The sequence below is a fragment of the Embiotoca jacksoni genome, unplaced genomic scaffold (assembly GCF_022577435.1).
Source record: "Embiotoca jacksoni isolate LCO1_2020_lvr unplaced genomic scaffold, fEmbJac1.0.p SCAF_43, whole genome shotgun sequence".
NCBI lineage: Eukaryota > Metazoa > Chordata > Actinopteri > Embiotocidae > Embiotoca > Embiotoca jacksoni.
The window spans coordinates 63,245-207,423 of NW_027185396.1; the positions used below are offsets into that span (position 1 = coordinate 63,245).

Sequence of the window (144,179 nt, forward strand, 5' to 3'; positions counted from 1 at the left end):
TTTTATAACTGTGTTCCTATGCTGCTGTGACAACTAAATTTCCCCACAGTGGGATTAATAAAGTCTCATCTCATCTCATTTCATCTCATCTCATCTCATTTTATATGATCTTATCTTGTCATCACCCTCAGCTGCTTTGTCCCACAGCAGCAATTACAGTTCAGGTTATGTTGAAACAAGTAACAAGTGTCTGACCTCTGACCCACATTAAAACAGACATTATATGTTGCAAAGGGACATCCAGGTACCTACTTGTCCCCCCCTGACAGACAGGCAGAGACGTGCACAGTGCAGGTGTGTGAGGATGGTACCAGCTCGTCGTCCTGGTCCGCGTCCTCCGGCTGAGAGAACAGCAAGTGCTGCTGCTCGGCCAGCAGCTCGGCAGTCGTCGTCTGTGGAAGGTCTCTCAGGGTGCTCTGCATGTCCTCCAGCGAAGCCCGCTTCACTTCCAGGCTCATGTCCTCCATCACATCAACCGTGTCGAGAGGACGCTCGTCCATCACCTTCGTCAGCAGCTGGGTGAGGTGGTCGTAGCTGCAACATGACAGGACAGCAACTGACTAACTGCTTGTTGTGTTTGGACTGGTGATGAGGACCACTGTGGTCACAGCTGACTAAAACATGTGTGAAGACATTTAAAAAAAAAATGAGGATGTAAAGATGACAAAGATCGTAGAAACATAATAAAAGAGGAGATAGAGAAGATGATGACAGAAGAGAACACATTTACGGTAGTACCTGCCTTACCAAAAGTCCAAGTGACATACCAACTGCCAATCTCTCGCTTTTAACAACGTGAAGCATTTTGAATTATTGTTTGAAATGTACAAATAAACTTTCTTTATCTAAACATCATGAGTCAAATATCTGCTGCTGTCTGTTGATGGCGAGATTCAGGCTTTAAATTCACTGAACAAACAGTTTGAACCCAGACTGATGAAGAAGACTTGTGATGAAGAGTGATGATGAAGAGATGTGATGAAGACGTGACTCACAGGTTCCGGTTGCTCCTAGTGCTGGGTGTCAGCAGGTAAGCCTTGAAGGCGCCAGCCCGCCGGTTCAGCTGCTCGCTGTCCGCCTCCATCGTTCAACACCGTTTATCTGCTTTAACGGTTAAAGAAGCTGAGGCAAACTGCCGTTACCTTCGCTTCCAGTGTTTTTACAGTATCCCAGGGAAACGCTCTAACGCCACGTTACTATGGTTACTCAGGCTGGGCTCGCGAGAGCACCATGGAGAAAAAAACAAAACGAAAACGGAAGTAGATGATTAGGCTACATCTGTGACCCCGTTTTTACATTCTTAAATATTTAACAGTATAATGTAAACGAAAAACACTGTGAGGTTCAAAGGATGGTGTCTGCTGTGGGAGAAGAAGTTATCCGACCAAAACAGCAAAATGAATATTCTCCATGACAAGTTAAAGTCTAGAAGTATCTGCAGCAACATGTGGTTATAGTCGAAAAGTAAAAGTCTTAAAGAACTGCAGAACATAGATTGTTTTTTTTCTGCAGAACAGATTTTAAAACCATCTTATATTGTGTGAATAGTTTTACATGTAGTTTTGTGTAAAAGTGCTGCAGTGCACACACGCTGCTGTCACGCGCACGGAGCGCGTCGTCATGGAGACACCGCGGCATAACTGCTGCCACTGCAGCTACAACACGTTACCACTCACTGTATTTTATTGTCTTCGGGACCCCACAGCTGTGGCCACCAAACAACATGAGCTTCATATCCTCCACTTCGTCCACAAACACCTCCATTTCTGTGTGGGAAAAAAAAAAAAAAAAAAAACATTTCCGGGTTTTCATCTCGGTTGTTGTCACGATCCACCAAAGAACCACTGAGCCACATAGATTATTTTGTATGCATAAACATTCATGTGATGCTTTGCGTTGACCAGGGCTCCGATGACGGTGGGCTTTCAAAAGTTTCCAGTTTGTCTTTATAAATTTGGCTACGGATACCATTTGGATAATGGCTTTGGAAGTATTAAAACATTAAAACCGACCAGACAATACTCTCAAAGTCAAACAGAAGGGGGCAAGAACATTCACAATTTACGTTTTATTGCTACTACTGGCGGGGGACGTTCACCTAAACCCGGGTCCTGCTGTGGTGGAGCCGGTGTTGGTGACAAATGTGTTGCTGCAGAACGTCCTGTTTATGAATCCGGCTGCCAGCAGAGATGTACAGGGGCGAACGGCTGGGGGACCAATGCCGCTGTTCGGCGTGGCTGCGCGCGCGGGGGCATTCGGCTGAGGAGGTGTCAGTGGCCTACGCAGCAGCAGGGAGGAGGCTGGAAGAGGAGCTCACACTTGCGAGTACTCTGGCTGTTTAAACAAACGCGGCTGCCTGGCAAATGCCCGTGATGACCCCTGCCTGCATCGGAGGAGGAGGAAAGGAAAGCCTTTGGGAGAACTGTGGCTGACCCTAAATGCTCAGGAATAAACCAAAATGACTTAACAACTACTGACTCCTCAAGACAAGAGCATCTCCAGAAGAAGATTAGTGAATAAACAGGAACTTCAACACATTTTTCCAATTGCGAATCATTCAAAAGTCATATCGGACAGATACAAAACCCAAGGGCATGTTTTAATGTTCGCAGTTTACTTCCTAAAATTGATTAAATTAAAACACTACTAATAGATTCAAATTGACCTTTTCTGGGCTTTATTGCAACCTGGCTTCATAATAGGATTAAAACAACTTGATGTTCATGGATGCAAATGCTTTAGGAAAGATAGAAAAACTGGTAAAGGAGGAGGAGTTGTAATTTTACATTAGAAACTCCATTAAATGCACAGAAATGGTTTTAAATGATGATGTACGAATTGAATATCTCTGTGTTAATGTCTGTTTATCACCTCGAATGCACTTTCAGATCATGGTTTTATATAATCCTCCTGCTTGTGACAGTTCATTTTATGATAATTTTGAGAAATTACTGAAAAAAGCCTCCCATAAATCTGAAGTTTTAATTTGTGGAGATTTTAATATTGACTGGTCAGATAAAAGCAAGAGAAGAACACTTAAAATGCTGATGTCAAAATTTGACTTCAATCAAATTATCAAAGGCACCACACGAATCACAAAATCTACTCGGTCACAAATTGATTTATTTTTTTCTAACAGGGAAGAATGGATAATTAAGTGGAGGACATCAACAGCATGACGGACTGCATCACAGAATACATCAAATTCTGTGAACACTCCACCATACCATCCAGGACAGTACACTGCTTCCCCAACAACAAGGCATGGATCACCAGTGACCTGAAAGTGCTTCTTAATAAGAAGAAAGCAGCCTTCAGGTCTGGGGACAGGGAGGAGCTCAGGAGAGTGCAACACGACCTAAAGGAGAAGCCCAGGGAGTGCAAGGACTTCTACAGGAGGAAGCTGGAGGCCAAACTCCAGCAGAACAACGTGATGGAGGTGTGGACTGGGATGAAGGAGATAACTGGCTTCAAGGTTGGAGGGCGATGGCTCCACAACCGCTGAGGGTTCTGGGAGAGGATGTGGACATGGTGGAGGAGTACAAGTACTGACCTGGGTATCTCCATCGACAACAGACTGAACTGAAAGACCAATATCAACGCAGTCTACAAGAAGGGGATGAGTCGATTATTTTTCTTGAGGGAACTTTTTGCTGTGTGCAGCAAAACATTGGAGATGTTCTACCAGTCTGTTGTGGCCAGTGCATTGTACTTCGCTATGGTCTGCTGGGGGAGCAGCATTGGAGCCGGCAACACCAACAGACTTAACAAACTGGTTACGAAGGCCGGCTCCATCATTGGCTGTAAACTTGACAGTCTGGAAAAGGTGGTGGAGAGGACGCTGAAGAAACTGTTATCCATATTGGATAATCCGGACCACCCTCTCCACCGCCTACTGCAGGGCTCATCCAGCTCCGCTGTCAAAAGGACAGATACAGGAGATCATTCCTGCCCACTGCAATAAGATTATACAATATATCACATCTGGCCAAATCAATCACCCGACAATAACACCGTTGGTTGTTTGTTTTCTTGTTTGTTTAAATCCTTGCAATATTATTTAGTTAGTTTAATTTAATTCAATGTTATTCTATTTTATTGTATATATTGTGCATTTTTATATTTAATATTTTTTACTCTGTTATTTTTATTGCTTTACCTGTATCTATAATGCTGCTTTAGCGGAAATATTTGCTATCTATCTATCTATCTATCTATCTATCTATCTATCTATCTATCTATCTATCTATCTATCTATCTATCTATCTATCTATCTATCTATCTATCTATCTATCTATCTATCTATCTATCTATCTATCTATCTATCTATCTATCTATCTATCTATCTATCTATAATTTTGTGACTGGCTTGTTTCATCACAACGGGATTTTAACATCAAGGAAGTTAACTAAAAAGCATTTTTCAACTTTAAGTCAACCCAAAACCTACGCATTAACCATCCTAAAACGTAATTTTCCTCTTCTGGAGAGGGAACTAATTAAATTGCAACAGGACATAATTATGGATAGGGAAGATGTACAATCTTGTTATGATGAATTAATGCATGTAGTTGGAGGTATAATTAGCAAGTTTCTAGAGAAGCACAAGAACTCAAATAGGAAATCCTCTTTACCTTGGGTGAATGAGTCAATTTGAAAACTTATGAAACAGAGCACTATGAAGTGCAATGAGAAGTCGCCCAAATACTGATATGGCTGTATATAAAGGTCTAAAAAAAAAAAATCGCATAACTAAAGACTTAAGAAATGCAAAAGCTGAATATTATATTACAGTGATCACAGAGGCCAGAGGAAACTGCTCAGCTATATGGAAGCAAATAAATAGTATAGTAAAACTGCTGTAAATTACAAATTACAAATTACATTACAAATCGACAACAATCTGTAACCTTAAAATTGGGCATCAGTTAGTCTCTGGCAATGCACAAATTGCCAATGAATTTAATAGTTTCTTCGTTTCCGCAGTTGAGGATCCTGCCAGTAATTTTAAAACTCCCAGTGTGGAGATACTTGCCCCAAAAAATACAGGTACCACCAGTTTTGCATTGCAACAAACAAATCAAACGTAAGTCCTTGCAGTAATAGATAAACTTGCCACTAGTCGCTTAAAATACCTCTTTTCCCTGGACACTGCCTTTTTTTTTTTTTTTTAAACACAAAGACATTTTAGCAAAACCTCAAACTCACCTCATCAACCATTTCATCACCAGTGGAAGTTTTCCCAGTAAATTAAAGCTAACAAGAGTTATACCAATTTTTTTAATCAGGAGCAATGGATCAGGCATGCAACTATAGACCAGTTAGTATTCTACCTGTATTTTCTAAAGTTCTGGAAAAAGTTGTAGCTCATCAATTAACAAAATATGTAGCATCAAATAATTATCTACATCCATTACAGTTTGGTTTCTGACCTTGCTACTCTACAAAGACTGCTAATTGCTTTCTAATAGAACAGCTTAAATCATCATTTGATAAAGGTGAAGTAGTCGGGGCAGTCTTTATGGATGTTAAAAAGGCATTTGACACATTGAATCATGATATTCTAATTTGTAAACTCTCAAAATTTAATTTCTCTGATAAAACTTTACAGTGGTTTAAATCCTATCTTTCCAACTGAGAACAATGTGTTGTCATCAATCATGAAAAGTAATATTTTTTAAAGACGAAAACAGGAGTTCTACAAGACTCCTTTCTTGGTCCACTTCTCTTTAGTTTGTGTATAAATGACTTACCACAGTCATGTCTTGGAGCAGGTTTTCCAATGTATGCTGATATATACTCACCGGACACTTTATTAAGTACACCTTGCTAGTACCGGGTTGGACTCCCTTTTGCCTTCAGAACTGCCTTAATTCTTCATGGCATAGATTCAACAAGGTGCTGGAAACATTTCTCAGAGATTTTGGTCCATATTGACATGATAGCATCACGCAGTTGCTGCAGATTTGTCGGCTGCACACCAACGATGCTCATTTCCCATTCCACCACATCCCAACGGTGCACTATTGGATTAAGATCTGGTGAGTGTGGAGGCCATTGGAGTACAGTGAAGTCATTGTTATGTTCAGGAAACCAGTTTGAGATGATTTGAGCTTTGTGACATGGCACATTATGCTGCTGAAGAAACCATCAGAAGATGGATACACTGTGGTCATAAAGGGATGAACATGGTCAGCAACAATACTCAGGTAGTCTGTGGCATTTAAACGATGTTCAATTGGTACTAAGGGGCCCAAAGTGTGCCAAGATAATATCCCCCACCTCATTACACCACCACCAGAGATCTTTTCACCATACTAAACTAGAAACTAAAATACAGCATAAAATTGCATTTCAGTTCCAAGGCCTAAACTAAGAAATTTTAACCAACTTTCTGAGTTAGAACTATGGTAAATGGGACAAACTACATGGAAAAAGGGTTTTCAAGTCACTTTGTGTGGAGAATTTCCCAGGAAACGATGTTTCAAAAACAGAGTTACCTCAGCGGGAGAATCTGATATACAGCAAAAAACTGCATTATAATGCCATGGCTTAAACTAAGAGTTTAAAAACACGTGTTTTAGTCAGAACTACAGAAAATGGGATAAACTACATGGCAAAAGAGATTTCAAGTCACTTTTTGTGGAGAAATTCACAGAAAACACAGTGTTTCAAAAACACTGTTATCACAAGCGAGAGAAGCTGAAGTAAAGCATAAAAATGCATTACAGTGCAATGGCGAAAACTAGCAGTTTACAAACAACTTTCTTAGTTACAACTATGGCAAATGGGATAAACTACATGGCAAAAGGGTTTTCAAGTGACAACTGTGTGGAGAAATTCAAAGCAAACAGTGTTTCAAAAACAGCATTATCTCAGCGAAAGAATTTGAAATACATCATAAAACTGCATTACCGTGCCATGGCTTAAACTTTACAAACAGGAGCATTATTTCAGCGAGAGAAGTTGAGATACAGCATCAAACTGCGTTACATTGCCACGGCTTAACCTAATAGTTTACAAACAAGTTTCTTAGTAAAAAATTATGGAAAATGGGATAAACTTCTTCTTCTTTTAAGTTTTATGGCCAATGGCATCCAACGAAAGGTGCATTACTGCCACCTACTGTATTGGAGTGTGGACCAGAGTTACCTATCCCTTTACAAGGGATACTTTTAGGGGCCCTAAATCCTTTTACTCAATCCTGTTTCTTTCAGGTATTGTAGTACCTTTCCTGCTCCCAAGGTTAATGCATCTTTTAAATTTACTTCCTCTACTGCCAGCTTCCTCTTCAACCTGTCTCGCTCGATTGTGAATTTCTGGCAATGACAAATTATATGCTCTACAGTTTCTGCTATTTGGCAGTGCTCACATAGTCCTGTCGGGTGTTTATTTATTAGTTGCATTGTTTTGTTCAGCCTTGTATGTCCAATTCTCAGTCTGGTTAATATGTTTTCTTCTGTGGTGCTTCCCCTGGATGTCCTCCCTTTGCCAACTTCTTTCTGAACAGCGTAAAGATGTCTTCCTGTGTCTCCTGCGTCCCAACTGTGCTGCCATTCCTTAATAATGTTTCTTTTGATTATTGACTTAGCTTCTGTTCTGCTGAATAAAATGTCTGTCTTGTGCTGACATTCCAAGGCTTGCTTTACTAATGTATCTGCTGTTTCGTTTCCTTCCTCATTCATTTCCTCTGTGTACTGGCACCCACATGAATGATACCAAAATAGCCAAATGTTTAAGTTGGAACAGTGTTTCGTATATTTTATTGATTAAATCCTGCCTGCTATGAAATGTGAATGATTGTAATGACAATAATGCTGAACTGGAATCTGAACAGATTATGACCTTTCTGATCTGAACCTCCTCCACCCACTGCAGTGCTGTTAAAATGGCCAATGTCTCAACTGTATACACAGACAGATGGTATGATGTTCTCCTTTTGACCTAATAATGCAAGGATGGAATGGTGATAGCAAAACCGAATCTACCTGTATTAGGACCTTTAGATCCATCTGTGTATGCTGGAGTAAATGATTGATATGTTGTCTGTAGTCTATCCTCCACCACTCCTGCAATATTACCAATATCTTGAAGTGCATGGGTTTTGTTAAAAAAAAAAATAAAAAAAAATCAACCGACACTGAGGGAAATAGCAAAGGTGGTGTTGCTGATAGCGGTCCTGTAGAAGTGAATGTTATATCTCTTGCAAGTTTTCCACTGCTCCACGCAAAGCAGTCCTGTTTGGCCCTTTCACTTCCCCAACATGGCAGAAGCATTTGTGGTTGGATGCTTGTCTCCAGAATGTCCTTGCAGATTGGCCCAATAGTTCAACATTAATAGCTTGCGTCTCAAATGCAGCGGTATCTCACCCACCTCCACCTGAAGAGCAGACACAGGACTTGCTCTAAAAGCAGCACAACACAGTCTCAGAGCTTGGGATTGCACCACTTCCAGCTTCTTTAATGAAGTTTTTGCCGCTGATCCAAATACCACACAACCATAATCGAGAACTGATCTCATCAGAGCGATATAAATATTTTTCATTGCAGACCTGCTGGCTCCCCATTCTGATCCTGTTAAACACCTCATCAAATTTAAAATATTTTTACATTTCATAACTATCCTCTGAATCCACTCATTCCATTTGGCTATACTGGTCCAACAAAATGGCGACGCTCCGTATATATGATGTCTTTTGATGAACTTTTATTGAATCGTTCTCTCTCTCTCTCTCTCTCTCTTCCTCGACATCTAGGACACCTCTGACACCGTGAAAACTATAAACAAACATAAACATTTTTGACATATATGGTGATTTCTTTCTGGAGTCTTTCAGGCAAATGTCTGTTGCTAAACAGGCTCACACATTGACAATGTCACAAAACTACAATCTCTCAGAAATGCAATACATGTCGATATAAATGCAAGCCAACAACAATACATAAATGTGTGAACAAATAAACAATTTACCGTGTGCACCTCTTGCGGTCGTTCACTCCTCTCTGCCCCTGCCAGCAAAATGACCCACAATGCCACGGTCATGTGTTCATGGCAACTCTGGGTGTGGTCCGTTACTTTACGGCAATATATAAAGATTTATGGTACCTTGAGCTCAACCAAATTAACTCAACAGATATCAATTGCATATTGATCAATCATGCTCATTTAAAATGCTTGCACACAAGGAACATTTATAAACTTCTTATTAAGCTTCAACATGTCTCTTTGACAGTTACATTCCATGTTAATTTATTATTGAACCACACAGCCAGAAACCTAAAAACTTTCACTTGTTCAATCTTTTGTCCATGAATCTTTATGAGTAACCACTCCTCTCTTTCTAGTAAACCAGATTGTTTTAGTTTTTCCCACAGAAAACTTGAATAACCATGAATAAGACCATCTTTCTACTTCATTCACAGCCTCTTGTACTTTCCCTTTAATATGGTTTATGTTCTTTCCCCTCTTCCACAATGCTCCATCATCAGCAAATAGGGATCGTCCAATATCCCCCTGAAGTTGAAAGAGCACATCATTTATCATGATGGAGAACAGTATTGGACTAATTACACCACCCTCAGGTGTACCATTCTCTACTGGGTATCTTCTCTATAGTGCTGTCCCAATTCTGACTTGAATAAATCTGTCAAGTAAAAAGTCTTTAATCCAATTATAAACTCTCCCACCTATTCCCATCATATTTAATTTAATCAACAACCCCTCCTTCCAAACCATATCATACGCCTTCTCCACATCAAAAAAGACAGCCATCACTGCCTCCTTATTTACCTGGGCATTTTAGATTTCTGTCTCTAAACAAATAATTGGGTCCATAGTTCCTCTACCTTTCCGAAATCCACTTTGATGAGGTGTTATCATTCCCCTGGTCTCCATATAAAATGTTAATCTGTCGGTTATCATTCGATGTCAATCCAGCTCTTTCTATTGCTCTTTTCAACTCTTCCGAAGTAAATGGGGCATCAATTGTCTCTTCTTTCAAGAATACCAGGATGAGCTGACCGTGTCCTTTCCCTTCCTCTCTTACCTTCTACTGTCAAGTTGGCAGAGCTGTGGATTTCTTTTAATGCTTTTGCCATCATCTCTGCCCTCTCCCCATCTGACACTGCTGTTTCCTCCCCTCTCTTCAATACTGGATACTGCCGTACTCTTCTAATTCCTCTCATGCTTCTAATCATCCCCCAAATCTCTCCCACAGGTGTTGATCTCCCAATTCTGCTACAGTAATTCCGCCAGCTTTCCCTTTTTGCTTTCCGAATGATTTTCCGAACTCTTGCTTGTGCTTATTTATACTGTATTAAATTCTAGAAATTATGTGATCTTTTTAATAACTTAATAATTTTTAATAACTTTTTAATGCTTTTGCCATCATCTCTGCCCTCTCCCCATCTGACACTGCTGTTTCCTCCCCTCTCTTCAATACTGGATACTGCCGTACTCTTCTAATTCCTCTCATGCTTCTAATCATCCCCCAAATCTCTCCCACAGGTGTTGATCTCCCAATTCTGCTACAGTAATTCCGCCAGCTTTCTCTTTTTGCTTTCCGAATGATTTTCCGAACTCTTGCTTGTGCTTATTTATACTGTATTAAATTCTAGAAATTATGTGATCTTTTTAATAACTTAAGAGCTTTGTTTCTTTCTTTCACTACTCTCCCACACTCATATGTCTACCAGGGGATAACTTTTCTTTTCATCCTTCCTTTACTTTTAGCAATTGTTTGATTTGCTGCTTCCAGTATTGTAAATGTCATTTTTGTATCAATCTCGTCAATATCTTCATTTAAGTCTATTTGATCAATTTCTTGCTCACATATATATTTAAAAAGTTTCCACTTTGCCCTACTAAATACCCACTTACCTACCATATCTCCCTGTTCCTTACTCCTTTGTAATGATATTTTACAATTTATTGGAAAATTATCACTGCCTACTGATGTTTCATCTTCTACCTCCCACTCGCATATCCCTGCTAAATTCCTAGATACAATAGTTAAGTCTAGTGCAGACGTGTTCCCCGTGTGCACATCTAATCTAGTCCCTCTACCATCATTTAAGCAAACCAAATTATTTTCTTCTAGTAACTCTTCTATTACCTCCCCATTTACATATGTTCTTACTCCACCCCATAATGTGCTATGTGCATTAAAATCTCCACATACCACCACCTTGTTGCCACCTGTCCCTTCAAGTTGTGCCAATCTATTCACCTCTAATTTTTTACAGGGATTATAAAAATTAATAACTATGATCTCTCCTTCACTTGTCCATATCTCCACAGTTACATATTCTAGCTCAGTCCCTATCTTTACTTCTCTAAATGTAATGTCTTCACTCATAAATGTGGCACATCCTCCTCCTTGACCACCCTCCCTATCACACCTAACACACGTGTATCCAGCTAGTCTGAAGTCCAAATTTGGTTTTAACCATGTTTCCTGTATGTATATGATATCTGGTTTACTAGAAACATTTTCAACATATTTTTTTAATTCTTGTCCATTTGCTCTTGACTTGCTTGCATACTGAGATTATTTCTAACTTCCTCCCATGTTAGCCCGCTGATATCTAGGAGGTGGATTGCTGCTTTAACAATTATCTGGATTCTCTGTTTTTGATTTTACCCCCATTGTAGCATTTACTACCCCTGCTATGAAAGTGACTAGCTTTTTTAAGTCTATCAATGTTTTACCCTCCTTTGACTGATCTGGGACTGCTGTGGGTTGTTTTACTGTCTTAATTGTTCCATCAGTTCCTCCACTCTGGCTGACCCTCTTCACTGCCTCTGCATAAGTGATTTTATTCTGCACCCTCACCTGCTGTATTTCCCTCTCCCTTTTCAATACCTCACACCCATAGTAAGCCACACTGTGTTCCCCCCGCAGTTACAACACTTTGGTTGCTCATGCCTGCACTGCCCATACTCGTGGCCTTCTCCACACCTCGCACACCTCCTTCTGCCTTTACATGCTTTAGCTGTGTGTCCGAATCTTTGGCAGTTGTAACACCTCATAGGCTTTGGAATGAACTCCCTAACAGTGTAACTCAGGTAACCTAAAGAGACTTTCTTTGGTAGTTCTTCCTCTTCAAAATCCAGCACAACATAATCATCGTCTCTCCTCATCCCCTCTCGAGTTACCTGCAGCCTTCAGGCTCCTTTCAAAGTTCCTCCTTTAAGGATTGCTTTAATTTCCTCCATTGTGACTCCAACCGGCATCCCCCAAATCACTCCCTTACTCCACTTACTTTCTCTTTGGATACTGTTTGTCCTCACTACTTTAAACTGCCCTATTTCTTTAATCCTGTCTGCTCATTCTCTTTGCTCTTCATTTCTACATACATCAACAAATTTCCGTCCTTCAAAACTTTCGCCATTAGAATATCTCCAATCAGATTTTTTAATACTGCAGCCCCGCTGCCGCAGGCCTCTTCGACGTTGGCGGGGGTGCACCTAAACAAGATGACAGCAGCAGATGATGTGCAGTCTTTCCTCGGCATGTTCGAGGCAGTGGCGGATGCGTGTGGCTGGCCAGCGGCGGAGCGGGCGGTCCAGCTCTTGCCACTCCTGACAGGGGAGGCACAAACGGCAGAGGACCGGCCCTTCACCCATGCCCATGCTAAGTGATGCCGCGGCCAGGTGGTTGCAGCTGGGGAGCTCGGCGGGAGAGCAGGCCTTGCCGGAGAAGGTGCTGATGGAACAGTTTGTGGGGGGACTGCTGGTCAAAACATCAGCGTGGGTACGCTGCCACTGTCACGCATTACTGGCGACTGCCATCATTTTGGTGGAGGACCACCTCACTGTCCACCCCAGTGGTCAGCAAGACAGCACGTGCCCGTTGGCTCCAGTCCGGCCAACTCCCGCCCCTCGGAGAAGATCACAACAGCAGCTCCCGGCTCGGCTGCTACCATCTCCGCGGTCTCACCCTCTCCCTCCGGTCGTGTCTCCACAGGTCCCAGCAGCTACAGGCACCCTTCCCAACCTACAGGGGGCTCCTGTCAGACGTCAGGGCAGGAGTGTTGGAGGTGTGGGCGGCCCGGGCACTGCCGGTCCAGGGGTGACATATCGCATTCCGGTAAGGATCCAGGGGGGTGTACATCAGGCAATGGTGGATTCTGGCTGTACACAATCTATGATTCACCAGAGCCTGGTTCGGCCCGGGGCATTGGTGGAGGCATTGTGGGTGAAGATTAGGTGTGTGCATGGGGATGTTCACGAGTATCCCATTGTATCAGTGGAAATTAGATACATGGGGAAAAAGAATAGTGTGAAGGTAGTTCAGATTAGGGGGTGCACCATACGCACCCCCTAATCCCCAGTGTCCGGGGGTGCGTTCACGGCAGACAGGGTCATGTGATATGTGTGCTGTGCTCAGTGGTGAAGCGAGGTTGTCCGACACTGCAGACGGGGAGGGGGAACCAGCGGAGCCTCCCTTGGAGACTCCACCGGTTCCCGAATTTCACTCCATGGAGGATTTTCCACTTGAGCAGTCTCGTGATGATACTCTACGCTTTGCCACTGACCAAGTGATAAGAATTGATGGTCAGTTGGTGCGCCCTGATGCACTGCAGTCATATCCGCATTTTTCAGTGATTAGGGACAGGCTGTATAGAGTGAGTCATGACACTCAGACAGGACAGGAAAAGACCCAGTTGTTGGTGCCAAAAAGCCGTCAGGAAATCATTTTTCAGGCGGCTCACTATAACCCAATGGCTGGCCACATGAGATACACTAAAACACTAAACCGGATAATGACCCAATTTTATTGGCCAGGTATCCGGGGGGATGTGCGCCGTTGGTGTGCGTCCTGCCCGGAGTGTCAACTGGTAAACCAGCTGGCCATTCCGAGGGCGCCTTTACGTCCTCTACCATTAATGGAGGTCCCATTTGAGCGGATTGGCATGGACCTCATCGGGCCATTTCACCAGAGTGCATGGGGATATCGCTTTGTGTTAGTTCTGGCGGATTACGCAACACGATATCCCGAGGCAGTGCCACTACGCAGCATTTCTGCAAAGAGTGTCATGCAGGCTCTGTTTTAGGTCATCTCCCGAGTCGGAATCCCGAAAGAGATTCTGACTGACCAGGGCACCTTGTTCATGTTACAAACACTGAGGGAACTTTACGGATTACTGGGGGTTAAATCTATTCGGACCAGTGTGTACCACCCACAGACTGACGGTCTTGTGGAGCGTCTGAATAAGACTTTAAAATCCGTGATCTGTAAGTTTATTCACAAAGATGAACGCAATTGGGATAAATGGTTTAATCCTCTGTTGTTTGCAGTGCGGGAAGTCCCGCAGGCCTCCACAGGATTTTCTCCCTTTGAACTGCTGTTTGGCAGGAAACCACGGGGGGTGCTCGCCCTGCTTAAAGAAAACTGGGAGGAAGGCCCGAGTCCCGGTAAAAGTGAAATTCAATACACTCTGGATCTGCGAGCAAAACTCCACACACTGGGACGGCTGTCACGAGAGAATTTGCTCCAGGCCTAGGAATATAAACAACGGCTGTACAACAGAGGGGCCAAGCTGAGGCAATTCACACCGGGAGAAAAGGTACTTGTATTTCTTCCTTCTGCCAGCTCGAAACTCCTCGCCAAGTGGCAAGGACCCTTTGTTGTCACACGGCGAGTAGGGGATGTTGACTATGAGGTGGTGCATTCTAACAGGGGATCTACACACTTCAACCTCTTAAAATCATGGAGAGAGGCGGAGTCTGTTTCTCTGGTGTCCGCAGTATCTGAGAGAGAGGAGCTGGGGCCAGAGGTTCCAAAGTCCACCAATCCTGCCTCGCTCCCTTATGAAGCCCATCTCTCCGAGACCCAGAGAACAGACGCTGCCCAGTTGCAAAAGCAGTTTGCTGACGTGTTCTCTCTCCTGCCAGGACGCACGCACCTCATGGTGTACCACATTGAGACTTCTCTGGGTGTGACGGTTTAGTCGCGACCCTACAGGTTACCTGAACACAAAAGAAAAGTGGTTCAGAGGGAATTGGCTGCTATGCTGGAGATGGAAGCAAAAGAAGAATCCAACAGTTGTTCTTGTTGTCAAGAAGGCTGGATCTATACGATTCTGTGTGGACTATCGCAGGGTGAATGATGTGTCACGATTTGATGCCTCCCCAATGCCCCGGGTCAATAAACTCCTGGACCGTCTGGGCACTACTGGTAACCAGTGAAGGAAGCGGAGGAGCGGAGGAGTGGAGTAGTGTGAGTGAATTTCGGGAGGATGTCCTGCCATGGAGCTGCATGTCTCTGCCCTGCGCTTGTCGTCTCCACCAACAGTTCTTCTCTTGTATCTCTATGCTGTCCTTTTCTCTCCATGCTCTCCTCTCACCCCAACCGGTCGAGGCAGATGGCCGCCCACCTCTGAGCCTGGTTCTGTCGGAGGTTTCTTCCTGTTGAGAGGGAGTTTTTCTTCCCTCTGTTGGAGGTTTTTCTCCCTTAAAGAGGATTTTTTTTTCCCCTCCTAGCTTATGTGGGAATTGTTGAATTGTTGGGTTTCTCTGTATAATATTGTAAAGTCTTGCTGTAAGGACTTTAATGTGTTAAGTGCCATGAAATAACCTCTGTTGTGATTTGGCGCTATATAAATAAAGTTGAATTGAATTGAATTAATCTTTTTCTCTATAATCATTTGAAACAAGGACAAATTTAATAATATTAGCCATATCTGGACCACACACAAGAAGCCAAAAAAGCCAAAACCAGCTTTTTGTGTGTGGCCCTGATGTGGCCCATATGATCTTTGGAATTGCCAGAAGTGAGCCATGTGTGCCATAAATGGCCCAGATAAGGCCCAGAAGTGTATGCTATCTGTGCTGCCCCCACTGCTGCACAGTGCTGCTTGCCTGTTTATTAAAGCTAATTAATATAAAACGTGTCCAAATCGCAACAAATGCACATCCATCGGTATAGATAGTAAGCTAAGATAGAAAATACATTTGTATGTATGTGGCATATTTACCCTTTAAATATCACCATTTGGAAAGTAAATAATGGAATTAAGGTATGCACAAATATCTCACTTTCTATGACAAATTTTTTGCTTCATGTATGCAATGACCATGTTAAATGTGTAAAACCAATATTTGAAACTCAAATATGTTCATACATAAGAGGATATGTCCTGTTGTTCAAAATGTGTATGTCTGCGTATGCATGCAGATTTTTTTTTTTTTCATTTTTTTTTTTCAGCACTGAATTCTGCTTTGATGCCTCACAGGCTACATGCGCAGGAGGCTGCAGGTTAAGTGTGTTTCCACTTTTCCGACATGGAACACAAAGTTTGACAATGACGGTGTGAGAACAAATTCAAATGTGGGTATTGAGATTGACCATGTCGACTGTCCTCGTCTAAAAGGTGTAGTGACAGTATGACAGTTTGGAATGCTAAATAGTCGACCAGACAACATACAACATCCTTGGGTCGGAGTATGTATTTGAGGTAGGGAGCGCGGACTCCTGAAAATTAATATAAAACACCAAACAGGTCAGAATATTTGACGAAATGCCCTTATATGGCGTATAACGTGGGGGGCGTGGCGAAACGAGCGTCAAGACTGCCGTCTCTGTGTCTGTGGGCTGACGTCGACTCTAGATTATTATCGTTTGAGTTTGAAAAATGGCCACAGAAGAGCTCTCGTCCAAACTTAGCCGTCGGCTGCAGATAGAAGAAGGATCCGAGGATCCCGTCGCCGTCGACGTACCCGAACCGCAGGATCGGTCGGACGAGAAGCCGAGTACGGCCAACGCGGACTCGGAACTGGGCGCGAAGCTGATGCGGCGAGGAGAGCTGAACGAGGGGCAGGGTGAGCACGTCCAGCCCAGCATGAAGGTCTGCAACCCTTACACCGAGTTCAAAGAGTTCTCCCGAAAGCAGATCAAAGACATGGAAGGAATGTTCAAAATGTGAGTGTTGTCTGGATAAAAACCCTGAGCAAATTTCCAATGCTTTTTATGATCTTCCTCAAATAAGGTGTTCCTCTTTTCTTTTTTTGAAGTCATGAGTCAGTGGGTGGTAAAGATTGATCAAGGAAGTTGGGTTGTCAGGTTGTTGGTAAATGTCACATTTTAAATACACAAAACTGCAATTGTTGAATAATTTTCACTATTTGGCATACACAAGTAAGAGGCAACATGTAGAATAACACAAGTTTAAATCTAAATTGGTTCATTGAGTCATTGAGAAATAGTGTTGCATTTGTCACAGCAGTTGGGGCTTTGATCACTGATAATGGGTGTTACACTTAAATGTGATGATAGGCTCATAGATTAATAAAGAAAATAATCAGCACTGCAGCTGTAGGATACTATATGTTAAATATAATGTACCCAGGGGTTCCTGAACCTTGAGTGATTGCACGGTCAATTAAATAACAGGCTCTTATTGAGTAAAAAAAAAAAAAAAAAAATGCGTAGTGTTCCCAGTCCAGGAAGTGTTTTGCAACCCAGTTAGCAAACAATCATTGAAACTGTGTTAAATAAACGTTATGCCGTAACCATTAATTAAATTGAATCAATGTTGAGCTCTGATGTTTATTCTCCATCATTTTTCCACCCTCTGTTAACATTGAAACAACATTTGAAATGATAACTAACTTCATACTCCTTCAAATGCTGCATGTCAATGTGTTCCTGTAATACTGATGCATCTGCTTGTTTAGGCACCGCACATGTCTGCATTTCATTTTTTGAGACAAAATGCGGAATCCGCTTTTTCGAACTAGTTCCTGTTTTTTAGTTCCAAAAAGGGTGTCAAACAATTCTTTGGAACCTTCTTGTCAATAATTATCAAGAAAAAGTTTAGGTTTTGTTAATTATACACGAGAGATATGATCCTCAAAATTTATAGGTAGTGACATTTTCAGAATACATTTTTTTACCTACTTAAAATTAACTTCAAATTGCAAGAGATTAGACACAGTTGTCAAGAACTAGCTTGTGATTTGATAGAAAACGTTTGGCGTGTACCTTCCTGGGGGGTGCCTGCAAACGTTTCTTTTTAATTGGTAGTTATAGGTTTGCTCAAATTTCCCCATATTTGCTGTGTTCCTGCAACTTGTGTTCCAAAACCAGAATCTAAAATTTGATGCAAATCGGCCAAACACTGAGGCTCTGATTGCCTGTTGTGTTAAAAAAGTTATAAAAACTACATTTCCCAGAATGCAGTCCAAGGAATTACTTTCTGGATTTGAACAAAGACACAAATAGTGACTATACTGGGGCCCAAACTGTAGGCTGTGCAAAGGTAAAATTTCATTGGAAAGTAGTGGGCCCCAAACATTATTTTCTGAAAAGATTTGACACGTCAACTGTAGGGGTTGCTATAATAATGGTCGACGCCCTTTATTAAATAACTCCTTAACTGCAAGTCACACATTCAAATGATTTATATCCACGTGTTCCTTAAATGGTGCTGCATCTGGCATAAAGGCATGCCCATTTCTACCTATACTTTTTTTACTTTTTTTATTTCATAAAATCACCCGCTTTTTCAAACTAGTTTCTTTTTTCACTCAGAGTAGCTAATAAGATGTTGGAAGATTCTCTGGAACCTCCTTGTCAATAATTATGAAACACATTTTAGATATCGTTATTTTATGTTAATATGATCTCCGAAATTGATGGCTGGGTGAAATGTTCAAATAAAAATCTTTAGCTTCTCATGATGAACTCCAAATTGCATGGAATTGAACACAAGGATGAGTTTGCAATTCAATATTCATAACTTGGTGTAAATACAACCCTAGGAACACCCTTACATGTGTTTTTTCTTTTGAGTAGCTACTTGTAGCTATGCTCGAATTCTTTCCATTTTCGATATGGTTTCACATACGTTCCAGAACCAGAAATTAAAATTTGATACAAAAAGGGCCAAACATTAAGGCTGTGGTAGCCCATTTTCTTCAAGAGTTAGAAAACTACATTACCCCCAAATGCAAAATTTAATGAGCTTCAACACAGTTTTCAAATTGAGTTTGTGATTCAGCATAAAAACTTGGGTGTAAATACACCCCAAGGGTGCGCCCTCAAACGGATTTTAAATAGATACACATAGCCTTAATCAAATTTCACCATTTTTGCTATGCTTGTACCATGTATAACCCAAAACCAGAATTTTAAATTTGATGCAAAATGGCCAAATTGCGAGTGTTTCTTGTTGTTTTTATGTTTTGCATCCCAGTGCCACCATATTAAAGAGATGTTATGGATGAATAATACAGTATTTTATATTGTTTTTCATTAGAAAACTAAACCCAAAACTAAACTATTATTGTATTCATGTTGAAATATTGGTAGATAGTAGATTATTGAACGAACAAATTCTGTGTTGACCACAGACTACATATTCCTTCTTTTATTCGTCCCATAAGGCTTGACGTGTCATTTCTTTTCAGAGGAGAATTTTCAGTGCTCACTATCTTTGTTTAAAATTTCACCTTTGCACCACCTACGGTTTCTTTGTTAAAGCTGCAGGCTCTGGTAGCCTGTTTTCTTCAAACGTTTGAAAACTACATTACCCAAAATGCACTCCTAGGAATGACGTGCTTCCTGCAGCTTTGTGAACTCTGGCTTTCTGTTTTAGGCTCTGAGTGAGTTTACATAAAAGAGGAGGTGTTTGCAGCATCTGACCAATCACAAACATGGACAAGTTTACTGATAGCAGAGTGATATATTTTTACAAAGGACAAGCAAACTATAATTTAAACCAAAATTATAATGAAGTTAAAGACACGATCCAGATTAAAAGCAGCACAGCTGCAGCTGCTAAATGATGGGAGGATGTGCAAAAACATTGCAGACTGTGTGAATGTGTAACCCACGTTGAAAGCCTCATATCAGCTCACCATAAACTGACTAAATACATGTGTGCATATATCATTAAATGTATTTATTATTAGATGTATTCTCATGACGTGTATGCATTTTTTAGTCTTAGAGGTTTTTGTTGTTGTTGTTGTTTTTTGTTCATTTTGCACTTTGGGACTGCTCTATTTAGTTGCTGTTTTCCTCTTTTATTTCTGATTTGCACCTCAGGAACACAGCTTTTTGCGGTAGTTTTTGCATTTTCTTTGTGTGTTTGTGCTTTGTTTTTGTTGTGGTGTTTTCTTTTTGTATCTCAGTGCCACTATACTTATCTCAAACTGTCTATTTATTTTAAAGATCCACAGATCATATGTTCTTTCATACAGACGACCAGCCCCAACACTTTGACATATTTGTTTTTGATTTTTTTTTTTACATTGATAACATCACCACCAGACACACAAATCTGATATCCTAAAACACATTGAGGTTAGATGGTAGCCTAGCCTAGCCTAGCTGTAACAAACCGGTTTTCTTCTTGATTATGTCAAGGTACGATGCGGGAAAAGACAACTACATTGACCTGATGGAGCTGAAGCTGATGATGGAGAAGCTCGGAGCGCCACAGACACACCTCGGCCTGAAAAACATGATTAAGGAGGTGGATGAGGACTTGGACAACAAGCTCAGTTTCAGAGAAGTGAGAAGAAAAAGAAAACCTTCTTCAAATTCCTTAATAGGATGTGACGTTCCTTTTCAATACATCCATGTCTATCTTTTCTTCCTGTTCTCCAAAGTTCCTGCTGATCTTTAGGAAGGCAGCAGCAGGAGAGCTGGCGGAAGACAGTGGCCTCAGTGTTCTTGCTCGCCTCTCTGAAATTGATGTCTCCACGGAGGGGGTCAAAGGAGCCAAGACGTTTTTTGAAGCTAAAGTAAGTCAGTCTAAACTTCTACAGCAAAACACAGTCAATATTTCATTACAGTAGAGACACTAGCTTTAAGTCCGTGTAAGATTAAAAAAAAAAAAAAAAAAAAAAGAGTTTTAGTTTCTTCACACCACTGAAAAATGTGTCATTGACCACCCGGGCCGAATTTGAATGATTTAAAAACATAGACAATTACATGAAAGTAGGTTTGAAATTGTGACAAAATAAACGGTGCTCTCGAATGCTGCGGGCGAAGCCGCTGAAAATGAGCCTGGTCGTGGGGACCACACCGCCTCTGAAGTATCTATGACGTGGAAAACGGATGCTTCATCCAGCTGTTTTAAAGGACTTCTTCGGCCACCGTAGACGGAATTTACTTCTGAACAGGAGGACGCTGACCGACAAGAAGATCAACAGTGTGATGGTAATATTTTTCTCACATTCATTCAAGTTAGCCACATGACTGACTAGCACAGCCGAGCTTAATCGACTCAGGCTGTCAATAAACATAACCTATTTTCGTATTATCCATATAGTTTTGATGGTATGGTGACAGATCCAATTAGCAGTCACGCCCCACACTTAAACACAAGTTTATATTATGAATTATTTAGCCATTGATATATATTTTTTTCTATGCGTACCATTTTGTTGTAGATTTTTAAATAAATGAACCTTGTAACCAGATTTTAATTTTGTTGCATATTTTAACATTTATAGGAAAAAGAACACCTGCTATTATCATTATTATTGAGACCATAATAAGATTTAGCACAAGGTGTGTTGTCAGTTTGAACTACAGCTAAAAATAAATCCTTTCTACAGTATATCTGTTGAGCTTTAACCCCGCCCAAAACTCTCTCTATATGCATTGATATAACACCATTACATCTCATTACCTTTATGCCTTTTCTCTCCCATAGTTTTGTTTATTGTGTGTTGTCTTACTATGGAGTTCGCATGGCTCTCTTAATTTTTTACCTTTTTTTTGCAGGTACCCTGGAACTTCATGTCTCCTGTCTGCAATTACCGGCCCCACAAACAGTTTATTTTCTTCAAATTCAGTGCTTTTAATTTTTCCTCTCCTCTCACCCCAGTGAGTTCTGCTGGAGGTTTTTCCCTGTTAAAATGAAGTTTTTCCTTTCAACTGTCTGATGTGTTTCTTCCTGTTAAACAGGAGGGTTTGTTTTTTTTCCTCCCAGCTGTCACTTGTGGGAATTGTTGAATTGTTAGTTTTCTTTATATAATGTTGTATGGATCTTTTTTAAGAGCTTTACTACATTTATTGCCTTGAATTGTAATTGTGGTGGTATGATAATAAAATTGAATCGAATCTTGTAATGACCTGGATTATGGTCACAATTATTTATCTATTCAATACCTTTCCAGAAAAACGACATTATACAACCAGTAATTCTGACCCAGCGATCAGATTGGTCAACTGTACATTTGAAAAGTGCTCAAATCAGCATAACAGCACACCCTCCTCATCACTAGAAATATCACTCCGCCTTCTCAATGGGAATATATGATTGGAATTGAATTTCATATAATATGCAATATAATGTTTTTACTTTTTATAGGTCAATTAAATGTGACCCATTTGGCAAAATCGGTTCTCTTTTGGTCCTTTTTTGTCGCTTATACCATAACACCACAGATAGTCTCAAACTTAAGATCCTGGCAACGGCTAGCTTGACCAGTTATGTTTTACCACACGACATTGTGCTAAAATCTTAAAAATACATGACTCCATTGACATCTTTTTTCATCAGATATCTTCATGCCCCACAATATGAATACATTTTGATTATATATTTTATTTAGATGGTAACTTCTTGTACAATTGCAATATTACACCACTGTCGTGCCAATAATATTGCTTAATTCCAATCTTGGAAAGCTGATGACCAGATTTTAAGTAATGACATGTTTATGTATGCCACAACTTACTTTTTTGGAATTGTGTATTGTTGGGCTGTGATACAGAAGATGGCCTGAGGCAGGAGGTCAGCCACAAGAGCAATAAGGCAGGCAAGTATGCTGGAGCAAGACACTGACCACTGCACATGGGGAAAACTATTGTTTTTTCCTGTTTGAAGTTGCGATGTGTGCAGTTGTAATGAAAAATAAAACAAGACCATAAGAAGGAATAGAGTTTTGGCCATTGTTGAGAGACCTATTACAAACCGGTCTTTTTCCTAAACATTATGATTCATCGGTGTAGTGTCTGTTTTTCTAAAAATATTAATGCACTGCTTACTTTGTGAAATACGCAGGTAATACCATTGGAATAATGTGTATATACTTAATGTCCAACATTTTGAGTGAGAATCACAATTGCACGGTGGAGATGGTGACTCAATTGCTGGCAGAAAGCAGCTCATTAGGAATGGGATTGTGGGGTTAGACATGTGACATTGCTTCAGAAGGTCACTCATACTGTGAGCACAGGAATGCAGGAACAGCCTTTGCTTCCAGCTCAGCCACAAAAGATGCAAGGTTAATGGATGACCTCACAAAAGAGAAGGTCCATAAGCTCATGGATGTGTTCTAAACATAGGAGTATATGGCATATAGTTTGAGTAATTCATATAGTCTCATCGGTTGACAAATTGTTACTAAAATAACTGCAATTAGAAATTTTGTCCACTTTCAACACTCTGGTGTTGCAAAACTGAAAACCTGAATCTGGCAAGTGAGAATTTTTTAAATCGTAGTATTTAATCCTCACAATTGACACAACACTACCCCTCTCTTGGGGTCGGGAAATTTGATTTAAAACTGCAGTTCTTCTACAGTCCTGGCTTGTAAGTTCACACAGAGTTTTCATTGAAATGCAAAGCTGCCAGGTAAGACCTAAAATGAGGAGGACTGCTATGGGAATGAGTCTCTCACACTCCATGCTTTTCACGCCTGGAGTTAGGTGGGAAAGTGAGGATATTCCTATTGAAAACAAGACTAATGGGATAGTTAGTTTTGTTAGTGTGAGATGATAGACTTAAAAAAAAAATTAACAGTAAAACTGTCTATAGACACGTTTTAAAATGAAAGGTAACATTTTTAAAAACAAAATCAATTGTCAACTGAACAGTGACATAAGTGTCAATCCCAAAACGGGCTTTTTTTTTTACATGCCTCTGGTTGCAATTTCATTGAGGTTCCAGGTTTTACTCAAAACCTTTATCTAGATATCTCGGTGAACTTTCCACTTGGAAAAGACCCTGATCCTAAATTCACAGCACATAGGTACAGTGAAAACGATTCCACTAGACATCAACCTGTATCATGAGCAAGTTATAAAGATAGCCTGCCTACTTTAAGATTGGTTCAGCCGTTTCTCAAGCCCCAATGGTCAGAACAAAAAAACATTTCACGTCTGCGGAAGCTGGAAACTTCTACACGGTTGACTTGAGGCATCTCCCCCTGAGGCATTGTGTCGTTGCCTGGCAATGGGAACCGGCCGAATGGGTCACTCAGCTGATTGGTATGCTGAAATCTTCCCAGTTGTACTGGAGTGGACAAATTGCACGCTTTTCTTTGAACAAACTGTTTAAACTGTCACTTTGAAGGAACTGGCGCTGGTCATATGGCAAAAGACCTTCACAAAGCCTTCATGCATGTAGTGCAGTGTAAACTTGGCGAGATGGCAGTGCTTGTAGTTGCAGCATCTCAGTGCTCATCTCATCGATGCTCTTTGATTGTTTTGTCTTGCTTAGTGTCTTTATTATTGAATGCTACGTGCTCATCGGCCAACATATCGTACAGCTATAGTCAGGAATTTTAGGTCACCAGCCTACAAAATGGAGGAGCTGGAATCTACAATATCAACACAGACAAACATTCGGAACTGCTGCACTATTATTATCACGGAAACGTTGCTAATCCCTCCGATTCCAGAGGAGGCCATGTCGCTACCACGCCGCGCTGCACACTGATACGACAGAAACCAAAATGCTAAAACGGCATTGAACCATCTGCTGGCCACCATTACATTTTTATGGAATATAGTGAGCTCTGAAAATTCTCTTATAAGAAATGAGACATGTCAACCATTAGGCGGCGGTATAACTTGGCGACGGTCAACACTTTTTATTGAATAACTCCGTAACTATAAGTCTAATTCAAATGGTTTATATCAATGTGTTTCTTGCATGATGCTGCATCTGCTGGTATAGGCCATGACCATTTCCTTTTATACTTTTTTATTTTTCTGCAAAATCACCAAAAAATTTGAAACCCACTCTTTCAAACTAGTCTTTTTTTTTTCACTCAGAGTCACTAATAGAATGTCAAAAGATTCTCGGAACATCCTTGTCAATAATTATTTACAAAAATGTTTAAATATTGTTAATTATATGTGAGGGATATAATCTTAAAAATGTATATCTGGGTTAAATTTTTTGAGAAAATGTTTTTTGCTTCTCAAGATAAACTCCAAATTGCATTAAATTGAACGCACTTGTCAAGGATAAGTTTGTGATTCAATATTCATAATTTGGTGTAAATACACTCCTAGCCCATGTGTTTTAAATTTGTAATAGCTACTTATAGCTTTGTTCAATTTTTTTTTCCATTTTGACTATGGTCATACAGCATTTGTTTCAAAACCAGAATTTTATATTTAATGCAAAATGGCCAAACGATAAGGCTCTGGTAGCCCATTTCCTTCAAAAATTAGAAAAAACACATTACCCAGAATGCACTCCTAGGTATTACTTCCTGCAGGTTAAACAAAGAAACCGTAGGGGGCACTAGAAAAGGTCAGCACATTGTAGGGAATAACTCATAAACCATAAGTTACACAGTAACAATTCACCCTAACTAATAAAAAGGGGAAACCTACTACGCTTATTTTAAAGGAACGAGTGGACCTGATTTGCCGTTTGAACACCGCCAGCTGATCTCCTTTTTAACTCAAAAACACAAGAACTGAACCTAATAACCTACCCATTACCTTCCTATAATGTCAAACAAAAATATATATTAACGACAGTGACATAAGTTGGTTATCACTGCGCAATATATTAACGAAAAGTTTTAAATTAGGACACGTCCCACCTGGACGACAATTAACAAACAAAGGGCCGGTGGCTGTAACATACAAAGGCCAACCCCAACACACAATTAATACACACCGAATATCCCCCCCAAAAAACAAAGTCCCACTGTCCCCGCGTGCGCAAACTGAAATGGTCTTCACTGTCTTTAAGAACAGTCTCCAAACACAAAAGGTCTGATACCAGGTGAAGCGTGGCGAGCTGCCGCGGCTTAATACCGCCAAACAAAGCCGCAGATCTCCCCATCGCTGTTCGTCCAGAAGTTTGAACTCCCTCTCACAGTAAATGTCCATGTGTTGGGATAATCCAAAGGATATTAGTCCAGAACGATGTGGTTCCCTTAGAAAGATCCCTGGACTCGCTGCCAGGTATTGTTCTCTGGACGCAGACTTCCCCACCTGCCCGAGCGCTCTCCCACAGGGAAGTCATTTCCTTTATTTATAGAGTCCGGTAATAAATAAAAAAAGAAACATAAAGGCCCATGTTCATTTGCTGTGCAGATGCAACTGGCCACTGACAATAAATAATTTAGTCTGACATGATAGCAAAAAAATTAACCAATTACATGTCCCTCCATCACAATGTATAAATGGCAAACTTAGGTGACCATTACAACACATTAAAATGCTTTATATCAATATACATTTTATGCAAATCAGCCACATAATGACGCCTCAGCAAATCTTTAAATATCCATGTTTTTTTATTGCACCAAAATGCATGTCTTTTTATTGTATGTATGAATAAATTTTGCTTTGTAAATATCGGAGGCCCTCAAAGTTTACTTCGGAGAAAATTTGCATGAACCAGGAGAGGGTGCTAAAGTAAATACAATTGCCTTTTGTCAAATAACTCATTAACCGTACACATCACAAATTGAGCTGCATCCGCTTATAAAGGCTACGCCCACTTTGACTTGATTTTTTCTGGAAAATTACAATACATGCAAAACCTCCTTTTTTTAGAGTAGTCTGTGTTTGTTTGTTTTTTAACTCGTCGTCAAAAGATTATCTGAAAAATGATGTGAAAATTTGAAAGAGAGGGACATTTTGGGATAAAAGACTTTAGGTTCCCCAGACAATCCCCCCAATTTGCTTGAGATTTGAAACCTCTGTCAAGTATGAGGTTAAGAGTTGGTCAACAATTTTTGGTGTGTGTATCCAGGGAGTTCCCTGAAGATCTTCGCCTTCAGGTTTAGCTCACTGCGGCAAGCATTGGGTTGCACACAGATGACAGGAGTTCAAATCTTAGATTTTCCAAGGACAGAAAAGGAAAATGTCAAAGGGTGGTGAGAAAGAAGTGACATTAAAGAAGTTGAAAAGATGTTTACTTTCTTTCTAGACGCAGCCAATCATGACAATCATTTATCAATCGACTGGTTAAAATCCTACTAGCATGCTTTTAATCTTTTTCACTGTGTTCAGTGAAGTTGGAGTTTCAAAAGACACCAGGGTGCTTCTCTTGCGTGGGTGTAGCTTCAGGTCTGATTTTCTTTTTTCCGGGGGGAGGGAAGGGGGGGCTTGGACACCTTTATAATCGCTTGCAATTTTAGTTTCTTTTTGTTTCTGTTCTGCCTCTTTGAAACGTTCAGGGTGTGTTCTTTTTTAAATGCTTGAAGAGGTACTTTTTTCGTCATAGGTAGTGCATCTTTTTTATATTTTTGTCAACAGCTGAAAAGTAGCACCACACCGCACTGCGTTTCCTTTCTGCCATTCTCCAGTCTCTCCACGCCTCATGTCAAGTTAACTAAATATGCGGAAAGGAAGTGTTAGGCTGTGCAGTGAGTGCTCGTCCGCTTTGTCCTCGTGTCTCATTGGTTCCCACCGGTCATGTGACACGGACCAGCGAAATATGTTCGGGCTGTTTTTTGCACAAATGTGGCAAACCTACAAAGACTAAAATAAATATTTTGAAGTGACACAGCCACCCACGTTTTGTACTTATCACTATATTTTGAAAAGGATGTGATACCAGATGAGTAGCTTGTGAGTATTGGAAGTATTGATTCCGCAGGATTGCTGCGCCCACCCCTACTCAACTTTTCAGACCCGTGTCCTGACCCGTGGCTCACTGTGACAACTGAAACATCACTAAAACTTCTCTGGGTTGCTCTGACTCACAGGTTGATGATTGCAGAACTCACCAAATTCTTAAATTTGTCAGAAAATAGTCTAGCTTTTGCTTACCTCGGGAACTCGCTCCATTTTAGGCTACAATCTCACAATTTATTCTACCATCTCTTGCTCAGTTAATGCTGTCTTTTTCATTCCATGGTGTTCACGTAGCACATTATAATCTTTAATTATACCATTTCATTTTTCTATGCATATATCATTTAATAAATAATCTAATTTTAAACTCTGCTGTTGTTGCAGGGAAGATCCCTGGAACAGTTAAGGCTTCCAATATTTGAGTGTTGCTGCGACCCTCCTCCACCCCATTAATCTCCAGTCTTCTTAGGCCGAGCCCTTCAGAACCTACTCCTCATCTCATCATGATCTTTTAGCATCCTTTTTTTTCCCATCACCACCACCAGTGTCTAGACCACACGGGGATTTCCTTTTTAATGTTCACCCTCACCCTTCTTTTGAATAAGAGGACGACAGACACAATGGGGGTCCTATTGCCGAAGACTTTTATATTCTAACGTTCTCCTTTGGGTGCGCACTTGGCAATAAAATTCCTTATCTGTCCATATATATTTAATACTGATTGAGTGACTTTTAACTCGTGTTAGGCCTCTTTGAACTAGCTTCAAAATGTCCAAAATGCAGCTGCTCGTGTTTTAACTGGTCACAACAAGAGATTGCATGTCACTCCAATTCTATCCCCACTCTTCTTTTAGAGCTCTCCACGGTCAAACATTTTGGATCTCCTTCTTCCTTTCACACCGGATCGCACGCTTAGGTCCACTAATGAATTACTGGCCATCCCTTGAACCCATTTTAAAACCCGTGGTGACCGGGCTTTTCAAGCTGTTGCACCGAAGTTGTGGAACGCTCGCAGCCCCTGTCACTGCAATCTCTCAACTCCTGCGACATTTTTAAAAGACAGTTCAAAACTTTTTTTTAAAATTTAGTTAGCCTGTTTATATAGCTTCTTTATATATTACCGTTTTACTGTCTTTTCTCTCCACTATTGTCCTTGTTTATTTCTTGCAATTGTGATTTTAACAGTTATTTTAACTGTGGTTGTAATTTTAACAGTTCAAAATCTTACTGTTTAATTTATGTGAAGCAGTTTGGGATTTTATCCCGAAAGATGCTAAACATATAAACTTTACTGACTTACTTATCATGTTCTTCCTCTTCCTTTACCTGGTAGTTTACACTGACAACAGCCAGCAGGGTGTGATAACAGATTCCTCCCATATGCATCATTCAAAGTTATTTTTGCAACTTGCGCCATGGTAGCCCTTCTGTCAGATCAGACTAGATAGGATAGCCTTCATTGCCCTTGCACATCAATGACCTCAGTGCCCAACACCCTGTTGCGTGTTTGTGATTGTCCCTCCTCAGACTGCTTTCTGTCTGTAAGTACTTAAACTTACCCCCACTGATCAGGAGTATCCTAGTCTTGTCATTGTTTCTCTGGTGTTTACAAGTGAATCACTGCCACATCCAACAAATTCATGAATAGAACTGACTTTTCACTGCCTGTTTATATACAGTATATCCCAGACCTTAACGATGTGCCATCGCTACGAGATAATAAACCCAACAGGGGATCTTAAACCAAACGGCAGTGGAGGAGTAAGATAGGTGGAAGTGTTACCACTGTATTAGTTTTTTTTTTTTATCAACAAATAAAAGCAATTTTTTTTTATGTTGCTGGTGAATACAATGGTATTTACTAAGTAGATTTAACTCCTTCACCTATTGCACTAATATGTGACATCTTACACTGAAGTTATATTCTGTGTCTGCTGGTAATTTAGAGCTAATGTCAAAGGTTCATGGGTAATTTATTTAGAGTCACGTTTTTTTTCTATGTATTAAATCCCTGTAGGCATAGAGGCAAAAAAAAAAAACCGATGAGAAATGCTTAATTGTTAGTTGTGATATTTGGAGTCTTGACGTTGCTATATAAAGTGCTCCTACATTCAATAAAATGTAATTAATTATACTATTATTGTCAGATTTTCTAACTTTTTAGCAAATATCTTCACACAATTATTTCAAAAAGCAATGTTGTGAAATCCTTATGAAACCTTCTACAAGCCCTTACAAGTTATAGGATTGGAGGAAATTCCTTTTATATTTTTGGCTGAGGAGCTCTGCTGTGACACGACCTAACAGTTATGCGTTTTCCTGTTGGACAGGTCCATGCCATCAACGAGTCCAGTCGGTTCGAAGCAGAGATCCGCCAGGAGCAGGAGGCAAAGAAGAAGCAAGCTGAAGAGCAGAAACAGAGACAAGCTGCTTTCAAAGAACTAAAGTCTGCCTTTAAGTAATTGTTTCTCTTTTCTCTCAGGACCTTTCTCTCTCTGTGCTTTATTGGTACTGTCAGTTTGTCAATCCCTGTATTTCAAATACTCCATGTATGTCAGATCTGGGTGCCATCAGTGGAGGTCACTAGTCTATATAACGGACTAGATGCGTTATAGAAATCAGGTCTGTTTACACTGATAACAGAGAAAGAATTATTCATCTGTCTATATTCAGATATTCATTTAGCTGTGTTGCTTAGTAACACTCTCAAACATAAAAAAAAAAAAGTTCAGTACATTTCCTGCAATTACAGCAGATTTGTCAGGAGAGCCGACTATACTGAGCTAGATAAAGTAAACGATTCTTAAGCTGTCATCCGCCACTGTGTACCCAATGTGAAAGAGACAATTTTACCCTCAACTCTGCGGCCTAGTGTTGACACTGCTAAAAGCAGAGGGCTCAAGCAAAAACGGTTCACATGATTGTAACCAAGATAAATTTCAAGAGTATTGAGTTTCGTCTTCAGACATATAATAAACAGTTTAACAGTGGTCTTGCGTCACATAAACCTTCAAAGTCATGGATCTGTTTACTTAATTGTATGATAGTCTCACCTGTAGCTGAAACAAAATACTCACCAACATGGCCACTTTTGTGATTTTCTGAAGTTCTTAAATTGGTAAACTGTAGCAAATTGCCCCATTTTCCAGTTGCTAGTATTTGCATATGAGATTGGATAAAAAAAAAATTCAGAGACTGCTGTTATTACCGTGACGGGCCCAGACCATGGAGAAGCTATAACTTTTTCAATAAGGTGAAGTTTCGTTGCTTGATAAAACTTCAGCACCTGAGCTGCAAATGTTTTTTTTTTGTGAGCGGTGGTCCAGTTGCGTCTTCGATTTCTCTGTGTACATGAGCAAGGCACATGACAAATTTTGGGTGAAATTAGGAAAATCCACAACAGAAATCCCTAAAATAATGCAGAAAAGCTTCCAGCAATGAGGTAATGGAGCTCAGAGAGGTGAACGTCCCTGTCCAGAACCGAAAAAAGGCACTGTAGGCTATGGTCATGAAAGAGTCCACGCTTCGTACAGATGTCCATATTCAAGTTTTATTGCTGAGGGTAACATTGAACACCAGGAAAACTAGGAAATAAATGAGAGCAGCGTTAAAACACAAAGCCTCAAACAGCATAGAAACAAACACAATTTCCTGTTAATCTTAGTATAACAGTACTTAATGAGGTAACTTAATTACCGTGTTCGCCTGGTAGACCAGCAGTAGAATATCGGATGGGATAATAAAAGTCGTGCTGTTTTGCCTGCCGTCTCGCACTTTCTGGCGCTTTGTAGAAAACTTCCGGATCGTATCGTTACGTGAATTACGATACAATTTTTTCAACTTTCTGAATTTAACAAGGCAACATAACAATGAGTTTACTTTGCTAACCTGAAATGACACCAAGCAAAATGTATTTTAACCACGTCAAAGAGAAAAATACTCAACAATACAAAATAAAAGCGAGGAAACTCGTGTAGGTTAACTTCCGGTGTTGTCATAGAAACGTGTACATGCCCGGCTCTCAGCAGCGTCAGCTACGGGCACATTAGATCAGGAGCGCAACTGGGTGGATTTTCTTTGACATTGACAGGGCCAGATTGTCATGGTCAAATTCAAACTGTTGTTTTCTGAGGCGTCTGAGGAAAATTTATTTTGTGTCAACGATCTGAAATGTAGTAACCCTGCCACTTTTTTTCTGTTCTCCAAAACTTTGACACAAACTTTGACGTGCGCTCTAGTTTCTGGTGCATTGTAAAATCGCAAATGCGCTGGACCAGAACCCTGATGAAAAACAAGTGTAAAACAAAACTCACATTACTTAATCACAAAGGTTACAGTTTCGTTTTGCCCTGTGCACATCACTTTTTTGACCGATTCTTATAGACCAGTGATGAATGCATTTATTCCAATGTCATAGCTACTGTGTCAACTGAGGTCTACATTTTCACCGCACTCAGCATCATATTGTCATACCCACAGTGAATTTTCAGTTGATTGGGGTGGTTTTGGTGGTTGTCATTTTCAACACTTTTTCATGGGCCCTCTGAAGTAGGGAATGTGTCCTTTCTAACCATGGTCATTACTTGAATCGTGTTTTATTCACTGGCTTCATTGCTGAGCTCTGAGGATGTAGTCATTTCACTGTAGACTGCTTTCATTTGACCACATTAACCATCACAGTTGGAAACTGTCAAAGTCAGTTATTTTTTAAATTTAGAGTCCAGCATTCAAACCATTTGGAAACCACTACCTGGCTCAAATGTGATGTTTTACTTGAACAATAAAAGGATTCAGCTTGTATTAATTTAAAAAAAAAAAATTTTGATGAGTCTAAACCACAAAAGTTTTTTTTTAGATTTAGTGATTTGGAGTTTTGCTCAACAATAAAGTCAAAGCAAATTTGACTTATACAGCCCAAATTACAAATATGCCTTCGGGGCATTACAGTAGATGGCAAGTGTACGAATGTACAAGTGTAAAAGTATGGACAATCAATATTATAGTATTGTAGAGTGAAATGCTGTCACACCTAAAAGGAACGTGAACCAAATCTATGCAAATATGACCTTTTTTTTATATATATATTTTAAGAAATGTTTCAACTATATGCACCTGGATGAATGTGGAGGTTTGACACAGAATATCTAATGTGCCATTATTAGCCGTTAGACTGGTACCACTTATAGGGTTTACAAGCTCAAACTGCTTTACATGTTTTCGCTGTTGTCTCATTGTCATATCATGAGTAATGTGAGCTTTGACCTTTTTTTTGCAGAATAGACTGTAGTTTGCCACGAGATGGTAAAACAAGATTGTGAGCATGTGTGAGTTGAGTGTGAGTTCTGCAGAGATCGTGGCGATTTGACGCGATTGTCTTAATTTAGGGACGGTAGAGTAGATACAAATTTGTTAAATTCAAATGATTTAAATCATGCTGGGGGCGGTGTAAACCACATTTATTACATGTACCATTATCACTCAACGAGGCAGAACAACAAACCATCTGTTTGAATGAAAGTGCTTGTTACGCACTTTAACATGCAAATTAACATTTAGCTCCTTATTATATTAATCACCATGAAGCCTAGAAATTATTGAAATAATTTTTGGTCCATATTGCTGAGCCCTAATTTCAATTGTCTTCCTGTCTTTGAAATTTACAGTGTTAATCCTGAAGATTGTTTGGTGGATTGCACCAAATCTGTTTAATTACTATTTACACCATAGATTATACTAATAATGGACTGCCATTTGTTTTAAACATAATCCAACAGGATCATGTGAACTTTTTTTTTTTTACCAAAAACTCCTATTTCATAAAATGAGACCATTAAGTTGTTGGCTGTTAGTTTGCGTGGCTGTCACTTTTCAAAAATAAGTACATATAATGTACACATAAGTAAAATCAGCTACCAATGACAAACATAATTTGTTTTGGAAATGATTATAATGCAGGGTAATCATAAAGTACACTGTAGAGAAAGTTTATTTTCTTACTATATAACAGCCTAACTACACTTTGTTGACTGTAATGTTACTGCAAAATAATGGCATTTTTTTTTTTTTAAAGGGACCAACCACCTCACCTTGTTTCCACCTTCTGATGAAGGCAACAACAAATAGCCTTTTTTTTTTACTGACAGGACAAGAGGGCATTAAAAAGATCAGGGAGAAATTATATTTTACGAATGCTTTGCAGTAACCTTACTTAATTTTTGAATATTAATATTAATATTAGTTTGAATTAATGGACCAGCAGTAAAAAAAAAAAAAAAAAAAAAAAAAATGCATACATGTCCTGAACATCGACAAATATTATTGATTGTTTATTGACTTGGAATGGTGCTCAATTGTAATGAAATTATTACATTGCTGTATCTTGCAAAATACTGTTATCCAAATGATTAAAAGCAAGTGAAATAAAAGTCAAATGTGACAACATATTGTGATTGAATATAATCTTGTGTACTAATACATCACTCTATGAATAATATGAGTGTATTCAACCGCACGACTATGACCTACATGTATTTAGAAGCATTTATGAAATGTGTATATAGTGGGTGTTTCTTTTAAACACAGCAGTCAGATGTAATCTTCTGGGTTAGCACTTTTAAATAATCTAATCTTAAACACAGTCACTTTTTGTAACAAATTCTTTTAATTCTTGTTATACTTCATTTTTTTTTCACAAAGCCACTTTGTAAATGTATTATGGAAAAACTTTTGTCTCGTAATGTGTAACTTGACATGCCTGCTCCAAGAGTGTTGTTATTGACTAAGGTTGCCGCCGCCTACCAGTTTCATAATTATGCATGGTAAATTGTCTTACCATGTTACCGGTATTTTAAAAAGAAATGCAACGAAGGAAGGTTCTCGCCTGTTGTCCTCCTTGGCTGCCTTTCAGACAGACAAGCGAAACTGAATGTGCACCCCAGATAAAGTAATTCAAATAAGCATGCGATAATTTGAATATTCCAAAAATTAACGTGATGTTGTCCACAAGCACAGATATCCAGTTTGCAAAATATTGGGTGCCAAAGTAGGAAACACATCAAAGATGTTTGCCCATCTTTGAGAAGGCCATCATTTAGTGCAGATCGACCTGTCTCATTCATAACTTTTTTCCACAATGTAAAATGGTCATTGATGTATAAGGATGTTCAACAGGCCAATTATATATGTACACAGGAATTCATATGAATTTTTGAAATTAAATGATATTAGTGGTTTTTTTTTTAATCTGGATGAATTGGCAGTGGCCTAAAAGATTATCGTTTGATGCGACCATGATTTATCTTAAAATAAATACATTTCCTTAACAGCGGATTTCTGCAAGTTCTTAGAAATGTAAAGTTTTCAGAAACAAAGTAATTTGCATTTCTTTGGACTTTTGTGAATAATGATCTCATATTTCTGTTCAATAATGTCACAGTAACTTAATTTTTTCATGTAATTCACATAAAACTGAGATGATCATGTACAAATATAATTCATTTAAGCACACTGCATGTATCAGTGATAAATTGTATACTTAATATACTGCATGACAGATACAGAAAAAGATAAGGCTATACTTGCTCGTCCCTAATAACCAAGACAATGATGGCTGTCAGATAGGACTGGACTTCATCAGACAGGACTGGGGTATGTCTAACAAAAACAAAAATGCTTGTGCATTAATGTAAAGTTGTAAAAAGTTCAGGATCTTGCTTTGAATTGCCTCTCACTTTTTGCACACTGTCTGGAACTGTTGCCCCGCAAAGCCCTCAGAACACTGCCCACATAAACCAGAGTGGTCCCGGTTACTGGGATCATGCAGAGTAACTCGTTAAAATGTGATCTGCAGCCGCCATTTTGGAAAAGGTCGGAAGTTGACGATTCAGAATATATGTAAACAAAACAAGTGTAATGTAAAGTATTCCTGAGTAATAACTCTTTGGATTTTAGTGTCTGAAAATATAAACGTTTTCCGTGTAAGTAGCAGCTGGGGAAAAAAAAGAAGCCCTTAAGTGGTTAAGTGATAGCAACATTACAAAAAAATAAACTGATTGGTACAGTAAAAATTGCGAATTGCGAATACAAGTAAGCAGTCTCAGGTTTGTTAAATATATATATACACATTGTTAGTCTTTCCATGGATAGCTTTATTACACAGTCATTTAAAGACTAACTGGTTTTGAAACTTGATGAACAGGTTTCACTCCACAATGCACACAAACACACACCTGCAGCGTGTCGCCTGCTTCGCTGCACTTTGACACTGAAAGAGGAAATCGCTGCCTGAGACTGAAGTCTGCCAACCGCACATTGCGACAGCATTACTTCCTCATTGCATGTGCACTTGCTGCGTCAATACCGTCAAGACACACTGCTGCATATGTTGCGGAGGGAACCATTTTAAACTGGTGTTTATTTGGTAAATTCAAACTTATGCCAAAGCCATAACATTATTCCAAGATCCAGTGGATCAATACATTGCTCTCATCAGCCCTGCCAAGGCCAATGGATAAGACGTCACAGCAGGCAGAAGTGGTGAGTATGTTCCTTTCAAAAGCTTTTTGTGTTCAAGGCTGCACTACTTTTTTGGATATCTGTGCTTTAACCTGCTATATTTAATGCTCATCTTACAAATGAATAACAGCAGAGTTTGAGGCGGAATATTCCAGTCAAATCTGGTTCTGGTTGTGAAATCAGACCACAAAATCAGAGATTTAAGGACATTATCAGGAAAGCATTGGATACCTTAACATGTCCTTGACAGCAGGAATACAGAACTTTGATTTTGACAACTTCACTTTCTCGTTCCCTTTCCGTAGTAAGAATTACATTCATTACAATTGCAGACCATTTTCATGCTTAATCTAGAGGAAGGGAGTTCTTTTTTTTTTTTTACTTGAGGGTAATCATGTGTACAGATATAATATACACATCTCTATACATGATTACCTGCAGAATACTGGTAACCTCAATTGCAATCTTTTGTAACTTCCTGCACGCCCAACCACCATGGTAAAAGTTTTTCTATAACTTTATTTTATTATTTCTTTTTTTGTGAATACCTACTAAAATATAATTTGAATGCAATGTGAAGTCATTTTACCAGGCCCTACTTTAATCTAGTGTGTTCATCATACCGTCACTGTTCAAACGGGACAAACAGAGAACTTTATTGAACAAGATATACTGTACATTTACAAACAATGTAGACAAGTACTCGTTATTTCATACAGAAAGATTGCAATGTGGAAATAATAGGACAGTAGAATAACAAATAACAAAAGCTAAAACTTTTTTTTTTAAATCAAATCAAAAATAAATAAATATAGATGGATTTGAAAACATACATTTCCTTGATGCAAAAATATCATAGGAGAAAAAGTTACATAAATAAAAATAGCATATTATTCCTCTTCAAGAATTTCATCATACAGTTGGACAGTTTTGTTACTTCTCTTAGTATTAATCAGTTTGAGACTCTTTAACATAATCTTTAAATTCACCCAAAACTCCAGTTAAATTGGGGGAGATTTTTGACATTCTAAATTCTAAAATTTGCCTTAGAGAATTAATGTTTAAATTGAACTCAAAAGTATGATTTTCATGTTCAAAATATGTGAAAACATGTTTTACATTCAATTTTCATTTTAACATTTATTTTACACAGAGAAAGACAGACAACCATTCCCACTCGCATTGACACCGATGGCCAATTTAAAATCACCAATAGCACGAGTGTCTTTGGATTGTGGGAGGAAGCTGAAGAACCAGGAGAAAATCCAAACAGGCAAAGGAGAGGACATGCAATTAACATACAGAAAAGGCCACAGTGTAGTGGCGGGTTTGAACCTGGAACCTTTTTTTGATATTACTTTACTTTATTGCAGCTGAGATAACATGGCAATTCATAAATTAATGGATGGATTTAGTGCACAAACCACGTAATTTTTTGTGTACCCACAGGCGTGGTCGATCTTGCAACCGGAAGCCATCTGTTTTTTTTTCAAGTGAAATGATAAGCCAGAGGAAGTGCTATGTATTTAGACCAAAGAGCGACTCAAAAACCACCTGACAGAGGTAAAAAATAACATTAAAATTTTTGGTTTCGATGAACGCCAAAATAAAAATTTCAGTTCATCGAAAACTTCTATGTGAGGAATTATAATGGGACCAGAGTACTGTATTCTAATTGCATAAAGGAGGGATTAACAGAGCATGTTAAATTTGCCAAAGTGTGTTTTATACATGTACTAGAGCACTGGGAGGCCCAAAGGAGTGTAGCTAGTGGCTTTAAAGGAATTGTAGAACATTTTGGGAAATATACTTACATTCAATTATTCTAACCCATGGATTCCTCTGTGGAACTGGATGTGGAAGGCTGTTCTGTTCCATCGACTCCTACCCCCAGCCCCCACCAATGTTTCAGAAGCAAACCGTTTTGTCTACCAAGATTTTGTTGACTTGCTGTTTTGGTCATTTTTCTTTGAAGGAGGCTACATTGATAAATGTATTCTCTTTTTGGCAATTTTTTGTTTATTGTTATTGTTTTTTACTTTGTTGTGCTCTAGCCGACAGACGAAGTTGGCTCTGTTTTTGGTCCTTTATAATCATTTTGTATAATTTACACAGTCTCAGAGGAGGATACATTTCTGGTCCTACCTGAAAGACCAGGAGGTTAGATGTTGAGAGATAATCAAGGAGTGGCTGTGGCATTTAACAGGGACAGAATCAAAACCGAAAGGTGCATCAGATCATGAGGGCTACCAGGTGGGTTTTCTTTCAAGTTCGCAGGATTGTCTACATTTAATTTATTACTCAGGGTCAGATTGTCAACACTGAGTTCAATTGTAATGTTCTGAGGCGACTGATGGAAAATATTCAGTGCGAATGACCTAAATTATGGTGCAATGGCACTTGGGTTGTTCAAAATGTGAATACACCCTCTCACTGTGTATTGAAAAATTCATCGCCCTCAGCAATACTGCACCCCACCCACCACCCTACTCACCAGATTTGGCTGCCTGTTACTAGTTTCTGTTGTCCTAAAATTTGATAAAGAATTTGATGTGTGTGCTCCTTGCTCAATTTTCAGGTTCTTGGTGAAATTGCAAAAGTTACATGCCAACGGTGGCAAAAGCTTGTGTAACCTTGGAGACTCTGAGTTACTGTTGTGTCAAAAAAGTCTTTAGTTGGGCCAGTAGTCTATCAGACGTATCTAGTCTTTAGCAATTGGTAGAGATTTTTAACAAATCAAATAAAGTGAGACAAAAATACAATGTGGCTGCGCAGAGTTCAGAGCAATGTATGATTTATACATATCAAAAATCAATGCAGAAATCTGTTGGTTTCCATGGAAAGTACTTCTGACACAATCTCTGTGGGACCTAACTTTTATGCTTAAATTAACCACCGCCTATATTTTTAATTGGTTAATTTCTAAGGATTTCCACCATTGTTTACAGAATCTGCAGTCACGCTGACCCTTGTATCAGAGTCTATTTAATTACCTCTTGAAGATTCCCCACCATTGTTCTGACTACAAACCTCATTTTTGGTACCGCAGAACACTCATTAACGCATTCCTTGGACACTATAAGAGGCACTTTTTAATTACGTTGTACTTGTATAGACGCTTCATTATTTTATAACTGTGGATCTGAGTGAGCCTTTTAATTTAGAATTATGTCAGGATCTCAGAGAAGTCACATTAAAAATAAAATAGTTTATGGTCCCTTATAAGTGTATTTCAATTTTAATTACCCCTTGATCAAACTTTTATTATGATTACTGTTATAGGATTATATACCACATTATACATACTATTATGATCACTGGCATCAAGCAGTGTAACCTGGAATACTTACTCAAAAACGTCATAGCTTCTCTCTGCTCTGAGCACATCACAGTGCTGCACTCCATTTGTGCCCAACAGGAGCAGTCTCGCTCCTTTTTTACCACCGCTCGTATTTGCCTATGTCAAGGTTAGAGTGCTTATCATGTGTTTGATACAATAATGTTTAATGCTCATGGCAGACAGTTCAAATGATGTCTGCTTTTATACATACAATTGTATTGGGCCAAAAATGCCTGGCATGCCCGATGGCCAGTCCAGGCCTGTGTGTTGATCAGTAAGCTGTGGAGCTCTTTCTATGTCTATCTTTGGACTTGAGAGAGAGACAGTTAAACTGCCAAACATCACCACTTCACCCACCATTATTTAATGTACTAAAACAAAAGAATAGAGCTGGTTTAGTAGTAATAGCTGAGCGCTTTAAGCAAGAATATAGTGCACTACTGAATACATATTTCGATGTGCACTTTGTCTGCATAAACCACCCAGCTTCCCAATGTCAGTTTATTTAATAAAATAATAAAACCAGGGTAATGATCTACCCCCCCCTCTCAACACACACACACACACACACACACACACACACACACACACACACACACACACACACACACACACACACACACACAATACACACACAGAGAAAGAGACATTATTTGCTGTACAAAATACATAGTAAAGTACATTATTACTTTTATTAAATTGTTTTATATGACTAGCCTGACATTTTTGTCACTATAGCTCAACAATGGCGATAAATATAGCAACTTTTATTGAAAAAAATACTTGTTTTGTAAGTAGTTCTCTTCCTATTGTGATCAAAAATATTGCTCTGAAGCTCAATTCTGGGGCTGTTCTGTAAACTTAGCAATTTCTGATCAACCTATTCCAATCTCAGGCTTTAATGAACAACTTCCGGTTGCTTCCCACCCACTTCCGGGTTTAGCCCCGCCCGAGTACGGATACTGATACAGATAATTTAGTTCATTTAACAGATACAGATACAGAGTGTACTCACTTTTCCCTATTTCATACCTTTAATACCTCAGGACACTTAGGGCCTGATTTACTAAGGTCTCATAAAGGATACTAAATTGAGTGTTTATTTAAAAAATTTGCACATTCATTTTGCACCCGTTTTGCAGGTGATTTACTAAGAGTAATTGCGTCTTTGATATCAGGTGTAAATCGTTCTATTTAAATTAGGTATTTGCATGTGTTAAAGTGATTCCAAGGAAATTTGATCCTATTGAAATGAATAAATAGCCCTTAAATATAACAAGAACAAAATGCTCTGTGGGAGATTATCACTGAGGAAGTCAATGCTGTGGGAATAACAAAAAGATCAATAGATGACATTATAAGAAAATAGCAAGATATTATAATACAAAAAATGGCATATAATAAAACGTCGGCAACTAAAAGAGGAGGGATGATGGATGAGATGCCTCAAACAAACACTGAGCAGCAGGTCCAGCTCTTTCTTTGATGAGCAGGTGAATTAGTTTCATTCAGTGCCTTGCAAGTGTTTGGGAGCCTTATGAAGCTACTTGTGAATTCTGTGGGACATTGCATTTAGTACCTGGGACAGCACACCGGAATAACGGCACTGCAGCGATGTGCTGGAATGACCCACAGGCAAGAAAATGCTGAGTCGTAAGAAGTTTACGAATTGCTGGTAGCCTATTTCGTGGCTCCTCCTTGATGTTGGCTGTCAATCATCATTCAGTTCATTCAATAACTCTTCATCTTTGGAAATGCGGCATGTCTGAATAATTTCTGCCTCTGGCATCTCAGAAATGTTACACAGGTGTAAAACCACGTTCTCTACGTATTCTTTAGTTTCCATCCATAAGAGTAGCCGTCTTTCCTAATGTACGCATCTGATTAATACATGCTTTTCAGTCATATTAAAATACACACGCAATCAGTTCTCTTATTTCTACTTTCAGTAAGCATCATTGCGAGTGATACATTTTTATATTTGCATTTCCCCTCAGTATTTTGCACATTCAAGTAGAAACGCCCAATATTAGGCAATAGGCAAACCCGCAAAATGGACAACGTGTGGTAAATTGCACATTTGAAAGACGCAATCCTCACTGCACGTCGTTAGTAAATCAGCTTTGACATTTTTTTGCAGGTGATGTGAAGTTTGCACGTGATTTTATACATGCATAAACCAGGCCCTTAATGTCCCAATTTCCATTCAACTCATGCTCTGTAAAAATTCAAAACAGACCAGAAACATAAAATTCAGCACTTCTTGCGCCCTAGGATTTTTCCCCGGAATGAACAATAACTAACCAAATAGCAAACATTAGAGCTTTCAAAAGGGAAAAATGGAAAATCTACTAATGTCGGCCACCAAAAAAAAAACAATATTTCACTATAACAAACATTAATACTTTACTCAATGTTATGCTCCTCTCACCCTGCCTTCATGCATTTCACTTGTCCTCTGGTGGTTTATCTTGCTGGAGAGTTTTCCCATATGGCATCATCATGTCCTGTCATTTTGGTTTCCTATAAATAGTTGGTCATGTCTTCCTGTGCAAAACCAATGATACTCATATGTCATACTGTATGAGCCTCCAGTTGAGTACTTAAATAAGGTTCAGTAGGCCAACTCACCATAAAGGCTGCTGCCAACACAACAAAGCAAAAACAGTAACTTACAGGTGGCAAAGTAATAGTTTCACACAGCTATAAGACTATAGAGTCGAGGCAGTGTGAGACTGCATACCAAGGTCTATCCAACGGTTCCTCTGATAGATCCTGTTCACATAAAAAAATATGATGCAGTTTTTTGAGCCTTGCCACTGACAGGTGGACAAAACATGTTGGCGGTACAGGATCACCCCAGTCCATATGGTTAATGCATAGCATGATTATCCACATCACCGCCAATCAAGTGGCTTTGTTGAGGCAGGACGAAATTTGAAAATAAATTTAATGGCTTAGGTTTTTCATGAATGACCAGACTAAAGCATACCCCTTGTGATCGACCTATTGGGCACACCTGCTGTAGAAAGACCATAAGGCTTAAAGCCTGTCTATGTACTCAATCGCTGCTGATTCATGAAAAAGATATGTTATAATATTAAAGTCATATCAGGGTTATTTTCAGTGGTGGAAAAAATATTCAAATATTTTACTTAAGCTCAATGTAGCTACTACCACACACACAAAAAAAATACCCTGTCACAAGGAAAGGTCCTGCTTTTAAAACCTCACTTCAGTAAAAGTATGAAAGTATTATCAGCAAAATATACTTAAAGTATGACAAGTAAAAGTACACTGTGCAGTAAAATGCTCCCTGTCTATGTTTACTATTATGTTGATCAAGGCTTCTAACAGACACCCACTGTGTGCACACACACCGAGGCAGCTACACACAGAGTCAGTGTTCAGTGTCCCCAGGAATTAACAACAACTCACAACTCTCCTGGGTTATTTTTGGCATCAGCTCGTTTCAATTAGGTTCGTACAAAATATCTTCTGTCGGGTTACTCAGAGAACTTTGCTCTGACCAGACGACTGCCTCTGCCTGTTTGTTTTCCTTGTTTTCCATCGGCCCGCTCCTACCTCCTTAAGATATCTTCACTCAGCTGAGCACTTTCAGAGAGAATATAGTGCAAGGCTGAATGCATATTTCAATGTGGACTGTGTCTGTATAAATCACCCAGCTTCCCACTATCAGTTCATCTAATAAAATAATAAAACCAGGATAACGATCCACTCCTCCCTCCCCCGCACACCCACACTCACACACACAGACAGACAGACACACACAGACATAGACATTATTTGCTGAACAACGTACAAAGTATAGAATATTATTATTTTTATCAGATTTTTTTATATGACCAGCCTGACACTTTTTTCTGACTATAGTTCAACAATAACAATGAATACAGCAACTTTTATATAAATATATATATATAAAAAACTTGTTCTATAAGTAGTTCTCTTACTCTTGTGATCAAAAACATTGCCCTGAAGCTAAATTCTGGGGCTGTTCTGTAAATAGTTTTCTAATAAATAATAAATTAGCAATTTCTGATCAACCCATATCGATTTCAGGCTTGAATGAACAACTTTAGGTTATTCCCTGCAAACATCCGGTCTAACACCACCCACTTCCGGGTTACATCATGCCCCACTGAGGATGGATACAGATCATTTTGTTGGTTTAACAGATACAGATAATGGTGTACTCACTCGTCCCTAGTTTACACTACATTGGGTTAGCAAGTGGCCCCACTTCAAGCCGGGCTTTTGCAGCACTAAAACCCAACAGCCACTGTAGAGCCTTTTTTCTGGGCTACCCACTTCCTCTTTTTTCTCTCTCTTTTACAAACCAACAAGCCTACACAGCTACATTTGCCACTCAAACGGTGTTAGTCCACTTTGTATGGAAGTCCATTAATGCCACAATTTGGCCATATTTCTATTAATATATTGCTAAATTAGTCCTCAGATTTATTCCTTCACTGTTTGCTTGAAGGTGAACACACCTTGATGAGACAGAATTTAGAGTTTGATTATTGGTCCCTGATACCAGGGTGGTGCCCTGTAATTTTAATAATTTCATGATTAATAATTATCTATGATAATTATTAATATTATGCTAAAATAATATACAAATCTGCTCCACCTTGAGCACAAAGATTATTAACTAATTTTAACCCAAACCATGTGCGTTTTCAAAACGTAATTAAGTTGTGTTTATGCCTAAGACTAACCAAAGTGTACCAAACTATAATCATGTTTCAGCAGTGATTTGTAAAGGTTTTGGTAGGAACAAATAACCAATGTAATTTTTGCTGATTTTGATTTGCTGGTCTTAAAGCTAATTACAAATTTAGTAGTTTAATTTGGAGAATAATGAAATGTTGGGCATAAAAAAAAAAAAATCGTAAAAACATTACGATTCATCCACTGTGTTGAATAGCCACAGCAAATTGAAAATAATCTCATGTATGAAGTTGGAGTTGTCAAAATGAAACGGGTTCATCTGCTGGGGACCAGAAATGAACGTAAAAAAAAAAAAAAAAAATGTAACTAGCTTTTAAGCAAGGTAGAAGCACGAGTGGAAAATTAACACCATAACAGAAAGATCAAAAGGGTCACTAAATTATTAGGAATCATCCTCTGACTGTGCACTGTTCACCAACTTTTATAGACTGACTGAAATGTTTATCTACATTTCAAGAAACAAAATTATACTATTCTACATTATATACTTATATATACAGTATATAATACTTGATGTTTGGTAATTTACTTCAGAGTTCTAGATTTCATTTAACTATGTTTGTATTTTCTATTTACCCAGAGTATGGAGCCAAAAGTGTCTCCAAACACAAGGAGGAGTTTCTGCTTCTCGTCTCTCCGTGTTAAAAGTAAGATAGTAACTCATACAATACAAATTCACAGTGATGTAAAGATTTCCGATTCAATTTAGTGATAACTCATTCTGTCCATGTAAAAATTCTCCAGAAAGGCAGGAAGAGGATGGATTTAAATGGCGGAGAGGGGTGCGGTCTTTCTCATCACTCCGAGAAGCATCGAGAAATGGTAAATATTATACTTTCGTAATTCCTAGTTACTCAACTTGTCATGCTATTTTGAAAATGGCTGTATCTTAAAGCTGATATAATAATCACTGAATATTCCCATAAACCATTGAGGAAAATCTATAATGGGTGAAATGTGATCTCTTTTTGCCTAATTCTATCAGTATTCTTGCTGCAGTATTTTGGATCAACTTTAGGCTTTTAAGGTATTGGGACACCCTGATAATAAGAAATTACGATAGTCCAGCCTGGAAGCAACAAATGCATGGTCAGGTTTTTTAGTGTCCCTCACATGACACATTAGTTTTGGCAATATTGCATAGGTGACAGGAGGCAGTTCCACAGACTTACTTTATGTGTGAGTTAAATAACATATTCTGCTCAAAGATAACACCAGGGTTCCTCAGTTGTGCTGGAAGCCAAGACAATCCCATCCAGAGTAACTCTATGAGTAGATAGTGAGTTTCTAAGCCAGGGGTCTCCAACTTTTTTTCCCTGTGTGTGAAAGTGTCCTCCATAAGATACCTTTACTTAGCTAAACACTTTCAGTGAGAATATAGTGTAAGGCTGAATGCATATTTTTATGTGGACTGTCTGCATGAATCACCCAGCTTCCCCCCATCAGTTTATTTCACAAGATAGTAAAACCAGGCTATCCCCCCCTGTTGTATGGTGGAGTGTATCTGGACCCAAACGCAGACACACAGACTCGGGTATAAGTTCAAAAACAGGTAGGGGAAAGACAGCACACATGAGGAGAGGTGATTGGGGACAAAACAGAGGAGCAAACAGTAGGAGCAGACAGGAATCCTAACAGAAAACCATAACTAACTTTTGTTTGCACAGAAGAGTCATCATTAACATGAACAAATTGGAATCAAGCTAATAAATATAATTTAAACCAGCCTCGTGGTGCCAATTGCATGTTCCAGTCTCTGTAATTAAATGTTGTGACCAATGGTGTCAAACGCAGCACTAAGATCTTGCAGGGTAAGTGTATAGAGAAGTTAATTATCTGAAAAGACGAGAAGATAGTAACTTTCAACGGTGCTATTTCTCTGCTATAATGATCTCTAAATCTTCAAACAAAGCATTGCTATCCAGATAGTGAAATGTGTGACCATCTGCACAATAAGCCAGCTTTTCACTGTTTATCCCACAAAATGTCCCTGCTAAGGGATTAGTACTTTACAACAGTACAAGGACTCATGGGGTGGAACTTGTAGTGTTAAACACTGCGGCTTGTTTGAATACTCTAGCATTCGCTACAACAAAACCGCAGCTGCAAACAAATGTATTGCAATTTTTTTGCTCGTGCTTTAAGACAACAGCATAGAGCTACAGAGGAAATCAGCTGATAGATGGGCTGATGACGAAGCCCTTGGATCGTTTATGGAAAAATGTATGTAGTGTGGGCATTTGAAATAAGAACATATTATGAGAAAGTATTTTAAAATGTTATAGTTTTGTAGTGTGGGGCTTTAGACCGTGGGGGGAATGCAGATGACAAAGAGCAAAAGGAACATTTATGTTTTGTTAAATGTTTATGGACATTAGGTGGATTTTGGGAGGAAAGCACCTTATATGACATTACGTGTACATTTCCAAAGAGCATCAAGTGGTCGCAGTTTATTATGCAAAGAAGAACCCACAACTCAAGTTGTTTTTCATTTTTAATTCTAGAGTCAGTTCCAGGTGAGGATGGCACCTTACAGGTGCACAGTGTTCAGGACCAGGTGAAGAATACAGGTATGTGTGAAGATAACACAAGCATGATGAAAAAATTGGCCACTTTTTACATGGATGTCCGTTAGTTCGATAAATGTAAATGGTAAATGGTCTGCACTTATAAAGGACTTTATGACCTTAGCGGTCTCCCACTCACACACATTCGGACTCTAATGAGACTGAGCTGCAATGCAAGTTGCTCGCCATCAAGAATACACTCACACACACAAATGGGAGCAATTCGGGGTTCAGTGTCTTGTCCAAGGGCACTTATGTACACATGTAAACAGGAGGAGCTGAGGATCAAGACGCCAACCTTTAGATTAGTGGGCAACCAGCAGGTCTGAGGTAGCACATAACCACTGAACGAGTATTTCTTTCACCCAAGGCTATGTTTTGGCCAACATTGTCTTCATCAATTTATTGTCCGTACCCTGAAAGTCTCCAGTGAACCTCTGTTCAAGGTATGGTATGAACCAAGTGTTGAAACCATGACCTAACCAATGAGTTTGTGAACTGCCGATTTGAAGGTTTGATTCTGGCATTTTCTGGCAGTCATCATATTGTTGTTTTTTTTGAGCCAGAGAGGTGAGTATATTGGGACAAGACGGTGGAGCTAGGAAGGAGCGAGGGGTGAATCTGACTGACATGCCAAAGACGCTATGCACCTATACCAGAAACCTGCCCCCAAACACATCTCTCTTTGAAGCATAATATCAAATAAATTATTGAATTATTTTCAGAAGGATCACCACAACACTAATCAGAAGTTGATGTATTTTGAATGGGAATCTATTGGGGCCAGAGCCTTTTTGGACCCATTCCAAAATAAGTGGTATTGTACTTAAGCATGTGGTGGAGAAATTTATCACCAGGGCCAGAATGGTTTGGGTCCAGCTATTTGTCAGTCTCCTTAAACAAACACAGAATATCCTGAGTCTGGTGTAATGTAGGTTTATTGAACATCAGTTAGCATGAACTGAGCTGTCTCTGGAACAACTGAAGTAGAACTGTCAAGCATTCCTATTAAAGCATTTTATCCCATTTGATCTCATCCCTTCACATGGATTTTCTCCCAGTGAAGCACATGTCTCTGTGTGTGTGTCCGATTCACTTTTTTTTGAAAATGCTTGCATTCCTCAAGTTATCCTCATGGCAGACACATTGTACTCTGATGTTAAGTAAATTAACACTCATAGCATACCAAGCATACTAAAATTAGGACTCAGTCAATACTACGCAGCCCAGGAATAGCCACAGGGTGAACTTTCTTTTTTACGGTGTGCACGGATTATTAAATCGAGGCCATGAGATACTAAATTGCGCGCACAAGATACGTTTATATAGAGAGAGACAGCACAGCACAACAGGCTTTCTCCTTTCAGCATGAAGTGCACTGCACCTGCCTCAAGTGTCAGTTGACAAACTATCATAGTTAAAAGCATCCTCAAAGTTAGCGTACTGCCAACAATATAATCCACAAGCTCTCAATGTCATCATTATTGCCTTTTACTAACAATAACCCTTTGCATCCCTTGCATTAAACCTGTCCTTAGTTAGCAGAGTTATAGTTAGCCAAGCCAGTGGTGTATACTTTGTCAAAAATCCCTGCACTACACAAGTACGAGTCCTAACATGGAAGAGCACTAGTTGTTAGGGTACTACGGGAAGTATGTCACTACTGAATGTTTATGCCACATTTGAAGAGATTTACTCAATCACAGTGGGCCTTGTTGCAATTTTTGTAGACCAGAGCGAACCAAGATGGGCAAAACGAGATGGTGCAGCGCAATTTTAGTGGCAAGTGAACTTGCACCTAGCCTCTGCCAGCTCATACTAGGTCTAACTCCTGGAACTGAGTACAGACACAGGCAGGTTTGGTGACTGTCCTACCTTTTAAATCCCACTTACATAATTAATTAAAACAATTTTTTTTTTTTGTGTAACTTTCTGATTCAGTTAATCATATAAAAAAAATTAACTGACTCCTGTACTGAAGTGGATGTGAGTCAGGCAGTTGCCGCGCGTTATGACGCAGTAATCGATTTTATCCATAAAATATAAAAGGCAACTCAGGTTAACTACATTTTGAAACTCTGAATTCAAAATCTACTCATATGGTTTAGTAGTATAGCCACCTGTGCTAGACCATCAGGGATATAAAGTTAAGTGTATTTGCACAATATAATTGTTTAATCCAAATAGGGCACATTTATACTGGGCAATACAGCTTTAACGGGCTGCGTGTGCTCCCGCGGCCAGACGGCCACACGTCCACATAATCCGCCCGACACCAACTTTTCAAATCATATGCTAGGCTGTTATAATGTGAAAGAAATGCACGTTCACGTTCACGTTAAAAGTTTCACGTTATAACAGCCGTGGGTTGAAGCCCTGAGCTATTCTTCCGGGCTCCTATAGTTCACCTTGATCAGACAGCATGTAAACAACCAGGGCTGGAGTGCTGAGTTTGGGAATGCCGGGTCTGTTGAAAGTGGGCTGGTATCTCCTATTTCAAAACAATGTCGTGGTGTAGGCTACGTTAGTTTTTCCCGTTTGCTTGTTTTTAAGTTCATGTGTGGCTCAATAGCTCCCGGCAGGTGAAGAGAACCAGATTCCCCCCCCCCGTGACGAAACTGACTATAAAGAGTTATCAACCGCAGGGAAATACATTGCTTCTCATTTTTTTCGCACATTACTTAAATACAGCACACAGCCGAAGCTTCGCCCGGGCGCGCGCCCAGCAGAACGGCTGTAGCCTGCTATGTACGCGGACGGCAGGCGAACGCGAAACCCGGATCAAATCGATGTACTTGCGGGAATGGAGGCGTTAAATTGCCGCTGCGGTGTCATTACATTCGCATATAATAATCGCTAAGAGGACTACGCTGCGTTTGCGGAGTTTACCAGCAATGAGTGAGACGGTAACGAGGAGAAGAAAAGGACGCGGACTGACGAACTTTAAGAGCAGATGGAGTGAGTATAGACTACTGGACGCTCTTCACTATCATTTATTTAGACTGTCGGGAGTCTACATAAAGTCGACCATTTATGCTACGCAATACTAATAGTCAGCTTTTAAAACCCCGCGAAGGAGCATGATATGCGGCTATGTCAACCTCGGTTTGCTTGTTAAACGGTGTTGATTGTATCGGACGGATGCTACCTGACTCAACGTACACCGTTGATTTGTTTCAAGCAGGTTTATCCAAATATCAGTAGCACATAATGGTACAAGTTTACATTGCTCGTTAATTTGAGGCCTTCATTGTTGCTATAGTTTTTTTGTAGTAGAAAATGTACACAAATAAAGTGCACCTTGGGTAAATATGAGAAGCCCAAGTGGACCATTGGACTCGGACCTCTGTACTGTCAGGAGTTATGCCATACTGGGACGGTAGCACTACATTTATTTATGACGTAATGAAATTTGGTGTTGCTTCATTGCGGGTTCCTTGTATCAATCCCAAACTGCACCTTTGCCTGTGACAAGTGCACATAAGCTTCTACAATGAGGCATTTTGTCTAATTTAAAATCCTTATAATGTATTGAGTTGCTTAATCATGTCCAGGCTTGGCCTACTTAACATATTAAATTGAATTGCCTCATAGCCTTTTATTATTAGTGTGAAACACTGTTTTTAGCCACCTTTGGTAAACAAAGAACACCCTTCCACAGCTAGCCCAGGGTCAGGGTTCTTCTGTGACTGGCTACAGCCAGCCTGTTGACACAGAAAAGGTGATCATGAATTTTGAATTTAAAGGCTGAAAATTGATATATTTTGGATATAACTGGGCAAATGGATAAGATGATGAGTGGACAGATTTACATTTGAAAGCCACATATTGCAAGAATGAGGAAGAACGTTGAGGAGACTATATACAGGATTCAGTCAGCTTTACTTAGGCCTTAGTTGACTCCTTGCTTTACTCAGAGAATGGACGGCACAATGTTGAAACATGTTCGGTAGCCCTTGGGGCCTGAGGGTGTTACCCAGAACTATTATTTACACCCACATCATAGCTGAAAAGCAGTAGCACAAGTCAGCAAAGGCATGCAGGCTCGAGGAAAACTTGTTCTGTTGTAAAAGGCACATAAAGTACAACCTAGAGCCTTGCTCTATATTCGTTATGTTTTTCTGTGGCTAGATGAGTGCAAAAGTTGTGCAACTGAAAGGCGTTGGGTGGGGAAGCATTGCCATTACTATTGACACAGACAACACAGAGCAATTACCTTGTCCTGCCAGAAGTTGTATGTTGTAGAGTCGGTAAAGGTCACATTCTTATGCCGTATGTGCTTGCTCTGCATTTTTATTGTAACACGTATATCTTAAATGAGTGATACATGTGCGATCATGTTAGACAGCAAACCAAACATTGCAGGGACAACTGCAAACCAGCGAGAATGCAATATGTGGGAAGGAGTTTTGGGTTAAATTGATTGACTTGGGATTAAAGCTCCAGTCTCGGTGTGGCAAACTTTGCTTAACCAGTTCAGTTCATACCGATTGATTAAACTGGATCTGACTGATGTTCAGTTTTGTGTTTTCCCTTACTCGACTGATCTGCGTGGTTCCTTTTATATTAAACTGGCGACGGCACGGTGTCAAGACAATTCTAAATTGCCTCTTTTCACGTTTTATGGACTAGTTCCCACAAATAATTATAGTTTCTGTTACAGAGATGGACGAATTTGTTGGTACCCTTAAACGGCTACATTTGCTCCTGAAAAGTGATAGAATGAAAAGTAATTTTTCTCATCTATACCTGCTTGACATTTGGTGGGTCAGAGTAACAGCAAAGTGAGCAAAAAAATGTCCTGGAGAGATTTATTGGTACCTGCAGAAAAATAGTAAATAATTAGATTATAGCGATATTTAAAACCAAGTGTTTTTCTATTAGTTAGTATCACGTGTGCTGAACCTTGCGATCACTCATTCAGCCTGTTTACTCTGCAGTTTGCTATCACAGTGTTTCCCATAGGTTGAGATTATTTTTGTGTATGTACGTGTGTGTGTGTGTGTGTGGAGGGGGGGGGGGGTAATTTAAATTGCTTCTTCAGTTTCCTCTATATACAGTAAGTGAGGAACAGAGATGGATATTGTTAAGATTTGAATGAGACTGCTACTCTGACTTGTATTTCTTACTGATCCAATACGGCTGCAGGCTGATTATATACTGGAACACATGAACTTCGAGCTTGTCTGAAACTTTGCTTCTCCACCTGTATGTGGCGGACTTTCTGGGTGTTTCAACAGATTGTGTGTGTGTGTGTGTGTGTGTGTGTGAGTGTGTGTGTGTGTGTGTGTGTGTGTGTCCAGCTGCAGTGTGCTGCAACAGGAGGTCAGACAGCTTTCCATTCCGCTTGGTCAGAGTTTTCCGACAAACAGATCTCGGCGGTCTGCCCAAGTAAAGTATATGTTTGAGAAACACTTAATCATCACTTAAGCAGTTTGCTCAGGAAGAGTGGGCCAAACTATCTGTTGACCGATGCAGAAATCCAATTGACAGCTCCAAAGATTGCTTGTTTGCAGTGATAGCCTCTAAAGGTTGTGCAACAACCCATCCCATCATTCCTGTCTGTGCCATTTTAATTTTCTTAAAATATTCTGTTAAATCAAAAGAGAAGTCTGATTTGTAGGCTGTGTTTGAATTGTACATTCATTCTCTACTCCCTGTATAGGAGAGTTCTATGTAGGGCACTCTATAGTGAGCTCTACGGCCAACTGAAAAAAAACCTGTTTCAGACATTACGTCAGTCAATTTCTCTGTGCTGTTAATTACGTCATTGCCGTTGCTGATCTACCTCAGCTGGTAACCATAATGAGATAATAAATCAAAACGGGCATGCTTTTTTTTTGATAAGTACATATTTATGACCTATTACTGAGCAGATTTTCCCAGATGAATTAATACAAAGTACTGTGTGCTGTATTGTGATGCGCAGTTCTGCTCAAATTAAACATTCAATTTTTGCGCCACCATTTGTAGATTTGTCTCGTGCCTGCGATCATAAGTAAACTATACTCCACCGAAAACAGCTGATTTTACAGTAAAACAGGAAATGTCACCCGATATCAATCTGTAGTTTGTTCTCAGGCATTCAAATACTTCTTATCAGGAGAAGCAGAGTTGTCTCTCCTCAGGTGAATCCATTTTGCCACATTGTCGTCCGTCCCTGAGGAGATTAACATTAACCGACACTCAATGTTTGTCTAGTGTTTATGTGACACTTTATTGTAACTTTCCGAATCAAAACTGAAGTAGAACTGTAGCCCATCTAGTTTTATAGCGGCAGCGTTGCTGCGGGTGGTGACTGCAAAACAGGGCTAGCAAACATTAGCGACTGAAGCGCTAGCTGTTTGTGCCGTAATACACACTCGTTCATACATGCATACAAATTACATGGCTAATAAAGCGTTAAAACAAACAGATCGACATTTTTCTGTCTACCTTCCGTTTTTTTGGGTTAGTGACCCATCAACTGAACGCTACTTTTCATGGTGCATTGTGGGATTCTTTCAATGCACCATATAGTGAACACAATTTAGGCCCACTTCCAATCCGGCCCCCTACACTCTCCTACTCTGGCATGGAGTGTGACTCTGTGTGGAGTCACGGGGGAACGGTCTAAATACACAGACAAGTTTCCTTTCTTCAACTGAAACAAGAGGATGCAGGGTGAGATACGCCAGAAGAGTCCCAAGATATTGATCAGTATTAGTAAGATACCGTAATTTAATAAATACCGTATATTTTACTCACCAAACATCATTAAATAAAGATGTAGCTGAGGCTACTTTGTCCACGTTTCTCTCTTTTTTTTAATTTGTTCTTTTGCTGTTATTAATCTCATCAGATCCTTGTGTTTTCCACACAAGTTCTTGAAATTTTACAGCACAGACAATCAAGTCAAATAACTAAAACAGTTTTCTGAGGTACGATGGAATGTATATTTTTAAAATACAAACCTCTAATTCTGTCATGTCAGTTATCCTTTAGACATAACCGCACGGAACTAACATTTGTAGGTGTTTGGCGTTTCATCGCGGTCTCTACATCGATGCTGCACTTCACAGGGAGAGAGTTTTGAAAGCCTTCATTGATGCACACTCGATGTTTGAGGTCTTTTAACCCACTTCGGGGCAGTTGGTTTGGAACAACACTTAATGTGTGAGAGTGGAGGAGCCGGTTTGGAAGAAGTGGGCCTTTCTGTTGAGATTTTGAACAGCACCACAAAATGGCTGACGCACATAGTAGACCAACAAGAGAGCATGTGTACAGTTCAAACACAGCCCAAGTGAATATTTGTGCCAATGCTGAAGGTCTCACAAGATGTTGTGAATGTGAGGGCACAGTGACCGTGACCTCCGATCTTTGACCGCCAAAATGTAATCACTTTATTGTTGAGGCGCATTTGTGTCAAATTTGAAGACCTACCCTCTCGATGTTCCCCAGATAACACGCTCATGAACATAGTCAGTGTGAGGTGACTGTGACTTTGACCTCTGACCTCCAAAAAACAGTTCACCTTTGAGTCTGTATGAGTGTTTGTGCCTAATTTCAAGAAAACCCCTCAATGCGTTCCTGAGATAATGCGTTTACAATAATTGAACGGGCAGATAGGATGGCCATGAGATAATATTGACCTTCACCTCTGACCTTTGATCAACAAATTCTATTTGCCTCAAAAAATTGAGGTCACAGTGACCACGACCTTTTGACCCACAACATTCCAATCAGTTTATCATTGTCAACAAGTTGATCTCTTTACCAAGTTTGAAGAAATTCACTCAAGGTGTTCTTGAGATATCTTGCTCACAAGAATTGGGCAGATGGACAGACGGACGGACAACTTAAAAACATAACACCTCCGGCTATGGCCACTGCTAGTACGGAGGCATTACAATTTATTTTTTTTAAATGCTGCAGCAGTGTTCCTATTTCAGTACACTACAGGAAACAATGAAGTGTCTTGCATTCTTACCATTTACTAAAATTCTAAATGTAAAGTATAACTGCAACTAGTTATTACAAGCTGGCGCAAATAGGAACGTGAAAAGAATGATGCAGGTGGGAGTATTTGACAAACTTGGATTGTATGGGAAAAGAGGAAGACACAGAGCTGCTTATTCACCCCACTGTTTTCTGTGTTGTCCAGGCGAGCAGCCTAAGGGGAACCTCATCTCTGATGTTGCTGGGAAACACAGTAAGTAAAGAGGATTTTTTTTTTTTTAACCATATAACTTTGCATAATCCAATAATGCTGTTTTATGTATAATTGGCCTTAAAGGAATATCAGACCAAAATGTTACCACAGTTACCACATAACTAATTTTTGCAGCGTTATCCACTCCATGTTTGATCTGTATGCCGGATACGGATGTCGGTGACTTAACTCCGGGCCTGCCAATGTCACTCGACTCCAACCCGAGCAGAATTTTAATCAGCCAAAGAATTACAAAGAATTGTGGTGGATGTGCATGGGCTTTAAAATAGCTGTGGAAATGTGTGGAAGCTAAAAAGTGCCGTGTGCTTTTTCGGGAATCAACAGCCGCTGGTGTTTGTTACTCCCGCAGGTACCGTCCAATCGGGGGAGGACGATGGCCGACAAGGGGCGTTCAAGAGGTTTAGTGCCATGTGGTCCTCCTTCCGCAAAGGCAAAAGAGACAGTGAGTACTATCTTATGAAAACAATTTTTTTAAGAAAGTGTTTCTGTTGTGATCACGGGTCACACAACCATTGTTCTGTGCTACTAGAGTATTGAGGATGGCGAATTGTTCTGAACGTGCCTCACAAGCAGTGTCGAGCTTCAGACGGCTGCTGACGGCAATGGCTGACATGACTACATAAAATATAAAACCCCGTTTCCATAAAATGTCAATGAAAACAGATTTGCAAATCATGTAAACCAATATTTCATTGAAAATATACCAAAGACAACATATTAAATGGGGTAGATTAGAAGTTTTATTGTATCATACATCTTCATCTGCAGAGCTGTTGTCATCAAAGCCATTCAATATCAAAGAAAAGGCTCCTCCCATCTAAACTTATAATCAGCCGCAGCTGTTACTATTACAAACAGACACACTTTCTGTAAACAGACTCAATTCTGTATCAAAGTGTCAAGCTTCTGGCATCGGAACAGTGAGACAACTCTGCCACTGCAAAGTCAAAAATGACCCAAGATATGCATTTTCAGGTTAATACCATAAAAAGGTCTGACTGCCATTTCAGCTCTGTATCTGCATCAAACAATATTTAACTGAAGCTGAGAGCCTTTCACTGCTCCCCCCTATGTAGTGTGACTGGGCACTTCTGTATAGTACACTGGGGTTCAACCTGCAAAGAAAGAGCTCATTCACTCAATGAGTAGTAGCTGTTGCTGTCCCAGATTTCTAAATCTGTTTATTGTTGGCTCATAAAACCAAAACAAAAAAAATATGCCTGTGAAATGCTGAGCAGATACAAACTGGTTTCCAAAAAAAGTTGGGACGCTGTGTAAAATGTAAATGAGAAAACAGAATGCAATGATTTTTAAATCACGTAAACCCATATTTAAGTGCAAATAGACCAAAGATGACATCAAATGTTAAAAACTGAGACATCTCTCTTTACAACATATCTTGTTTTATGAAGAAAAAAAAAAAGAAAAAAATAATTTTGAACAGCACCCTGTCAAACGTTTGGGAACTTATAAGACCAATTGCTGGAATTCTAAAAAGGAAACATTGTCCCATACTACCATGATGTGGGATTTCAGCTGCTCAATCATTCAATTCAATTCAATTAAGGGAGAATAACCTCCAACAGAGGGAAGGGAAAATTCCCCCTTAACAGGAAGAAACCTCCAACAGAACCAGGCAGAACAGTTCAGGGTCCCCTTTGCCATAATTTTTGTTTCATGATGCGGCAATTTTTTTTAAAGGGGTGACAGGCCTGGACTGCACGCCCAGACAGCCACTCGGGATAGCCGTGTGATGATTATCACAGGAACTTGGCTTAATTCAGGAGTACCCGAAGCAGCTATTGCGCTAGCAGGCTGCTCAAGCTACCAAAGCGACAGGACCAAGGACTCCGGTAACAGCCGATGGCGTGGCCTGTATGTCTAAATCAATGGAGACGGGGGCATAAACAATGACATCATCGATAAGCACGGCTCACCTGACCTGGAGTTTGTAGCAGTAAAGTGCAGACTCTTCTAACCTACCACGGGAGTTCTCTTGTTGCTGTTTTTGCTGTTGTTGTTGTTGTTGTAGTAACAGCCATATACCAGATGCTAACTTGGCTACATGCTAACAGCCATAAACAAACAACAGAATGCATACCCCAAGGCTGTCTTTATTGTTGCTGGAGATTTCAATCCTGCCAATCTAAAGACTCTCTCCCAGCAAGTTAAATGTTTAACTAGGGGGGAGAGCACACTGGACCGTGTCTTCTCTCACATTCCTAAAGGAAAGAATTGTGTCTGTTTTTAATGCAGTGTCGCCTGAGGGCCCGATGATCACAGCCATTTAATATTGGTTTTCGGCCTAGTCCCATGCATATAGAGATTTCTCCAGATTCTCTGAATCTTTTTATGATTATTATGTACCATAGATGATGAAATCCCAAAAGTCCTTTGTAATTTTACATTGAGGAACAATATTTTTGAACTGTTGCACTTTTTTACCACACGTTCTTTCACAGAGTGGGGGACCTCTCCCTGTCTTCACTGCAGAGAGAGATTGCCTCTCTGGGATGTTCTATTTGTACCCAATCATGTTACTGACCTATTGTCACTTGATGTTCAACCAGGTGTATTTTTTTGCGTTACACGACGTTTCCAGTCTTTTGTTGCCCCTGTTCCAACTTTTTTGGAATGCGTTGACAGCATCATATTCAAAATGAGCATATATCTTTAATAAAAAAAACTACAATTTGTCAGCTTTAACATTTAATATGTTGTGTTTGGTCTATTTTCAATTAAATATGTGTTTATGTGATTTGCAAATTATTCAATTCATTTCAGTTTTATTTATATAGCGCCAAATCACAACACAGGTTATTTCATGGCACTTAACACATTAAAGTTCTTACAGCAAGACTTTACAACATTAAACAGAGAAACCCAACAATTCAATAATTCCCACATAAGCTAGGAGGGAAAAACTCCTCTTTAAGGGAGAAAAACCTCAACAGAGGGAAGGAAAAACTCCCTCTGAACAGGAAGAAGCCTCCGACAGAACCAGGCTCAGAGGTGGGCGGCCATCTGCCTCGACCGGTTGGGGTGAGAGGAGAGCAGAGAGAGAAAAGGACAGTATAGAGATACAAGAGAAGAACTGTTGGTGGAGACGACAAGCGCAGGGCAGAGACATGCAGCTCCATGACGGGACATCTGCAAAAGAAAGAAGAGAAACTATGTGAGCGAGGGAACTGAATGGAGAGACAACAGACAATAAGAAAAAGCTATGGGAGAGAAAAAGATGGTGAGGTATGAGTCAGTTAAAGAGTAGGAGGAAAGAAAAGAAGCTCAGCGTGTAACGAGGTCCCCCAGCAGTCTCGGCTTATAACAGCATAACTAAGGGTTGGTTCAGGTCTACCTAAGCCAGCCCTAACTTTATGCTTTATCAAAAAGGAACGTTTTGAGTCTAATATTAAAGCTAGAGAGGGTTTCTGCCCCTCGAACACAAACTGGGAGCTGGTTCCACAGGAGAGGAGCCTGAAAACTGAAGGCTCTGCCTCCCATTCTACTTCTATGAACTCTAGGAACCACAAGTAGACCAGCGTACTGAGAGCGAAGTGCTCTGCTAGGATTATATGGTTCTATAAGATCTCTACGATATGATGGAGCCTGGTCATGTCGGGCTTTGTAAGTCACCAAGATAATTTTTTTAAATTCTATTCTTGATTTCACAGGAAGCCAGTGAAGAGAAGCTAAAACTGGAGAAATATGATCTCTCTTGCTAAATCCCATCAGTACTTTTGCTGCAGCATTTTGGATCAGCTGAAGGGTTTTTAATGAGTAATTTGGACATCCTAACAGCAAGGAATTACAATAATCTAACCTAGAAGTAACAAACGCATGAATACGTTTTTCTGCATCATGCTGAGGAAGGATTTTCCTGATTTTATTAATATTACGTAAATAAAAGAAGGCAGTCGTGGAGACCTGCTTTATATGGTGGCTGAAGGACAAATCCTCATCAAAGATGACTCCAAGGTTCCTCACAGTTTTGCTGGAGGCCAAGACAATGTCATCTAGAGTAACTAAGTGATTAGAGAAAGAGTTTCTGAGGTATTTAAGACCAAGTAAAATAACTTCCGTTTTGTCTGAATTTAGAAGCAGGAAGTTTTTGTTCATCCAGGCCTTTATGTCTTTCAGACAGGCTTCAAGTTTTACTAACTGATTAGTTTCATCTGGTTTTATAGAAAGATATAGCTGAGTGTCATCTGCATAACAATAGAAGTTTATGCAGTGCTTCCTGATGACATCTCTTAATGGAAGCATGTACAAAGTAAAAAGTATTGGGCCTAACACTGAGCCTTGTGGAATTCCATAACTAACTCTTGTTTGTCTGGAAGACTCATTGTTGACATGGACAAACTGGAATCTATCTGATAAGTAGGATTTGAACCAGTCTAATGCAGTTCCTTTAATCCCCGTAACGTCTTCTAATCTCTGTAATAAGATCGTATGATCAATCGTATCAAAAGCAGCACTGAGGTCCAGAACAAGTACAGAGACGAGTCCATTATCTGAGGCTAATAAAAGATCGTTAGTAACTTTCACCAGAGCTGTTTCTGTGCTATGATGAACTCCAAAGCCTGACTGAAAATCTTCAAACAGATCATTCCTTTGTAAATGATCAAAACGTTGATTTGCAACAACTTTTTCCAGGAATTTTGAAATAAATGTCAGGTTGGAAATTGGTCTGTAGCTTCCTAAAACAGCTGGATCAAGAGTCGGCTTTTTAAGTAAATGTTTAATTACAGCCACTTTAAAAGCCTGCGGTACATAGCTGGTTACAATAGATAGGTTGATCTGATCTAATATGGAAGTATTAATTAAAGGGAAGACTTCCTTAAAAAGTTTAGTTGGGATGGGATCTAACAGACAGCTAGAATATCCAGATGAAGAAATAATTCTAGTTAACTCAGAGAGCTCAACAGGAGAGACATTTTCCAAGTATACATCTGGTCCTACAATTGCTTTCAGGGCTGCTGTGCTTAACATAAATTAAATGTAATGTAATGTAACATCACATCAGTGACGGTGGCAGGAAGGGTCTGCCCGATTCTCTCCCAAATAGTGAGAATTTTATTGGTAAAGAAGTTAATGAAGTCATTATTGCTGAGAGCTGAAGGAATAGAGGGCTCGGCAGAGCTGTGATGCTTTGTCAGCCTGCTACAGTGCTGAAAAGAAACCTGGGGTTGTTCTTGTTGTCCTCTATTAATGATGAATAATATAAAGTCCTGGCCTTACGAAGAGCTTTCTTACATAATATTAGACTATCCTTCCAGGCCAGGTGAAATTCTTCTAAATTAGTGGAATGCCATTTCCTTTCCAGCTTTCTAGTCGCCTGCCTAGCAGAGCGTAAGTCTGAGTTGTACCACGGAGACAACTTCCTCTGGTTCATTACTCTCTTCTTCAGAGGGGCGACATCATCTAGAGTTGTAGCAGAGATACTGCAGTGTTTTCTACCAGATGATCCACTTGTGTGGGACTAAGATCAACGTAGATGCTTTAACACACGGCATAAGAAGAGAATAAGCATGTAACTGCTTACTTAAACTTGGCCATGGCATCATCTGACAGACATCTACTGTAGTGGGATTTATTCCCACATGCTGTGTAGTCCATTATTGTAACTTCAAATGTTAATACGAAGTGGTCCGACAAAACAGGGTTTTGAGGAAATACAATTACATTTTCAGTTTCAATGCCATATGACAGAACCAGATGGAGGGTGTGGTTACCACGGTGACATGGTTAATTTACATTCTGAGAAAAAACAATGGAATCTAATAATGAGCTAACAGTAGAACTGAGGCTATCGTTGGCCATGTCAACATGAATGTTAAAGTTCCCACTATCGTCACTTTATCTGAACTCAGCACTAAATCTGATAAAAAGTCAGAGAATTCAGTTAGAAACTCTGAATAAGGACCAGGTGGGCGATAAACAACAACAAATAGAATTGGTTTCTCTGCTTTCCAGTTTGGGTGTGAGAGACAAAGAGTCAGACTCTCAAATGACTTATAACTAAGTTTCGGTCTCGGATTAATTGATAAGCTTGAGTGAAAGATTGCTGCCACTCCTCCTCCTCAGCCTGAATCTCTAGGAATATGATATTTAATATGACTGGGAGGAGTTGCTTCATTAATACTAACATATTCTTCCTGTTGGAGCCAGGTCTCTGTGAGACAGAGTAAATCAATCTGATGATCAGTTATCGAGTCATTTTCTAACAGAGATTTAGACGAGAGAGATCTGATATTTAATAGTCTGCTCTTAATTGTCAATTTTTTTTTATCCATTAATTTGGTAGGATCAATTTTTATAATATAACAATTTTGAGGGTTTTTTTTAAATATAGGTGGTCTGGGTGCAGACACAACCTCTATAGGATCATTGCATTCTCTGTTTTATTTACATTTTACACAGCGTCCCAACTTTTTGGGAAACGGGATTGTAGCTAGACTATCTGACGTTAAACTTTTTCTAAAATTTCCAACTGTTGGTTCTTCTTTTCTGTTTGTGTACAGATTAAACAAGATACAGCTTGTTTTATCAGTGACCATTAGAAGTGTTGGAAGATATAGTTTTGATGTTTAAAGAGTCTAGTCCATTCAAAGCTGTGCTAGCTCATTTAGATCTCATGTTTGTTTGTTTTTTCCTTTCCCCCTACTGAGATTTATTGGCTGTTAGACTTTCTTCTGTAAACAGGTCTGCTGGGAGCCAATATGAAATGCGTGGTTCTTCAGTGATGTGAGCCAACACAAGTCTCAAACCAAGTGCTGATCTTGAGGCATATCAACCTTTCCATCTGGATCACAGTAGTAACTGCACACTGAAGCATGATGTATTTTGTGTTTTTTTTTTTTGTTGTTTTTTTGTGTAGGAGTCAATGACCTTGAACCTACAGAGCCGCTGGTCAATGCAGCGACAAACGACACAACCAAGCAACATCGCTACGCCAGTGGTCAGTACTTCTTTGAGTATCTGGTTGTGGTCAGCCTCAAGAAAACCAAGGACAGCAACAACTATCAACCCCAGATCACTTACCAGTTTCCCAAGGTCAGTCTGATGGTGAAAGCCAAAGGTATAAACCTTTGTTGTTGTTGTGTAAGACATGTTACAGTTAAGGACTGGTCGTTCAGAAAACTACAGCTGTGTTTGGTCGATTTTACATTACTCTCAGCTGCACTGGGTAAAGGAATTTGGTGTTTGAAAATTGTGGTTGAAACTTCAACAATTAACAATGATGTTTTATTTTTTTATTTCCACTCAATAGCTTGTAGGTTTATGGTGACAAACTGGTGATAATGCTCATGTTATTGCAGTTAGTGGTAGTCCATGCAGTGTTACAGAGTCTGTTGATTATAATGTGTTTTTTTGTATTTCTTTATTTTCTGCCTGCACTTGATAGAGATATGAAAATTTGCAATAATTTCTATTATACTGTGATGAACCCAATGATGTGAGGGTATGTTGGTAGAGGAACCATCCACACAAACCAAAACATACACAGGAAAATAAAGTTTCACAGGAGGAGTTACATTGTTAACCTGAATTAATCATAGTCAGCTACAGCTGACATCATCGAGTATCACTGCTAACATCACCTGCATAGTTTCAACATTGGTGTTTTCTCATAGAAATAACCAGGAGACATAAAATGATGAACTGTTTGTATGTGGCGTGTATCTAAGAAAACATAGATGTTTTTAATAAGAGCGGTACGTGTGTGTGTGTGTGTGTGTGTGTGTGTGTGTGTGTGTGTGTGTGTGTGTGTGTGTGTGTGTGTGTGCGCGTGCGTGTGTTACCCCTCAGAGAGATGGAATGGCAAGATTTCAGAAGGAGGAGGAGGAGAAGACGCTAAAGGCGATCACTCTCTTTTGTTTCCCCGAGGGGATCAACTGGGCTCCTTTGACAGAATACCACAGGTACAGGATGTCAATCAGCTGTTCACTAACCTGAAGCCTGTACTACAAAGCCAGATTAGTGGGTTAGGTGGCTCTTTATTAACTTGGCTAGATCACTGGTAACTAACAGATTAGAATACATTAAATGTACCACCTGCTGACCAATTAATTCTCTGTGAATAATGACATCACCAACCATATAATATCCCGTGGAGCTCAACGAGCGGTGGTACTCAGTCCTCTGCAGAAGGCAGAGTGTTTAGGGAATTTCCCCAGCATTCTTTTTTATATGAGCTATAGATTCCATTTCATTACTGATATCCTCCCACAACAGAGACAACTGCGATTTGTTTTGCCAGCACATTTCCTGCATTTTGCAACTGTACTTCTTTTAGCTTGGATATCCTGGGTGTGTTGAACCTGCTTTGTAGCACAGGCCTCACCAAGTATTAATGATTCTCTCTTGTATATCAGCCCACATCCCCTGTTTTTTGTTTTCTTGGTCTTTTTCTAGTGAGACCTTCTCCTTTGTTCTGACTGAGATTGACGGCAGCAGAAGAAATGGATACTGCAGAAGGTTACTGGTCAGTGCGTACATTTGAAACTGTGCGATAACTTAGAAATGATTGTTTTGACGCTCATTAAATATCTTTTTCTTTTCCCCTATCTAATCTTTCAGCCAGGAGGCAAAGGAGCTCGACCACCTGAGGCTTACTGTATCATCAGCACGCTGGCTTGTTTTGGCCTCTTCTCCAAGGTCAGTTCAACTGAATGCTTCGAACATAGCATCGGCTGCTTTTACTTCCCTAAAGGCTGACGAAATAGCACCATGTAAAAAAAAACAACAACAGCATCACATTTCATGAGAATAGACTTGTTTCATCTCAAACCTAGAGAAAGGTGCTGTCCATTTACTTTATGACCTGGCTCAATCCTTCACAAGACACAACATTCCTTCCACGAGTGTTATCTGTGTAGCACTCCACCTCTCTACACTGCGTTGAAGCTGCTAAAACTGACTGATGGGGTGATTGGTTTCGTTCGTTTTATGGTTGCTACCACGAAGTTTTACCTGTATTATGGACTTGAACGATATGCAAATAAATGCACTCGATTTAAATTTGATTTAAATTTATTCAAATTTCAATGACTGAACCCAGACAAGTCTGCTTCAAAAAATTAACAACAGTTTACTAAAAAAATATTTTTAAATTAACAAAAACTTTTGAGATTGGAATTTTAACTCAAACAGAATGACTAAACACACAGAATAAACACCTCCAAAATAAATTGGAGAATAAAGTGTCTCCATACAAATAAACTACACATTGCAAGGTTAAATATGCAGCTCTCAATGAACTTCCAGCTTAAAACTTATCAAAATGTTTTTGACACGATGTCTATTTCACAAAATTTCCACCACAGATGCAGTGCTGTCACCACAACTCTTTTTACTATGTGGACCCAACACACACACACACACACACACACACACACACACACACACACACACACACACACACACACACACTGAATCGCAGACCAAACAGAAAGGAGAGGAAAAAAAAAAAACATTGTAGGCCTGCAAATTGCTCGGGTGCAGTGCAGCTGAAAAAAAAAATCCTCTCCTCATACAAGCAGAGGCACGAGAAGTTCTAGTCACAGTTCAGCATCAGTCCTGAATAATTTCTTGATTGAAGTCAGAAAAACACACCAGGCTCACCTCGATGTTCAGAATCCAACCTGAAGACATCCTTATCAGGTGTTGGGGGAAAAAAAACACAGCAATTCCCAGTTTGGTCGTCCATCTTAAAAATAAATCAATAAGGTCCTCACGGACGTAGGAGATGGTCACCAGACTGTAGCCGGGATGGAAGTCAGGCAGACGTACATGCACGAAGATTCACCTTTTAATCAACTGAGATAACGTAAAATGTTTATTGCAGTCAAACTACAGTTCCCTCTCGTTAGCTAATAAGCTACACACGTCTCCTTTCTCCCGCTCTCACTTCCACTTCTCAGCCAATTACGAACTCTGACCACCTTACTGACCAATCAACGCACAGAACAATCAGTAAAGGAGCATTCCGTTTAGTCTGGCGACATTCAACTAGTTTAAATAAACTACTTTACTAAGTTAACCCTTTTTTTTTTTTCATCTTTTTTTATGCACAAAAATTAACTTAAATGTTTTCTCCTATCTTCAATTGGAACTAAAGTAATTTAATTCCTCTATTTTCCTATCGGGGCCACATGGGTATAAGTAAGTGAGTAAAGTTTATTTATCACAAACTGCTTTACAAAATTAAAAAGAGTTAAAAAAAAAAAGTTGGCCTATAGTGAGCCATATATAAAACATTAAAACACAATGCAAGATAAAAGCATAATACACACTTAGTAGTCCAATTGCAAAGATGCGAGCCTGGTGTAAACAGGAATGTCTTTAGCTGTTCATGTAATGTAAGAATACGAATTTTGAAATTAATTCTGTGTGTACCGGGCGCTTTAAGCACTCAGGAAGATTTTTTTGCCTGTCATAATAAATGAATGAAATGCCAACCGTTCATTGCTAAACAAGATACCAGCAGAAAATCATCTAAGGGATGAAGCATTTAAGGTAGCTCGCAGTTATTTAGGAGATTCCAGCGAAGCGCCTCTGACAAAGTGACAAATGTTTTTTAGGCTGATGCGATGACTGATGGTGAGCTGATCTGAAAAACGGCAAATCCCAAACAGGCCATGGCGAAGGGTGTGAAGGTGTCTAAATGGGTACTTTAGCTATCCTTGCCCATCTTACCTGCTTTTAATGAACTTAAAGTCATATTGACAGAAACATTATACAGAGAGAATGACGCCAAGGAATGAGACGATCGATACTTTGCTCAATCAATCAATAATTAGGCGTTTTTGCCGGAATATCATCAAATGGACCCATCATGAATCCTTTTTTGACGTCTTTGCCAGTAGTGCATCAACAATCTCAGGTTCTCAAAAACCCTTGAACCAGTCGCGTAATCAAATAATTGATCAAACAACGGTTGGGATCCTTTTTCACGGCCTTCCCCAGCTCAGGGATGATGATCGAGAATTCTGGTTACATTTTTTTCTGACTTTTCATACAGGGCTGGTTCGTCCGCACACTGATTTTTGGGCGCCTTTCTCGACAATAGCCACAAGCCTGGATGTATTTATGATTAATGAACTTGCACCCGTTTTCATTAAAGTTGTGGCACATGGGAGTCATGAACGGTGACACCTTAGTCTCTCCAGGTTGGGAAAGGTTTGGGGAGACGATGTACTTTTCCAAAGCACTAATTCCATCTGTGTAGCAACAGAGACTCTGTTCCCACTTTTTCCTGTTTGTTGAAATTGCTCCGATTGGTTAGTATGACACGAGTCTGTTGCTTTATTGATGGAGACAATTGAAAAAAGAAAGCTTGAAGTGCAGAATTTTTTTTTATAGTAATGGGAATTGTAATGCATATGTTTCATCAGTGTGTTCCCCTTGTATGTGCAGATATTTGACGAGGTGGAGAAGCGGCGGCAGATTTCCATGGCCATGATATACCCATTCATGCAGAAGCTTAGAGAGTCTCCATTCCCAGCTCCGGGAAACACAGTGGAGATTAAGAGCTTCATTCCTGAGTCGGGCACTGAGGTCAGAGCAAAACCCTGTACTTGCTCATAACACACGGCACTTGGAAGTTTGATGATACAGAGTTTTCTACTGCTTCCTGCTTTTTCAGTTTGTTCTTCTCCTGCCGCTGCCGCATCTTCTTCTGCTTCTTCTTCGGCTGCTTCCCAATTCCAATCTGGCCCCTCCATCATCCCACTAAGTGATCAAGTGTCACTCAGTTTGGAGTCACTCTTGCTGCTGTGGAGGGTCTCCTTATTATGGGGGAGGGTCTAAATACATTGGCAAACTTTGGGAGCCCTCCTCCCCCTCTCCTTTCTTACACAGAAACAGGTTAATGCATGCTAGGAGGGGGAAAAAAAACAAAAAACTCCCCTTTAACGGGAGAAAAACCTCAGGCAGAGGGAAGGAAATCTCCCTTTTAAACAGGAAGAAATCAACAGAACCAGGCTCAGAGGTGGTTGCCCATCTGCCTTGACCGGTTGGAGTGAGAGGAGAACAGAGAGAGAAAAGGACAACATAGAGATACAAGACATGAACTGTTGGTGGGGCCGACAATCACAGGGCAGAGACATGCAACTCCATGGATATCTGCAAAAGAAAGAACAGAAACTACGCGAGAGGGAACTGTATGAAGATGCAACAAATAATAAGCAAAAACTCTGGGAGAGAAAAAGATGGTCAGGTATGACTCAGTTAAAGAGTAGGAAGAAAGAAAAGAAGCTCAGCGTGTAACGAGGTCCCCCAGCAGCATTGGCCTATAACAGCATAACTAAGGGTTGGTTCAGGTCTACCTGAGCCAGCCCGAACTATAGGCTTTATCAAAAAGGAAAGTTTTAAGTCTAATCTTAAAGCTAGAGAGGGTTTCTGCCCCTTGAACACAAACTGGGAGCTGGTTTCACAGGAGAGGAGCCTGAAAACTGAAGGCTCTGCCTCCCATTCTACTTCTATGAACTCTAGGAACCATAAGTAGACCAGCATACTGAGAGCGAAGTGCTCTGCTAGGATCATATGGTTCTATAAGATCTCTAAGATATGATGGAGCCTGGTCATGTAGAGCTTTGTAAATCATCAAGAGAATTTTAAATTCTATTCTTGATTTCACAGGAAGCCAGTGAAGAGACGCTAAAACAGGAGAAATATGATCTCTCTTGCTAAATCCCGTCAGTACTTTTGCTGCAGCATTTTGGATCAGCTGCAGGGTTTTTAATGAGTAATTTGGACATCATAACAACAAGGAATTACAATAATCTAGCCTGGAAGTTTCAAACGCATGAATATGTTTTCTGCGTTACGCTGAGGAAGGATTTTCTTGATTTTATTAATATTACGTAAATAAAAGAAGGCAGTCCTGGAGACTTGCTTTATATGGTGGCTAAAGGACAAATCCTCATCAAAGATGACTCCAAGGTTCCTCACAGTTTTGCTGGAGGCCAAGACAATGTCATCTAGAGTAACTAAGTGATTAGAGAAAGATTTTCTGAGGTGTTTAGTACCAAGTAAAATAACTTCCGTTTTGTCTGAATTTAGAAGCAGGAAGTTTTTGTTCATCCAGGCCTTTGTCTTTTAGACAGGCTTCAAGTTTTACTAACTGATTAGTTTCATCTGGTTTTATAGAAAGATATAGCTGAGTGTCATCTGCATAACAATATAAGTTTATGCAGTCCTTCCTGATGATATGTCTTAATGGAAGCATGTACAAAGTAAAAAGTATTGGGCCTAACACTGAGCCTTGTGGAATTCCATAACTAACTCTTGTTTGTCTGAAAGACTCATTGTTGACATGGATAAACTGGAATCTATCTGATAAGTAGGATTTGAACCAGTCTAATGCAGTTCCTTTAATCCCCGTAACGTCTTCTAATCTCTGTAATAAGATCGTATGGTCAATCGTATCAAAAGCAGCACTGAGGTCCAGAAGAACAAGTACAGAGACGAGTCCATTATCTGAGGCTATTAAAAGGTCGTTAGTAACTTTCACCAGAGCTGTTTCTGTGCTATGATGAACTCCAAAGCCTGACTGAAAATCTTCAAACAGATCATTCCTTTGTAAATGATCAAAAAGTTGATTTGCAACAACTTTTTCCAGGAATTTTGAAATAAATGTCAGGTTGGAAATTGGTCTGTAGCTTCCTAAAACAGCTGGATCAAGAGTCGGCTTTTTAAGTAAATGTTTAATTACAGCCACTTTAAAAGCCTGCGGTACATAGCTGGTTACAATAGATAGGTTGATCTGATCTAATATGGAAGTATTAATTAAAGGGAAGACTTCCTTAAAAAGTTTAGTTGGGATGGGATCTAACAGACAGCTAGAGGATCCAGATGAAGAAATAATTCTACTTAAACCTGTTAGGTTAGTTAGTTAGTTAGAAACCTGGACTTGTTCTTGTTTTCCTCTATTAATGATGAATAAAATAAAGTCCTGGCCTTACGAAGAGCTTTCTTATAAAATATTAGACTATCCTTCCAGGTGAAATTCTTCCAAATTAGTGGAATGCCATTTCCTTTCCAGCTTTCTAGTCGCCTGCCTAGCAGAGCGTAAGTCTGAGTTGTACCACGGAGACAACTTCCTCTGGTTCATTACTCTCTTCTTCAGAGGGGCGACATCATCAAGAGTTGTAGCAGAGATACTACAGTGTTTTCTACCAGATGATCCATTTGTGTAGGACTAAGATCAACATAGATGCCTTCCACTGCTTTAACACACGGCATCGAAGAGGATAAGCATGTAACTGCTTACTTAAACTTGGCCATGGCATTATGTGACAGACATCTACTGTAGTGGGATTTATTCCCACATGCTGTGTAGTCCATTATTGTAACTTCAAATGTTAATAAGAAGTGGTCTGACAAAACAGGGTTTTGAGAAAATACAATTACATTTTCTGTTTCAATGCCATATGACAGAACCAGATGGAGGGTGTGGTTACCACGGTGACGGTGTTTATTTACATTCTGAGAAAAACCAATGGAATCTAATAATGAACTGAAAGTAGAACTGAGGCTATCGTTGTCCATGTCAACATGAATGTTAAAGTCTCCCACTATCATCACTTTATCTGAACTCAGCACTAAATCAGATAAAAAGTCAGAGAATTCAGTTCGAAACTCTGAATAAGGACCAGGTGGGCGATAAATAACAACAAATAGAATCGGTTTCTCTGCTTTCCAGTTTGGGTGTGAGAGACTCTCAAATGATTTATAACTACATTTCGGTCTTGGATTAATTGATAAACTTGAGTGGAAGATTGCTGCCACTCCTCCTTCTCAGCCTGAATCTCTCGGAATATGATAATTAATATGACTGGAAGGAGTTGCTTCATTAATACTAACATATTCTTCCTGTTGCAGCCAGGTCTCTGTGAGACAGAGTAAATCAATCTGATGATCAGTTATCAAGTCATTTACTAACAGAGATTTAGACGAGAGAGATCTGATATGTAATAGTCCGCTTTTAATTGTCAGATTTTTTTTGAGCCATTAATTTGGTAGGATACATTTTTATTACATTTTTATTGATACATCTTTTCTTGAGTTTTTTAAATATAGGTGGTCTGGGTACAGACACAACCTCTATAGGATGTTGAATGTTTTGGGTGAGTGACAGCTCTAAAGAAGCTGCAGAGGAGCGTGTAAGACTGCAGCTCTGCGTCCTGGCCTCAACCCTGGATGTCAGGTTTTAGGGCTGTTAAGAGACATGGCCATATTTCTAGAAAGAAGAGCTGCACCATCCAAAGTAAGATGGATGCCGTCTCTCCGGATCCGACCAGGTTTTCTCCAGAAAGTATTCCAATTGTCAATGAAGCCCACATTGTTAGTGGGACACCACCTTGACAACCAGCGGTGAAGTGAAGACGTACGGCTAAACATATCATCAATGGTCCGGTTAGGAAGGGGTCCAGAGAAAACTACGGAGTCCCACATTGTTTTTGCAAAGTTGCACACCGATTCCACATCAACTTTAGTGACCTCCAATTGGTGTAACCGGGTGTCATTACTGCCGACGCTAATAACAATCTGACTGTATTTACAATTGACCTTAGCCAGCAGTTTCAGGTTTGATTCAATGTCACCCGCTCTGGCCCCGGGAAGACATCTGACTCTGGCCCCGGGAAGGCATCTGACTCTGGCGTCTGGTTTCGCTAACTTCACGTTGTGCAAAATAGAGTCTCCAATAACCAGGGTTGGTTTCTCAGCGGGTGTTTCGCCGAGTGGGGAAAATCGGTTGGAGACGTGAAGGGTTCGGTGGTGAACCGTGAGCTTCTGCTTGGGACTGCCCCTCCTTCGTACTGCCACCCAGCCGCCCGGCTGTTCGGGTGCTGCAGGGGACCGGCTGACTAAGCCTGCAGCCCCGGGCAGCTGCGCTCCCCCTCCCTGAGAAGCTCCTATGGCTAGCTGGTTATTTAGCATGGTGCACAGCCGCGATTCTAATTCGGTGACCCTGGCCTCCAGAGCCCTAACTACATTACATTTATTACAGGTAGCATTATCATCAAGGGAGGCAGGGTCGTAACTAAACATGTCACACACCGAGCAGGAAAAACAAGAAGAGGTGGAGGAAGAGAGGGAAGCCATTGCTAACTGCTAAGCCAGCAGTACCAAAACGGCAAGTTAAGTGAACGTTTGGTCAAAGATTTAACAGTAGAATTGCTCAAGAAGAGCAAGCGTGAGTTTTAACTTGAGATTAGAAGAAGTGTAGAGAGAGTTAAGATATGTATAATTCAGGAAAAGAAGCTGAAATAGCAGAGAGAAGTAACACTAGTCACAATGTTTGTAGACAGGAAGTGACGCAATACGCTCACCGTAATGTCAGACGAGATTCCTCCCTTGTAAACCAAAGACAGGTCAAGAGAGCTCTTGCTAAATCCCATCAGTACTCTTGCTGTAGCATTTTGGATCAACTGCAGGGTTTTTAATGAGTAATCTGGACATCCTAACAACAAGGAATTACAATAATCCTAGAAGCCTAGAAATAACAAACGCATGAATGAGTTTTTCTGCATCACGCTGAGGAAGGATTTTCCTGATTTTATTAATATTACGTAGATGAAAGAAGGCAGTCTTGGAGATTTGCTTTATATGGTGGCTAAAGGACAAATCCTCATCAAAGATGAATCCAAGGTTCCTCACAGTGGTGCTGGAGGCCAAGACAATGTCATCTATAGTAACTACAGTAAGTAATTAGAGACAGAGTTTCTGAGGTGTTTAGGACCGAATACAATAACTTTAATTTTATGTGAATTTAGAAGTAAGAAATTGTTGGTCATCCAGGCCTTTATGTCTCTGATTTATTTTGTATGGTTTCATAGAAAGATCTAGCCGGGTGTCATCTGCATAACAATTTAGACTGATTCTGGTGATAGTGTAGTTTATTTTCCTGTTGATAATAAATTACTCATTTATTACAAATTACTGACTTCAAATATTGATCTTTTTAATAAGAAACGTTCGGAATTGGAAGTATCGACATTTCAGTATCAAGTCACACACCACTTCTGCCAACGTAGAAGGGCTCCGCTTTCCTTGTACTGCTTTTCTGTGTACATGTGATTATACTTAAAAAAAACTCAAACAAAAACATGACTCATGAGAGAAATTTGTAAAATGTATTTAGGTTTAGTGTACAAAACCAATGTAATCATTTCGCCATGCAGTTCCCTTCTTTTCCATCACTTCATATTCAGGCTTTTCCTGTGAAGACGGTATTGAATTGCATTCTCTGGTTCTTAAATAGTTTTGATTATAACTACAGAAATCACAGCACAATCCAGATTGTAATAAACCATAATCTTTCACTAAAGATTGGCTTTAACAAACTGAGAACATTCAGTGATACAAGAGGACAACATTAACCACCCAGACTGGAAGTTGGGTCTGTAGTCACGACAGCCTTATAATTACATTCAAAAGTGACAAACACGAATGCGACAGCAGTGCCGTCGCTTCGCACTCCCTCCAGTAGAAGAACAAAAATGACATTTACACAGCGAGACATGTAGCATGACTGTAGTGTAACTGAGTGACTTTATTTGAGATCCTCCGGACAGATTGTGGGGTGTCCTGTCTGAACCTGTCCTCACGTTACCCAACATTTACATCAGAAGCAGAAACCTGATACTTCTCCCAATCAGGCCGCATGTTTCAACAGCTCACAGTCACTGATGCTGACTAATGTTTGTGCCAGTCACTCTGACAAGCTCTGAGGGCTAATGGAGGACAGAGATATGATTCTCTAGCTTTGTAGAGACTTTTGTTCATGAATGTGATATGGGTGCTTTTCTAAAAATGTTGAATAATGTAAAGTTCAAAGAAATGTATCATGAAAAGCACTTCAATTAACCTGCAAATGACGTAGTGGTATTACTGTTGACATATTTGTGACAGTTGTGACTCTTTTTGCCAGATCATCAGTCTGACCCGGCCGTTGGATTCCTGGCTGGAGCACGTTAACTTTGCCACGCTTTTTGACTGCCTGACGGACACGGAGATTTTAGTGGTGTTCGCAGCTGCTGTCCTGGAGAGGCGGATCGTTTTCATCGCGGATGAACTCGGGTATATTTCACCCATTTTACACCCGAAGTTTATTTACGCTAACCTCAAATTTGAAAAGTTGTTGCAGAAGGTGAAATATCGTCTTTTATGTGTCCATTGGTAGCTTTTTAGAGGTGGAGTGCCTAATAACAGGTCAAATTTAGTATAAAAAGCCAACAGGAAGGACCTTTGGCTGACGGATGCAGATTATGCTCGATTTATAGAGGCTTCTGGAGTCACCTAGGTTTAATATGTGGCCGACTAGATATAAGTGGCAGAGATCACTTAAACCAAGACATTTGAAGAGTCACTACAGGTTCTGGTGAAACTGATGGACATTTAACACCATTACTAAAATCAATTAAATCTATTGTTGAAAAGTGATCAACACATGCAAAACAGTCATGTCTGGCTCAGAGGTGAGTTGACTTACCAAAAAAAGATCTACTTTTGTCTCATCTGTCCAAAGGCAGTTGTCCCAGAAGCATTGTGGTTTGTCTATATGCATTTTAGCAAGTTGAAGGTGTTGTTGTTTTTTTACAGTGGAATCCTCCTGGGTTGTCTTCCAGAGGGCCCACCGTGTTAAAAAAAAAAAAAAAAAAAAAAAAAAAAAAAAAAAAAAGGGGGGCGCATGCTCTTATCAGACACTGCCATACCCAGACCTTGAAATTCAGCTTATTTCGACTTGAAAGTTTTCCTTAGTTCTTTGTCTACCGTTACCGCCATCCCTCTGTTCAGGCTAGGATCGGTTTTCCTCTTGCGGCTGCATCCAGGCAGCACGACCACAGTCCCATGGACCTAAAACTTGTTAATATTTTAAACTCTCATTACAGGAACAACAAACTGCTTGGAGATGGTTTTATAGCCTTTATCTTTAACATACTCGTCTATTAAAAAAAAAAAAAATTGGATCTTAGACAACTCTCTGGTTGGCTTTCTCTGGTCCATGTTCAGTTTGGTGTGCACGAGATACCAAACAGCAGAGTGACCACTATTCTCCATTTGAATAGGCTGAATGACTGATTACAGATGGTTTGAAATGTCAATATAATCTAATTATTTCTAATCTTTTCTTGGTGTACCCACCATTGACTGTATATAAAAGTGGACCTAGCTTCCGGAGGCCAATGCGGAACTGCCTTTAACTGCAATACCACTGACGGGGACTAGGGGTTGGCTCCAAGAAGGCTCTGGCTTTATAGACTCCCATTCAACTTCTCCAATGAAATACAAAGTCAATACATTTTTCTCAAATCATAATGGTGTCATTGTCTAAAATCACTCCTTATTACTTTTCTGATCGTCGATCTGAATGTAATCCTATCATTAATTTCATATCAGGCCTTTAAAAGCGGTAAGTTTTGGGCCATATCTGTTTGATTGACAGGCCTGTGGTGCAGTCAGTTTTCTGCTATATGTGGCGGGCGTATTGTTTTCTGGTTCCCAAAGGATTGAGTCAAAATCACCCCCTCCCACCAGCCCAGCTCATCCAGATGTGGCTCCAAAGTAGGAACATGGCGATGGCTAATATCTGAACTTGAGGCTTTAGAACGGCAGTTCACAAACCAATCGGTGAAACGATTGGTTGCCACTTGGTACCAACAAATCTGTTGCGGCTTTTTTGGAATAGTCTTTGTCGAAGCATCAATAATTAATCTTAATTTGCAGGTATAGAAAAGAAAATTACTTTTAATTTCCTTACTTTTCAGAAAGGAGTCAAGCCTGTTTAATAATAAGCTGTAACGGTTACCATCAGATTCATCAACAACTATTAAACAGACAAGTAAATTAATACATGAATACTTAAAAAAAAAAAAAGCAACAGGCAATTAAGAAAATGAGAACAGAGGTTGTCGGGCGGTGGACTGAGACTACTTGTGCTGTTCGGGACAGAGTTGGTTCAGCAGTATAAATGCTAAATATAGCTGTATGTGTATATTATGGTCCACATCTTGTGACAAAAATAAATTGCTGCCTACCTTTAAACGTCAGCAGAAGTCCCGAATTTTGCATTGATACAGTTTACTGATTGTAATGACACAAAATAGCTTAAATTTATTCAAAAGAACAATATTTAGGTGTCTCCCAGCTTTTCAAACCACTGAATTTTTAAACTAAATCTTCAAACATTTACGTAATGAAACCAGTAGATCGCAATCTACCCGGTAGATGGCGGAGATCTCAAAGAAAAAAGACCTCTGAAGTAATGTGTTAAGGAATTACAATTGTGTATGTGACCTCACAAATAAACCAACACTTAGAGTGTAAAATACATTAAAAAAAAAAAAAAAAAAAAAAAGGTTTGTGGCTTGACAACCCCCCCTGGTTCCCCATGCCCCATGCCAATGTCATTGTCCATCACAATGGTTCACTGTAGACATTGTCATATGCCACTTTGAAAGACTTTTAATGAATGAACAAGATTGGGTCAGCAAACCTGCACAATTTTCTTTATTTCTTTTGAAAAAAAAAAAAAAAACTTCTGATGTTGGCTCTGTCCTTCAACAGCACGCTATCTCAAGTCATCCACGCAGTAGCGGCCCTCCTTTACCCTTTCACCTGGCAGCACACCTTCATTTCCATTGTTCCGGAAATCCTGATTGATGTTGTGATGGCACCCACCCCCTATCTGCTGGGAGTCCAGAAGCACCTGCTGGACTTAGTCACCGACCAGAGTGATGTGAGTTATCAGTGACAACAACAAAAGCAACTGCAAATTCTTGTGTTTGACTTGGACAAAGGCAGGGTTTGTGTATTTGATTAATAGTTAGTTCATATTTGAGTGATGTCCATACTCTGCCCCCCTTTTTTTTGTATAACACAGCTGCTGGTGGTTGATCTGTCAGAGGATAAAAAGGAGACCTTCATTGCTTCAGTAAGGGCTATAACAACGAGTCTTTATGTAATCGGCTATACTTTTAAGAAAAAGAAAAGCTGAAACATTTGTGAAAACTTGTAAAACCTGTCTTTACAGGTTGGTGATGAAGGCTCTCTTTTGCCACCGAAGCTCCAAAGTGAAATACTTGAGGCGCTAAGTGACTGGCAAAAAGCCTCAAGTGAGTAAACCAACACTGTTGTATCTGTTGATACACAAATAGAAATATTTCCAATCGCCTCGTATATTCTTTCTTTCAGCGGGGGAGGAGCTAAACCGGGTGGTGTCGGAAGCATTCCTGCATTTCTTTGTGAAAACAGTTGGCCACTATGCCTCGTACGTGAAATACAGTCAAAGCGGGGAGTCGGGGTTGTTTGAAAAGAGACGTTTCTACAAGGCCATCGAGTCCAAGACCACTCGACACTTTGTCAAAAAGTTCATCCAGACACAGATGTTTGACCTTTTTATCCAGGATGTGGAGCGGCAGCAGCCCGGACCACATCAAGGTGACTACTGGGACGCATGCACACATTCCGGTTTCTGTAGCTTATCCTCATTAAAAGGGCAGGTCGCACAGAAAAGAGATAAAGCAGAGGTGCTCTTTGGAATGGCGCGTGACATCATGGCTGCAGCAAAGGTTGTCCCGCTGGGAGACGAGAGGTATTCCCCAGTAAGATACCAGCCTACTTGGTCACGTCAGTATTTCACACTTAAGTGTGAAATGCAAAGCCTGATGGGTTTTTTTAGGCACTTTCTGTAGCTTTGTCCTTCATGTAGGCCTCTGCTTTGTCTGTACTCATGTGTTGGTTCCCCAGCACTTGTTACCAACATGATGCATATTCAAATGCAAAATATGACAGATTGTTGATTCACATGTGGAATTAAAATGATCGCAATATGGAACCTTTCAGGCTTTTTTTTTTTTTATTGTCCACTAAAAAAAAGTATTGCCAAAATCGGTCAGGAACAACACCCAACAAGTGCGAGGCAGAAAGAACAACCTTAGGGCTGTATGGGTAAGATACAATAAGCAACTGTATCTCCATCACCAGGTTAGAATCAGATCTGAAAAGCATCCACTTCATCAAAAAGTAAATAACAATGAGTCAGTGACACTGATATTATTAAAGCTGTTCTCAAAATTCGCAACTGTCATAAAGAGCTTTGTAAGTCTGCAAAATAATTTTAAATTCTATCCTTGATTTAACAGGAAGCCAATGAAGAGAAGCTAAAACAGGAGAAATATGATCTCTTGCTAAATCCCGTCAGTACTTTTGCTGCAGCATTTTGTACCAGCTGCAGGGTTTTTAATGAGTAATTTGGACATCCTAACAACAAGGAATTACAATAATCTAGCCTAGAAGTAACAAATGCATGAATTAGCTTTTCTGCGTCACGCTGAGGAAGGATTTTCATGATTTTATTAATATTATGTAGATGAAAGAAGGCAGTTCTGGAGATTTGCTTTATATGGTGGCTAAAGGACAAATCCGCATCAAAAATGTCTCCAAGCTTCCTCACAGTGGTGCTGGAGGCCAAGACAACGTCATCCAGAGGAACTAAAAGTGTACATGTCATGGTTAGCTTTGCACATTTGGAAAGATTAATGCTGATTGATATATACTGGTTTTGAAACAACATATGCTGCAATGCAGACGTCATTTTTAGGGAAGGCCTTCTTTATTTTAGCAGAACATTCTAGCATTCTACAAGTATTACAACAGCATGGCTCCATAGAAAAAGAGTCCGGGTGCTAAAACGTTCGGCCAGCAGCCCAGACCTGTCACCTCATTTAAAACATATGGCGCATAGTGAAACAATTCGACAAAGAAAACCCTGAACCGTTGAGCAGCTTAAATTTTGTATCAGATAAGAATTGGACAACATTCCACCTTCAAAACTCCAGAAACCGTTCTCCTCCTTTCACAAACGTTTACAGAGTGTTGATATAAGAAGAGGTGATGCAACACGTGATGCTAGCATCAAAAAAAGATGAAAAATAATTTTATAAAATAATAAAAATGTTCTGTTTCAACATTCGATATGTTGTCTTTGGTCCATTTTAAATGAAATATGGGTTTACATGATTTGCAAATCATCACATTCTGGTTTTGTACACAGCCTCCCAACTTCTTTAGAAACGGGATTGTATTATAGTGATAAACATGTACTGAATGGAGGTTATAAGGTGAAGAGTTGCATCTAAGCCATTTCCAGGTAATGGGGGATTTTTTTTCTTGGAAGAAATTCTGAATGTGTGATTTTGATAACTAGGGATGCATTTTTTGAGGGGTTTAATTAATGTTAGGAGAGAGATTCTAAATTAGCTATGTCGCTGCCTTTTTTTTAAATTTTTTTATTTGATTTGATTTTAAAATGTTTTTACAGTGCACTGATTCACACCGGTGTTCTTTTTCCCTTTGTCCTGCAGGAGTATTTCACAAGAAGATACTTGAATACCAGGACAAGAAGAAAAGGGAAAAGACAAAGAAACACTAGCTGCCATTGTGGTTCACTGGCATATATAAAGGAGTTCATAGGAAAAGATATGAATGCTGTACTTTGTATTTCATGTCCTGTGTCAGTTTGGTTTAACATAATTATGTACTAATGTGTGAATTACTGTATGGCTGTGCTGCTACTACTTACTGTGTGAAACACTGGCAAAATGAGCTTTCTTCCCCGTGTTGGTTTTTAGCCTGTGGCCACAGTCTGCCGCTATTGAGCAGGAAAATCATTTAAAATAAAGAATAGTTTTTTTTAAGTCCATGTACAGTCTCTGTTTTTTAGGCAGTGAGGCCCCCCAGTGGATGGAGAACTTTGTGTGTTGTTCATTGTTTTCTTTCATTCTTTCTGTTTTCATTTATTGTTTTTCTTATTTGTGATTGGCTTAACTGACAAATAATTAAAACCTCCTTTCCTTTCATGACCAAAAGAGGCTGACGATGTAGCGGTGCAGTTCACTCCAGTTCTCTTCCAAATTATATTTACTAACTCTTTTTGGTACTGCAACCTTGTTTGGGGCCCCAGTGTGAAAATAAGCAGTTGGGCCCCTATTTATCCCAGTCTTCTCACACGTTAAGCGATGCATACAGTGACCTCTGCTGGATAATATGGTTTACTGCGTGGCATTGTGAAGAACCACAAATTAAATAGTGCGCAGGAAAAGAGGAGACTGGAAGCAAGTAAACATCAATGTTAAAAGTCTTAAACCTAAATAGTTATAGCTGGGGATACACAATGTGTTTTGGTAAATATTCACAAAATTAAAACACAACTTTTTTCAAATTTCTGAACTCCAAGGAGAACCTTTATTATTATGCAATCTAACTTGTGCAAAAGCCTTCTCAAGTATGCCAGGAATTGTCCATAAATACTGGACAGAGCTAAATGCCACTGATTAGTGTAAATGTAAACTCTCCATATTGCAAGACATGCTAAATATGTTGTCATGTATGTGTATATATATATATATATATATATATATATATATATATATAATCTTGAGAAGGCTTTTGCACAAGTTAGATTGCATAATAATAAAGGTTCTCCTTATATATACATATATATGTATATACATGTGTGTATATATATATGTGTGTATATATATATGTATATATATGTGTATATACATGTGTGTATATATATATACATGTGTATATATACATATACAGTATATATATGTATACACATATATGTATATATATATATATGTGTGTGTGTATATATATATATATATATATATATATGTAATACAATATAGCCCCCATACTTTGTTTGAAATTTAAATTAATGCAATTTAAATATCGGTAACAATCATATTTGTGCTTCTTACATTTCTCAAACACTGTGATTGTGGTGTTGTAATCCAATTATTAACCACAGACAATGTTATTATTAAAGTGGACCACCTTTGTGCTGAGAAATAGTTGCTTGCTTTCATTGAGAGTGTATTATTGATTAGTCACAGCAGCAGTCCTTGTTCCACGCAAAAGCAAATGAACCTCTGTCCCCTCCCCACTGCATTGAGCAGAAATCCCAAAGAGGACAGCTCAAAAAACTCAAAACAGGACGTTTTGAGTCATTTGGGAAGAAGCGGCCCGTTTTAAAGCACACGAGGGCGCAATGCAGGTTTTAGCCACTAGGTGTCCGCTGAGTTCAAACTGTTGGTGACGCAACTCGCTTGGTAAAGAAGAGCAAGAGGCAAGCAGCTACGGCACCTTCGATCAAGGTAAGCGAACAAAGACTAACAAGGAAAAGACGGAATAGAAGGATCTCAAGTCGGCACGTTGAGCGCCTTTTTTATTTAGTCACTTGTCCCACGAAATGAATTGTGAACGTCCTCTGTCGTCTGGTGTACAATTTCAAAACAAACGACATCGAGCTGTTTCACCGGATAAGTAGCTAGCGTTTACTAGCTAACTTTCACTTAGCTATTTGCTTTGGAGAACTTCGAGCTGTCAAGGCAACGAAAATACAAACAAAGCATTTCCGACTTGGGCTTTCAAAATAAAATGTAGAAATACGAACGTCGACCAAATCATCCTTCCCTTTCAAGTGACGGTTTTATTTTGTAGTAATTATCGACTGCTAGTCACGCTTTCCTTCGCTAACTTGACGCAGCCAGGAACTTTTAATACAAAACTAGCTTGCTAACTGACGTTAGCAGGTTAAGGCGTTTGATTAAGACGTTATAGAATTACGGAAACTGCTCGAAGCTAAAAATGTTAACAATAGCTGAACTATTGGAGCGCTAAGTGTTGGCTTAAATTATGTTCTATTCATGATTCTTCACTCCTAAGAAACTTTTACTATGTGGTACGTTGCAACCGAAACTACCTACGTGTTGTTGACGCTGGCTCGTTCAGCTTTTGCTAAAAGATTATTTAAAACATTAAAACTACCTAAAACATCATTCATATTTTGTAAGTAGCCACCAACGCGCTATATTTTGTTCATTTTTTTTATTTTATGGAGCAGGACATCATGATATTTCGTTTAACTTGTGTACAAATGGAAATGAAACATTAAAGATAAGTTTCACATTGTCTTAAATCCGAGAAAGCTGGTGATGATCATTTTCTTTCAATCATATGAAACATAAGTTAAACAAATAATCGACTAATGTAGAAAATTGCCTAAATCGTTTTTTTTTCTTCCAATTATGCTGTTGAATAGCTTGCATTTTTAAACATTTACAGCAGAAATACCTGATTGGTTTAGTAATTCCAACAGTTTTAATGTAGCAAAGTAGTTTTTTCAGCAGATACTATTTCTATTCCTATACAATAGCTGTTACTGATTTACTACAATAGTTGCGCATTCCCGCCAACAAAATCTCATGTTAACTCTTTGCCAGTTCACTAGTGCAAAATGTATATAAAGTATAAAAAAGCGATATACAATATATTTTTTTTCCTGAAAGATTTTGTGTATTTTCTGAATCACATCTAGAAATACGAGCTAAACTTGCAACTTAACCTCATCTATCTCAGAAGAGTTACCTGCATCAGTGCTGGCACAAATCAGATCTTGTCATTATTTCTTCGTAATGGCATTGGTACAATGATGGCAACATTGCTCTGCTCGACCCGAAGAGCTATAACTGCTTTCCTTCCTCTTTCTGGACCAGCAGTCATGTCATTTGATAGTTGCAATTTCTTTTATTTTTTTATAGCTCAACTCAGTGTTGCAACATCTGACTTAAGCATAACAGCAAGGCACGTTTTAAGCAGTATATTTTTTGCCTTCTGCTTGTGCTTGCATCCCTCAGCCCTCTTTTATTCCAAACCAGTTCTTCCTCCTACTATCTTGTTTTGTTTTTTTCCTCAGCTATGCAGGTCTGAATGGACATATTTCCTATGAACTCTCTGCTCACTTGATGGATTTATCGTCTTTTTCAGGAAAAGCATGGCAATGACTGGCCAGAGCTCGTGCTCCTCCATGAGTAACCACACCAAGGAACGGGTCACCATGGCCAAAGTGACCCTGGAGAACTTCTACAGTAACCTCATCGCCCAGCATGAGGAGCGAGAGATGAGGTAACATCCACAAGTTTCAGCTTCACACACACACACACACACACACACACACACACACACACACACACACACACACACACACACATTTTTACTGGCTCCACACTGGTGTTTGATGATCATGAGGTTGTACTTCCAAGATTAAAGTTTCTGCCAATACCTTTGATTGACTGTAAAAGTGCAAAGAGATTGTTGCTTCTTTTTATAACTTGATGCACATTGAAATACATGTATTTTATTTTCTAATGTGTGTCATTGGGATGTGATGTGTGTCAGAAATAAATTAAGGTCAGCGGTGACAGAAGACTTGTATGCACTGATTTGGAACTTTTAGTTACTTGCTGACTATACCTGATGAACATGTGTCTCTGGTAACGTCTGTAATGGTCGGGAGCCCTTTTTTCTCAATAGTGTTTTTGCCCTCTTGCCAATATAACGGTCCTAACACTGCTTCATGGATATACAACAGTGGTAATTGTCATATTGTCTTTTCAGGCAGCAGAAACTGGAGAAAGTGATGGATCAAGAGGGCTTGGCTGACGAAGAGGTGAGCATCACCATGCTGTCTAAAGATGTCTCTTACATATGAAAAAGAGACATTTAGCTCTTTTTCTATTCTACACTTCCCAAGCATGGTGTCGGTTGGTCGATCTGATTGTCATCATCTATCACGTTGTTCCACCCATCTCATCCACTGTTTCTTTGAGAGAGTAGGGCACATAATGGGGCACAACTCTTTCTACCAGCATGTAGCCTGAGAACGTGGATTCTGAGCAGTAATATTTTTGCGCAGAAATTTCATTTGAACTGGGCGTGTAATTCATAACGTTTTTTTTTAAATTATTATTATTATTATTATTATTATTATTATTATTTCAAATTTCCAGAGTTACCGTCTGTAGTGAATCATAGTTATTGCCTTAAAAAATAGGCACTCGGAAAAATGCGAAGTAGCCAGTGTGCATCGCGCAAAATGGTGTATTTAAAAATGTTGTCTTGTTTTCTGCAGAAACGCATTCGTCGGTCTGAGCATGCGAGGAAAGAGACAGAGTTTCTGCGGTTAAAACGCACTCGACTCGGCTTGGAGGACTTTGAGTCCCTGAAGGTGATTGGCCGAGGAGCTTTCGGAGAGGTAAAAACTTTGGATTTACTAATTATTGGGACCATAAAAATCATAAAAATCGCAACGATTGCTGCAAGGGGGTGCATCCATATCAGCAGGGGAGCTGCTACTCTTGGTTAATAAGGAGGCTAGCTAGCTTCATGCTATTTCTTGTTATTGTTTTTTTCAGAACACTCCAAGCTGTCCAAAACTTACATCATTTGATTTAATGATACTTTTTAAAAAAAAAAAATTATATTTTTTTTATATTAGTCTTTATATCATGGGAGAAAAAAAAAATCTTATGAAATTGTCATGTTTTTACATGCGTCACATGATATAATCATGGCAGTGAGATGTCTTTTCATAATTGTGTTGAAGAGATTGTCTAGAATCTGCCAATATCTGAGCTATGTTTGTGGGAAACTGCATGACTTTTCCATTTGAAAAAAAATTGTTCTTAGTGCCTTAAGGAAACAAATATCGTTGTTTTATTCAGGTAAATCTTGCACATCTTCTGACCACAACTTTTGTGTCATTGCTACAAAAAACATTGCGATAGGCTATTTGCTAATAGTTCAGCTGTCAAGTAGGTCTGAAAAGAGGTTATTTAAAAAAAAATTTCATACAGAGTGGGATCGAATGTTCGCTCTTATGTTGGAGACAAAGCAGAAGTCTAGTGTGATTTCGTAACCGGATCAGTTGAAAACACTGTCGTACAGACAAACGTGTATCTGAAAGGGTAAATTCTGCTGTTCATTTTAATATGCGATACATCGTGGAGTGAGTGAGACTTCGGGTCTTATTCAACCACACTAGTTGCAAAATCAGTGAAGGATATTTTTCCGTTGTGTTTTGTCTTTATAACTTGATTATTCCAGTGTGAAAATGTGATAGTCACCATTACAAAGTTCTGCTCCTGATCCGTCTCATGATATGTGTTTTGTATTTATGCAGTAATTCAATTTAGCAATATTACACAAAAGTGTATTATCAGTTAAAAATCGATAAAATTGGTAATTTCCTGGAGGGCCCAAACATTTGCATCCTGTAATTAATGTGATACAAGGGTAGATCAGATCAAACACTTCCAGACTATGTAACAGTTTCTTTCCACGGGCGATAAGACTGTTAAACATATAACAAGCTTTGTGTCTTCTATTTATTGCTTTTTTACCCTGGTCATGAGATACGTCGTCCCGTTCCGCTGTATTTGTAGAGATATGTGTATGTCGGATTGACAGTTACATTAATCTTGAATCTTAAATCTTGAACTTGCTGTTAACCATCTGATCCTGTGGGATGAATTTGTGGTGTATGATCCTGCAAAAGATAAATAATTAAAAAAAAAAAAAAACACCATTATTACTTAGCAGCAAATTAGCTGTAACTCAAATAATTATTTGTCAAATATTTATAAATATTGGTAGTGATGTTCAGAATGTGTTTGGGAACAGGCCTGCCAAAGCATTTTGTGATTGACCTTTAGGGGGCGCCACAAATGTAAAAAGTTGATCTTGTTATTGGCTGCACCGATTTGTGCAAAATGCAATTCGCATGATCCAGTGTCGTGACTCAGTAAGTACATAACATTTGGGAGTGATAGATTAAAGTGTGAATGGAATATCCAGGAAATCTACATTTCACATTCCAAACTTTAAAAAAAAGTCGAAAATCAAATCACCCGTACAGCCTACTGAGTGACCATTTTTCAGCACATCTCCTTACTTCAGTCTGCAGCAATATGCTTGCTGTAATATGTAAAGTATACGCAACATTTTTTTACTTTGCCAAATGTTTGCTCAGCCCTCACCAAAATATAAAACAATACACCTAACTTCATCACAATGATGTGTGATTTTTTTAAAAAGAATTTTATCACCATCATTTTGACTTGTAAGACTTTTACATTTAAACAAGACTGATTTGTGCATGTGGACTTTGCCGATTCACCTGTACGCTCCATCTTACGACTTTGAGCTGGAATGACCTAGATTCACTAAACATGGTAAATGTCTAGACATGACCTGGCTAATGCACCCCAAGAAATACAATTACAATTGGCCAGATGGTGGCGCTATAATTAACAGTCAAACAGTCCAAAAACGTTAGAACTCTGTAATTGTCTTCAACCAGCTCTTTGCTGCTTATGGCTTCAGTTTTAGCCAAATGAGCTGCTTCTTTCTGTTGAGTGTAAAGAGGACTTGAACCCACAAATTGTCACTGTCTGGCGTAAAAAAGAAAAAAAAAAATTGTCCAACACCGATAAAACAAATCTTATGTTGTTGCTGGGGGCTCAGCTGTGAACATTTGGCTGCTTAACCCACGGTTTGGAAACTGATTACTCTCAAAGATTATAGCTTCGCACATTTCACGCCCAGCATGAGCACTCGGGGAACTTTTTGATCCACCCTCATACCTGAGTACATGGGCACTATTAACACCCTGAACTAATCAGTAAATATGGATTCATACATTTCTCACAATATATATATAGCTTGTGGTTCCTGTAAAAGTTTTTCTGTCATTTATAAGTTACAGGTTGGGTGTTCTGTGGGCTGAAACCCATAGTCGTGTTAGTTAAAACACCCCTATTTCTTTTTTCTTTTCTTTTCTGGGGGGGGGAGGGGGTTTAGAACAGATATTATTATATTTTAGTGCTTTTTCTTACCGATCAAGTCTTCGGTTCTTGTGTCTCCAGGTCCGCTTGGTGCAGAAGAAAGACACCGGTCACGTCTATGCCATGAAAATTCTCCGCAAAGCTGACATGCTGGAGAAAGAACAGGTAGAAATGAATGTGTGCACACACTGGAATGCTGCTTTTGTTTGTGTTGGACATCCTTGAACCCGTTTGTGTCCCTGTTTTTTTTTTTTTGGTCCGTAGGTCGGTCACATCCGTGCCGAGCGGGACATTCTGGTGGAGGCGGACAGCCTGTGGGTCGTTAAAATGTTCTACAGCTTCCAGGATAAGATGAACCTTTACCTCATCATGGAGTTTCTGCCTGGAGGTATGACTTCGCAATTCTAACAGCACGGTACCGTTAGGTTATTAATGTTAACGGTATTTTCCTCGCCCCTTATTTACTTAAAAAGGTCCAAGAATTATATAAGCAGAGGATCTAATTTGAGGAACTAAACTACCTTAAAGTAACAATTCCCATTCCGGTTAATATTTCCACCACATCTGATGAACTGAAAAGATTACGTATGATGGGATTAGCACATACTGAAATAACAACACTGAATTATGCCGTCATGTTTTGTATTACTTGTTGTTGCACTCTGATGTTGGAGTTTAATTTTTTACTCAATTAATGAATTAACTTGAAAGAAGGCATGACTAAATAGAAACATATCACTGTCTCCACAGCAGTGATCTGTTGAGTGCTTGATGATGTTTGAAAATAAGCACGTCGAGGGAATCATTTAACAAGTTTTACAACCCCGTTAGGACGGTGTGTAAGATGTAAAGAAAAAACAAATGTGATGATTTGGAAATCATGTAAACCTATATTTAATTGAAAGTGGACCAAATTGTTTTTGTTTTATTGTTTTATGAAAAATATGTACTCATTTTTAATATGATGCCAGCAACATGTTTCTAAAAAGTTTGGGACAGGGGCATGTTTACTACTGTGGTGCATCACATCATCAGCGAAATGTTGTCCCAATCTGGCCCAATCAACGATTTCAGCTGCTCAACAATTCTGGGCTTTTGTTTGTCATATTTTTCATGTCACGATGCGCCCAATGTTTTCAATCAGCTACAGGTCTGGACTGCAGGCGGGCCAGTTTAGCACCGGAACTCTTTTTTTCTTCTTCTATGGAGCCATGCTGTTCATGCAGAATGCAGTTTGGCATTATTTTGCTGAAATAAGCAAAGCCTTCCTTGAAAAAGAAGTTGTGTGAATATCAATATATGTTGCTCCAAAATCTGTACATATCACTCGGCATTAATCGTTCCTTCGCAGATGTGCAAGCTGCTCGTGACATGTGCACTGATGCATCCCTATACCGTCACAGATACTGGCTTTTGAACTGTGCCAAAACAAGCTGGGTGCACCCGTCATCTTTTGCACAGAGGACACAGAAACATTATTCTTAGATTGTTTCATGCAGTCTTTCACAGAATGTTGAACCTCGTCTCCATCTTCACTGCTGAGAGACTCGGCCTCTATGGTATACTAACATGTTTTATTCCCAATCATGTTACTATCTGTTACCAGTTAACTTAATTAGTTGAGGTGTTTTTTTATTTTAGCATTACACAAATTTTCCAGTACTTTGTTGACCCGGTCCCGACTCTTTTTTAAACTTTTGTCTGGCATCAAATAAAGTTTTTTTTAAAAAGCACCTATTTTTTTTTTTTTTTTTTTCATAAAACTACAATTTCTCTGTTTCAGCAGTAGATATGCTGTCTTTGGTCTATTTCCAGTTGAATATGGGTTTACATGAATTGCAAATCATCGCATTTTTATTTGAATTCGCATTTTACACAGTGTACCAACTTTTAAAGGAAGACGGGGTTGTATTTTTTTCTTTCACACTTTATCATTCACTTTCTTGCGTGCTCATGTTTCTAGCTTGGCAGCAGCAAAAGTGTAACTTTGTTTCAATACTTAATTAACTCTGAGAAATATCTGTCCTTGTGATGCCTAATCAATAACAATACTACAGGACTTTCTTTTTATATGAATGAAATGGTACAGATGTTGAAACAGCTGCAGGTCTGTGTCTTTATCAGTGATGGTCAGAATAGAAATCTTCATCCCCACGTTGGAGATATTTTTTCATCCATCTCAGCCCAGCTAGTGAACAGTGGTCTCTTGCTTTGTGCTGCAGGGGACATGATGACTCTTCTGATGAAGAAGGACACTCTGACAGAAGAGGCCACTCAGTTCTACATTGCAGAAACGGTGCTGGCCATCGACTCAATCCACCAACTGGGCTTCATCCACCGAGACATCAAACCAGACAACCTGCTGCTGGACTCCAGGGTGAGTCCTAGCAAATCTCTTTTTCTATCAAGTGTCCATATTTTTTGTTATTTTAATTTTTTTTTTTTTTTTTAAAGTCATGATAGATTGGCTTTTCAGCTTTGGGTTTCGTCTTGAAGCAGTGTAGTTCGATTTTTTTTTTTTATATATTTTTTTTTTTAAATGATTGCAGCATGTCACCATCATTGCATTGGAGTTGCCTACGTGCTCTATTTTATGAATGAAGTATTTAAACCATTCTAAAAAAAAATGTAGTGCCGGTTCCACCAGACTTCAGCTGGCATTTTTTGGTCTTTTTTCATGTGCTCCTACTTTATAGTGAGGACGGGTACCCGAAGGATCTAATGGTCAGTTACATGAATACCAGTAGTAGGTGGGAAAATTGTCACCTTCCAAGTCCTACGCTACACTGCTCCTGCATAATAACATACATTGAACTTCTATGTGTTTTAATTTGCACTGTGTCTATTTGATGTACCAAGCTGGTCTTAACCTGAATATGGGCTCATGTTGTATAAAAATCACTTGTTTCAGTTTCAGTAGTTGTGACAAGTGTTGTTTTTTTAAAAAATTTTTGGTTTCCAGGGTCACGTAAAGCTGTCTGACTTTGGTCTATGCACGGGGCTGAAGAGGGCTCATCGTACCGAGTTCTACAAAAACCTGAACCACAGCCTGCCCAGTGACCTTAGTAAGCAAAGTCAGGCAACCCTTTTTATTTATCTCAACCATATTTTGCATGCAATCTCATTCCACACACATTTGCTCATGTTTGACGATTTTAACGTCAATGTTGTGACAGATATGTATGTAAGGGTGTGGGTTTGGTTTGGTCAAATAGACCACCTGAAGTGAAATCCAGTATTTCCCCCTTTTGATTGGCCCTTAAACACGTCTAAGTCAAAACCTATTATATGTCTGGACCCTCTGTGAAACTAGTAGGGAGGGGTCCCGAATTTAGAATATTTGAATAGTCGTTTTAATCTCCAAAAATTGATAAATACATGCGACTTTTGTTCTTCCTTATATCAGAAGGTGGCGGTAATGCACCTAAAAGGGTGCGAATATTCAAATAAATAAGCGAGTTTCTGTCCTAGCTGAGTTCAACCCCTGCCATGCTCTCACACTGAGGGAGATCGTCCTCTCATTAGTCGATCGTGTCAAGAGCAATGTTTTCCTGTACAGATTTATAAATAATTAGATAAATAAACAAACAATGCTGAAATGGGTCGCCCAAGTATATTTAGCGACCCATTTATCTCATCAGAATACCCAGGGGGGCCGGCCTAAATAAAGTCTACGTATGGACAACACTACTACTTGACTAAGCAGCAGTTTTTAGGTATTCTATGTCTGATAATAGCCTACGTGTTTATTTTTTTTGTCGAGGCACAGCTTGTAATACCGAGTTGTCTTTTGTCTGCACAGCTTTTCAAAACATGAACTCCAAGAGGAAAGCAGAGACCTGGAAGAGGAACAGGCGGCAGCTGGTAGGTTCCGATCCGATGCACCTTGACAGCATTTGGGTTGCATGGCGCGAGATCTTGACCTTTTTAATCTTCAATTGTGAAAGTAAAGTTTTTAATTATTTTTGAATCAACTTTACCCTAAATTGAGATTAAATTGTCAAACAAGCAGAAGCACTTTGCACATTTGGCTCTCATTTGTTTAGTAGGCAGCTTAATGTTCAGAACCTGTTCTCACTATGGCTATGTTCAGGCTGCAGGCAAATCAGTTTTTTTTTTTCTTTAGTACAGACTGTCCACACTGGTATTTGCAAGTGAACAGATCAGAAAAGATTAGTGTGTCCAGACGTCACCAACCTATCTGCATGGGTTGGCGCGGTAACGCCGTAAGTGCAGCTACGGAAGCTGTTGGCACAGAAGTGTCAGACGGTTCATTTCGGCTTCTTTGGACTGTTGTTATCGTCGTCCTCAACACCAAAAATCAACACTGGTCGCGCTCTGCTGGCGGAAGTACTGACTCTTTCTCTCTGAATATGACATTTTCACTGTGTCGCGTTGCAAGAAATCCTATCTGAGCCAGCAGAGCTCCCAGACTTAAAACGCATTTGTAGAAATCCGATTGGAATCGCATTTTAAACCAACCCCTAAATTTGGTTTGGATCCGGATTGCAAAAATCACTTATCATGTTTTTTTTTTTTTTTGCTGTTCAGACTTTCAAAAAAAATCTATCTGGATATGACAAAAATCTGATTTGGGCTGGCGGTCTGAACACGGCCTCATGAAAGTCATGCACTACCTGCCTGGTCCAAATTCTGGCAATCTTGAATCAAAGGTTTTTGCTTATTAAAAACAATAGATTAATACAAATTAAGTTAAAGTTAAGTTGATTTGGAGGCCTTTAAAGATTTTGAGCTATTGCTTAACACTCTTCTGTACTCTTGACTTCTGTAACTGTTTTTTGTTGCTACAATGTAGCTGATAAAAATGTACCTCATTCACATTATACTTTAAAAAAAAAAATGTATTGCAACAAATATATATATATATTATATATATATTATTATATACATATATATATATACCCCTAAGACTGTCTACCTAGGGGAAACACTGCATCTAATACGTTTTTTTGTCTTCCCGTTGACTTCTTCCCTCCCCAATAGGCTTTCTCCACAGTGGGAACCCCAGACTACATCGCTCCAGAGGTCTTCATGCAGAACGGATACAACAAGCTCTGCGATTGGTGGAGTCTGGGCGTCATCATGTACGAGATGCTGATAGGTAATGACCGAAAGAGACAAGATGGAACAATATCCATCGAATTTACCTTCAGGGATCTGAGACCCAGTCGGTGGTGTAAATGATAATGCTTGTGTTTTTTGTTGTTGTTGTTGCTGTTGGCAGGTTACCCACCGTTCTGCTCCGAGACGCCTCAAGAGACGTACAGAAAAGTGATGAACTGGCGAGAGACTCTTACCTTTCCTCCAGAAGTGCCTATATCCGAGAAGGCCAAAGACCTCATCCTCAGGCAGGAACACGCATCCCCATTCACCTTCATCACTCTCACTTATATAATGATACATATATTTGTAAATGCATGATATTAAGGGAACGTATTGTGTGCAGGTTCTGCTGTGAGGAAGAGCATCGGATCGGCGCTGTCGGTGTGGAGGACATCAAATCGAACCCTTTCTTCGAGGGCGTAGACTACGACCATATCAGGTGCGGACGCTTATTTACATGTTCTTGTCAAAGACGGAGTATTACAGCGATCTTTTTGATCTTAGATGATTCATATTTTTGCCCTTTTTTCCACAGACTGTAACAGTGTCTGTGTCAAGTCTTTCTGAAGTGAAAAAAAAATACTCTCTTCCTTCTGAAGAATAATGAAATTAAATCCAGTTTTCTCACATATACTTGTATGCCTCAGGTATATCAGAAAGTTTATGTTAAATATGGAATCAATCACGATGGAGTCAGATGACTTTTGTCCGTTTCCAATTATTTCTGAGAAAATTATTGTTTTTTTATTTATTTAGTGGAAGGGGTACCAACAAATGTATCCGTGATTGTAACTGACTGTGCTCAGCTCAGACAAACTTTCCCTGATGTGTTCTTCAGAGAGAGACCCGCTGCCATTCCCATAAATATCAAAAGCATCGACGACACCTCAAACTTTGATGAATTCCCTGATTCGGATATCCTCACGCCAACAGGTACGCCGCCCCCTTTCTGTCCGACACCTTTTCATATCGTGCGCCTCCGTTGTGATATCTGAAATGATTAAAATAACCTTTCTTCCCTTTGTTTTTGTTTTTTTGTTTTTTCGTTTCTAGCCACCCAAGTGTCCAATCAGACTGAAGCCGATCTGAAGAACAAGGACTGGGTCTTCATCAACTACACCTACAAACGCTTTGAAGGCCTGACCGCTCGGGGAGCTATACCATCCTACATGAAGTCAGGAAAGAGATGAACACCTTTTGACTGGCTTTTAACCAACACCCCACCCTCCACCCCCCTTGAAACGTAAAGGGGTCGTCCAACCTCTCCCCCCTGCTTTGTGAGGAGCTTCAGCCCTTAAAGGAGAGCGCTGACTCTGCTCTGTTACCTGAATAATGAGAAGTTCTTGTCACACAGGACTCTGCAAGTAATAAAAGGAAGCTCATTTTCATGCATTGCTTTCCATTTGAACTTTTCCATTTCACCACAGAAACTGCTGCCTTCATTTCTGCAAGTCTTCCCTTTTTTTGGGGGGGGGGGGTGCTCTTCCTTAGGATACCTCTACTCGAGGACTGAATTGGGATTAAAAGTGATTCTCCAATTGTTTTTTTTTTTTTTTTTTTTTTTGCACCAATTGGATGTCTTCACTCCTGATACCAGCATCATTTCACATTCCCTCTCTGTAAACCAGCACTAGTTTGTTGGACTTGCCAAGGGCTCTTCTCCTGCCAAACTAGGACATTCATTTCTTTTTCTTTCTTTTTTTTTTTTCTTAATTTATCAACTCAAACATTGCATCGAATCGTCACTTGAAGTGAACGATGGGCTCTTCAGGAAATCTGTCCAAATGTTTCTCGTAGTTTTTCCGATAAAAAGCTCCCTCGAGGTTTTTACTAAAGCGCTGCTGGCTTCGTAGGGTGACCCAACCAAAGACTGTGAGCTGAATGATGTCTGTCCTTGATCTCCTTTTCAGGTCACTTTTTTATAACTTAGAGTTGTTCTTATAAAGATATGAGATTTGCTTGTGCAAAAGCGTGAGTATATGAGAGGAATGCGTTTTGTGGAACAAACACCAGGGTCGAGTTCCTTTTTCTTTCTTTTTTTTCAATGGGCCCTTTAAATTGAAATACCTTGTGATGTGGATGAAACCTTAGCAGAGTCTGGCCTCCAGCTTATGAGACTGGGCTCGGGGGGTTTGGTTTTCACAAGGGATTATCGAGGCATCATTTTAAAACTTCAGTCACTATTCCCCCACTGTTGTCTACATTTGACTATTTTATTGTAGGGTCTTTTTATTTTTTATTTTTTATGATCAATCAGTTATTTGGTAAACCAAGATGACATCCTCAAATGTCTTTGCTTGTCCAAACAAGAGTCTAAAAGTAAAAAATATTAGAGGAGTTTTTCAAGAAAAATCTTTTAACCAACAAATGTCTTTCATTTTCTTAAAAAAATGACGTGATAACATAATTGGATTATTAAAATAGTTGACTATTCTGTTGATTGATTGTCGACTCAGCTGTACAAATGTCGACATTTGACAGTCTTTAATGTTTGGCTGCAACTAAAGGTTATTTTTATTATTGATTGATATTTAAAAGATTTTGAGGAATGAAAATATCCTAATTTTTTTTGTTTTTTGGTGGTTGTCACTATTTTTGTGGCAAAAAAAATTCAGAGTGGCTGTTAAAAGCTGGCTGACCAACTGCACCTATTTACTCATTTTACAGAATGGATCATTACTGCAGTAAAGCAGAAACTCAATGCAGCTCGTGAGTCCAAGAATTCTACTCATTGGCTTTCCTTGACACACTGTTTGGTTTTGGCGTTGTGCGGATTAGCTTGTTCAGGTGTCGTGGAACAAGAATAGAAAACTGTCCAGTGTGTTTATTGAACCATCCATACAAACAGAAGAAATGGAAACCATAAATACTATGCATAATGGTTTCATATACAGTTCATAAACATTTGGCTTTAAATTGTGTGGAAATGAAGCACAGTTAACACTCTGCCACCCAGGTCTGTTTCCTTTTTATAATCACCACTTCCAGTAGTGCATTCACAACACACTGGTTTTTGTTTAGTTGAACGTATGAGAAGTTACATTATTTGTTTGAAATATATTTTGACGTGTAATAGTATGGGTGGTTGGTTCCTGAGACCAGACTGTTTAAAACTGCTGGAGAGAATCTTTTAGCATTGCTTTGTCAGGTTGTCACTCTTGAATGTGTGTAATTTTTTTTTGAAAGAGACACTCGGCATCTTAAATATGAACTCCACAGTGGAAACAATATCCGGTGTGGATATACTTTGTACATTTAGAAGCACAGGGGCTGAGCATTTTTGAGTGAACACAATATCCAAAATGCTGTAATTTAAAATGAATGTAAATGGCGTTTCATGGAGTTATGGAAAAGAAATGTGTGCTTGCCATAGTAGTTTTAAAATGCTGTTTGTGTGAATGAAAGCTAGATCATATCTTGTTGGGGTTTTTTTTGGGCCTGACACATGAGATATGCTGTAACTATGAAAGCCTATTTCTGTCAGAAACAACAAAAAGAGAAAGGAGAGAGGGAGAACTCCTCAGTTAAAAATCACGAACCAAGTAAAGTATTACTTGATGTTCATGATTTGTCGATGGGACTTGCCTTTATGATTTTCGAGTCATAACTTTGCTTTTGTAGGTCACGGTTCAAAGAAATGTTTTGTACAATTATTAGAATTGTGACTTTTTTAATCGCAAAATAAGTTAAAAAGTTCAGATTTTCATGAGAACGTTGACTCTGATTTTGGATTTATGTGGCCATTTTTACTTAGAAAATGTCGTTATCTGCATGTGACTTAGAATTTTGAGTATTTGTTTTTCTTCAATTATGATACAGATTTGAAAAAAAAAATGTGACAAAGATGCATATTTTTTTATATAGAAAAAAACTAACAAACAAAAGAATTCAAATCTTTAAAAGCGTCAACGATGTCTGATGATGGCACGGTGTTAGGGAAAAGAGTTGGGACCTCATAATTGGAACTTTTGTTTTGTCATCGCTAACATTTAATCTCCTTTTTCTCTTTCTAGCAGGGATGGTTTTCCATATCTAATGGTTAAGTCTGAATTTTTCTTTTTTTTGGTCTGTAATATAGTTTATGCAGGTAGTGTGTAGATGAACCTTAACACATTGTACCACATTTTAGAAATGTGTGCAGTCAAGCTTTTTTTTTTTCTTCTGGCAAGGGTCTATATTTTTTTAAACAAATTGTTTGGTGTCTAACATCTACATTGCTTTAACGAAGCAGCAGACAAGTCATCTGAAAGCAATGGAGCACATGTGAGTGACTTGTTTTATCGATGATGCCACGTGTGTGTGTGTGTGTGCGTGTGTGTGTGTGCGTGTGTGTGCGCGCGCGCTCGGGCAGGTGTGTACGCAGTGTTTGTGTCATATACTGCATGTGGTCTAAAGACAGAAGTGAGGGGTTTCGGGAAAGGTGGGTGTACATTATTTAAACCACTGTTCTCTTTGTAGCGTGTGGCTCTTGTATTGGTTTTTTTTTGTTTTTTTTGCTATTTGACAATGAATTACTCTGCACTTACTATATCATGTCGTAACTCGCAGTATTTGAATGTGTTCATCAGGTTGAGACGCAAGGGTGATCGGCCTGAATCACATAACAATGTTTTTTTCCCCAAACATCATCTATCACCAGTTGAGCCCAAAACCAATGTTGGACTCAAATTTGTAACTTAAAAAAAAAAAAAAAAAAATGTATTGCTCTCCTCTACCTATCGGATCAATGTGCATCGCTCTAGTAACGGCGCCAAGGCGTCGGACAAGGTGAAGACCTCAAGGACTCATTCATGAACCAGTGACCAAAAACTATAAGCAGTACCTAGTCGAGTCAATAGCTGTAATATCACTTAGCATGAAGTTTAACTCTATTCAGTCCCTCCAGGATTTTGTGGTGTTTTTTTGTGATTGTTGCGATCAAAAATGCTTGATTTTTGCAGGGAATTTTCTCAAAAATTGCGATGTAATTTCTGGAATTATTTTTTGCCGTAAAATTGCAGGAATTGGAAAAAGTTGCAAGTTCAGAAAAAAATATGCCGATTTTTTTTTTTTAAACACTACCTGAAAAAGGAATAACTATGTAATCACTTCCTGTGATAATAATCATGCTCCACATCACAAATATCTTAGTTCTAATCTTTTTTTAATTTATATATTGAACATAGAGAGCCGTGGGGCTAAAAGTTACAAAAATATATCATAAAAGTGACGTTTATTTCCAGAACACAAGGTCTGTAACTAATGTAGGAACAAAGACTACATAAGCTGTCAAAATAAGAGCTTTAGATGCTGTTTAATTAATGTTAATTCAACACAGGCCTCCCTGTATACACAAAAACAAAGTGTAGTCTCTTACAACCTGAAGTGTGTTTAAATGTTCTGCACCATACAGTAATATGTAATCACTTCCATTAAAAGAAACATTTCAGTAGAAAATTATTGTGAAGGCCACATTTTCCGCAAATCCCATCTCTTTCGGTTTTTCCGCTTGTTCCGGTTTCCTCCGGTGCACGGAGATTGTTTTGGTAAGGAGATGAAAGGAGGAGAGCTGTACTTATTGTAAATGCGGAGTTATTTGTGTTAATAAAGCGAGTTTTGTCTGAAGAGACTTACTTTATTCCGTTAATACTTCCAGCACAGCTTCTGCTGACGAAAGTTTTTGTGGAAAAATTGCGGGAATTAAAAAAAGGCGTTTGCTTAAATTTGTGTTGCGATCGCAAGATTGCGATTTCCCGGAGGGGCTGAATATTGTCTTGGTTTGAGGTTATGGGAACATTTTTCCTGTACAGCAGTTAGTTGGGATCCTCATACTTTTGGGATTTGGTTTTTGGTTGTAGAGCTTCTAAACGAAAAAATTCCACCACACTGAAGAACTTTTGATGGAAGTTGTTACAACAATTAGTGTTGAGTGCTGCTGTGAGTTTTTTTTACTGCCCAGTTTATATTCATATTTTAGGACTTCTCAGATTTATTGTCTAGTTTAAAACATTTATTTAAAAAATAATTGAAGGCAATATGTAAGTTATTTACACTGATGAAGTAATGGAAATAGTTACATTACTTGAATATATACATTTTTTAACAGGTTAACTAGTAATCTAACCTATTACTGTGTCGCAACACAATAATACTTATACTTTAGTTTTTTGCAGTTTATCTGTGTTGTCCTGAAAGAGGTCTCAGTAAACCTTTGTCTAAGTGAAGAATGAACTTTAATGTATAGTAACTAAGCAGCAACTCACCCTGATGTTACCAGTTAGTTAGTGAACTGCTGTTGTGAAGCCTCGAGGTCTGCGTTTCATTTTGGAGCTGGAAATGACCATATTTGGATGAGTTTAGGAGGCGCATGCAGTGGATCTGACTCAATTTGACTGGGAATCGGCACAGGATGCCCCATCCACCTGTAATAGACACCTGACCGCAACCAGACCTGCTAATCAAACTGAACACGTATATGAACATATATACCATCATATATACCATATATACAATATATACATATATACCATCTTTGAGACCAAATATCTAATTAATAATGGAATTATTTTCAGATTGAACGATGGAACACTAATAAGAGGGAAGTGATTTAGCATTGACTTGTGAAGAAATTGAATGACTTGGTATTTCATGAGAGATGTTCAGTTGGGAGTCTATGGAGCCAGATGCTTTTAGGAAACAACTCCTATTGGCTTCATTTTTAAGACTCTGAAAATCGGAGTCACTTGTTGCTTTTGGCAGCTCAGTTTGTGGATGGTCCCTTCCGGCGTCGGTTAATGCAGTAGCAGTCTCAGCCTCACTCTGCTGCATTTTTTTTTTTTTTTTTTGCCTTATACATTGTCTAAAATACTGTTTGGTGAATATATCTGAATCGGCCTCAACACTGTACAACCCCATGTCCCCAAAAATGTGGGACACTAAAATGTAAATACAAACTAAATATGATGATTTACAAATATCACATTTCAAAACTGAGAAAAAAATATGCTCATTTTGAATTTGATGGCAGCAACACGTTTCAAAAAAGTTGGGATGGGTGTGGGAGCCACAGGAATGTTTGTCATAATGGACAGTGGACACCCCTCCCCCCTTATATTTTCTCATCTGTTATATTTGCACTATTTTTATTGTGTTGGTTTATTATTTTCTCAATTCAGTAGCAACTAATATTCTGGTAGGTTAATTTATGATTACAATGAGTGAGGCTCACAGGCACTTGGGGCAGCTTAGAGATGCTTTTGGGCAAGGCAGGGGGCCGTGTCAGTTTATAAAGCGAGGTTGAGCTGATGTGCTTTGTGTTTCTGTATTTCCAGTGAAGGAATGTTCAAAACTTATGCACGCCTGAAGTCCCTTGTGTCCAAGTCTGCCACAGGGGCAACAAAAGACTGGAAAAGTTGCAATGTTAATAAAAAAAAAACATCTGGTGGACATCTCGCAACAAATTAAATGAATCGGTAACTGGTCAGTGACATGATTGGGTTTAAAGAGAGCATCACAGAGAGGCAGGCACTCTGCAATTAGCATATTGCCACGCCCCCGGTTTTCCATATAAGGACACACCGGTTTGTCTGGAGCTTCATGACGGAAGCGGTGAAGTGAAGAGAGTGAAGAGAAGTTGACAGAGACGCCACCAAAAAATAAAAATTCCACAACAGCGGAAAATTTAAACAATAGATGTCTGAGGTAGAAGAAAAAGGAACACTTTTCAAGAGTGTTTCATCATGAGTAATTTATGGTTAAGAAATGACGCGTGGGCTGCTATTACTGAGGCTGCTGTGTCCCTTGAAGTGTACACTGGGGCTAAGGTTAAAAAAAAAAAATGGTTCAACATTTAAGTTGATGCAAAGAAACGCATGTCACAAACCGGCTCAACGCTAAATGAATGTAACGCATGGATGGGTGAGAAATGTGTACGCAAGTGTTGGAAGGTGAAAGCTAAAAGTCAACTGAACCAAACCCAGGAGATGCGGCGCCTCGGAGAGAGAGACACAATGGAACGAGGATGGTATTTGTAGCACCGGTAGAGGCCTACACAGGTGCCACCGCATCACCTTAACGACCCTCCCTGACTGCAAGCTCAAGCAGGAAGAGCCTGCAAACAGAAAGGAGGGATCATAACACAGACCAAAAAAAAAAAAAAAGATGAAGGAAACGGGTGGAGGACGAGGATCACCTGATTTGACGGACCAGGACGAGACAGCGGCAGCAGTCATTGGACAAACTTCCATAAACAGAATATGTCCTAGAAATGAGGGTGAAAGTGATGACATCCAGCAAGAACTGTCACCCAAAGGTAATTTATTTCAGAATCAATATGCTATTTGCAATTATCTGTGAATGTGTGAATCATTTTAATTAAGACAATAACTGATGAGGATTAAAGGGCGTAAATTTCACAGACGATTGAATACATTTGGTCAACGCATTAGTACATTTACGGTTTTAAAAATTGTCGTTTATTAAATCTTTTTTTTTTTTTTTTAAGGAATGCAGTTTTAATATGCCGAGGGGTGTTAACATGTTCTAAGACAGTCAGGCAGCCAATGTCCCTACAGACGTTCCTGTAGTCCGTGGTGGATTTCCCTGCGACTCCGATAGCACATTCCAGTCTGTACATTCAAAGCGGCCCCTCGGAGACTCGCTGCCCTCTGCTGTCCACTTCCTGAATGGGCGGGGCGGTAGCACACTGACCTCAGTAACACGAGGTTTGTAGCACGGCTGAAGAATGACAAAAAATGTTGATCTGATCTTAAAAATGATGTCGTCATATCATCGTTTAACTTTTACGTCTTACCGTCTCCTGTGAATACAACAACAGTTGCAGCATTTGAACCACAAACTAAAGTATATTCTACATGAATTCATTATGACCAGTCCACTGTTTGTGTCGTCGCTGCTCCGTTTTGCAAACCTGCACCGATGGCCAGACGACCCTTCAGCTGCTGAACTCATTTTTAGGTTTGTCCTGTTGACAACTTAAATTAAATGGCAATTAAAAATTTGATGAGCATAGTTAAGCACTTTCAAGATGATGATCTGTAGGTTAAAAAAAGAAAAAAAGAAATCCCACATCAGATGTTCTTTTCCATCACCTGCCCCTAGTGGACAGACGATCACCTATAGTGCAGGTCAAAAGGACAGCAAAACCTGCTGTCGAATGACAATTTTGTAAATGTTGATATTCAAACTATTAAAGGATACTCCAACACAAAACAGACAAATCATTAAGGTATTTTCAACCATTTTTATTAGCATCTGTTAAAGTTTTATTTGTATTAAGAATATTGCCTGTATATTTAATATTTACATGATTCAACAGGTACAATTAAAAAAATGTAATTTTCAATCAAAAACATGAACATTAACATTCAATTCATCAAAAAATAATTAAAGAACAACAAAAAGTATGTTTGCGCAAAGTTCAGTGTGACTGCTGGAACACATCATTTATGTCTTCTCATCATTGAGGTGTGTGTGTGTGGGGGTGTGTGTGTGTGGGGTGTGTGTGTGTGTGTGTGGGGGGGGGGGGGGGGGGGGGGGGCTCAGTAGTTCTAGCTAGAGTTCCTCAGGAACACCAGTCTGTGGGGCTGGAACTTCTCCCGACACAGAGGGCACTCTGCCTGTTACGATGACACACAAACATGTTGCAATATAAAATCAGGTGCACTCTGGATTACTTGTTGTTTTCCATGACGTTGATTTGAACAACATATGTTGTTTTGTTTTTCAACAGGATTATTATTTTTTTTTTTGGCACCAAACATTTAGAAAATGCTCATTTTTAGCAGTCTGGGGTTGAGGTTCGTCCATTGATAACTGAACATGAGGCTTTTATTGCACTTTATTTCTGTTGTGATCAACCCAAGTAACGGTGTATTCCCCCTCTTTCTACGAGGCATCAAAGATTCAGCCTACAAAAGATGTTGCATGTCTAACCTAGAATCTAGAATCGACGGTAGGCTATATCAACAACAATTATTCTGTTGTCACTGCAATTCAAGCAGGTGGCGTTTCCAGATTATGTTTATATCTGGTTTCTGAGGGCCCAAGGATCACCACCCATCTGATATTGGTTTTCAGCCTTGTCCCATGCATAGAGATTTCTCCAGATTTCTATGACTCTTTTTATATTATATACCCTAGATGATGAAACCTCCAAATTCTTTGCAATTTAACATTGATTATTCGTAAACCTTTGACACACAGTCTTTCACAGAGTGGCGAACCTCTCTCCATCTTCACTGGAGACTCTGCCTCCATGAAATTATCTTTTTATACACAATCATGTTACTGATCTTTTACCAATTAACCTAATTAGTTGTTAGATTTTCCACCAGGTGTTATTTTTTGTACCGTTACACAACTTTTCCAGTCTTTTGGTGCCTTTGTCCCAACTTTTTTTGAGACATGTTGCTGGCATCAAATTTAAAATGAGCACATATTTTTCATAAAACAATACAACTTCTCAGTTTCAACCTTTGATAAGTTATCTTTCGTCTATATCTGGTATATATGGTGACGGCGGATTAACACATTTGAAGCGTCACTCATCCATAGTTTAAGGCCATAGACTATAAAAGGCATATATCAAAAGATTTGTCTTGAGATTTTATGAACTGATATCACATTATTCAAGTAAAGATCGATTTGAATCGGATGTTGTTGTTTTTTTAAACCCACCCCTGATACATGGCAGTTTTAGAGATGCTGAAACTGACAGTTGAGTGAAAACATCCCAGTGTAACTTGGTGCTCATCACGACATAAGCCTGACCTTGGTGTTGCACCACTCTGTGATGCACTCCCAGCAGAAGAGGTGTCCACAGGGGGTGGAGGTGGAGTGTCTCCTCTCCTCCAGGCAGAGGATGCAGCGAGCAGCTCTGGGGCTGGAGCTCTGTGTGTGCTGAGGACTGGAGACACAGACACGGAGATCAGAGAGGAAACCTCGATCAACTACTATCAAGCAGAATCCAAGAGTTTCTTTCGGGTTAACCTGCTCAGTGCTGGCAAAGCCAAATAAAAGATCAGAATTTCAGTTCAAGAACTGTTCAAGTGCGAGGAGAGAATTAAATTTCGAATGGCTTTTTGGATACACTATTTTAAATAATGATAAAAACCCTGCCGTGAGACGAAGACCGCACGGAGAACGGCCTCTGATTGGACAAGCCTACATATCTCCAGAGCAGCGTTCGCCGGTATCGCCGTTGTACGGGACGTACCTGATGCTCCTGTTGACCTTCCACTCCTGCTGGGCGCTCTGTCTCTGTCTGACGGCGTTGAGCTGCAGACACACGGTGATGAGCAGCTGCAGGAGGGACACCAACCCCAGCATCTTGTAGCTGCTCCTGATGACACCGTCATGGCTGCTCAGCCCGACCACACGCAGCTGCAGACACACACGCACGCACACATTCACACACACAGGGCATTAGTATGTGCCCATGCAATATATCCTACAGGGATTCAGGGGTTCACACTACAGTACACTACTTCTATATTAGATTAAGAGTCCGACACAACTGTTATCTCTCAGGATGACAAGCGATCGAACTGCTACATAGGAAGATAATTTTGTTCTTTTAACTGCATTTTGATGTGTGTACATGAGGGGATTTGGAAACACAAATTCTGGGAGATCATTTGAAAATGTAGAGAATGTTTAAAAATATGAACGGTGTTCGAGGCTTTTTTCGACGTGCTGGTGTTACCACATAAACAGCCGGGGCATTCGTACACTCAGCTGTAAGTTGGTTATGTCCCGTTCACTGAGACTTGGTCGGTCTAATCCAACAGTTGTGCAGTAAATGTTCCATTTAAAATGTGTGTTAAAGCTGTTTTAGAGCTGTAGATTCAAACTATATGCTCATTTTGGAGCCACACCTCGCATTTTAATGAAGTGTGGCTAATATTTAGTGTTTAGGATACTGTGCTGGTCACTGGGTGTCAATTCTCTTCAGGACAGAGTAACTCATTACTGTGTATTTCACACATGGACCATGCCTGTGAAGCAATTGATAAACTAATTAACTACCTTCTAACTAGGACATAATTCACAAAATGATGTGCATATCCTGCATACATGCTCCAAGTGTTTGATTTTGTGATTGAAGGGTGAGACTGAACATTACAAAAACCATTATCACTAAAAGTAACTTAGATTTGATACAAAAGCTGCTGCTTCATAAAAAAATAAAAGAAATCCCCCAGTGGCTGATGTAATTCTGCACTAAAGTGTCACAAATAATTCCAAACAATCAAACAGACATATTTTACAATCATACCATTTCACATGTTGTAGGAGTTATTTCTGTTATTGTTGGCATGTTGTATTATTTTGTTAGTGTGGGGTTTTTGTGTATGTGTGTGTATATATATATATATATATATATTCACACAGTCAGTGCATCTGCTTTAAGATCAATTTCTTAAAAAAAATAAATAAATTAAGGTTTCAAGGCACAACACACCCGATAAAAGTAATCCCCTGGTCAAATTACATATTTTGCAAACGCACCCCTTGGATCTAACAAATTGAAACAAAATGTACCTCTCTTCAAATTCTTCTCATGAACTTCAACAGAGAAAATTAAACAGTAATTGTGGCACGTGCAAACACATTGCCGAGTCAATAACTTCCCCTTTGGCAAATATAACAGCTTTTGCTCAGTTTTTGTATTCAATTAAGAGTTTGTCCTTGATTGATGAATTTTCCATTTCATACTTATTGATGATCACTTCCTCCGGTTCTGAGATATTTTAGGGGCATTCTTTAGCATGTTTAGGAGCTCCCTGCTTCATTGGTGTTCAGGTCCAGGTGGCCGCAGGACTTTTGTTTCAAAAGGTAAGACAGCAGATGCTGCAGAAGTTCAAAACACCACAGTCCTCTACAATGAAGTTTTAAAAAAAACACCTGAATCATAGAGTTTAACGACACACATGTCCATTTAAGTTCATTCCACACCGCGGTGACTCGTTATCTCACGTCATGTCTGTTGGTTTAACGACACGCACAGTTGCTGGGTTTTTTTGTGCTGTCAGAGAGGCACATTTTAGAATCACGTATCAAACATTCTGCTGGTGCTTCAATGAAGGATTTCTTGGTTGATATTTCATTTTTATGGCACAGTTCTCAATATTGATCATCGGTCTCCGAGATGACCAATACTTGGTATTGGTATCATTGTGCTTTAGGTCATCAGACGGCTTTCTGGTCCTCGTCTCTTTTCACTTTTACTTTCTCGACTGCCTGTGGAACATCTGCATCCAGAATTTGGTGATATTTAGTGCAATCCATTCTTTTTCTCGACCTGTGCAATGTTTCCTGAGTCTATGGCTGCCAAACCATCCCAAAGCAGAATATTTCCAGCCCCTTGCGGAGCAATTGGCAAGTTATCCTGTTCATCGATCACTCCTTCTTTTTTTTTTCCTAAAGACACACTTTGACCTACCTTACAGTGGTCATGAGTCCTTTAAGTCCTAAAGAATTAGTTAAACTCTGCTAGTTGAAGAAGGTTGCCCAAATTTTGATCGTTGCACAATTACTGATCATTAGTTTCTTTCGTTAGGACTCAACTTTAAAAGTCCGCAAATACATGCTTTGCCCAAGGTTGCCCGACTTTTTTTTTTTTTTTTTTTTTTTTTTTAACATATATTACTGTTCTCTCTGAAATATGTAAACCATTTAAAAATCACTTACATAGCTGATACCAGCCGCTCTCTTGGACATGTGATAGAAAGCGCCGTTGATGTAAAATAGAGCCACGTGCAGTCGCCGTAAGAGGGCCAGACCATGCTGGATGACAAACACGGCCGGCAAGCACGCTCTCCTCTGGGGCTCCGACAGCAGACCCACCGCCCACCGCACCCACGTCCTCAACGTGGCCTCCAGGCTCCACAGCCCGGAAACCGTCGGTCGCCGGACAGCACCGCTGCGGCTCTCTCGCCCGCCCTCCAGTTCGTTCTCCAGGCACACAAGGACCTTGTCCAGGAAATAAGGCAAGAAGGCATGACTGAGCACGAAGAGGCCTCGTCTGGCTGGAGAAGGGACTTGACGTTTTGTGGGATCCACTTGGACAATGTTGGCATACTCCTCACCCAGAGTTTGATAACCTAAGAAGGGGAAGGAATCAAATAAAAAAGTAGGCCAATTAGTAACATTAAGTAAATTTTTCATCTTTGATTGGACAGTAACTACCTGACAACGTTGTTAAAGCATGGTATGCAAGATCTGACAGCAGCTCTATCTCTCTCCTCCAGTGTAGCCATCTTTTGGATCCTGCAGAGAGAAAAACAAAACGGTGATGCTAATACTCGGAGCCACAGTTTTGCCCTGAGCTCTTATTTTGTTTATGACAACCAGCAACTGACGCCGACTAGGTGCTGCTGATTAATTAATGATTGTGTGCCTGAAGGATACTGGATGTTTTCTAAAAAAAAGTGATCAAAAACAAAACATGAGTTTTGCAATTTGTCGAGACCTGGAAAAGTAGATGACAACAGCAGTTCGCTTTAGAGATAGCCCCCCCCCCCCCCCCCCCCCACACACACCTGTCTCTCTAATACTTGTGAGGACGCTCATAGACATAATTCATTCCCTAGCCCCGAACCTTAACCAAATTCTAATCTTAACCCTAAAACTAAGTCTTAACCCTCAAATTGCACTTTAAAGTTGTGAGGACCAGCCTAAATGTTCACACACACACACACACACACACACACACACACACACACACACATATATATATATCCTGACAGTCACTGAGACCATCTACCGCTTTTCGAAATGTCTCTAGAATCCTCAAAAAAATAACCTCTGACCATGTGGATGAGAAACGTTTTTCCACAGAATCATAAAAGAAATACTTTAGCTCATTTTCAATTTGCATCTCTGTTTCCACACCAAAACAACATTGGCAGCTCACCGGCCACATCAATAGAAACAGCTGTTCCATTTAAGTACACGTGACGTAAGCCAGCTATTACAATTTTAAAACCACTCACCAGCGAGTGTCTGAAAAGCTTCGTTGGCGTTGTTTCTCAGGGTGCTGCGGTAGTACTCGTCCTTCTGACTGGACCTGATCAGCTGAGACTGATTTGCCGCAGCGAGGGGCATTGTGCGCTAAGATCAGACAGCACATGCGCATATTAATAAACCAAGTTAACCGTTCATAGCGAAGACATTAATGTTTAGCTGCTAAATGCTCACTATAGCAAACATTCAAAATGCCACTGGGCTTTAAAAAAAAAAAAAAAAAAAAAAAGCACGACGATCATAACAAGGAAACCTATCTGCTATCGTGCATTCGTAGTGTAACTCTCAAATCCTGCATCGTGCAATCAAATTATGTGTCATTAGTTGTTGCAGCTTCATGCAGCACAGTCATGAAAACAAACGGGAAACTGCTTCCACTTCCCTGATTTTACTGTCGTACGACGAAACAACGTGGAAGGTGCATGCCGCCACCTACTGTACGGGAGTGTGTAACGTCATGACTTTATGCAGAAGATATTTCCGTAAATTATTATTCTACTAAATATCTGAAGTAAAGCGCTGTGTAATGTGTTTTTTTTTGTCCCCTACCTCCAGCCTTTTGGTGTTTATTTTTCGTTCACAAATGCACTATTACTCTGCTTTTCACTCTTTCCCTTTTCACCCTTGCATTCTAACTTGCATTCTAATAATATGGTAGCTGAAAAACACAGATTCTGTAAGTCATTATAATGGAAAAAATTCTCAAAATATTGACTTACTATCTTAAAATAATGAGAAACTTTCTCAAAATAATTACTTTATCTCAAGATATTAACTTAGTGTCTCAAAGTAATGCCTTTATCTCAAAATAATGAGACACTTTCTCAAAATGATGAGAAACTCTCAAAATAGTTACTTAGTGTCTCAAAATAATGACAATCTCAAAATGATGAGAAACTCTCAAAATAGTTACTTAGTGTCTCAAAATAATGACTTTATCTCAAAATGATGAGAAACTCTCAAAATAGTTACTTGGTGTCACAAAATAATGACTTTATCTCAAAATAATGAGAAACTTTCTCTAAATGTTTACTAAGTGTCTCAAAATAATGACTTTATCTCAAAATGATGAGAAACTCTCAAAATAGTTACTTAGTGTCTCAAAATAATGACTTTATCTCAAAATAATGAGAAACTTTCTCAAAATATTGACTTAGTAATTTAGAATAATGACTCACTATCTCAAAATAATTAGAAACCTCAATATTTTGAGTTAGGCTGCCCAATCAGGAACTCTGGTGCACTAGCTAGTTTCGGAGGCTCGTACAGATAAGGTCCAGTGATGTAGAGAAAATAGGCTACAGCTATGCTCCCACCAAGCTAAATTTAGATGTATGCTTTGTGAAGGACTATGGTAAAGTTAGAAAGATATTGGCAGATTCAAATTTACCTTTCAGGCTAAAGAGGATGGAGACCATCCAGCTAGTAAACAGTGCACAGTTGAAAAGCTAGCATTTACTGTATGACGGTACAGGGATGCATTACTGTTGAATGATATACACAGATTTTGGAGTAACATAATGCTGCCGTCCAGACAACTTATTTTTTTTAGGTAAGGCCTTGCTTGTTTCAGCAAAACAATGCCAAACAGCATTCTGCATCTTTTACAACAGCATGGCTCCATAGTAGAAGAATCTGGGTGGTAAAATGGCCTGCCTACAGTCCAGACCTGTCACTTATTTAAAAAATTGGGCACATCATGAAATGAAAAATACAACACAGGAGACCTCAAACTGTTGAGCAGCTGAAATCCTATTTCAGGCAAGAATGGGACACCATTTCACTTCCAAAACTCCAGCAACAGGTCTCCTCAGTCCCCAAACATTTACAGAGTGTCTTAAAAAGAGGAGACAATGCATCACAGTGCCTCTGTCCCAACTTTTTTGAGACGTGTTGCTGGCATCAAATTCAAAATGAACATATATATTTTCATAAAACAATACAATTTCTCAGTTTTGACATGTAATATGTTGTCTTTTGTCTATTTTCAATTAAATTTGGGTTTAATTGATTTGCAAATCATTGCATTCAGTTTTTATTCAGATTTGACACAGTGTCCCAACTTTTTGGAGGAAACAGGGTTGTACATTCATCAATTTTTTCATCCACAACTCCGCTCCGCTCTGCTGTGATCTGCCTGAAAAGTTGCAGAACCAGTTTCTTTGTCTCCTTGTCAGAGCTCCCTGACACAGCTAGGTGTATTGTACCTCTACAGAGAACACCCATTATAAGCCCCCCTCCGATCCTTTTACTGCAACTTATCTAAGCACTTACATCAACCCTTGGACAGCCCGCCTCACCATTCAGCACACCAGGAAGCTAAACTTTGCTCGTGGAGTGAGGGGAGGAGCTGGTTTTTTTTCCTCTCCCTCCTCTTTTTAACTTGGCAGCTGCTTGGAAGTCATTGCAGGTGGAAGGTGTGGGAAGGGCTTTGCTGCTTGGACTAAACCACGGGTACACAGGGGGAGTCACAGGTAAGATTTGACTGGCTGCATACACCCCGCGTTCGTCCATCTGTAGGTTTACCATCAAACTACAGTATACTGTGCGCTGGCTAAGCTGATTTCAAAGCATCAGCCGGCATAGGATATTGAAGGCTGTTAACAATGCTTTAGTCAAGCTGCTGTACTTTGTGATTGACATGTTTAAAGTGGAACAACCTATGTGCTAAAAAGTTCAGAACGTACCCCTAAAGTGGACTGTGATCAAGACACAAATGTGACAAAGACAGTTAAATTTCTTTCTTGACACGCCAGTGATGCACCAGTCACTTCTGGTGAGGACTTTCTGTGGTACTGTTGTATGAATGGATTCTACATAAAAGTGTCTGCAGTCAATAGACCTGAACTGGTTGACTGAGCAGATCCAAATCTCAGAGGCCAACTGCTTTAACTCAGGATGATGACACACTTTGTATAGCTGTCACAATGGTATGAAATTCGGCTTGATGTAGGCTACACAACTACTGTATCTTTTATATGTGTGAAATAGTGTTTACTCAAATTTATGAAACAGTTTTTTTACATGCGATATTATATGTGAAACAATTGTTTTCACAAATGATATCTTCAAATCAGTAAATCAACTTTATTAAGAGTGCAGAGGCACTATGCACAATGTCCCAATGCACTTTACAGTTAAAAAGACCCCATAGTAAAAACATAGCAAGCAGTCAAAAATAAATAAATAAAACAACAAGTGTAAAACATAAGTTTAAGAGAGGTGATTGAATAATCACCTCTCTTAAACTTATATTTACATAGTGAGTAATAATTATTAAGAGTAATAATGATTAAAACGACCCCATTTAAAAACATCAATGTTAAAGAAGATAGTTTGCAAAGGTGATGGACTCGACGAAGTTGTGAGTGCTTGGCTGTAATAAACTGAGAAAAGATGGGTTTTTAGTCCGTATTGAAAGATTTCAACCAAACATGCTTCTTTGACAAGCCATTCCAGAGATAAGGGCCACGGTAATGCTTTGACGCCAACTAGTTTTTTGTTTACAGAGGGGATGACCAGGTTACCAGCATCGAGAGTGGAGAGGGCGTGCCAGTGTATATGGGATGGTTAGCTCATAAATATGGTGGTGCAAGCCTATAAAAGACCTTAGAAGTTCAAAGTAGAACCCCAAAATCAGTTTTTTATTGGTAACATGAGAGGCCAGAATGGTTATAATATATGCAATTTTTGTTGTTGTTTTTGTCAAGATTGTAGCTTTAGCATTCTGAACAAGCTGAGGACTTTTAGTACAAGTAGGCAGAAAAGGGCATTACAATAAGCAAATCTAGAAGATACAAAATGCATGGATTACAGTTTCAGCATCATGCAATGACACAAAAGTTGGGTTTTTAGCAATATTTATAAGAAGAAAAAAAAAAGCATTTTTGGTAATAGCCTTGATACGAGAAAAATCTGAATGAATGAAAAATCAAACATTTTTGAAGGTCAAGAAATAATACAGACCGATTCCTGGGACACTATACTTTAGAAAATGAGGTGATTGTATTACTGTAACTTGTTCTTTGAGTTCTATTTAATAAATATGAATGAAACTATGAAAGCACCATCCCCTGGATACCAGTATGCCTCTCCAAGCAGATTAAAGAATGCTGTGGTCTACGATGCCAAATACTGCTGTCAGGTCAAGGAGCAGCAACAATGGTATTAAGTTAGAGTCAACAGTAAAGAATTCAATTCAGTTCAATTCAATTTATAACGCTCCAAATCACAACACAGGTTACTTCATGGAACTTAACACATTAAAGAGAACACCAACAATTCAACAGAGAAAACCAACAATTCAACAACTCCCACATAAACTAGGAGGGAAAAACTCCTCTTTAAGACAGAAAAACCTCCAACATACGCAAATTGGGAGCTGGTTCCACATGAGAGGAGCCTGAAAACTGCTTTGGGAAACTCTGGGAACCACAAGCAGGCTGAAAGAGAATATCTCTGTCAGGATGATATGGTTCTATAAGATCTCTAAGATAAGATGGAGCCTGATCATGAAGAGGTTTGTAAATCAGCAGGAGAATTTAAAATTATATTCTCGATTTAACAGGGTTTTTATTGAGTAATTTAGACATCCTAACAACAAGGAATTACAATAATCCAGCCTGGAAGTAACAAATGTATGAATGAGGTTTTCTGCATCATGCAGGATTTTCGGGTTCTATTAATATTACATAGATGAAAGAAGGCAGCCCTGGAGACTTACTTTATATGGTGTCTAAAGGACAAATCCTCATCAAAGATGACTCCAAGGTTCCTCACAGTTTTGCTGGAGGCCAAGACAATGTCATCCAGAGTAACTAAGTGATTAGAGAAAGAGTTTCTGAGGTGTTTAGGACCAAGTACAATAACTTCCGTTTTGTCTGAATTTAGAAGCAGAAAATTGTTGGTCATCCAGGCCTTTATGTCTTTTGGGCATCCTTCAAGTTTTACTAACTGATTTGTTTTATCTGGTTTAATAGAAAGATATAGCTGAGTGATAGTAGACATGTCAAGGCAGTTTCAGTAAAGTGATGTGACCTGAAGCCAGATAAAAAGCAAGCAATACTTACTTTAAGAAATATTGGAAATTCACTTCAATTTATACATTATAATCTGAATTTATTTTTTACATGGGAATTATATGTGAAAATATTCCATTTAAATTGAATATATCTTTTGACATGTCAAATGCCAAAAAGAAAATGTCTATACAATTTCTCTCAAATTAAATTTACACATATTAAATGTGAAATTGTTTTCTGTAAATAATATGCCTGTTCATTCATCAAAATTATTTTATGCCCATATTGCGTTAATTGTTTGAACGTGTTGCACATGCAATATGATGTCAGGTGTCACATGTATTACATGTGTACAATTATACTTTTTTTTAAACATAGACATGGTCATCAATATAACGTGATTTATCAGCATACAGCACAGTTATGGATATTTCCGAGCCATGGTCAGGGCCATATATTCTAATTTGCACAAAGCTCAGTGAGATAAAGGATTCTCAAAAACAACTCTTCTCCTGCACTCTGGTATTAGAGCAATTGGAGAGGGAAGAGGTTAACAAGGGAGATGGCATGCAACCTTATCCCCTTTCAAATCGCCTACAGTGTACAACAAATAAACCGGTGTTTCATTTGTGATATTTTATGTGAACTTGATGTTTTCAGGTATGTTGTATGTCAATTTATCTGAGACGTTTCTGAAAATCACAACCAGTATGCCTATATCATGTGAATTTGTCGTATATGAAACATGTGCCGAGACGTGATTTTTTTCACATCAGACTATGGTATCATATCAGCAGATGACTCTGACTTGCTCTTTATTGGCCAGGTCCCATCTTTAAGAGACCAATATAACTATCTTCAGGACAAAGTAACAACAGGATCTGTTGTAGATTGTGGGTCAGTGACCGATTGTTCGGAAAGGAACATCCTCAAAGAAGGAGAGAACTGGAAGGAAGCAGGTTAACTGAAGTGACACCTGCTGACAAGACAGATAGGAAGCTTCCATAACGACCTCAGACACACACACACACACACACATACACGCACTTTCCTCATGTAAGATCATAAGGATATCATAAGGTTCCCATCAAGGTTTTGCATTTTTTTTGCGAGAAAAGTTAGTCTAAGAAGCTTTCCAAGAAAAGCAGACCGTTAGATTTAACTGCAGTGTCATCCAAATGGAATTGTTCCAGTTTTGGAATTGTGAGTCATCAAAAAGGTTTTTGTTTGAATGCATAAGGCCTGGGACACATCGCCTAGGTGGCGTGTGCATTGCCTGTCATGCTCTGCACAGAGGCAGCCCAGATGCGTGTGTGTGTCCACACCGGAGGGAGGGAGGGCGAGAGACAGCCCTGCCCTTCACCTGTTTCAGTGTCACAATTAAGTAATTACAGCCTAGAAAAGGTTTTTGCTTCCAGGTCTTACCTTCCACCAATGACTTCATTAAGCAGATTCATTAACAAATCTTGTATAGTTCTTCTTTTAAAAATTAAAACCACTTTATGAACGTAGAACGTGGTTAGGCTACGGCACAAAAAATGCTTGCTTGGCAACAACAAGAAAGGCCCGGTTAGCTCAAACGGTAGAGCATGAGACTTTGAATCTCAGGATTGTTGGTTCGAGCCCCACATTGACTGGATGGCTTAGTGTTCTGATTCTCCAAATGCAGTATTTGATATCTTCCAATGGCTCCAACTGTTGAGCCTTGGTTGTAATGAATCCTTTTGTGTCGTGTTGTTACTCAATGCATCACGACTGGTACTCTGCTCAAAAAAAGGTGAGCTGCATCAGGGTTCCCTGGTAAACAGCAATCATTGCGTGCATTCACAGCCCAGTAAGAAACATTTAAGAAAGAAAAAGAAATAGTAATCCTTCCACGAAGTAGCCCATTTACCCATGTTGGCGGAATTAAAAAGAAAGTCAATTACGACCAGTGCCTGATTTCACTGCTAATGTCGGGCGGTAAAGCAAAAAGAAGGAATGCGTTTCAGATTGCTCGGAATTAAAAGTAAACTAATTAAAACACTTCTAGGTCTTGCCTCAGAATTAATAAGATTAATTTCCAAATCTTTTATACTTTTTCTAACAAAACCAGGAACCACTTTCTGAACATAGGACTGTTTGGTTAGGCGACAGCGCAAAAAAAAAGCGTTATTAATTCAGAAAAAAAAGCCCAGTTACCTCAGACAGTAGAGCATGAGACTCTTAATCTATGGGTTGTGGGTTAGAACCCCACATTGGGCAGTTACTTCAGAGATCTGAGCCTCCAAGAGCAATATTTGTTGTCCAACACAGGCTACAACATTTGCGGCAGGGTAGCACTTAAAAAAGTACCTGATTTAGTATTGATGTTGGGCAAACTTGGAAGTTTCTCAGACATTTACGTGGGAAACGTTTTTTAACGTTACAACTAAAATAATGGCTCCGTTTCAGATTGCTCGGAATAAAAAGTACACTACTTAAAAGACTTCCAGTTCTTGCTTTCCACCAGTGATTCCTTTAACAAGATTAATTTCCAAATTTTTTATACTTTTTCTAACAAAACCAGGAACCACTTTCTGAACGTAGAACCGTTTGGTTAGGCTGCAGCACAAAAAAAAGCGTTATTAATTCAGAATAAAAACCTTCTTAGCTCAGAGGGTAGAGCATGAGACTCTTAATCTCAGGGTCGTGGGTTCGAGCCCCACAGTGGGTGGTTACCTAAGAGATCTGAGCCTCCAAGAGCAATATTTGTTGTCCAACACAGGCTAAAACATTTGCAGCAGGGTCGCACTTAAAAAAGTACCTGATTTAGTATTGATGTTGGGCAAACTTGGAAGTTTCTCAGACATTTACGTGGGAAACGTTTTTTAAAGTTACAACTAAAACATGGGATGCGTTTCAGATTGCTTGGATTAAAAAGGACACTCATTAAAAGACTTCCAGTTCTTGCTTTCCACCAATGATTCCTTTAACAGTATTCATTTCCAAATCTTGTATTATTTTTCAAACAAAACCAGGAACCACTTTTTGAACGTAGGACCGTTTGGTTAGGCTACGGCGGAAAAAAAAAAGCACGCTTAAATCTGCAAAGAAACCCCGTTTAGTTCAGACGGTAGAGCATGAGACTCTTAATCTCACGGTAGTGGGCTCAAAACCACCATTGGTTGGATACTTTAGAGCTCTGAACCTCCAAGAGTAATATTTGTTGTCCAACACAGGCTACAACATTTGCGCCTGGGTCGCACCAAAATCCGTACCTGAATTACTTCTAACGCTTCCATTTTCTACAGAAATGAATAGCATTTGTGATTCTCTTAGGTTTGTATACATTATTTTTTAGCTGAGTTACTTGGGAAACTTTGCTCTTACTGCAACTGCCCATTTTGTTTTTCTTTTTTTTCAATTGGCTAGCTCCTACCTCGTTAAGATATCTCCACTCAGCTGACCGCTTTCATTGAGAATATAGTGCAAGGCTGAATACATATTTTGATCTGGACTGTCTGCATAAATCACCCAGCTTCCCACTGTCAGTTTATTTAATTATACCAGAAAGTATTTTTTACATGGGTTGTTTTTTACTCTGACACTTTAAGGGCAGCCACTGTTTTCGACTGATTTCACATCTATTTATCCGCAGGCTGTACAGTCCACGCATGGTCTTACTTCAGTCACACGGCTAAATGTAAAAGCTTTTCCTGTCTCTGTTTTGTTAGTCTTGGTGTTGTGAAACAGATGTTAAGTGCATAACTGTGCTTGAACTTGTCTCTAACCCACTGTAGCAAAAAAAAAGGGTGTTGACCTACAGTGTAATGTTACTGCCTTTAGGACCTCTTTGTTCCATTTGTTCATAACAGCTTGGCCATAAATGTGATGTAGGTGTGGCACACCAAATAGCCAAATATAATATAGGTTTGTTAGACTAGCTTAAACTGATGATGAGTCCTCGCTCAGAATTTGGTAGCATCCCCATTACACAATAATGGAAAGCTTTTATCAGGAAAAGTTCAGGTTGAATACTTTAAATTCCTTATTAAGTCCAACATAATATTTTATAGTTGTTACTAAAAGGATCTAAAATACCAGTACAACCAATATGTTTTGAATAGTATTCAAACTAGCGTCAGTATCACCTTTAGACTAAAATAAATTCCCTTTCTGAGCAGTTCAACACACTTTGTAAAGCTACACTAATCAATATTCACCATTAGCCGTACAGAGCATTTTTGTGACCTTCCGTTTATTGTTTTGGTTCTATGGCCCACAGCTTTTCTGTTTTAGTCACATCACCTTCATCAGTTCCATTTTAGGATACAGCAAGCAGTGAAAATCCTCTAATGGACACCATTTGCTCAGCAGCAAACAGCAGACACACACAGTTGGCATTGCCAGCTAAAGAGACACATAGTTCTTCCAGCAGTTGAGACCAAAACAGAGCTTTAGATGTCACATCAAAGCAATAAGTAACCTTCAACGGATACTTTACTGCTGCTTGTCAACACTGTCCTGCCATGGACAAAAGCACCATTTGAGAGCATGAAAATACAAAACACATGGTGTATTGTATGACTTAATTGGCTTTGCATGTTGTCCACAATAAATGTTATGTTTGTTTTTTTCCTTTCTCCTCTTATTGACTTGGGACAACTATCGGATGCCATTGACATATCATAGTTCACCTTTGTTCAATCTTAACCATTGAATTTGCAGAAACAGACAATAGTAAGCAAACAGGATATCTGAAGTCTTTATTCTGGCAGTATGCCACCATCAAAAGCAACGTTGTAGCAGTAAACAGTAATGAAATGTTTAAATGATAAGGCGTTCTGCTTATATTTTGTTGTGAACGAATACCATGCAAAGTGGCAAACCAAAAATGTGTTAGTCGCTCTCTAATACATTCTGATTTCCCTATTCTGTCTGTGGTTCTCAGCTCCAAGTATGCTGATTCCAAATCAAGACATAGGCTACATCTTTAAAATCATATAGTTTGATTTTTGGTCTATAGTCACGAGCTCTGGGTCATGACCGAAAGAAACGTTTTCAACAAAAATGCAAGCAAAGCAAAAGTATATTCAGTGGTATTGCCCACCACTAATTTCTTGACTGTTATTTCTGCAGTCACACTGTGAGATAACATATCTTAATTAAGACAGTATAAAAATAAAAAAGGCAAGGGTGTGTTCTCCACACATGGATCATAGGGAAGGCATAATTAAATCTGTTTATTGGAAGTACTGCGCATTGAGCATTGTTTTCCTCCTTTCACTCTAAATTTTTATTTGATACTGAGCTATTTGTGTTGCTTTTCATGTGAACAAGCCAATTCAACTCTTTCAATGTCCCCCCAGAGAGATGGCTGAAAATGTGTGCTGATATCCCAGTCCTTAAACTATATCCACTCTTTAAAACAGATTGTCTCTCTGCCTTCCAGTGTGGCTGGTCACAATAACTATAAACATGGATGTACATCTTAAGATTTAAGTTTTTCACAAACATATCACAGCCCCTAAAACTCTGCAGAGACTTTTTTTTTTGGTGAAAACCAACATGATGAAAACTTGCTGTCTTTAATAATGAGATAAGTACTGGTTGTTTCTTTTCATTATGATAAATAGTGTGATGAAGGTCGGTGTTAAATCCACTCCCTTGTACAATTATAATTAAACAAAGTAACTGTGTTCAGCCTCACATGTTGTCATTGCACTGACTGAAAAATCTCACACTGTAAGTTCAAAGGACTACCAAAGGAGTTGAATTAACAAATATAAATCAAATCAAAGACAAACTTTAACCCAACAAATCAGTTTCTTTAAGATTAAATAATTTCATCCTCAAACAACCTCTGCAGCAGTTCAATAAATTAACAAATCTAAATGTACCAAACTACTGTAAGACATGGGTTTACAGAACACGCCACATTTAACAAGATAACTTTAGGTGATGTCGGAAGAAATACATTTATTTTCTAACCTGAGATTTTGAGGCAACCCTTTTACTTATTTCAGAATTAAAACAAGTTATATTTTACTGTGTACTGTATGTTCTCTTGAAAGCTGTTTGCAACAATTCTACAGTTTATGGAATGCAAAAGCCCCAGAATAAACTGGAACTGGAGACTGCTACAATAGAAATGTAAGTTTAAGTACAATAGAGAAAATAAAACCCATCTCAACTGGTTTGGATGATGGCAAATGAGTTACAAAAGAGACCTACAGGAAATGATAAAGGGTTGAAATAAACTAAACATTTAATGCACAGACCAAATCAACCATAAAATAACTAAAGACAATGAAGAATGTGGTGCCAGACTGCACTGTCAGGGAGGCTGGTGGAGAGTTATGTGTTCCACAGAGAAGGGAAAAACAGAGAAATTGCAAAGTTGCAAAAACTAAACACTCCGACAACTATTGGGAACTAAACCAAACTATTCTGCTGTAATACAATGTGCAGCAGCTAAGCTGATTTGATATTAATAGCTAAAAGGCACATTCCATATTTATGGTAATTCACTACTTAAACCCCCCCCTTTTTTAAACACTTCCTATAGACAAAGGGGAGCTCACCAAATTCACCACAAAACAAAGGCTGGTCTCAGCTTGTCCTCAGGTGTGAAACACAGGGGCCCAGGTGAGCTTCCTGCCCGTCTTTATAGACTTTGCCCTTCCCTTTTGTCTGGGTCCTAGTGCTAAACCGCTTATGATCTCCCCTTCCACATATATATTTCTGCTAAATTTGTTCATTTATTTTGAAATCCATGTGCTAGAAAGGAACGATTTGGCAAAGCAAAATACTTCCAACGTTATGTTCATTTTGGAATGAACACGTCACAATCCAGCTGTAGTCACACAAACACAACACCAACATACAGAGAGACACCTTCCACTGCGTCCAGGTTTGTTTGATGGTAATAAGAACAGGCCTAGACCTGCAGCTGAGGCAATCTGACCACCAACCTTTCCACAACAGTTCTCAACACGTCCTCCAGCCGGCCCACCGCGAACAGCTTACCTCAACTGACTACCTCACCACACATCACACACACAGACATTGTTCAGTCCTGAGCTGGGAGGCACATCCCCATACACGACATTAGAGCCTTCAACTTTTACAAAACTAAAGGAGGTTTTCAAGCGGAGCGGTGACTGTATTCAGGTTTTTCCAATCTGTGTGCGGATGGTTTTCTGGGAGAGATATATTGCGGAAGGTGGAAAGGTAGGCAAACAAATGAAGATTAGGTGGAAGAGTTGAAGTGAGTGTGAAGTGTGGCGTAACATGCTGGTAGCTGTCATGCTGCATGCACATTTGAAGTTTTGTCTCAAACTAGAGCAGATTAATGTTAACATTTTTAATCCTTAATTACAGAGTTACATTTCAGCCTTTTGTCTCTCCACATTCTATCTTGTCTTCTTCTGGTTTATGTCAGTCTGCTGGTGCCTGCAGGTCTCATTTTAACACAGCTATCTAAATCATTCAATGTGTGACTTGTGCTGTGACATTCAAAAATAGCAGTGTTGCTAATGGAATCTGCATTCAAGAGAGGTTTGAGAAAGCCCAAAGGGCGGTTGAACTCAGCGGTGACTCTTGACAGTGTTCAGTCATTGACTGGCCTTATGGATACTGATAGGTATAGGGTTTTACTTTTGACTTTTTGTGAAATTATGGAGTCTGGTGTGGTTTTTAAATTGCCCATCTGTCATATTAAATTCCTACACTTTTCGTTAATACCATACAGTACAGTATAATGTTTACCACAATTCTCTGATCATCACATTCTAAAGTGAAAGACACTAAACTACTAGACTGCTACTTGGAGTTTTTTCTCCCTTAAAGGGGAGTTTTTCCCTCCTAGCTTGTGTGGGAATTGTTGAATTGTTGGGCTTCTCTGTATAATGCTGTAAAGTTTTGCTGCAAGGACTTTAATGTGTTAAGTGCCATGAAATAACCTGTGTTGTGATTTGGCACTATATGAATAAGATTGAATTGAAAATTAAATTAAATAGTTATGCCTTACAATACCCATAGTCTCTACCACAGGAACTTTACATAAAGAATGGAAATCTTCCTCTTAATGAAATTTCATTAAGAGGAAGATTTCCATTCTTAATTATCAATAATTATGGAGCGATAGTTGTACACTCTAAAAATATCCTTGCTTGGGGCATACTATTTTCTAAGATTCAGAAAGTTTTGCTGTGGGTTTGCAAAACTAAACGTTAGTGACTGGTCAACAATGCTTGTGTTTGCAGTATTATATATGCTCAGCCTACATTAAAAAACAAAAAAACAACCCACAAACGAGTTTTTCTGTTTTTAATTTGTGTCTGAAAATAATCAGGATAAAGCGGCCGACTACATTTTCTGAATGATTTTCCAAAGAAAAAGTTAAGGCTTTGGTGTCCATTAGAATAGCATTAAGAAGGAACATGCTGTCACTGTTTTGATATACTAATGGACTAATTCTGACACTAATTTTACACTTGTTACAGGACATTAAACTTTTGTTGGACAATAAACAGAAAAAGAAAACCTTAAGCTACTGTATACAATATATGCAACTTTTGACTAAATCCTACTCTGTGCGGTATTTGTTCTCATGTGTTGTTTGTTCTCATTAACCATATTATTTGTCATGTGTCTCATGCGTTGCCCCCTCCCCCTCTGTTTGTGTTTCTCTGTATGTCTACTCTGCTCTAGGAGACAGCAACATTTTGGCTGGTTTCTGAATATATTTTGGACAAGGAAGACTGCAATATTTTTGAGTGACGGCCACACGGTGACGGAGTGATGTCATTCATTTTAGTCGACTCTTCAAAGAGGACAGACTAGAAGTCTACTTTTGGCCCCAGCCGCATCTCAACACCAATAAAATGTGCCGTTGAAGGATCTTGTCAGGCATATTTTCTGGAATGTACCTGGGAATTTGAAGACTTCCTTCTGTAACTTAAGTCACTTTTAAAAATTAGATTGGATTTAAATTTTTAAATGTGCTCCTTGCAAATATTTAACTTGGGATTGATCTGACGACAGTCATTCTTTGCAATTATGACTGCTTCAATCCCTTTCCTCATCAGCTGTCCACTGCAACTGAACTCTTGAGGCTGCTTTTGCTCCTTTGTCACACGTTTACAGCAATATTTTTGACAGTGACATAAAACATTGAGCTTCGCTTTTGTCTACTTTTGATTTTTGGATTGCATCGCATTTTCTAAAGGCACTGACCGTCTATTTGGGGTATGAGATCAGCAACTACACCTTGAAAATCGGATAACACTGTCTAAACCCTTGACACTTTGCACTTGTCAATCATATATCAGCAGTCATGGAGCCTGTGGCAGCTAAAATGGCCATGGCGAGTGACTCCCCCAACCCATCGCTAAGGTCAAGGACTACCGTGACAACAGATGGGGACTCTTTTGTGAGCACTTTGAGCCTCTCCTGCAGCCACTTCCTCTCTGCCAACATCATCAGTCTTGGTAAGTGTTTGCCACTGTGCCCTTTGAGTGCCCTTTGCATGGTGATAAGTTCTTGTTTCATCAATTGAGCAAGACAATGCACCACAAAACTGCCTACATGTGTGAATGTGTGAAGTGTTCTGTTGTGGTGAGAAGTTTGCTGTCTCTGCTGTCTTCTGGCATACAGGGTGGTTTAACTATATTGTTGTTTAAAGAAATCAGTTGCTTTGCCAGCCTTTATATCAATAAGAAAGTTGAAGGTTTGATTATCTACTTATTAATTATTAACATAAAAGAAGACGCAAATACAAAGGATAACCATATAATGTGACTGTTTCGTGTCTGTTGGAATTGTTTAACGATGTAGCGGTTTTGGACTGGATGCTGCAAAGTCCAGGAGGAGCTGATTGTGTGGACAGTGTTAGTGAATGTAACACGATTACCTTGAGAGGATTACCTCAAATGTAGCCTCAAGGGTGGATTAAAAAGTTCATAGACTGCACCTGTTGCGCGTGAACTGTGCACAGCACTGTGACGCATGGAGAAACGAGACGCTATAACCTTTGTGAGTAAGTATTCCCAGTTTCGGTGCTTGACCAACATTGGCACCTGAGTTACACACGTTTTTGTCACCACTGGTCCGGTCGCATCTATGATTTCTCCATGCACCTGAAGCTTGAGCAGAGACTGCACATTAAAGTTTGTGTCAAATTCTAGGGGAAGAGACGGAAGTCGTAGGTAGTTAAATCTGGTGAGTAAGGGTGAGCATTGTGAGTGGGTAAATTGGTCATGGGTCATGTTGGAGAACCAAAGTGCCATTACACCACAGTCAAGGTCAATTGTACCAAATGTTTCTACCTCAGACACCTCAAAATATCACAGTGAGTGTCACTGACCCCGTGGGACAAATTCACACTGCACAACCATGTCAAAGAAAACCCACCTGGTTGCGCTCCTGACCTGATGCACCTTTTTCAGTCTTGGACAGTCATGTTCTGCCCTTCGGAAATGGGAATGTCACTCATAACACCTTGCCTGGCTCACTGCTTCATTGTTATACATTTTCTGAAGCATTTAAAGGGTCTTTGTTGCCAATTTTGGAAGTTTGACACGAAATTTGATGTGCGCCCTCTGCTCATTTCTGTGGAGAAATCACTGTTGTGTCCAGAGCAATGGTCACATAACTGTGTAGCTCCGGTGCTCATGTTGATCAAGCGATGAAAAGTTGGAATACTTACTCACAAAGGCTGTTGCATCGCTCTACTCTGTGCATGTCGCAGTGCTTTACACTGCACACACTACAGGAGCAGTGTCCAAACTTTTTGATCCACCCTCGTAACAGTAACAGAATTCTTTCAAATTTAAAAGAAATCTGATATTACAAAAGTCATGGTTTGATAGCTTTATATCTGCTCAGAGTGCATTGTCTCTACATATGCTAATAATTCCTGTTTGGGTGCACCGCTTTATGACACATGTGCCTTCGTGTATATGATACATATACCTAGATACTGTCATGGTGGAGCAGGCGAAAGGACCCAAACGCACAACTCAGACACGAGGATTTAAGGCAAAACAAAATAACTTTACTAACAAATAAAAGGTATAAACAAAGTCCAGGCCACGGGGAAAAGTAAATATGAGGGGAAAAGCAGAATCCAAACAGGAGCAACAGGATTAGTCTAAAACACACAGGGACAGGAAAAGGCATAGGTGCAGGCGCAAACTTTTGGGATTGGTATAGAGAACACGTTAAACTAAGAATAGAGACATAACACATTACATATGTGTACATTTACTGGACTGCCTCCTTTTCAGCGGATTAGGGAAATAACCACAACGATTTGGTGGTGGTTGTCTTTTAAATAAGTTTAACTTTTTCACACCATGAATTCTTTCTTAGATTACTACATATCTTGTATCAGGGAAGATGAACCAATCACCCATCCCACAGCCGTGAACTGCAACCCTCTTTTCCTGAGGGTTTTTCTCCCACTCTGAATAGAGCCGATTGTAAACTGTAGCCAGGGTGGAACTAAAGTGTGTCATCTACATTATTTCTCTTCGGGGTCATGTGAAAGAGAAGCTCCTAGATGGGGTTAGATTCTCTGTTCTTTACTGGCTCATGTTGACAAAGTCAGAATCACAGTTGAATAGAATCATCATATAAAGCAAGAAAGTGGTTTCCATCATGAAATGTTTTATCATTCATAAATCTGTGGTCAGGTCATGCCTGTCTGTTCTAACAGTGCAGAAGTGGAATGTCAGTAATTATGACTGATGTGATATCATGTGCTTTACCAGTTGACTTTGCAAATTACATGTCAACAGCTAATTGACCATAGTACGCCCAGTATGGGAATTATAAGACGATGTAAACCTTTGGGAAAATACAACCTTTATCAGTGGAGGTATCTTTGTCTTGCTTTTGTCAGAGGGTGAAGAGCAACAATTTTTTCCCCTGAAATGAGAGCATGGAAAATGTCAGCAAGGAAGGCTGACATCTTTCATCACAAACACGAGCTGTTAGTAAATACTTTCTAGCCACTGGACTTCATTATGGTACAGCAGCAGGTGGTGGTCAGCAGTCTGAGTGAAACCATACTCCAGGTACTTTTCTCCACATTTCCAGTATTTGACTTTTCTAAAACGTGGTTCTGAATGCTGATGGTTTTGATTGTGAATACTGGTCATCTTTAAGTATCCGTGTCAGAAATGTCATCCTCCCACCAATTACAATTTGCTTGTCCAACTACTTGGCAAAGTAAGGGGTCGGCGTGTCTTTAAAGGTGGTGCTATTATTCAAGTTTTTTGTAAGAAAAAGTATAATTTCATCAAAGACCAACATGTTAGCAGTTTCTCTGTTTCTTAATAGATGGATTTTCTTACTGCTGGAGAGGCTTGGTATTATTTTTCTGCATGGCTGCAAAAAGACTGAATCATTCAGCAGCGGTCAGAGATTTTGGTGCAAAGTCCTGCTGCACAAACACAGCAGAGACAAGAGACTGGAGAGGCTGACAGCCTAAACCTTTACAATACCATTTGAACTTCTATTTTTTGGGGTGGAGACACATGGGAACAAATCAGTAGCATACGCCACATACAAAATATAACTGACCCTCTACAGCTACAAAACTGCAGTAACATCGGTATGTGTCTGGCAGAGCCTATGTGAACTTCAAATGATATAAATAATAGATTAGTTCGACCCAGCAACCACATTAACAAAGTTATACGTGTGTCATTTGTCATCTTGTGATTTCTCACTCACTTCTCACTGACTTTAGTTCATGTGCACAAATGTTAAGAGTGAAAACGCTCCCAAAGGAAAAACGAGAAGTAGGACTGGAATGTAATTAATTTTTATGTTGATTGCTATTATTTTATATATTGTTTCAGCAATATGCAGAACTGTAGATAGATCCAAATTTTAATTTGGGTCTATTAATTTGAAATACATTTTGCCCAAATTTGCTTTGGAGAACTGGGAAGATGGCACCAATGAAAGTCAGGCAGCTCAGAAATACCCCAAGTTGGTAAAAGATATTTGGCAGACAAAACCAAGAGGTCTGGTGAAATCCTACCAAAGCTTATGACCCACTTCGTACATACAAATTCTGACATTTTGGGTTCACCCTTAATTTTATATAATTTTTTTGTTTGTTTGGAATACTTTGGTGGAATTAATCTGGAAACCTACCAGTTTGTTCACAATTTGTCCGACTCCTCATGTTTCTAAGCCCATTGGACATTTTTGTTGTGATGTCACCATGTTCCCAGCTCACACCAGCTGATGGCTTACCTAATTCCCCAACATGCATTTGATATGCAAATCTAAAACAAAGTGCCTTATTTAACCTGCTTCAGCCTTCCTACCCTTACTGCTCCCTCTGCAAGCCGCTTTGCAACCTATCGCCACCCCAGCTCCTCCCTTAATGCTGGGTCTGATTCAATCAATGTCATTTCTGTTGTCATTGATGGCAGCTCTGATCTGTCCGGGGTCTGGCTGCTGCTCTCCCTGCCTTATGTGTGCACATGGGAGGACATGGAAGAGTGCTCTATCCTTCATCTGGCATGGCGGGGAGTCCACCATATCACCAATGTAACTTACTGCACATGCAATAGAAGCGTTCTGACTTAGATGGTCCATACTGAACTGGGAAAGTTTTTTTTCTTTTATTATAGCATTTCCTCAACAGTGGTTTCTAAAGCATTCTGAGGCCTGAACTATGAAGCATATTCATTACATTACATTTCATTTAGCTGACGCTTTTATCCAAAGCGACTTACAATAAGTGCATTTCAACCATGAGGGTACAAATTCAGAACAACAACAATTAAGAAAGTAAAATTTTCTTCAAGCTAGCCAAACTTCAAAGTGCTATAAGTAAGTGCCATTTTAAGTGCTACTATTGAAGGTAAAGTCTGAAGAGGTGTTTTTTTAGTTTGCGGCGGAAGATGTATAGACTTATTATTCAACATACCCAGGATATATTTCCATTATCTGGCTGAACTAATCAATGAAGGTGGTTATCAATAGTTGTGTGCAGATTGATAAGGAAATATCAGTACTCATAATTTTAAACATATCTCTTTTAGTATCGATTTTTGATAATACCTGAGTAAATTCAGTAATTTGGATGTATTGGGATATGGTAATGTGTATTTAGAAAAACAACAACACCATTACCAGAAACTGTTTAAATAAGACAGGAAATATTTTTCTATCTGCCTGCCATAGTCATATACCAAACTACAGCTCTGAACAGTGTATCAGTGCTGATTAAATCAGATTGCAAATAGTCCCATGGGGAAAAAAGGAGGACCTATGGGTGCTGTGGCTGCACCACAAAATTGCTAAGCAGCCGATAACTTAATCAGAACACAGAATATGATGTCGTTATGCAGCGGTGGTCTGAAGGAGAGAAGAAAAGTGCTGCTGGTGAGACAGACTTAACTCGCTGAGCCCTGTCAGCGGCAGAAAACATGCAGGTACAGCGATATTGTGTGTCATTAATCACCGCTACTAACCCTGGGCTTCCCGTTTGCTTAGGCTTCAAAGTGTGTCAATGTTCAAACAACGGATGTTCCCCCGCATTCTAAAGAACTCGGGATGCAGTTTCATCCAGGCCAAATAAATGTCATCGAAATAAATAAATAAGGTTATGAAGTACGTACTGAAATTGATGCCCCAATTAATAGCTAGACTATACAAAGCCCAGGGCAGCAACTTCAATAAGACATTTCTCAGTGTGTATTCATGTGTTAGGCAGAGAAGGAATGGGATTGGTGGCCATGTTAGCAGGTATGAACTTGTGGCTTTGAGCAAGAATAACATTGCCAAAGTACAAAGGTACAAGTCATACTAGTTTAGATGTAAAACAGGTAGGGCAGGGGTGGTGGGTGTGAATATTGAGGGGAGTAGTTCTGTGACGACAGGACAGCTGTTGAGCTTTCCCGAGGTGTTGTAGGTTTAACCCGACGAAACAACGGTGAAGGGAGGCGCCCACTTGATAACCCCAGTGAGATACTGCACACACTTACCTTGTTACAAAGGCTTTGTTTTAGGTAGTGTTTTACTTTGGTGTATGAGGATAGCGTGTATAGTCTTAGCATAGCACACGGTGAATAGTGAAGCATTTGGTAGGAGAGGTCAGGTGTTAATATTGAGTTAGTTGACCTTTGTGGTGTTATTCAGCATTAATATGGCACTCTATGTGTATTTTCAAACTGTTTTCAAAGTCCTGATGCTGAAATGGCTGTTTTAACATCCATTTTAAATGATTTACTCTGATGCAAGAAATCTTGCCTACTAAATATATCTTTGAGCAGCAAATGATGTTCACTGACCCAGTCTCATTTGTTCCGGCTGACAGCTGAGCCGTTATTTATTTATTATGGCATTCATTGATTTCATTACATTTTAACATAGCACTCAATATATAACAGCAAGTATCAATAACCTGTCAGTTCCTCTCCTCTCAGCTATAGCGTATTTTGAGAGGCGGCGAACATAGCTTATTATACATTTTTCTGAACACCTAACACTTTTGTACAAATCGGATCGGTATCTGCGATATCAGCTCACATTTTCCTTGGTATCGGATCAGATTGGAAATTGGCAGGATGCCACGTCATAGGGGGCGGTTATGGCTCAGATGGTAGAGTGGGTTGCCATCTAATCAAAACATTGGCAGTTCAATCCCACATTCCTCCTGTCCATATCCCAAAGTGTCCTTGGCAAAAACACTAAACCCTCAAATTGCTCCTGACAGCAAACAAGCATCTTGCATTGCAGCTCTGACCATTAGTGTGTGAATGTATTCCTGATGGTGAACACTTTGCAGCTCCATTAGTGTGTGAATTGGTGTTTGTATTGTAAAGATTATAAAGTGCTTTGAGACCAATAAGGTGATATAGCACTATATAAGTGCAGACCATTTACCATTACCATTTAGTTATTAACTTGCTAAGTCAGCCCAGCGTTTCCCAAAAGTGGCAGTGGGAGCTTGCAAAGTTATAAACATGGATGTGTATTATCAGCAGAGCAGCACATTTTACAAGCAAATAGCAAACCATAATATAAGTAAACAAGAACAACAAGAAGTTGTGTGAATGCGATAGTTACAAATATTTTAATATCACTAAATATAATTACATTACAATAAATTGATGGGCCGGTTATATCTATCTCTCTGACTCAGCATCGGAGTCATTGCCAAAATAGTTTTCACATAAAAGTACCACAGACTCCTTGAAAAAAAAATTTGAAGTGAGAAAAATACAACTAAATACAATTCTACAATAAAATGTGTAGACCTACTAATGAAAAGGAACAGAGTACAAACAGTATGTGTTTTGTGATTTAATACTACAAAGAATACTAATATTCCATTAATGCAACACTTCCTATTAGATGCAAGGCTGTTATAGATATGCAAAATGCAGTAAGATGATTAATTTGAATGTGATATCTATTCTTATGGTGTTTATCACTATTTTATGATCACACAGCTGCAGTCCCAGCAGTGTCAAACAGACTGGGGAGCAAGTAGGAAATACTGTAGATATAAAATATAAAGTGGTTGGTCTACTTGTGGGAATTGTAGAATTGTTGGGTTCCTTTGTAATAATGTTGTGAGGCGCAGTAGGAAGGACTTTACTATTGTAAGTGTCTTAAAATAACGTGTGTTGTGATTTTGCATGATATAAATAAAAATGTAATTTAAAGTACAAGCTTTGGCGCTAATCAGTCTCTGTTGCAGGATGATATTGGTGTACAGAAGCAGCATGAAATGGTGGTCCCGCATAAAAACTGATCAGAGAAAGTCAAAGTGCCGTTGTCTGAGCACTCTTGCTCTCCACAGAAACCCTCTTACTATTTGCACACCAAGCTCAATGGGATTTTCTATAATCAGTGAAACTGTTTTTTCAGAGAATTAATTGGTCAGCGGGCAGTACTTTTGTTCGTTTGGATCTGTTATCTCAAACTTAACCTGCTCTTGGTAAGGTCTGTACCATAAGTTTGCTAACTTGTGGTACAGACCTTACAAAGTTACTCACAAAGTATCCCAGTAAGAAGTGAACCACCTTCATATTACTGAAAACACAAATTAAACCCTGAAGTTACATTGCTAACAAACCCAGCTTTGTAGTCTGGTTGCATTTGGACGTGACAACCTGCCTCAGCAACGGTGGGGATTTCACAACATCTAACAAAATGACTGATGAATGACACTTATTGAGGAATGTTAACACTGACATGATTGTGTAAAGGGATCCAGATTTCACTTTTAGCTATTCAGGTTTTGGGTTTATTTGATGGCAGAAGGGTGTGCTTTCCTTGTATTACCAAGATTTTTGTTACAAAACTAATGCACTGCATACATTAGTCATATCACTAAGAGATTTTAACCCTCACCTGACATCTGAGGATTTTCATTACAAAGCCATGGTGATGTGAGCTGGAAGACTTTAACGTCGGTCCCTTATTTCAGGACTGTCTTAAAGATAAGGAAGCAGTGACAGACATTTAGGGTGTAAAGCTCACCGCAATATTTAGAATATGTATACATGTAGACAGCCTTAGGATGATCATCGACTGGAGTCTTGTATAGAAGCGTAGAAGACGGGGCTTCAAATTAGGGCTTAATTTCCACATTTGTGTGTTTTCATGCTTATTGTGCCTTAATTGAAGTAGTAAACAAGCATAATTTAGTCATGACAAGATGGATTTTCAATGATGCTGTGCATTATTTGCTTTGGTCAGTTTTACAGAATGTGATACTATGGCCAAATTAAAGATGTATCCTACTAACAAGTGTTGTTATCCAAAGATTAATGTATTTTATTCCTCTTTTTTATAGAGCACCATTATTGTCTAATAAATAGTCTAAACTGATGCACTATTTTCCTCTTGTTTGTACAAAACTACAATATCCAGATTAAGGATATTCTCAGGCCGATGTCAAAACTATGTCCTTGGAAGTTTTTTTTTGTACATAGTACTGTAGAAACCAATGCCAGTAACCTAGAGAATAGGAAAATCAGAAAGCACTGAGATGAAGCTTTGGCTTATTGAATGAACACTGCTAAAAAATAGGATAAATAAACAATTGTCATGTTTTTAACGAAACCGACTGTAATGTCCCTGAGCTCGATCACTGAATCAGCTTCTGCTCACATGACTGTATTTTTTTAATCAGAATTTGTATGAGTCAATAGATAGATAGATAGATAGATATACTTTATTGATCCCACAAGGGGACATTTTTAAAGATTTCTGAATTCTGTAAAAACAAGGAGTGGAAAGAAAGTAAGTTCATGTTCTGACGTCTTGCTGCTTGCTGGATCTGTTCATTGCAGGCCTCCAGAGGAGTCTTTGAAGATGAGTTTGAGGAGCAGCATCATCTTTTCGTGAAGCTATGGGGGGAAAGTTCAGGGTGTATTTGCTGTCAGATCAGACACAGTTTCAGCAACTGGACTACTACAGAGAACTGGCCCCAGGAATACAGGGAGATCAAAGTTTTCATTTTGGTTGGAATGTTGCAACCAGCACTGGGCAGCACACTGATATGTTCATTCTAAATCCGTGAAGAATTTTCTTAGATTCATTTTCATGTACCATTTTCCCAAGAGAGGGGGGTTCGAAGTTAGGGGATGCATACTTTGCCCTGTTTAAAAATAGAAATGCTACTGCTGTCATTGTAATTGTTATTTCTAAAAATGTGACACCTCTGACCCTGCAGCTTCATTTAGTTTTTTTTTTTTTTGGTGATGTAATGTTCGGACCTTACCAGACCTTGAAAGCTGTTCTATCATTTGCCTTTACTCACTTAATCATTATGTCCACATTACTTATCATTATCAATCAAACAATGTATTATTTAAATATTTTGTGAAAACACCAATAATCATTCCTACAATATTTTCACAGTGTCAATATCAAGGTGTTTGGTCAAAACTATTGTGATATTTGATTGTGTCTATACCGAAATAGAAGCAATATGTTCCTTATAAAAGTGAACAAACACATACCCGAATCAGACACCATATAAATTGCACTGTAATTATAAACTGTAATGCCATATTTGTTACAAAACATGCTATACTTAGAACTTCTTGTACCAAATTACACTTAAATTAGAAACCAAACAAAGATATTATAATGAATTGATTATACATCATTTTACATTCTATAATTAGAATAAAATCAATCAAATATAATTCCATATGAGATCCAAAATATGCTACAGTCAGATGCTAATCTAATTACTAATTAATCTGCTATTTAGGACAGACGTGGGGTAGACCTTTACAATTGGCTGATGTATTATAGCCTACTTTGATCAAATCACAATGGTCACATATTCTAAATCACACGGGTTTATTATCTGCCTACAGTTTCAGTCAAAGAACTAGATACTTAAGATGTCAACTTTTTATTCAGTAAATACTTTTCCAATGCAGGTAATCATATGAAAGTTTGACCAGGCCTCAAGAAATCCACACAGATAAAGAAATACAATTATTGAAATCCACAGAAAAGTTATGCATAATTTTGTTAAATGGCACAGGAAAAAAAGCATTGAAAACAAATTTTTTTTTTTTAATACCAGTTGAAGAAGCATTTTTTTCCTGTATGAAAAAACAAAACCTTTTACAAATTGTTTTAAAACAGGAAAGGGGAAACACTTCTTGCACCACAGCACCTGCAGAACGTTTCTTTGGTCTCAGTGACCGAGGCCTTGAAGTGCAACTAATATTCTTCATCATTGTAATGCTGCTGTTTCTTCCAACAAAGGAACTTCATTAATTGTGAAGCGCTTTCACTGAAACAAATATAGAAAATTATAGCACTGTAGGGGTATTGCCATAAATACAGCCAGAGGGGGGCAGTGCAAGCTCCCTCATTCTCAGTCAGATGCTTTTTTTTGTTTTGTTTTTTTCTCAGCCAAAACTTTTTGACATAATACACATAAAACACAGACGGAGCCTTAATTAAGTCACTGTCTCGGCTTCAGACTCCTGGAATATTAATTTATTTTGGGATGCCTTTCATTCATCTCTCTGTACTCACTCAGTTTTGTCATAGTGAAGAGGTGCAGGGTTAATAAGCTCATTTCCACACTGTTTGACTTGCTGTAGTTTTTCTTGAAACAGTTCTCTTTCTAGTACTGGGATTAATGGAATTTTTGTTCAAACATGTAGTCCTGGAATGATAAAGATGAAAAAAAGAGGAAAAAGTACAGTGTATGCCAGCTCTTTTCTTCACAGAGCTGAATTCAGCAGACAATGACTGTGAAGACTGGGTGAAAACACTGAATAAGGCCAGTGAAGATGTGCAGTTTGCATCGATGAAAAGGAGTCCAACAAAAAATCTGTAGTTCAGTAAAAAAGTTGAACTCTGCTCACTTTTTACAGCAACACTACGTGATGTCATCCAAAAGAGCGCTGTGTTGTCAATCGAATACACGCAACATAAGGCTGTTTACTAGTAAAAACGTATATAAATGCATTTTGATTGTCTTGGATAGTTGAAGTAGAAAAAGACAGGAAATTTGTTAAAAAAAGAGTTGGGGAATGATATGCAGCAAAGGTCCAGTTGGCGGGAGTCACATGTAGGACTTAGCAACTGAGTGCATTTTTGACTATATACTGTATATATATATATAAAAAAGTATTTATTGAATATCTAGTATGTATGTATATACATACATACTAGATATTCAATAAATACTTTTCCAATGCAGGAAATATATATATATTGACCATAACCACGCAGCCACTGGATAACCACACAGAGGAAAATTCAGCTTTAGTTTTTCAAATCTCATTCAGGCCTCATACTAAGGACAGAGACTTATAATTGTCCTTATATTTTATTGGATATGAACTAACTATGAACTATTACTGATACAATTTTGGTATGTTTTTTTCAAGTGAAGGCAGGATTTTAGGGGTTATTACAGTGGGTCCTGCTTTAAAATCGAGTTTTAAAAACTATTTTTTTTTTAGCTTCACAGCAAACATGAGGCTAGGCAAAATTCTAGTATAGAAAAGCTGTACACATTATTTGTTGGGAACAGGAGATTGAGAATGTTAATGGTGGAGTATAGCTGCTCAGTTTTTACAAAACATATTCTACGATACATGCACTTAATGCTTATTAAAACGGACAACCCTGATGTCCTATAGCATCATATTTATTATTACTAACTGTATGGCTTGTTTGGGCCCTTTCATACATGTTTGTAATGGATTTGTAGTCAGATCATGAGATTCATTTACATATTACCTAAAGTGTGTGTGTGTGTGTGTGTGTGTGTGTGTGTGTGTGTGTGTGTGTGTGTGTGTGTGTGTGCATGTGCATGTGAATACACCCCCAACTCCAAAGGATGTCTCTATTTACATTTACTATCATTATCTATCCATGACAATTAGAACCAATACCACCTCTGGCTTGCTTGATGCCATTTATCAAATTCCACACGGTAGATTAATAAATAATACAGCGCCCCATGATAACAACGTATTCTTCCATGTATACTCAAGAGTAATGGTGGATAGGTGTGCTAACACTGAGGTGATACGGAGGGATAATAAAGATGATATCATACAATATTGAAGAGTGTGTTCTGTGAGGCAGGGGCTGGGGTGTCTAACCAATGTACAACATCAAAGGCTCCAGGGAAATTTTCACAAGAGGAACATTATGTGTTATGTGTGAATGTGAGCATTTAATCTAATTGCAGCTAAAAGCTCTTTGTTTATTAAGTTTAAGAGGGACAGCCACTAATTTTAAACATTGAAATCATGCATCCATCATGGGAAATGTAGTTAATCTGAGAATAACTCTGGTTATATCTTGCAAATGAAAAAAAGACAAAAAAGCAATGTCAAAATTGCACACATCAGTCACATCTACTACAAGTCCGATTCAGCTCTGCTTATGGTTCTTGTCACACAACCAGCAGAGGAGCTAAAGGGTTGAAGGTATGTGCACTTCAGGTGTGCCATATCGTATCATTTACAACATGTTCAAATTAGTTATTTGATAAAAAAATACAAATAAAATCATTGATAACAGTGATTCCAACCTTTTGACATCCCCTCATATTGTTATGCAGCGTAAAATTATTTCAGTCAGGACACTGTGTTAGAATAAACCATTTATGAAAGAAATACCCTGAATATATGATTTGAAAAATTAAAAAAAAAATTGTTTTACAGTTGTGGTCATGGTGTTTTGTTAATGCGTTTATTGTTAGATTTGATCAAATCCATGGTAAACATTGTTTTAGGTACTTTTGCTTTATTTAAGTATCAGTTGTACTATTTCATGATTGTTTAATTGGTATTGTTGTATTTGAATTTACTATGCTATTTCTGGCCTGATAATTTTGAGTTTGAACCTTACAAGGCAGGGCTCATAAACCAACCAATTGGCATTCAAAAGTACCGTAATGTTTTTGGATAATACAATGATATTTTGGCATCTGGTGTTTACTGCTTATTTCAGTGTGGCATATTTCCCATAAATTTGACTGTTGTGGCTCTGCGAGTCATGCAAATTTTTCACTCTAAATCTTCTTTTGCAGCAATTAGGAAATGAAGATTCGCACAAAACAGTGTGACCAACGTGCACTGGGCGGATAGCACAAGCTCCCGGTAGATTTCCAAAGAACAGATTTGCTATTGAATCATTTCAATCATTTGTTTTTGAGTCTGACTTAAAGTAAACACAAAAATCAACCACCTGGAACGGACGTTTTTTTGCAAGCTGCATTAGGGATCTCCGTCTGGGGATAGTTGCATATTCATCCGCACATGCCGGTTTCTTGACATGTGGTTGAGTCTGTAGATAGTTTTCTGTTTAGCTTGTGTTTGCGCTCCAGAGTTTGTAGCAAACAAGATATCTCGTGCATAAAATGACATATTTGAAGACTTCAAAGTTAGCATGACCCATAGAGCTGGAATTAATGCAAAATATGTCAGGTTGGAATAAACCAGAACATTCTGTCATCTCTTCAATATCAATATGTAAAAAAAAAAGAAGGTCTTTGTCCGATGTCTAACTTTTTGGGAACACAGTAAATTATTGGAGTATTCCTTCATAATGGACTATAATCCGGTCTTGTACATAAACCCCCCCCCCCCCCCCCCCCAAAAAAAAAACAACCAACAACATAATAAGTTCATTTCTGCAGCCGAGGTATATTCCCCTTAGGGTGGGAAACAATTTAGACCGACATTCTAATGAGACTTGTTAGATTTTTATCTTCTCTTTGCGTCAGAATGTGATTAAGATCCCCGCAGCTTTTAAAGTCATACAGCCCTCAAGCCATGAAGCTGAGTAAAATATTCCTTCAAATTAATGTGGGATGACTGTGGTGCTTTGATAGGCAGAGTTTGATAAATGACCCATGTCAAATTCAGGTATTAGCAACACAATAATTATATCACTCCCTGTCTATTGGTGTCTCAAAAACAGGAAAGTTGAGCATCCACTTTTTTCTATCAGTCACATCTAATAAATCATCTGCAGAGAGAAAATGAATGTCTTTTTTCTACTAATGCTTTGGACTGCATTCTAATTTGCCTTCAAAATCCTCCATTGATGAAGCCATGGTGAAAAAAAACTGGTGCCAGTTCCCCCCTGTATCCGCTACTGATTTTGTGGTATTTGTGCAAGCAGCTTAATACAACCCATAGTTATGTTTTAAAATGAAGCGATCTTGAGTGGTTGTTGGAGAAACAACAATCTGGTGTCCCAGACAGATGGGTTGCTTCCCGTTTCCAAGAAGTTAGGACAGCCTTTTTTAAATTGTGTTTTCTGGTACCATGGTAAATGATCTTGATGATCAGTTATTAAATCATTTCTGAACCTAAATTTAGGCAAGAGAGCACATATTCATGAGTCCACATTTGATTGTTCTGTTTTTCTTTAGTTTGTCAAGATGTAGTAGTCAAAGTGAGAAGGGACTTACTGTAACATCTTTCCAAAGGCAGTTTCCTTAAAGCCATTTGCAAAACCACATTGACGGATGGACATGTTTGGCAAAAGGTTTTTTTGGCACAATTGTGTTGACTAAACAGCTGTGTTTACTATGTCTCTTATAAAACCAGCTAAAATCCCAAAAGTTGAAGATTCCTCACTTATGGGTATAGGCTAACCTTTGAACAACTCTGACATTTGGCCATCTTGGGGAAAATTATTATTTAGTTGAAGTAAGGTGCTTAAGTTATACACGGAATACACATGCCACTTAAAACATCCCTGCACTCAAACAAATAATGAAAATGATTACCAATGTGTCTCATACTCTATACCATAAAATCTGCCAGAAATCAGAGCAATAATACTGCTTTAATCTGGATTTAGGTAGCTTCTAATGTGATCGGATAACTTAAATACGCACACGATGGAACTATATATTAGTCAACATAATGAATGAAATGAAATGTTATCATTGAGCATGTCAGTCACAACAGCAATATTCAACTTTTTTTTATGTTTAGGCCTTGACAGCACTTCTGTTATGATTCAGGAAAGCTGGTGTTTGATTTACATTTAATGCAGATTAACCCAGCATTTACAGTGGGTACAGAAAGTATTCAGACCCCTTTAAATTTTTCACTCTTTGTTTCATTGCAGCCATTTGCTAAAATCAAAAAAGTTCATTTTATTTCTCATTAATGTACACTCAGCACCCCATCTTGACAGAAAAAAACAGAAATGTAGAAATTTGTACAAATTTATAAAAAAAGAAAAACTGAAATATCACATGGTCATAAGTATTCAGACCCTTTGCTCAGTATTGAGTAGAAGCACCCTTTTGAGCTAGTACAGCCATGAGTCTTCTTGGGAATGATGCAACAAGCTTTTCACACCTGGATTTGAGGATCCTCTGCCATTCTTCCTTGCAGATCCTCTCCAGTTCCGTCAGGTTGGATGGTGAACGTTGGTGGACAGCCATTTTCAGGTCTCTCCAGAGATGCTCAATTGGGTTTAGGTCAGGGCTCTGGCTGGGCCAGTCAAGAATGGTCACAGAGTTGTTCCGAAGCCACTCCTTTGTTATTTTAGCTGTGTGCTTAGGGTCATTGTCTTGTTGGAAGGTGAACCTTCGGCCCAGTCTGAGGTCCAGAGCACTCTGGAAGAGGTTTTCTTCCAGGATATCTCTGTACTTGGCCACATTCATCTTTCCTTCAATTGCAACCAGTTGTCCTGTCCATGCAGCTGAAAAAAAAAACCATAGCATGATGCTGTCACCACCATGTTTCACTGTTGGGATTGTATTGGGCAGGTGCCTGGTTTTCTCCACACATACCGCTTAGAATTAATGCCAAAAAGTTCAATCTTGGTCTCATCAGACCAGAGAATCTTATTTCTCATCGTCTGGGAGTCCTTCATATGTTTTTTGGCAAACTCTATGCGGGCTTTCATATGTCTTGCACTGAGGAGAGGCTTCCGTCGGGCCACTCTGCCATAAAGCCCCGACTGGTGGAGGGCTGCAGTGATAGTTGACTTTGTGGAACTTTCTCCCATCTCCCTACTGCATCTCTGGAGCTCAGCCACAGTGATCTTTGGGTTCTTCTTTACCTCTCTCACCAAGGCTCTTCTCCCACGATTGCTCAGTTTGGCTGGACGGCCAGGTCGAGGAAGAGTTCTGGTCGTCCCAAACTTCTTCCATTTAAGGATTATGGAGGCCACTGTGCTCTTAGGAACCTTGAGTGCTGCAGAAATTATTTTGTAACCTTGGCCAGATCTGTGCCTTGCCACAATTCTGTTTCTGAGCTCCTTGGACAGTTCCTTCGACCTCATGATTCTCATTTGCTCTGACATGCACTGTGAGCTGTAAGGTCTTATATAGATAGGTGTGTGCCTTTCCTAATCAAGTCCAATCAGTTTAATTAAACACAGTTGGACTCCAATGAAGGAGTAGAACCATCTCAAGGAGGATCAGAAGAAATGGACAGCATGTGAGTTAAATATGAGTGTCACAGCAAAGGGTCTGAATACTTATGACCATGTGATATTTCAGTTTTTCTTTTTTAATAAATTTGCACAAATTTCTACATTTCTGTTTTTTTCTGTCAAGATGGGGTGCTGAGTGTACATTAATGAGAAATAAAATGAACTTTTTTGATTTTAGCAAATGGCTGCAATGAAACAAAGAGTGAAAAATTTAAAGGGGTCTGAATACTTTCCATACCCACTGTAGATTCGGGGTCACATGTGAAATATGAAATGGGGAACAAGAGAATAACAGAGAAAGAAAGCCACATGGTCGGAGACAGAAGGAGAGAAAGTGGATGTCTGCAGTGTTCCCTGTAGGGCTGCAGGGGATGTGCAGCATCTGCAACTGGAGCACAGAACAGAGACTTGTCCTCAGCTACACCATCATATTCAGTCACTGCGGGCTCACGAATGTGACTGCAAGCCTTGGATATGTTTCTAAAATTAGTGTTTGTGTGAAAGTATACACACTGTGCACAAGGCAATGGAGTAATTTACATTTGCACGCAACGTGACATTATTTGGAACAATTTGTGCATTAGAAATGGAGGAGCAAGAGTGGAAGAGTGGTTCCTCATTTGATCGCTATGGATTCATCACATTCATTTCCAGATTCAGGTTAAATATCAACCTCAGAGACCTTTGCGTAAAAGACGGCATGAGGGTATGCAGCTCAAAAACTAAATGTCATCATGTGCGACGCACATAGAAGTGACCGTCTACCTGCTCGTCTCCAGTTAATATACAAGACAAGTAACCCAGCGAAATGAGAAAAAAAAGGAAAAGGGGAGCACAGAGGAAGGGAATAAAAAAAGAAAAGCTTCCACAAACACAGATAAATGCTACAAAATAAGCAATATGTTCACCACTAACGGGACCAGGTCAGTCAAAAACACGAGCTAAAATACAGACGCTGGTTTCTCCGAGGCAGCTATGACTCTTCTAATGGTGTGTCCAGCAAATTATTCCTGTGGAGCTATTACATGCAAAGTAGATGCAAAGACGCAAATTGCCAATGATGGCCTAGTTTCATTAACTGTCCCAGTAAGCCAACCAAGTGAACCAACATGCACAAAAGCAGGACCTTCCCTACGTGGAACGCAGCCATCATTAAGTGTTTCCCTTACTGTGACAATTCAAAATGTTTGCTGTGGGAAAAGGCGCGTGGTTAAGTGTGTCAACAAGGTCAATGGGAGGCAAAAAATTGCAAAGTGCTCTGTAGACCATTAATTTAAAAACGGTGTTATGTCAGTGCAAACATTTACATCAGCTTTAGAATCGTCTGCATGATCTGATTTTGACTGTAGATATCTCTCTAAGCTCAACAATCTCAATCATCAATGTATCTATTCCAACAAAACTGCAAAAGGATATTTTACCCGGAATTAACACCGCTATCAGATCAATCTACGTTGACTAACAGGCTTGAAAGGTTGCTTTTATTAAACTTTTACTTAGAAAGCATTCTTTTGACCCAGTTAATTTAGCACACGATAGACCTATGTCTAACCTTCCCTTTATTTCTAAAATCTGCAATCTAAAATTAATAATGTGACCATCTGCACAGGAATAGTTTGTTTGAAGATTTTAAAATAGGTTTTAGAGTGCATTATAGCACAAAAAGAGACATTGGATTGATCTCTATACTTGGCCTGCCTTTGGCACCACTAATCACAACATTTTATTGCTCTTCTACAGCACTATTTTCTAACTAGATGGGCTACAATTTTATTTAATTTGTAAGTAGCGAAATTACAATAAAGTCTCACAAAAAAGAACTAGATCATTTGATCTCAATTCTCAGTTAATTTTAATCTCTTCAGGGACCGACAATGATGTAGCAAAATTATTTTACCTGAGGACAGAAAGGGATCACCGTTTCTCCGGGAATGATTGTCTCGGCAGCAGGACGGATATACTGTAGGATGGAAATAAGAACCCCCTATTTTGATGTGTTTTACAACAGAAGCTAATTTGCCTGCTATTTCTTGACTAATTTGCCAACATCATATGTCAACATCGTTAATGATAAGTTTGTTGGTTTACCTGTTGTTGTTAATAGCTGTGCTGAAAGAGATGGACCTCACAGGAGCGGTGAATCCTGTCAGAGCAGCCAAAAAGTGGGAATACTTAAAAAAGACGTTCAATACTAATATGGTTGTTCATGCTGTAAATAAAGTTATTAAAACAGACCATGGTGTCATGAAATTAAATATGTGATTGAAGCTATGTGACACCGTGTCACAGTGTTGTAATCAATAGGTGAATTTAAAATGTTTAGTTAAAGACGTTATGCTGCGTTCAAATGGGACTGCTGGGGTTACATAGGAAGTTGTGTGCACTGTATGCCCGGTGTTCCAGTAGTAAAGTCATAAAAACACTGTTGCCAGGCAACAGCAACATGGCCAACAATTTTGCAAGCTAATAAGCGGGATTACGTGATGCAGGAAATACAAAGGCACAGAGGGAAAAGATGATGCCGCTGAGAAGATTAACATTTTCCTCAGATGTGAGCTATTAATGAAGTTATGAAGACAAACACATCACAACTTGTGAAACTTAAAGAAAATTATGAGTTCCGACACCATGAGTACAAGTGGTGTTATTTATCTAACTGACGTTTTGGCAGGTTAGAATCTATGGCCCCGACCACGCCTCTAAAATATCAATTACATAACTGTTGTGTGTATTAATAAATCACTTTGTATTGATGAATACTTTTATTGGACCATCTCCCCTGTTTAAAATTACTGACTGGTTGTAATTGTTTACTGAACGCGATGTAAAAACTCAATTGTGGCATGTCTAAAAATTGTCTGAAAATTGAAACATATCAGTTATCTGTCTTCTGATTCTGCTTCTCCTGTTCAGAAGTATTTGAATGACTATGAAAAACCGAACAAATTGGGCTGCATTTCCATCGAGCTGTAAAAGTTGATTTTAAAGGGACCTATTAAGACGTAGCTATTTTCAATGGAGTATAGCATACTTATGACCCCAGGCACGGGACAAATCTACAAGTTGTCTACAAATGTGTTTAATTGAAGCTAGTTAATGTGAAGAAATCCTCTCTATAATACATATATTTGCAACAGAAATGGATGCCATCATTGATTTATGATTTCATTATTGATGTTCCTCCAGCCGAGGTTGATCAGATATGTGTAAATTATGTGACCACAACGATGTAATTCATGGCGCAGAGAAAGTGACCCATGAACTGTCGGAAAGGTTTTTTTTCAGTTTGCCAATAAGCTCGCTATATAGTGCCCTACATAAAACTGGTCTATATAGGGAGTAAGAAGGAGTGAAGGAGTGAGGGATTTCGGACACAGCCATAGACTATATAAACAAAAGGGAGGACACAGGTGGAAACAATCGGGGGTATATGATGATAATATCAGATGTCAAATGTATTTGTCAAAATATTTGACTGGCCTCACAAATCTTTTTTCATGTCGAAAAATGACAGAATAATTTCTCCAGCATGTAGTCCTTGTCAGGATGAAAAAATAATTACATTGTACCAAAGAATCCTGATTGTAAAATAAATTAAATGGACTTAAAATTCATCACTCAACTCATTAGTTAGAACTATACTTTGCTCAATAAATATTAAATGCCGTCAGTCAGAGGACAACAGCTATTCCCAACTACATGACAGAAACTCTTCCTCCTTATTTATTTATTTTTTTTCATGACAGCAAATGAACTCCATCCATAACATCAGGTCATCATGCACTGCTTCAGCTCCCTGCTGTGTTTTGTTTGCAACATTAACCCAGTGGTCATCTATCAGTCTGCTCTGATGCTAGCAGAGTTAAGTTAAATGTCATTGGCTTCTCTACAGTCTGTGAGGGGTGCAGACAGGCGTCATTAGCGCCTGCCCAATATTAGGGTTGCTCAAGTGTAGAGAGAGAGAGATACCTCTTTGCCATTGATTTACTTTAAAATTGTGGTCAAAATATATCAGAATTCCAGATTGCAGCCATGTAATTTTAGCTCTCACTAATGAGGCCAGTTGAATTTTGTTGATAGGCCCTCAAGGTTTGGCAGAATAAGCCATTGGTACTTGGTACAGCGTACCATTGATGGCCAGGAGTCAGTTAAGCGACGGCCAATAAATTCTACAGCAGCTGATTAGTAAAATTAGCACAACTTCAACGAGGCAGAGTAGTAAAAGAATTTGCCGTTGTGGCACGCTGGAGTAAATATCAGTTAAAGATGAGGTCACACTGGTAGGACTTGAGAACTCACTGATCCTTGCTTAGTCATTTTGCGTTTTGTTCACGCAGGGTTGTGGAACAAAGGTGAACGTTAGAGAACAAGCACGTGATTCTTTCTAACAGAGAATGATGAGAACTTTAAGACATCGTGGTTCCTACAGGATGAACGTCTCCCTTTAAGGATTAACTAATATTTAATTTTGCACGAATCTAAACGTCTCTTCAGTGATTTGTAGAACTGAATTTGAATGAACCTGCCTGCCTGTTTGAGTCTCCCCTCCAATCTCTGTCTACCACACTACACACCAACATACCAAACAGGGAACTTGGGGGGCCTTTGTGTTGTGACCAGGCAATTCTGATGCTATGGATCTGGGTATTTTACAACCATGTACTGTGTAACTACTCAGTCTGCTTAGCGTCCACCTCGTATTATGCAGTCAGGAACCAATTCAAACAGCTGACTAGTGAAGCTAGTGGGGTCCAAATGTCTGAGATGACAATGAAAATGTCACATTTTCATGTAAAAAAGGAAATAATCTGAAATAGAGGTCCTGATTACTCCTGATAACATTCACTCAGCGATCAAGTAGAACCTTGGTGCCTCATCCTCATCTTCGTGGTCGAGTTTGCCTAATCTTGATGATTTTCTTACCGATGAGTTTTATTGTTCACATTAGGATGATGACAATCGAAAGCCAAACTTAGGTCCGTTGTGTCGGAAACATGCTTTTATCTCATAATGTTTAGACAACTGTTATTCTCCTTTCACCTGCCTTAAAAAAGTCTTCCTTATGCTGTTTATAAACCATCCAAAATTCTGCTGCTCAGCTCTGAACACAAGCCAACAGATGGTCGCATATTACACCCATTTCAACCTCTTGTTGTGCACTAGTGGTAGCAGATTTGGTTATTAGCATATTGTTAATAATGATTACAGATTCATTCCTCCTCATTGTAATTTCTCTCTTTGGCTCTGAGCTATTTCCCCTATAATTTCCATTTCCCATTTCCATTTTTAGTCACGTCAGATGCGGTTAGGTGTAGAGTACAAAGCCTGATTGGGTTTGTAGGTATGTATTCGCGCTTTTTCTTAATAATCATCTCATCTGTTTCCCTCACGAGGTGGCCCAGCACTCTTTGCTCTGGCTTCCTATTCATTTTATGATTCATTTTAAAACTTTGCTTTTCACTACATAGCTAAGCCACTCTTTGTCATGGATATTATGCAGCCCTACATAAGAGCCAAGCTCTATCCTCTATCCAGTTTTTTTTTTTAAGTGTACCGTGGACACATTTTAAGACTTCGGTAGACTGAGTTTTTCAGTTTGGCTTCTAACCTTTGGAATAGTCTCACAATATGCTTGAGGTATTTGGACTTTAAAAAAAATAAATAAATAAATAAAAAAAGCAACTAAATGTGTTCAAAAAAGCCTTGAGGCAACATGCATTGATTTTGTTTTAACTGGTAATTTCTGTTCCCCGTATATCTAATTTGGGGCTTTATCTTTCTTTTATTTATTTTCTTCTATTAAATATTTTTTTCCTGGATTGCAGAGCACTCTTTTACTGGCTTTTTTTTTTTTTTTTTTCTGTGGAAGGCGCTACATGAAAAAAACTTTTCTTGTTTCTTTTAATACTGCAGTAGATTACAATCGCAGTGAAACATGGTGGTGGCAAAATTCCAGTCAGGGGGTGCTTCTTCAGCATCCTCAGCTCCTTCAACATCTAGCTCTTCAGCATCCTCAGCTCCCTCAACATCTAGCTCTTCAGCATCCTCAGCTCCCTGAACATCTAGCTCTTCAGCATCCTCAGCTCCCTGAACATCTAGTCCTTCAGCACCCTCAGCTCCCTCAACATCTAGTTCTTCAGGATCCTCAGCTCCTTCAACATCTAGCTCTTCAGCATCCTCAGCTCCCTGAACATCTAGTCCTTCAGCACCCTCAGCTCCCTGAACATCTAGCTCTTCAGCATCCAGCTCTTCAGCATCCTCAGCTCTCTCAGCTTCTTCAGCTCTTAGCATTTTCTAATCCTACTGTTTCTGGCTGCCATTATCATCACTATCACTAGCGTCATCCTTACATGACCCAGATGGCATTTGCTCCACTATCCTGCAGGCTTTTCTATCCAGCTCTGCACTTTAAGTCTACAAAATTGAAAGACACTGACATATATCATTTAAATAATGGAGCTCATCAGCACAAAATATTGTTTTTATTACAAAATCTGCAAAACACAGTCTAATAACATGAATTCAGTAATTTGCTGCAGATGCAACATTTTCAAGAAAAACAAACAGTAATAATGTCAATTCATTTTAAAATATAGCCAGCGATGCATGATTTCCAATTTAGTGGATCGATGATTCACTGTAATTTAATCCCAACATAAAATCAATACTTTTAAATTTTAACAATTATATTGCTCCTTAATTGTTACTAAAATAGTTTTACCTGCAAAGGTCTTATACTGTAGAAGAATTTGCAAGATATTGCTGAGCTGTTTGACAAACTTGTGGTACACTTAGAAAGGTTGGCCAGTGGATGGCAGTGTAAGTGATGACTCACTACCGTCCACTATAGTGGCTGATGTGAAACCATACCATCAAAACCCATGCATGCACTAGAAAACATCTTTTAAATTGCTGTCCACTGCGTGAAAGGGTTAATAAAACCTAATTGAAGGTTTAGTTCACTGGATTAGGTCGAATTTGCCATTCATTCATCTGCCCTCTGCTCGCTGTGATACAGCACAACAGTGCTTTGATTGAATGCGGCTTTACTGAAGCACACAAATGGGAGGTATGTTCAGATTTAGTTGGCATTTTGGATTATGTGGCTCCCTCTGGGGAACTGCAGGTGTTACATAAAGCACTGGCAAAATCAAATTATGGAGAAAAAACTGTGTATTACAAGAAAGAGCTCTGCTTTCAGGCCT

At 39.1% G+C, this 144,179-nt stretch overlaps 5 protein-coding genes and 1 non-coding gene across 14 annotated transcripts in view; 4 read left to right on the forward strand and 2 right to left on the reverse strand.

Moving 5' to 3' along the window:
* Positions 1-1,767, reverse strand: part of rsph4a (radial spoke head component 4A) — a 6,639-nt gene extending 4,872 nt beyond the window's left edge. Inside the window, exons 1-3 of one of the 4 annotated variants that reach the window (XM_069169203.1) lie at positions 1,677-1,767; positions 996-1,101; positions 312-534 (exon numbers count right to left, since the gene is read on the reverse strand). In XM_069169203.1, coding sequence (XP_069025304.1) covers positions 312-534; positions 996-1,084 — 312 coding nt within the window. In that variant the 5' untranslated portion in view covers positions 1,085-1,101; positions 1,677-1,767. The other 3 variants (XM_069169204.1, XM_069169201.1, XM_069169205.1) reach the window with 3 other exon arrangements.
* A 14,825-nt stretch (positions 1,768-16,592) lies between these two features.
* Positions 16,593-34,240, forward strand: efhd2 (EF-hand domain family, member D2). Of its 3 annotated transcripts, none has more exons than XR_011179227.1 (4): positions 16,593-16,924; positions 20,375-20,522; positions 20,620-21,172; positions 21,743-22,552. XR_011179227.1 is itself a non-coding variant. In XM_069169153.1 (4 exons), exons 1-4 carry the CDS (start codon positions 16,638-16,640, stop codon positions 21,056-21,058), a joined length of 624 nt encoding a protein of 207 aa, XP_069025254.1. In that variant the 5' UTR covers positions 16,593-16,637; the 3' UTR covers positions 21,059-22,555. The 3 variants fall into 3 exon arrangements, 2 of the variants coding, with proteins under 2 accessions (XP_069025254.1, XP_069025253.1); XM_069169153.1 differs by having other exon boundaries at positions 20,620-20,754; positions 21,005-22,555; XM_069169152.1 differs by lacking the exon at positions 21,743-22,552 and adding an exon at positions 30,130-34,240 and having other exon boundaries at positions 16,594-16,924; positions 20,620-20,754.
* A 1,916-nt stretch (positions 34,241-36,156) lies between these two features.
* dennd2da (DENN/MADD domain containing 2Da) lies at positions 36,157-78,895 on the forward strand. 3 transcript variants are annotated; one of them, XM_069169138.1, is made up of 17 exons: positions 36,157-36,334; positions 44,992-45,058; positions 45,156-45,233; positions 46,916-46,981; positions 55,122-55,169; positions 55,540-55,632; positions 62,068-62,243; positions 63,000-63,112; positions 63,606-63,675; positions 63,771-63,848; positions 66,609-66,749; positions 73,129-73,277; positions 75,765-75,936; positions 76,081-76,131; positions 76,231-76,312; positions 76,392-76,637; positions 78,563-78,895. In XM_069169138.1, exons 1-17 carry the CDS (start codon positions 36,305-36,307, stop codon positions 78,628-78,630), a joined length of 1,728 nt encoding a protein of 575 aa, XP_069025239.1. In that variant the 5' UTR covers positions 36,157-36,304; the 3' UTR covers positions 78,631-78,895. The 3 variants fall into 3 exon arrangements, with proteins under 3 accessions (XP_069025239.1, XP_069025240.1, XP_069025241.1); XM_069169139.1 differs by lacking the exon at positions 36,157-36,334 and adding an exon at positions 37,860-37,876; XM_069169140.1 differs by lacking the exons at positions 36,157-36,334; positions 44,992-45,058; positions 45,156-45,233; positions 46,916-46,981 and adding an exon at positions 49,603-49,936.
* Positions 78,896-80,304: 1,409 nt separating this feature from the next.
* On the forward strand, positions 80,305-96,621 carry stk38a (serine/threonine kinase 38a). 2 transcript variants are annotated; one of them, XM_069169174.1, is made up of 14 exons: positions 80,305-80,362; positions 82,035-82,172; positions 82,665-82,716; positions 83,179-83,301; positions 85,973-86,056; positions 86,156-86,279; positions 88,114-88,268; positions 88,854-88,965; positions 89,694-89,755; positions 90,896-91,013; positions 91,137-91,260; positions 91,359-91,454; positions 91,854-91,948; positions 92,069-96,621. In XM_069169174.1, exons 2-14 carry the CDS (start codon positions 82,042-82,044, stop codon positions 92,203-92,205), a joined length of 1,413 nt encoding a protein of 470 aa, XP_069025275.1. In that variant the 5' UTR covers positions 80,305-80,362; positions 82,035-82,041; the 3' UTR covers positions 92,206-96,621. The 2 variants fall into 2 exon arrangements, with proteins under 2 accessions (XP_069025275.1, XP_069025276.1); XM_069169175.1 differs by having other exon boundaries at positions 88,854-88,956.
* A 3,923-nt stretch (positions 96,622-100,544) lies between these two features.
* Positions 100,545-106,414, reverse strand: pex10 (peroxisomal biogenesis factor 10). The gene is made up of 6 exons (XM_069169212.1): positions 106,012-106,414; positions 105,206-105,286; positions 104,708-105,120; positions 102,231-102,397; positions 101,786-101,921; positions 100,545-100,632 (listed from the first exon to the last, which is right to left on the reverse strand). The coding sequence occupies exons 1-6, from the start codon at positions 106,121-106,123 to the stop codon at positions 100,564-100,566; spliced, it is 978 nt and encodes a 325-aa protein (XP_069025313.1). The 5' UTR covers positions 106,124-106,414; the 3' UTR covers positions 100,545-100,563.
* Positions 106,415-113,685: 7,271 nt separating this feature from the next.
* On the forward strand, positions 113,686-113,758 carry trnak-cuu (transfer RNA lysine (anticodon CUU)). Its single transcript has one exon. It is a non-coding gene; the product is annotated as a tRNA-Lys (tRNA).
* Positions 113,759-144,179: the final 30,421 nt, after the last annotated feature.

What these genes read in the sequence shown, in the direction of transcription:
- efhd2 (XM_069169152.1), top strand. Translation starts at nt 16,638, where the DNA reads ATGGCCACAGAAGAGCTCTCGTCCAAACTTAGCCGTCGGCTGCAGATA. An exon ending in ACAAGCTCAGTTTCAGAGAA is followed by an intron (nt 20,523 to 20,619) that starts GTGAGAAGAAAA and finishes TGTTCTCCAAAG; the next exon opens with TTCCTGCTGATCTTTAGGAA. An exon ending in AGACGTTTTTTGAAGCTAAA is followed by an intron (nt 20,755 to 30,129) that starts GTAAGTCAGTCT and finishes CCTGTTGGACAG; the next exon opens with GTCCATGCCATCAACGAGTC.
- dennd2da (XM_069169138.1), top strand. Translation starts at nt 36,305, where the DNA reads ATGGATAAGACGTCACAGCAGGCAGAAGTG. An exon ending in CCTTTGACAGAATACCACAG is followed by an intron (nt 63,113 to 63,605) that starts GTACAGGATGTC and finishes GTCTTTTTCTAG; the next exon opens with TGAGACCTTCTCCTTTGTTC. An exon ending in GCAGCCCGGACCACATCAAG is followed by an intron (nt 76,638 to 78,562) that starts GTGACTACTGGG and finishes TTTGTCCTGCAG; the next exon opens with GAGTATTTCACAAGAAGATA.
- stk38a (XM_069169174.1), top strand. Translation starts at nt 82,042, where the DNA reads ATGGCAATGACTGGCCAGAGCTCGTGCTCCTCCATGAGTAACCACACC. An exon ending in GCCGAGGAGCTTTCGGAGAG is followed by an intron (nt 83,302 to 85,972) that starts GTAAAAACTTTG and finishes TTGTGTCTCCAG; the next exon opens with GTCCGCTTGGTGCAGAAGAA. An exon ending in CATGGAGTTTCTGCCTGGAG is followed by an intron (nt 86,280 to 88,113) that starts GTATGACTTCGC and finishes TTTGTGCTGCAG; the next exon opens with GGGACATGATGACTCTTCTG.
- pex10 (XM_069169212.1), bottom strand. Translation starts at nt 106,123, where the DNA reads ATGCCCCTCGCTGCGGCAAATCAGTCTCAGCTGATCAGGTCCAGTCAG. An exon ending in AGCTTTTCAGACACTCGCTG is followed by an intron (nt 105,287 to 106,011) that starts GTGAGTGGTTTT and finishes TTCTCTCTGCAG; the next exon opens with GATCCAAAAGATGGCTACAC. An exon ending in AAGGTCAACAGGAGCATCAG is followed by an intron (nt 101,922 to 102,230) that starts GTACGTCCCGTA and finishes CTGTGTCTCCAG; the next exon opens with TCCTCAGCACACACAGAGCT.